Below are 131,479 nucleotides of genomic sequence, written 5' to 3'. Positions count from 1 at the left end.
TATTACACATTAATACAAGTCATTCATTGTTCATGTGGTAGGCTAAGACCAAGTATTGTACATGTCAGTTTGTGTGGAAACTTATCAATAAACCCTTACCTGAAGTCCGCAAGTAGATGTGATACAGTAAATCGCTATGTAGATAGTAATGTTACATTATAAGTAGTTATATTCATTTGTGTCGTGTGTCATCATGGTAGCACACTTTACAAAGATGCCAATATAGTTTGAAACAGAATGATTTGATAAACCCAATGCCCCTTATTTCCTTGTTGAGGCAAGTGAGGCTGGAGTGCTTCAATGATGAACCCATACCCACAGGCAGAGACGCTGCAGAGATGCCTCTAAACGAGTCACAGTCACAAACATCACAGCATGATGAGTCAGCCTCTCCCAGGACCAGACAGAGGGGAGTGGGGGGTGAGAGAGAAAGAGAGAAGGGATGAGAGAGGGGGGATGAGAGACAAGCACCACACTGCTGGAGGAGTCTGAGAGATGCACAACATGACCAAAAGTATGTGGACACCAGCTCATTGAACATCTTATTCCAAAATCATGGGCATTAATATGGAGTTGTTCTGCCCTTTGCTGCTATAACCTCCTCCACTCTTCTGGGAAGGCTTTCCACTAGAAGTTGGAACATTACTGCAGGGACTTGCTTCCATTCAGCCACAAGAGCATTAGTGAGGTCGGGCACTGATGTTGGGCGATTAGGCCGGGCTCGCAGTCAGTCTGTGTTCAAATACATCCCAAAGGTGTTCGATGGGGTTGAGGTCAGGGCACTGTGCAGGCCAGTCAAGTTCTCCCCCATCGATATCGCAAGACACTTCTATATGGACCTCGCTTTGTGCAAGGGGACATTGTCATGATGAAACAGGAAAGGGCCTTCCCCAAACTATTGCCACAAAGTTGGAAGCACAGGATAATCTAGAATGTGATTGTATGCTGTAGTGTTAAGATGTACCTTCACTGGAATTAAGGGGCCTAGCCCGAACCATGAAAAACAGCCCCATACCATTAGTCCTTCTCCAACAAACTTTACAGTTGGCACTATGCATTTGGGCAGGTAGCGTTCGCCTATCATCCGCCAAAACCAGATTAGTCCGTAGAGCTACCAGATGGTGAAGCTCGATTCATCACTGCAGAGAAAGCGTTGCCACTGCTCTAGAGTCCAATGGCGAGCTTTACACCACTCCAGCCGACACTTGGCATTGGGCATGGTGATCTTAGGCTTGTGTGCGGCTGCTTGGCCATGGAAACCCATTTCATGAAGCTCCCGATGAACAGTTATTGTGCTGACGTTGCTTCCAGAGGCAGTTTGGAACTCGGTAGTCTGTATTGCAACTGAGGACAGACAATGTTTACGCCCTACACACTTCAGCACAAGGCTGTCCCATTCGGTGAGCTTGTGTGGCCTACCACTTCGCAGATGAGCCGTTGTTGCTCCTAGATGTTTCCACTTCACAATAACAGCACTTACAGTTTACCGGGGAAGCTCTAGCAGGGCAGAAAGTTGACAAACTGACTTGTTGGAATCCTATGACGGTGCCACGTTGAAAGTCACTGAGCTCTTCAGCAAGGCCATTCTACTGCCAATGTTTGTCTATGGAGATTCTATGGCTGTGTCCTCGATTTTATACACCTGTCAGCAACAGGTGTGGCTGAAATAGCCGAATCCACTAATTTGAAGGGGTGTCCACAAACTTTTATATATGTAGTGTAAGAGAAGACATTTATGGCACTGAGCACCACACACACACACAATATGGTGAAACACTGCTCCTATTGAAGCTCTGAGGCTATAGACTACCTCATGATTGCACACACCCACCCGCACACACACAACAGCTTCCTGGCACGGATACATATGCTGGTTGTCCAGTGTTTACAGGACAAAAAAAGGGTTTCATAATCAGACAAACAGCCTGTTCTCCTCAGGGGGCAAAAAAACATTATTGGCTGAAAAGCGGGCATTTCTTTTAGAGGGAGTGACATATTCTACCATCGCCCTTTGCTTATTTCTTAAACGTTTAATCTGTTGGGGGAGGGGGGTTCTAAGCTGGCATATGGAATTGTTTAAAGAAGGTCATACCATAGATCATTTAGCTAGAATTTTAGGACTCCTTTAGATATCTTCTGAAGATATGTGAAGTGAAGTGATATTTTTTGTTGTTGACACAAAACTACCTCCACACTTCCATTCATTTGTATGGGTTACCTTTAGACAAGTCCTGTGACACTTGTGGGGGTCGTAGAGCAAAACGGAGAACACCCTCGTGTTCAAAAGCTACAGACAAAAGTTTGCACATCAGCGTTACCGACTTCAGACGAGTCCTGTGAAGCTTCTGGCCAAACCATTCGGATGTTACAGACGTTTTCGTGAGAAGACCGATTTTCGAGATGTCTCCTGGTCTTTCTTTTACCTGACAAACATAACTTTAGCTCTGCCACTTCCCACCGCAGAAGCGGAAGAGCGACATAGGCGGATGAGGTGGATTGAGACACCGCCCATGTAAAAAACATATCTAGCTTAAAATGATGGATATTAATGGGGATTTTTTTATTTTGTTACTTAGATTTAAAGGTCAATAGACTCTAGGGGCTTATAGGGCAAATATTATCCTAGGGATCAGAAGATCATAAGAAAACAGCCATACATACGGATTACTGTATGTGGTTGGGTAACCATGTGTAGGCATACTAACAGAGTTACCATATACAGTATACAAAGCAACTTCTCACATACCTCTGGACAGGAAAGAGTTTATTGACAAGCGAGCATGGGAGTGGTGTGGGTGGGTTGTAAACATTTCACATTTGATATCAGATGTGTATGACAGTGAGTGTGAGTATGTTTGTGGGAGTGTGACACTGTGAACGTGTGTCTGTCTGTGTGTCTGTGTGTATGGGACCTGTGTGGGCATATGTGTGTGGGTGAACGGCATTCCAGTCCATCAAAGTCACCAGTGGGCCGCCCTCGGCTTCGGAGAAAGAGACAAGCCGGATTTAAGCGGTTCACGGCTTGTTAATCTCAAGCGATGATATCTTCCTGAATCACACGGCAAGGCAGTGGGACACACCTGCCACAGCCAAATGACACTGTATATAAAGAGAGTAAGTGGATACACAGACACAGATCAGTGAGCCTTAAAGATTTACGGTGTGGGAAGTTAACCAACCTGAGAGTTTAGAGATGAGTCAGAACTTGAGTTATTCAAGTAAGTCATAGGTGCACCTGTATACTGGAGGGCAGAATATTGTTATTCAGATCATATAGCCCATGGCAGATCATCAAACCTCTTAGAATACATGGAATTTACTTATAGGAAAGCTCCCACTCACCACTACAACCAGTTATCTGACCCCCAGGCCTGTTTGAAGAGAGAGCCTGGGAAGTACAGTAGTAGGGCTGGAGGGCTGGGCTGGGGTACAGTCAGGGCTATGATTCCACACCTGCATCAGGAGGAACTCCTTTCAACTGAAGTGGTTCACACCTCAGTCACAGACGGTTGATGACACATCAGTGGTTTTCCAGACGACAGCGCAGAACATGCGATTGAAAAATTGTCAAACGTGCCAACTAGGTTATTCAATGTTCACATTACAAATGGTTAGACTAGTAAGTCAAACATGGTTTCCAGAATAAGTAATCAACACCATTTGTCATGTTTTAAAAATGTATGTGTACTGTATACTACAAATCCATACAACAACAAAAATCCTTTCATATATATACTCTCTCATTAGTGAGTTTAACTTTGAACCAGAAACCTGGTAGCCTCTTGATGGATATAGTCCAAGCATTTCACCATCAGGCTGACATTTACTCCATACAACATATGACAGTTACGGTGTATCTTGGTATACTGTTCTTCTATTTTTCAACTGCCATTGAACAACATTTGAGGTGTCATCACACGATCACAGTCTTGGTCAACACATTCCTAAGTGTCAGTTATAATAGGATAAACGTACCTTGTCTGTGTAATCAAAGAAACCATTTGTCAATGATAGGTCATTCAACTGTTGAGTAACATGACTAGCTCTTACACCTGGACCAGTGTCTATAGGCAGGGCTGTGTCAATCAGCAAGAGAAGTGTGGAGCTATGAGCTTGGCCCTCCAGGCAGCACTGTCAATGATGGCTATCTAAACATCAATTACCTCACCATCCATGACTAAGAATTCTGACTTGAATTCTAACTATTTGGTTCAGTATGTAGTGTACTGTTGCTACATCATTGGACAAACACCAGGAAATGACTCAAAGCTGGTGGTGTTGTTTTCAGATCATGTCCTGAGCCATAATTATTTCTCTCAGCAGGAGAGGTAGAGATACTCTCAATGATTGGCTATGAAAAGCCAACTGACATTTACTCCTGAGGTGCTGACTTGTTGCACCCTCGACAACTACTGTGATTATTATTATTTGACCATGCTGGTCATTTATGAACATTTGAACATCTTGGCCATGTTCTGTTATAATTTCCACCCGGCACAGCCAGAAGAGGACTGGCCACCCCTCATAGCCTGGTTCCTCTCTAGGATTCTTCCTAGGTCTTGGCCTTTCTAGGGAGTTTTTCCTAGCCACTGTGCTTCTACACCTGCATTGCTTGCTGTTTGTGGTTTTAGGCTGGGTTTCTGTACAGCACTTTGAGATATCAGCTGATGTCAGAAGGGCTATATAAATAAATTTGATTCTTATTTCACAGCACATCCCTTTTCGGGAGGCGGACAGTCGGACACCCTGACTGGCTCCTCAGCCAGACATCACCCCTCCATCCCAGCAGCCACTCTTACAGAGCACAGCCAGATCCAAATGGCAACTTAACACCCCCACAAAGTGGACCTGATAATTGCTGCCTTTTATGGCAGTGGTGTTGTCACATTGAAAGGCACCACAAAAACACTCCCCGCCCCCCGAGCACGATAAGAACCTTTATAGCGGTGAAATTGGTCACGCCGGGAGGGTGTTAAACTCAATTTGTTTATTTGCTTGTTTGGCAGCCAGATGCAGTGTATCATAGGGACATAGTGTGGACTGGAAAAATGTTAGATGTCAGTTCATGGAATGAGAAGATGTGCCCGGCAGAGTAGAACATGGGACACCTTGGTACTGAGGAATGAACTTCTGGTACATCACTCATTTCTTCTGTTAAGTCTTAGTGACTTCTTTGAGACTGGCCTTATGAATCCTATTAGTTATACAACACCTTTCCAGCCAGCGGTCATTGACATAATAGACTGCCATGTTGCTGTTCCTGTGTTTTCTAGTATATATAATACGTCAAATCAAAGCATACAGGTACACACATTTGCAGGTACAGCAAAATGCTTTTCTAGCTTGAACAATGCGGTAATGCCGAGCAATACAAAACAATACACACATAATCCAAAAAGTTAAAAGAAAGAAATTAAGAAATAATCAGAACAAGCAATGTCAGATTCCTGAATATAGACAGTATGGAAGGTATATGAATAGAAAAGGTGTGTACAGCAGTAGTTATACTTGACTAGAATACAGTATATATGTGTAAAGGGGGTAAAACAGTATGTAAACATTATTAAACTGACCAGTGTTCAATGACTATGTACATAAGGCAGCAGTCTCTAAGGTGCAGGATAGAGTACTGGGTGGTAGCCGGCTAGTAACAGTGACTAAGGTTCAGGGCTGAATTAGGCAGTATCAAGGCAGATGCAGATACTGTGCACAGATATACTGTGTACAGTACACAATGATCAGTACAATATACACACATTTGCTATCTTGGTCCAAACAAGTTGAGAAACCACCCACTCACCCTCCTCCCACACACATGTATGAACACATCCACACCTACATGCCTGGACTCTGCAGAATCCCCTGGCCACTAATCCTTGCTTATCCTGGGCTTATCGTTGGACGAGCTAGGCTAATTTAATCAGCACTGGACGGGCCCCTTTTTTTCTCTCGCTCTCTTCATGCAGTGTTTATTTACTCCATTTCTCCTCGCAATCTCTCCTTCTCTGCATCTCCTACTCTCATGGTTCTCTCTCAGAGCAGGGGCTCTGCTCTGCAGTGACTGGCTGCAGACCTGCAGCAAACTGACATTTCCCCTGTATCCTCTCCTCTCTCCTGGCTGCAGTAATCTAATCATTGATACAGAAGGTCATTATCAGTCACAGGGCCCCGCCTGCCCAGCCAGTCAAGGCTAGCAGAGCAGCCTGATTTCATCTATGACGTCAGGGGAGTAGAGCTCGCTGGCTGCGGCCTTCTCCCTATCACACGCTTCAAATAGCACTCAATCGTCACTGGAGAGAGACGTCATTCACTCCTGTCTCCTTCTGGTTCGGTCCCGGGCGCCCCCTCTTCTCCCCGACTTTCCTCTCTTCCTCTGCCAGCTCCTTTCTCTCTCCCCCTTCTCTGATAAACAGTGGAAAGCTTCAAGTTCCTCGGCGTACACGTCAATGACGATCTGAAATGGTCCACCCACACAGACAGTGTGGTGAAGAAGGTGCAACAGCTCCTCTTCAACCTCAGGAGGCTGAAGAAATTTGGCTTGGCCCCTAAGACCCTCACAAACTTTTACAGATGCTCAATTGAGAGCATCCTGTCGGGCTGTATCACTGCCTGGTACGGCAACTGCACCGCCCACAACCGCAGGGCTCTCCAGAGGGTGGTACTGTCTGCCCAACACATCACCAGGGGCACACTGCCTGCCCTCCAGGACACCTACGGCACCCGATGTCACAATAAGGCCAAAATCATCATCAAGGATAACATCCACCCGAGCCATTGCCTATCATCCAGAAGGCGAGATCAGTAGAGGTGCATCAAAGCTGGGACTGAGGGACAAAAACAGCTTCTATTTCAAGGCCATCAGACTGTTAAATAGCCATCACTAGCCGGCTACCACCCAGTTACTCAACCCTGCACATTAGAGGCTGCTGACCCATATACATAGACTTGGAATAATTTTAATAATGGAACACTAGTCACTTTAATAATGTTTACATACTGCTTTTCTCATTTCATATGTATATACAGTGGGGCAAAAAAGTATTTAGTCAGCCACCAATTGTGCAAGTTCTCCCACTTAAAAAGATGAGAGAGGTCTGTAATTTTCACCATAGGTACACTTCAACTATGACAGACAAAATGAGAAAAAAAATCCAGAAAATCACATTATAGGATTTTGAATGAATTTATTTTAAATTATGGTGGAAAATAAGTATTTGGTCAATAACAAAAGTTTATCTCAATACTTTTTTATATTCCTCTTTGTTGGCAATGACAGAGGTCAAACGTTTTCTGTAAGTCTTCACAAGGTTTTCACACACTGTTACTGATATTTTGGCCCATTCCTCCATGCAGATTTCCTCTAGAGCAGTGATGTTTTGGGGCTGTTGCTGGGCAACACGGACTTTCAACTCCCTCCAAAGATTTTCTATGGGGTTGAGATCTGGAGACTGGCTAGGCCACTCCATGACCTTGAAATGCTTCTTACGAAGCCACTCCTTCGTTGCCCGGGCAGTGTGTTTGGGATCATTGTCAGGCTGAAAAACCCAGCCACGTTTCATCTTCAATGCCCTTTCTGATGGAAGGAGGTTTTCACTCAAAATCTCACGATACATGGCCCCATTCATGTATCGGGCTTCCACTAGATGTCAACAGTCTTTAGAAATTGGTTGATGTTTTTCTTTAGAGAAATTAAGAAGTACAGCTATTCAGAATGAGGGTCCATCCTAGTGTACTCTTTTGTTTGGGGCGCGTGACATAAAGCTTGCTCCACTTTCATTTTAGCCGCAATTGAACACAGTGTATTCTGTCTTAAATTTTACCGATGATGTACGTTTTAAAATCCCTAAAGATGGATTAGGAAAGTTGTTTGAAAAATTTGGACCAAGATTACAGGTAACTTATTTAGTAAATGGTAGTCATGTTGGGCGAGTTGGAACCGGTGTTTTTCTGAATCAAACACGCCAAATAAATTGACATTTTGGGGATATAACGATGGAATTAATCGAACAAAAGGACCATTTGTGATGTTTATTGGACATATTGGAGTGCCAAAAGAAGAAGATCTTCAAAGGTAAGTTATGAATTATATCGTTATTTCTGAGTTGTGTGTCGTGCCTGGAGGATTGAATTATGATTGTCATGTGTTTGTTTGATGGTGTGCTGTCCTCAGATAATATCATGGTTTGCTTTCGCCGTAAAGCCTTTTTGAAATCTGACATGGTGGCTGGATTAACAAGAAGTTAAGCTGTATTTTGGTGTATTGCACTTGTGATTGTATGAAAGTTAAATATTTCTAATAATTTATTTTGAATTTCACGCTCTGCAATTTCACCGGATGTTGTCGAAACCCCTAGCCATAAAAGTTTTTTTTAGTGCTCTCAATAGATCATTTCTGACTTCAAACTTACCGTCTATATCTACACTATTATATCATATGACTAATGTTGGGGAGACTTGAGAGATCAAAAGGACAGAGTTGAGTTCATAAGCAGCCGAAAAGGAATTTGTGGCTCGACTTCTTAACTACCCTCTGCCAGAGAAAAGCATCCCGTAGCTATAAAACTTGTGAGGGGAGAATTCTCCGCACCAGAGACATTTCTAAATGTTTTATTTCAAGGATTGCATTATTCTCTGAATTTATATTAACAGATCTTTTGTTGCACAAAATCCTCACACTGTCTAGAATAATCTGGGGGAAAAAGACCCTAGTCAAGGTTAATACTGCAGACTAAGCCAGATAGCTATCTCGCTGGACTATGTTTAGTCAGGTTGGTGTACTATTTCTGTTGACGTTACTTGATACAGCGAGTCAGCCAACAAAAACTTCAGAGTTAATTAGTCAGATGTGTCTATTTTTACCATCCAGTTGACATCTGACATTAACTGCTTGTTAAGGATGTGTTTATCATGCAGACCTAATATTAGCCAAATGAATTATTTAAGAAAATACTTGGCAAGGGAGTCAGACACCTAATAATGGATAATGTAATACTCCTGGCCTAACAGTATGTTCTCATAGATGCAACACTACATTATTTACTTTGACTGTCAATGAATGATAAGTACCACTTCAAACACACATTTCCATCTTTCAGAACATTTCGGAAAACTCCCCTGAGAATCTATTTGTAGGGAGTTCTGGAATTACCTCCGTCCTTTCCTAACACACGTGGGGCATTGACAAATGACGGCATATTGTGGATGTGGCCGGGGCTGAACGCACTCATAACCACTGAAATACAATATGTCCTCTGACAAACATAGCTGCAATGGAAAGGGGCAAATTGAACCATATCTGTCCCTGTAGCCCTGTTTGGTCTGACATATTAGGTCGCTAGGGCACAGGCCATAATATGCAGAGATACGCAGTGAATGTGGTTTTCAAGACCATGAGGGTGGAAAATCCTAAATGGGCTGACGTGGGGGGGTGAGCCGAGCCAGGGTATAGGAGGTTGACGCAGGACGGATATCATTGGGAATCCTCTATGGAACATTCCCCCTTTTGAAAGGGATACATTCTAAAGGACAAGCTGGTGGTGGTCTCTAAGCCTATACCAATCTACACGTGTCTATCTTTGGGGAGTCCTGCAGTCCAAACAGGTTCACTGCTATCAATTGAGATATTGCCAAATCCCTGCATGGGCGTCCCTGTCATCGTTGTTTTTGTCATTTCCCACAAAGTGTCACTGGCCAATCAGCACGTGATAAACGTATTCCTCTGTGCCCTTAGTGCCGGGCCACAGCCACACGACAGGCCTTCGGAGCTGACATTGGTGCCTGCGCCACTGTGCCCTGGACTGGAAGTTGTCGGACGGAGGTTGCATGCAGGCGTGAGGAGGAGAGCGCTGGAATCTGGGCCCTGCCAGAGCTGGTCTAAGCGTTTTAAAAGAGTTATGCCTGCTTGCCTGCCTTGGTTGTCCTCAGTGGAAACTAGCTCGATGACATATTTTCCAAGTGCTTCAGCAGAGAGGCATGTGATTAGGGAACCACTGAGCACTCAGTCACACAGGGAGAGGAGGGTCACCTAGCTAGCCAAAGGGAGGGGAGGAGATGACGTGAGTGACAGACCACGCATTGTGGGTAAATTCTGTTTTAAAGTCCACTGAACTTCACTGCTTGTCAAAAGTTTCCAAATAACTCATGAGCCAGAAAAGAGAAACAAGATACCCAAAAAGGTGTTCCCCTTGGTATCCGTTCCCTCTGGCACTACCCCCCAATAAAAGTTCCTTCCAATCATATAACCACATTATACTTGTCTGGACCTACCAGTACGCTGACATGCCTGAGCCATCACTTGACTGTCTTGAGTCCTAGATGTCTGTCTGTGCGTGCCTGTGTATCCGTGTGACGCACGCTTGGGTGTGTTTAACAAATGCATTCCTTTGTGGTGCTCTGTGTTACAGAAAGAGAGAGAGCAACCAGTTTAGTACTGTAACCTTGATACAGAGGAAAATGGACAGCTCATATAGGAGTGACTGATGGAGAGTTGGAGGAGGAAGAGCCAATGAGGAGAGGGATGTAACTGGACAGGAAAGCTCCACACAGCCAAAATATATTACTAAGACAAAGGCTAGTGAACTCAGGTGCACTGAACCAGCATGGCTACAACAGCAATCTGCAGTGATACGCCATCCCATCTGGTTTGCGCTTAGTGGGACTAACATTTGTTTTTCAACAGGACAATGACCTAACACACCTCCAAACTGTGTAGGGGCTATTGAACCAAGGAGAGTGATGGAGTTCTGCATCAGATGACCTGGCCTCCACAATCACCCGACCTCAACCCAATTGAGATGGTTAGGGATGAGTTGGACTGAAGGAAAAGCAGCCAACAAGTGCACAGCATATGTGGGAACTCCTTCAAGACTGTTGGAAAAGCATTCCATGTGAATCTGGTTGAGAGAATGAGACAAGTGTGCAAAGCTGTCACCAAAGCAAAAGGTGGCTACTTTGAGGAATCTAAAATATATTTTGATTTGATTAACACTTTTTGGGTTACTACATGATTCCATGTGTTATTTCATAGTGATAATAGTGAAGACATCAAATCTATTATTCTACAATGTAGAAAACAGTACCGTGGCTTGAGAAAGAATTCACCCCTCTTGACATTTTTCCTATTTTGTTGCCTTACAACTTGGAATAAAAATAGTTTTTTTGGGCGGGGTTGCACGCATCACTATTCTGTTTTGTTTTTTTAGAATGTCTTGGAACAAGTTATTTTTTTCATTTCACTTCATAAATTTGGAATACTTTGTGTATGTCCATTACATGAAATCCAAATCATCTATTTAAATTACAGGCTGTAATGCATCTAAATAGGAAAAATTCCAAGGGAGATTAATACTTTTGCAAGGCACAGGTACTCTCTCTCTCTGTGCTTTATTGTAACATACACTGGATTGGTGCAGTGAAATGTGTTGTTTTACAGGGTCAGCCATAGTAGTACGATGCCCCTGTAGCAAATTAGGGTTAGTGCCTTGCTCAAGGGCACATTGGCAAATGTTTTACCTTGTCGGCTCAGGTATTTGAACCAGCAACCTTTCAGTTACTGGCCCAATGCTCTAACTGCTAGGCTACCTGTCGCCCTAGAAGAGGCTCTCCCAATGGGCCAGGCCGCCATGCAGTATAATGGTAGTAATACGCTATGAATAACACGTACAATTGACTGTGCATGATCAGTAATGACAATACATCACAGGATGAAAAGGTTACTATGACATACAAAAACATAAAAGTGTTCGTCCTTCGCAAAGTCCCCTCTCCCTCCCAACATGATTACATCACTGGCCAATTGGACATGAATGGCTTGGCAAATTAACAACGTTGGTGCAACGTTATATTTTTACCGCTGCTGCAAAGTAATTTTCGACCAACCTATTTATTGACTAAATCTAAATGTACATAGGCCTACAATTTTAGTGGGAGCATGAAAGCACATGCTGCTTGCTCGATGAGTGCTTGCCCCCACTTACACAGTGCATCACACAAGTGTTAGTAAGTGGAGGGGGTTAACACACTTCTAGACCCATGTGCCCACAGCCTCACCCTGGCACTCCCCAAATCCCTCTAGAATGTGACACCCCTCCTATTGGAATGAAACACTAAAACAAAAACATTGTCAGCAGTCCCTGGAAGAGCCAGGGAAATTTTACACATCGACCCCAGCCAAGTCACAACCACGCCTAGACCCAGACAGAGACACACCCTTTCAGCCATTTTGTACTGCACAACGTCAGAGAGGATTCATTAGGCCCAAATCTATGGGTTTCACGTGACTGGGAATACAGATACACATCTGTTGGTTTAAGATACCTTAAAAAAATGGGCCTCAGTGCCTCGTCACGGTATCGCTGTGCATTCAAATTGCAATTGATTAAAATCAATTATGTTCGTTGTCCGTAGTTTATGCATGCCCATACCATAACCCTATCGCCACCATGGTGCATTCTGTTCGCAACGTTGACATAAGCAAACCGCTCGACCACACGCGGTCCACGGTTGTGAGGCCGGTGGACGCACTGCCAAACTCTAAAACGATGTTGGTGGCTTATGGTAGGGAAATTAACATTCAACTCTCTGGCAACAGCTCTGGTGGACATTCCTACAGTGAGCATGCCAATTGCACGCTCCCTCATGACTTGAGACATTTGTGGCATTGTGTTATGACAAAAATGCATATTTTAGTGGCCTTTTGTCCCCAGCAAAAGGTGCACCTGTGTAATGATAATTCCATTTAATACAATTCTTGATATGCCAAATCTATCAGATGGATGGTTTATCTTTGAGAAAATTCTCACTAGTGCACAAAATGAGAGAAATAAGTGTCGGGTGTATGGACAATTTATGGGATCTTGTATTTCAGCTCATGAAATATGGGACCAACTCTTGTTGCATTGATGTTTTTGTTAAATGTACATTGCTTATATACCAATAAAGAGGTCTTTACAAACAAGTATCCAGTGCGCCCTTTATACCCAAAAGACACTTGAGTGGCTGTAGGGCTAAAGTTAGTCATCTCATGAACAGATATATCTATTATATAAACATTTGGTCATAACTACGGTACCATTTATGCAAGATTTTAGTTTTGGGTTAAATGAGATTAGTAAATGAGTCACCATCTGTCAGCATAGACTGAAATAGAAGTTCAATAAGCCTGGTGCAGTTAAGGGGGACTGACAAAACGTTTAACCAGCATATGGCATCATGTTATGACATATTGTTGAGCAATGCTATTGCAAAACCGCTCGGCGATGAAGCCATTGCTCCAAAACCGCCATAAAAAAGCCAGACTACGGTTTACAACTGCACATGGGGAGAAACTGGAGAAATGTCCTCTGGTCTGATGAAACAAAAAAAGAGAGAACTGTTTGGCTATAATGACCATTATGTTTGGAGGAAAAAGGGGGAGGCTTGCAAGCCGTAGAACATCATCCCAACCGTGAAGCACGGGAGTGGCAGCATCATGTTGTGGGTTGCTTTGCTGCAGGAGGGACTGGTGCACTTCACAAAATAGATGGCATCATGAGGGAAAACTGAATATATTAAAGCAACGTCTCAAGACAGTCAGGAAGTTAAAGCTTGGTCGCAAATGGGTCTTCCAAATGGACAATGACCCCAAGCATACGTCCAAAGTTGTGGCAAAATGGCTTAAGGACAAATAAGTCAAGGTATTGGAGCGGCCATCACAAAGCCCTGACCTCAATCCTATAGACAATTTGTGGGCAGAACTGCAAAAGTGTGTGAGCAAGGAGGCCTACAAACCTGACTCAGTTACACCAGCTCTGTCAGGAGGAATGGGCCAAAATTCACCCAACTTATTGTGGGAAGCTTGTGGAAGGCAACCAGAAACATATGACCCAAGTTAGATTTAAAGGCAATGCTACCAAATACTAATTGAGTGTATGTAAACCTCTGACCCACTGGGAATGTGATGAAAGAAATACAATCTGAATAAATCACTCTCCTATTATTCTGACATTTCACATTAAAATAAAGTGGTGATCCTAACGGACCTAAGACCAGGAATTTTTACTTGGATTAAAATGTCAGGAATTGTGAAACACTTTAGCTAACTACATTTAAACTCAGTTTATGTAAACTTCCGACGTCAACTGTACTTGCACACAATAATTATTTATTAGAGGCCTGGTGAGAGTAAACATTCATAAAACCGGTTGTGGTTGGAGGACTGAAAGTCTTGAGTCAGAACATGATTAGAACTCTGGAGTGCTTTTGTTAAGATGGAACCTATGGTTGAGACCAGAGACCTTTTTAACACTAATTGCGGTTTTAAAAATGGACAGCACCACAAAAACCTGAGGTAACCATATTGACTCAAAGAACATTCCCACACCGAGAGACAAAGAGGGAGTGATGGAGATCTTTACATGGTCAACAGCCCCCCAATACATTGAGTAACACCAAAGCTAACCACCTACTGACGAAATGTGAAACAAAATCAAGTATACCAAAATCAGTATGTACAAAAATAACATTTGATGCCTTCAATAAATTAATTATAACACTTGAGAAATCACAACATAGCCAAAACAAAAGGTGATTGTAATAGCTACCCTTGGTTAATGGGTTTGTCTCACCACAATGGAACAGACTTTGATCCATTTGCTACCTGCTTTGACTGGTCTATGAAAACTCACCAAGTGGCGGAAAGGAGAACTGCATTAAGTATAACCACAAAATACAGGAAAAACACATTGTACACAGAATAAATGTATGTTTGGTCTTTTTTCCCTTACAAAATTTAGCACACAATACCAGTCATTGAATCCTACATAGAAAGGAACAAAAATACAGAATTATTGGCAGGGAAATCCAAATAAATTTATTGGTCATTTCATTTCACTGTACAAAGCAAGCATGAGATCTTGCAGTTACTGACTTGACTGGTCCGGGAAACAGTTGGAGAATTTTCATTTCCTTTATACCAACACGACACCTGGAACAAAGGCGAAAATCTGATTACGGTAAGTACACAGTCATCCAGAAATAAAAACAGTCTGACATAACATTGGGGTGTGCTAAAGACCCAACCACCCGTTCAAATACTTACTGAACCATAGAGATAAAATGGAAGACTCAGCTTGAACCCCTCAAGGACACATGGACCTTTGATATTTTCAGTGGTATTGTTAAAACACACCCCCATAAAGAAAACATGAAAAAAAGAAGACGAACCAGGGGCTGGACCTGGGGTTTTTGTCTGTGAACTGGCAGTTACTCCACTTCTGTTGGTCTAACCCCAAGTGGTTCTGGAAAATGGTTAAAGAAAATAAACCCTCCTCACAGCTGCCCATGTCCCTTAAAGTTGAAGTGGTTTTTACGGACAAGAAGCACATGGCTGAGCTCGAATCAACACTATTAATTCAGGATTCCTATGCCTCAGCCATGCCTCCTTGCCCGTCCAATATTTCCTCATCTCCCACCGCTTCTAATGCAACTATACCTGATGCTTCGCTCTTTTCCCCCTGCCCCTCTACAAAGTTTCCCTCTGCAGGCAGTCACCTAGTCCGAGGTGCTAAAGGAGCTCCTGAAACTTTACACAAAAAACTATTTTTATTGACTTGGCCAAAGCTTTTGATAGGGTGATACCTACTGCAGCCCTCGTCCTCCACATACAACACCCGTTCTGCCACTCACATTCTGTTAAAGGTCCCCAAAGCACATATCCATGGGTCACTCCTCTTTTCAGTTCGCTGAAAATTGATTGTCCGATCCCTCCCGATGATCCGATTGGACATGACTCCAACAGGGTCACCAGGATGGATCAGCCAATGGAAGTAGAAAGTCCAACCCAGTTGACTATATTAAAACGTTATAATCCCTCAATGGCGCTACCCATGCCATTAAAGTCTTTTGGCTACCAGAGGCTTCTATCATTCTCTCGGGTCCCACCTAGTTGAATACTTCAAAACGGTGAATGTACTCAATAGCGCTGCCCATGCTGAAACAAGCTCTAAACTCACTTGCGTGAGATCAGTGATCAAGTCATGGAAATCTCTCCTTCAAACAGAGCGCATGATGGCAATTCTGTTAGCCAACGTCAAAGCATGGTAACAAGATCTACCCTGCACCTAGTGGTTGAAATGTGCATAACTCGGCATCATCCATTAAGTCACTGTGCTGTCTGCTTTCATAAAAAATAGCTGGTCGACGATTAGCTCGGCAAGTGTAAGCCTTTAAAATACACTGAGCGCTTCAAGGAGGATATGAGCGAGGATTGGATGCATTATAAAGCTTTTCCAATAGCATCTAGGTCAGATGTGAAGCTCATATGCTCTACACTTCTACCACCTCACAGAGGTACATGGTTGCAATACGTACCACAAAGACCAGTCGCGCGGCCTACTCCAGGGCTTTGACGATTGCCTCGTTGGCGTCTATGTTGATCTGGACCTCGGCCCTGGCAGCCTCGTCAGACGCAGACGCCATTTCAGACTGGGCCTTCTCCAGGTTGACCTTGGCAGCCTAAAGAGCAGAGAGGTCAAATACAGAACCATAACCCAATATCAATACTAAAAAGTGCTGGACATCATGCATACTAAATTTGCTAGCACAGTACCAGTCTTTTTTTCTTCTCTATTTTTTTTTTTTTACATTCAACTGAATAATTAAGGCTAATAGTTTTTGGGATGCATTTACACAGGCAGCCGTCTTTATTTTAGTTTTTTTTTTTTACCCCTTTCGTGGTATCCAATTGTTTTAGTAGCTACTATGTCTCATCGCTATAACTCATACGGGCTCGGGAGAGACGAAGGTTGAAAGTCATGCGTCCTCCGATACACAACCCAACCAAGCCACACTGCTTCTTAACACAGCGCGCATCCAACCCGGAAGCCAGCCGCACCAATGTGTCGGAGGAAACACCGTGCACCTGGCAACCTTGGTTAGCGCGCACTGCGCTGGTGCGCGATGAGACAAGGATATCCCTACCGGCCAAGCCCTCCCCAACCCGGACGACGCTAGGCCAATTGTGCGTCGCCCCACCGACCTCCCGGTCACGACAGAGCTTGGGCGCGAACCCAGGGTCTCTGGTGGCACAGCTGGCGCTGCAGTACAGCGCCCTTAAACCATTGCACCACCCGGGAGGCCTCACCATTGGTCTTTTGACCAATCAATTCAAATCTAATGCCAATAACTGGGCAAAAGAACTGGGCTGCATGAGTAACACAGCCTTAGACAAGGGTCAGAGCTAGGCAGCGGGTCCCTGTAAGCATAGTTTGGGGAAACACTGCTTCAGCGATGCTAAAGCTGCATAATCCAATCCTGTGAGGATACATCTGAGCATAGAACATAGTTAAAAAAAAGGACATCCTGTTCTTTATGCTTCTGCCAGGCAAATAAACTATTTTCAGTGGGTTTGATACTAAATGAAATCGAGGTGGTATCAATAACTCATTGTTCTAGGTGAAATAGAGGGGTAATGATTATTCAATTACAGGATGCAGGATAGTAGTCGAGCTTACCATTGCCAATTTGGACTATGAAACTGAACTAGGCCTATGGGCTTGTTCCAGATCTCCATCTCTGACCTAATCCATCAAGTTAGGTGTGATTACTACCATTCATTCAACATGCCTTGTCATTGATGAACTGACTATAATCACATCATTAGTAGCCTATTGTAGACATTTGCCAATATTCCAAAAACATGCTCCCTGTTTACAACAAGGCACTAATACAACATTACTGAGTACCACTCCATATTTTCAGACACAGTGTTGACTTCATCATCTTATGTGTATGCTTGTAATCGTTAAGGACTAGGGAATTTATCCAGGACAAAAAAAGAAATGGAGCTAAGCACATGCAAAATCCTAAAGGAAAACCTGGTTCGGTCTGATTTCCACCAGAAACTGGAACATCAAATTCACCTTTCAGCAAGACAACCAAAAACACAAGAACAAATCTATACTGGAGTTGCTTATCAAGAAGACAGTGAATGTTTCCAAGTGGCTGAGTTACAGTTGAGACTTAAATCTATGGCAAGACCTGAAAATGGTTGTCTAGCAATGACCAACAACCAATTTGATAGTGTGTTGAGTACCAAGCAGTTAACAAGTTGGGTAGGCTACCAATGACCGTCAGCAGCAGAGCTTGGAGAAGCCTAGTTACCGTGACCAAACAGTCATAGGCAATTTGACTGCTGTCACGACTTGTGACCGCCGGTAATATGGTCAGCGTAACAGCCCTAGGCCTAACATGTCCTCTCCTTGCAAGATAGACTAATTGAATAGGACGTTTTAAACAAACCTGGTACATTTCTGCTTTACTAGATCAACTTGACAGCCTATGAATTTTCTGAAGGCACAATATATTTTTACTACACTTTGAAGTAAACATACCTTTGACAAGATACAATTATAAATTAATATTTAGAATATCGTCAACGTTTTTATTTAGGTCCTTGAATTGCACAACAGGCAATAGGAATGAACAAAAAATACATTAATAGAATCTAAGCCATGGGGGGTATCTACTAAGAAAATATGGAATTGTTTTAAGATAGCTAAATGATCCATGGTATGACTATTGGAATTGGAATTTTAGGACCCCTTAAAAATGATCAGAAGTGTTTTTAATTGATGAAATATTGAATTTGGCCTTAGTGCTATTCGCCCACAGAAACCTTTAATAACAGCTTCATACATGGATAAAAACAAAAAAATGTGGAAATAGGAAGTTTGTTCTGAAGTGTCGGTCCTATAGCTGACAGATAAGGATCACTATGTATTTATTTTGACAAGCATTTAACACCTTATTTTAGGGATTAAAATATCTCCATATATAAACTCAGCAACAAAATAAATATCCTTACTGTCAACTGTGTTAATTTTCAGCAAACTTAACGTGTGCCCAATCTGTTCGGACACTACATAGAGGACGGTAGAATCGGCTGTACCGACTACAAAACCAGTCCCATGATGCTTGTGGGTCATAGAGCATTATCGTGTGGCTCTCAGACATCATGTCCGTGGGAGCCAAATCTTTCCATAGTGAGGTCATAGTTTGTAGGCCAAACCGTTTGGGCTCCAGACTTTGTGAGAACACCGCTCTAGTTCGTCACCTTTCACAGCAGACGCGGAAGGGCAACGTTGGTAGATGTGGTGGATTGAGACACAGCCCATGCAAAACATCTTTTAAACTGACAAGATTGATGGGGATTCTTGTATTATGCTAATTAGATTCCCCATGGGGAGCAGACAGCAGAACATTAGAGGGCTAATGTTTTTTTGTTTTTTTTAAAGGTAGGCAAACTTGATTTTTGTGAAGGATGGTATCAGCAGAACAGCTCTCTGCCATGTCTGTCTCCATCCATGCAGAAACGCACACGGAACTAACGCAACACCACGTTTCCTTTCTCTCCAAAGCGCTAGCACCTACTGTTGTGGAGATTAAGTGCTCACAAGAAAGTATTCTCTTAGTTGACTAAATGCTGTAGCTAACTACTTTCGTTGTAATGATGCCTTTTCTCATCGCCCAAGTCTTCAGATTGGATCAGTTACAACTTCAGACAGTTGGGTCAAAAACCACAACGTGACAATGAGAAGCCTATTTTAGGGCATCTTTTCATTCCTGCATACTTTAACCTAAAATTGTGTGCATGTTGGCAGGTCTGGAAGAGAGAGACTAGCATTGCAAATTCACATTGCCTCTTTCCTGTGAAAGGCCCATTTGTTACAGTAGCGATTACAGGTCTCCCAGTGGGAACTTGGCACATCTGCTATAACTCAACAGTGACTGACCTTTCCTGCCTTATTAACAGCAGGGTTTCTCCTGTGCATTGTTCTCAGAGGGAGAAAAAAAAGTCATCCATTTCTTTGGAGTCAACTTGACAGTATGTGCCCTTCTTAGGACAGGGTCAAAGAGAAAGAGGGAGCTCCTCTACGATGAACGTGTTTAGTCGGCTGATGGGGCTGTGAAAAGTAAAGAGCAACATGGCCTTAGGGACATTTCACACAAATACATATTTTGACTGACATTTGAGCCAATGCTGTGCGGAATTATGTTGAGTAAGGGATTTGGTCATTTCATGGAAGGTTTCCTTTTGCAAAACTATGGCTAAGGTCTGACTGAGCAGAGCTGCACACAGTTAACATCTTTATAAAAGGGTTTGGGTTTCAATCAATGACTGACTGCATGGGCTGAATGATGCCAATCACAACTCTAGCCTAGCTTTTCAGAGAACAAAGTAATCCTACATGTAGAGGATGGGAAATGTTCATGCAATTGTTATTGCTCTGATGAAGAGCATCTTGTGATTGCTCTGGTTCAATGATTTAAGGACATTCTGCTCCCATTGGCAAAGGAAGCGCAAGGTATCCCTCTGCGGCCCGTCTTCCTGCCCAGCGCTAACACACTACACCAGGTGTGTAACCATTAGCCAAACAGTTGAAAAAGAACAACAAATTCAAGTAGGTCCATCAGTTATTTGCTTCAATTAAATAAATGTTTCGGAACAGAATTGTATCCACCCCAGGGGTGTAATCATTCCGCCAATGCTATTGCAAAATATTTTGTCTGTTGCAAAACGTTTAACAGACACCGTTTACTCCAAAAGGAAAACGACAATTTATTTCTATTTAATAAATTCAGGTAGGAACCTCCGTTTCGTTTTGGTTCTTCAATGGTAAACGGTTCCCGTAACGAATACACCCCAGTCCAACTATACAACTATGATTAGTTGATTACTAGAATCAGTTGTGATGCGGTGGCCTGGAAGACAAGCCTGCCCACCCTGTGGCCTGCTGGACAAGAGTTGCCCACCCGTTGCCATAGAGATAATAAATAGGTCTATGAGTGGGTACTTACAGCCACATCCAGCTGGTCCAGGGGGAAAGCCTCTTCAGCCAGTAGTTGCACCGAGGAGTCTGCGTTCACTGTAATTGACCCGCTGCTCACTGAAACAGACAGAATTTGAGTAAAGCAACCTATTCCATTCAGCCACCACCCATCATACCAGGCAGACGGATTCTCAGATCCACCTTTAAGCAGACATGGTACTTCTGGCCCTTCTTTGGACACTTAACTAACCTTCAGATGAGCTTCAATGCCATACAACTCTCCTTCCGTTGCCTCCAACTGCTCTTAAATGCAAGTCAAATTAAATGCATGCTCTTCAACCGATCGCTGCCCGCACCTGCCCAGCATCACTACTCTGGACGGTTCTGACTTAGGTATTTGTAGTTGTCCACATATTCTAGGTGTCTGGTTAGACTGTAAACTTTCCTTCCATACTCACATTAAGCATCTCCAATCCAAAATTAAATCTAGAATCAGCTTCCCATTTCGCAAAACAAAGCATCCTTCACTCATGCTGCCAAACATACCCTTGTAAAACTGACCATCCTACCAATCCTCAATTATGTAATTTACAAAATAGCCTTCAACACTCTACTCAACAAATTGGATGCAGTCTGTCACAGTGCAATCAGTTTTGTCAAAGCCCCATATACTACCCACCACTGCAAACTGTACACTCTTGTTGGCTGGCCCTCGCCAGTGGGTTTGGTGACATCAAGTCTCTGCTAGGTAAAGCCATGCCTTATCTCAGCTCACTGGTCACCATAGCGGCACCAACCCATAGCACGCGCTCCAGCAGGTATATCTCACTAGTCACCCCCAAAGCCAATTCCTCCTTTGGCCACCTTTGTTCCAGTCATTGGCAGCAGAGAACTGGAAGGAAAATGCAAAAAATATTTTTTTAAATGGGTGATTATTATTTAACTGAAACTAGAAAACACTTCTCCCTCACTAGCTTTAAGCACCAGCTGTCAGAGCAGCTCTCAGATAACTGCACCTGTAAATAGTCCATCCAACTATCCACATACTGCATTTAATTATTTATCTTGCTCCTTTGCACCCCGGTATCTCTACTTGCACATCAATCACTTCAGTGTTTAATTGCTATATTGTAATTACTTCGCCACCATGGCCTATTTATTGCCTTAACTCCCTTATCTTAACTCATTTGCACACATTGTATATTTTTCTACTGTGTTTGTTTATTCCATGTGTAACTCTGTGGTATTTGTCAAACTGCTTTGCTTTATTCTTGGCCAGGTAGCAGTTGTAAAGGAGAATGTTCTCAATTAGCCTACCTGGTTAAATAAATAAAATATACCGCCCAGCCCCATGTAGACAACTTAATCTATTGAAATTAAAAACATGCATTGCCTTCATGCACAGACTGCAACAGTCTCTTAAAGTTCTGTACAGTCACTAACATAGAATTTTCTTTTAGCTGATTTCAATCTAGGGAAGTAGACTACAATTTGAAAGTGTTACGCTAAGTCTGATTTCTCCAGGTCAAGGATGCAGTCATCCCCACAATTCAAGACGGGCCTGACCCCTGCTGGAAGTTCCATGTTAAAAGAGGTCCAATGAAGCAATTCACAATATCAAATCATTTCTGGGTAACAATTATGGCTCTTTGTGATTACTTGAAAACAAATTGTAAAAAATAGCAAAGAACAATCCAGCAATAATGTTGCTAGGACTGGGTTTGAGTAGAGAAAAGGAGCTGTTATTAGTAGGTTTGAACTGTTATGACTATTAAATAAATTTACCACCTGGTGATATCACCAGACATACCAAAACTCCATCCCACCAAAACAGGCTGAAATTTCAGGCATTTAAAAATATATATATATTTTTTTACAAACAGCTCTTACACTAAAAAGGGGCATTATACATTTTCAGAAATGTATTATTCCAACATCACCGTGGATGGAGAGGTATTTTTCCAATTTTATTTATATAGAGATACACAAGTTAGACTGAACTGGGACTTTAAAGTAAGGATGGGCAATGTGTAGTGTTAAGGTATGGATCCACATAACGATATACAATATTCATACTACCATCTATTTCTACTCCCTAACCTTGTTTCACATACACCCTTTAAAAATGTTCAGTGCAGCCACTTCTGCAAATGTGCCATTTTGTTCTAGTGGATTATAAAGCAGGGGGAAGTAGGGTAACACTTTCAAATGTAGGCTAAGTTATATCTCTCCAGGTCTAGGATGCAGTCATCGTCTTCCCCACAATTCGAGATATGACTGACCCCTGCTGTATGGTCCACATTAAAGTGGACAGTTATTGATATGGAACTTACCATTGCGATCACCTAGAAAACACAGAAGGCATGCGCAAGCACTGTCCATATTTTGTATCTAAGTAGCTTAAATATCTGATTAATAAAAGCAATGATTTCTAAGTTGATATCACAAGGTCATTAAAAATGTAATCAAAGCGTCCAAAATGATGTATCGGCCTACCACATACACTGGTATTTGTACACATGGGTGTCAGAGGAAAAATCTAGCCATAGTGAATCAAATACATTTTAGGTGATACCACGAGTCGACTCATGCCATAAAACAGAGGTCAGAGACTCACCCACCATTTCATAAAGGGTTAAGAACAGAGGAATTCCCACCATGTTGCTACACCTATTGAACTAACCCTTTTAGTTGGAGCTCATGCAAGGGACAAGAGGTTAGGGACAGAGCCTATGGGTCGTATTGTGGATTGGTCGATCCTGAAAGCATCCTGTCTCACAACATAGTGTGTAAAATTTCTTATCACAAAAGTCTATGAAACAGACAAGACAGACGCACACAAACAACGACAACACCCCTGCCCAGACCCACATGCTCCCAGCACCTGCAAGACTATTCCTTATGACCTCGAACTGCTCCACTGCCTTGGTTACCCACACCCTTTTCAATACTCATATAATAATGCATTTGATTCTTCCACCGTCGCAACAATGGAGGATCACTTGATTTCCAGTTAAGCAAAAGTTTTGAAATGATTGAGGAGAAAAGTACAGACCAACCCATTTCCGATTTCAAACCACCCTCATATGCAATCTCTTGAAACATAGCGCTTACATTTCTGTTAACTGTAATTTTGTTAATTATATTCAAACACTCCATCTTCAGTTGGATAGGCTTTCTGCAAGGTTTTGTACATATCTGACCCATCATTTTAGTATTGTTTTCTGACTCAGAATTCCCTCTACATTGCTCTGATGTCCAAAAGATATCAGCTCGAACTTGTGATAAAAGTTGAATGTAGAATTGAAGTTAGAAAATGTACATACACTTTTCAACCACTCCAAAAAAATGTTAACAAACTATAGTTAGGACATCTTTGTGCATGACAAGTAATTTTTCCAACAATTGTTTAGAGATTATATCACTATATCACAATTCCAGTGGGTCAGAAGTTTACATACACTAAGTTAACTGTGCCTTTAAAACACCTTAGAAAATTATATCATGGCTTTAGAAGCGTCTGATAAATGTCAATTAGCCTGAGACAATTGGAGGTGTACCTGTGGATGTTATTTCAAGGCCTACCTTCAAACTCAGTGCCTCTTTGCTTGACATCATGAGAAAATCAAAAGAAAATCAGCCTCAGAAAAAAATTGTAGACCTCCACAAAAGTCTGGTTCATCCTTGGGAGCAATTTCAAAACGCCTGAAGGTACCACGTTCACCTGTACAAATAATATTACACAAGTATAAACACAATGGGACCATGCAGCCATCATACCACTCAGGAAGGAGACACGTTGTCTCCTAGAGATGAACGTATTTTGGTGCCAGAACAGAGGACCTTGTGAAGATGGAGGAAACATGTGCAAAAGTATCTATATCCACAGTAAAAGTCCTATATGGACAACCTGAAAGGCTGCTCAGCAAGGAATCCACTGCGCCAAAACTTCCATAAAAAAGCCAGACTACGGTTTGCAACTGCACATGGGGACACAGATTGTACTTTTTGGAGAATTGTCCTCTGGTCTGATGAAACAAAAATAGAACTGTTTGGCCAAAATAAACATTATGTTCGGAGGAAAAAGGGGGAGGCCTGCAAAGAACACCATCCCGTGAAGCACGGGGGGGGGGGGGGTTGGCAGTATCATTTTGTGGGGGTGCTTTGCTGCAGGAAAGACTGGTGCACTTCACAAAATAGATGGCATCATGAGCATGCAAAATAATGTGGATATATTGAAGCAACATCAAGACATCAGTCAGGAAGTTAAAACTTGGTTGCAAATGGGTCTTCCAAATGGACAATGACCCCAAGCATACGTCCAAAGTTGTGGCAAAATGGCTTAAGGACAAATAAGTCAAGGTATTGGAGTGGCCATCACAAAGCCCTGACCTCAATCCATAGAAAATCTGTGGGCAGAACTGAAAAAGCGTGTGCAAGCAAGGAGGCCTACAAACCTGACTCAGTTACACCAGCTCTGTCAGGAGGAATGGGCCAAAATTCCCCCCAACATATTGTGGGAAGCTTGTGGAAGGCTACCCAAAACATTTGACTCAAGTTAAATTTAAAAGGCAATGCTACCAAATTGATGGATGTAAACTTCTGACCCACTGGGAATGTGACGAAAGAAATACAAGCTGAAATAAATCATTGCTATAATTCTGACATGTCACAATCTTAAAATAAAAGCGGTGATCCTAACTGACCTAAGACAAATGTTTAAGATTAAATGTCAGGAATTCTGAAAAACGGAGTTTAAATGTATTTGGCTATGGTGTGTGTAAACTTACGACTTCAGCTGTATTTGTAAATGTCTACATTGGTCAGTCCAAATTTCCTTTTTAATTCTGTCATTGAAATGTTATTTCAATGTTAGGTTTTCCATGTGGGCGAATTTTAGAAATACTATGGATCATTATGCCATTTGATTCTGAATTTTAGGACCCCTTTTGATATCTGTAGATTGTGCTGTAGATTGTTGGTTCCCATCCAGGCGCTAGTGTGTCGCACTCCTCGCTGAATGACAAATGGATGAACAGGTGATAATTGTGCACCTTAATTCACAATTCAATTTAAAATTAGGCCTAACTGAATGATGAGGGTGAAGAGGTTTTTTTTAACTTAGAAAGACAAATTGTGTAAGGAGTGTTATGCCTATTAAAATCAGCAACAAATAATTTGACAGTGCGCCTTGCGGGTTGACACTTCTCTTTTACGTTTAACTTTGTAAAAATAAGCAGTTACAGGATAGTTGTATTTACTGTAACCATTACTAATCAAATGCATTCTAATAGAAATGAATGCCTACTGTTTTGCAGTAGGCCTTCAAAATAATGCAAGACATATCCTTGACTCTATCCAACTTGAGCGGGAATCAAAATATTCCAGTCAGCATGCACATCGAAACTAATTTCTCACAATAAGAGCCTATAGACCAGATTAAATTGACAATCTGATGAGTGACAATATTATTCTTAACAGCTGTCAGATTGTACATAGAGAGATGGGCGCACCGTTAAATTTAAAGATGCAGGAAAGGATCATCCCGATCAAATCCTCCTTCAGAATCACATGCAGGTAAAACATTGATTTATATATAGTATTAGAAAACATAATCTGGTGTTTCGATGACACTTACCTTTGTCATAATTCAAGAGGTTCAGCTCTATTTCCAAATGTCACTTTTTTCAAGAATATGCGCGCTGTCCATGCCTTCAGCACGACCGCTCACACAGCAGCATTGCTCTGGCTACTAACCAAAAATATGCCATTTATGTAATTCATCCCTTACAATTGTTCATGCACCAGTGCTTTTGTTTAACTTTGGCACCTGTCTGGTTATATTAATACATTATTTGTTTCTACCATGATATATAGGATCATTCTCCTGTATCATGCAGAATTACCCCAACAGAATTCTGTTGAAAATGCACTTAGCGAAGGAATATGGAGAACGAACAGAGCTAAATTCTTAAATGCATAAACTTAAAAATAAAGACCTTTTAGCATGACAAATGTAGACAGAGGAAAGCACAGATTACATAATTTGGGATCCTTTTTATGCATACTTTAGGGGAATGATAATCTCATACTCAGTTCAAGTTAAATCTGAGTAAAGTAGAAAAACACTCAATTTTAGAAAAAGCCCATAAAGTATTTACAAGATAAAAAAAATATTTCTGAACATAATACAGAATATGTTATTTTAATTTTGAGGAGAGCCAAACTACAGGTTAAACAAATAGAAAACACTGCAAATAAACCCGGTAAACACCTCAGACATCCCAGATTTCATTGTCATTAAGATTTCATTCATTCAGATGTCAACTCTGGAGTTCAGATAGCAATAGAAATCATGCTATATTAGAGAAAACCCAAAATAGATTATTTTGGCAGGTGACCTAAATCAGTCATCTCGTTTGACATAGCAATAAAGGAAAATAAAATGTTTATAGATAAATCCTTCTTGCCCGCTTTCACAAGCCAAAAATGTCCCTCTCCAGCTCCCAGTTCTTTCCTCCATAGCAGACAGGTCCTGTACAAATCAAATAGTCTGGCCTTGGATTTTGACCAACTTCCCCCTTGACTTTGGTCTGAAAGTTCCATAGTTTGATGATACCCATGAGTGGGTATTTAGCATTCTTCTGTTTCACTCCGATCCAGTGGTATCGTTCCAGATCCTCTGGTGATATACCCATGACAAGTTCCTCTGATAACAGTTTGACCACATTGCTGGAATTTCTCCTTTTTCGTAATCTTCTGGTCAGGACAATATTCTCATATTACGTCAGATTGTGTTTTCTTACTGGTCCAATTCTTCTCAAGTTCACAACCTTGTTCCCAAAAGGCTAATTTTGTTAATTCATGCGCACGCCTTGTTTGTGCGCATCTGACACAATATCCCCCGAGCGAATCTGCTATTTTTTTTCTTCAACAATTGTAGCAGTTTTGGGGTGCATTGAGAGTATTAAAGCTAATTTTTCCTGGACAGCATTTAACTTTTCATAACTTTTGTTTGCGTCTCCAAGTTGCCATTTCCTTCGAAGGCGGCAATGGTCTGTTGGATTCATGTCGCGGCGCTGTTTAACAAACGGATTGCTCACTCTCCCAGTTTCTTGGAGACTTGATTAATCAAGGGGCTTGCTTTAACTTTGTTATCTGGTGTCTACATATAACCACAGTTGACCGTACAAAACAGAGCTACTCACACCTCATGCGTCCAACCGGTACACTCATGAGTCTCCTCTTTGCCCTTTATGTTTGAAGCATAAAATCACATGAGGTTATCAGACCACTGAACCATCAAGCAAAATCTCACCAAAGAACTTTGCTGCGGAGCCATCATCGTTGAACACGGTGACCACTCCGGGCCGGAGAACCTGCAACGTGGGGACATGGGCAGGGAGGATACCGAAAGCACCAGTCAGCGTTGGCACGTCAACCTGTTTCACACTGGCCTCCTTGAAGTACACCTGGGAGAAGGAGAAACACATACATTACATTGACTATTATTGATTTTCTTAGCATTGAAGTTAAATTATCTGTGGAAATATACAGTATCTGCATGCAGCACTGGATAATTGTTCTAATGGATAAAGTCCATGCTTATTTACTGAGATGTTACTATATTTTAGTTGTCAATGAGGTTCTGGTAAGGTAACATTGCAGTTATGTTATCATACGTTATATAATATGCCATTAGTGTCTGACAGGTTGAAAAGCAAACATAATTATCTTATTTAATGTTGACTTATGTAACTAGGTAAGACTGTCTCCAACTAGCAAGTAAATTACTGTCAGATGCACTTCAGTGACATCTAGCTAGCTATAAAGCTAACTTTTACCTAGCTAACTAACAGAATAGCTAGCTAGTTATGTGGGTGACAAAGAAGGTAGAGTCAGCGCACTCCTGAAGATTTAGCCAATCTAATTATTAAATCAGAAATGGTTGCTAACAATTGAAGAGTACTGTAATCCATTTGTAGTCCCAATGTGAAATCATAAGAAAGTGCAAGGGCCTGTGATCCATTGTGGTAACTAGCTTTGACAAACAGGTTATTTATTGCAATCTAACGTTAGCTAGGTAAGTGGCAACACAGGGACACATTGTTGCACAGAACAATTTAGGCATGCCAAACTGATTTGGCGAGGCTTGGTTGGAAGAATATACACGCGCGAGCGTCAATTTACAACTAACTGTTACATGCACAGGTAAAAAGTAGGTACGATAACTCGCTAACGTTACCAAGTTAAACTAGGTAGCCATTGAGCGGTGTGCACGCCACAGGCATTTGTCGCTAGCTAACTACATGCGTATGGTTGGATAATGTGTCTTTATTATTAAGAGAGTGACGTCATATCTGTCTTTGGTTATATCAATGGAGATAGCTAGCTAGGACTCTACCGTAGGCCAATAGCATAAACCTTGTCAACCCGGGACTATATTACCTGCGTTGGCGAGGCAAATGTGAATGACATCTGGGCAGAACCTGAAGGTGCGTCGGCGTAGCATCTTGCTTGCCTCAATACAGGGAGAGAGCAACGGAGAAACCTTGCTGCCATCATTTTGTTTGAATGAATATAATTAAAGTACAAACGAATCCCCAAGCCCTTGCGCGAAGTCAGTCAAACAGTGTGCGTCTGATAGGACAAGGACATTGAACCGAACAACAATGGCTTATGAGCGTTCAAAGGGTGACGGGAAATGTAGTTATTTTCTAGAGGCAACACATTCAACCCAAGGATTCGTATCCCTCAGTGTTCAATCTGAAAAAGTGTCTCGTTCGGTGTGATCTTTAACACGGAATATTTCATATTTTGGTTTATCTGCCGTTGTAAATAGACAGATTTATTGACAAAGTGAAGGCATATGTGGCTGTGTGCAACATTTCACAGCCAGGGGGTGGCGCCGTTAGAATGTCAAACAGGATCCACTGATGAGATGATTGATAAGATCATCACTGACCCATCAAGGTGAACAGAATCAAAGGTAAAGTGTTATTCTGTTTTACCAAAAGCTGCAAAATAATACAGAGCCTGATACTACAGTATCCACTATGGTTGCTCAGATAATAATGTTCAATATAAAGTATAGTCGATATAATAACATATTAGAGCTCTATATATAATATTATAAATAATAAGGAATATTAGGTATAGCCTACAAATTCAGAACGGAAACGTATCAACCATTATTCTAGCCCTATTAGAATTCTTCATTCGGAAAATAATGTGAATTTACATATTTTCATTCTGTTCCACCAGAAGCGTGTTCATAAGGTCTCCTACCCTCCCCCCAAACAGCCTACCTTTGAAGGGATGGATGCTAATGATCTTCAGTGCACGCCTCCTCCAGCTCTTCAATCACTTACGTCACGTGGTGCGTCCCGGGTGGTGGGTGTGGCTTCAGCCATAGGGTTTCATTCATAAATAGTTTTTGCTTTTAAATCAGACTTTAAGTGTTCTGCGAAGGTTTTGGCGCTATTGGCTTCTGCCTAAGTTCCCTCACATGGACCACCTCAATTTTAATTAGGTGAGTGGCATTTCTTTATTTTTTTTTGCAAATTCACGTTTGTGATGGACATCAAACCTTAGCCTATCGGTTCCACATTAAAATCAGGAGATTTTAGTATTCTATTTAATCGACTACTGTCCGCATGAAGATTTCAAAATCCATCTCACTATTTTCATTGAATACCAGTTTAAATCGGTGATATTGCAGACAGTCCATGGAAACAGCTGGCAGCGCAAGGCCGTTTTTCTAAAATGATTTGACATAAATATAATCAAATATAGAATAGAATAGCCTGTAGATTATCAGGCACGCACAGAGACGCGTTCTTGGAATATACAGTCGATAAGCTATTAGCGATCGCTATACTTTTATGTTGATCAAAACCAGTTCATCCCAACGTCATGGACTGTACAAAGGAAATATCAGAAAGAGACGATCAATTCAGATGTTATGTGCTCTTTATAACAACAAAGGCAAACAACATAAGGTAACATTTGGGATTCAAGGTATTTTGAAATGTCTATTGCGTAGCAGTTTATGAGGAATGCAGCAGATCCAGGGAGAGAAGAGAAGGCTGATATGAGGTGTAAAAGACTAGTGGAGAATTATCAATAATCATTTTCAGTTTACTACCACCAAAGCAGTCAATTGAGCAGTCACACTGTAAATCATAAACATCATGGATGATTATGCATGTAACAGCTTTCAGACAGGTGACTTATTTGCATGCATGGTTTTACAGTAGGCTACTTAACATATAGGCAGAATATAAAAGTAACATGCAACAATTTCATTGATTTTACTGAGTTACAGTTCATGCAAGGAAATCAGTCAATTTTAATACATTCTTTAGGCCCTAATCTATGAAATGGGAGGGCATAGTCTATGGACCTGGGAGGGCATAGGCCCACCTACTTGGGAACCAGGACCATGTCTGATTGCCGATGCCTTGTTGTTGCTTCCTAAGCAGCTGAGCTTCTGGTCAGAGTCTAGGCAAGCCTATGCTGAGAGGACAAAATAGCCCTGAGGAGGCTGGCCAGCCAGGTGGGTGGGCAGAGGCAGGCTGAGAATGCAGCAAGGGAGCTGAGGAAGATCTGAGCAGGGAGACCCTAACATCCAGACCTGCTGCACACAGCCCTCCATCAGGGTAAGACACTCCGACAGGCAGCTCCAGCACATGTCAGGTGCGTGTGCGTGTGTGTATACTGTATGCTGTATGCAGTGTGGTCGGAAGCAGTAATGGCTATGATCTGCTGTGTGTGAGGGAACGCATCAGGCCTCAGCTGTTGGACCACCACAGCTATCTCACAGTAATGTAATGTAATGTAATGTAATGTGATGTGATGTGATGTGATGTGATGTGATGAGATAGAGATAGAGATAGAGAGAGAGAGAGAGAGAGATTTACATGGATGCTAGGTTTCCTGGCTAATTACTCTTTTACCATTCAGCAGGCACAGCTTAGTTTTGGTTCTGCTCTCATGCCTGGAAATGTTGATATTTATAGTCATTCATGTATGGACAAATATGTGAAGTTACAATATATGTACATATATTGGTATATGTTCTTTACTGTGTTTGTTCAGTTTAAAAGGCACTTTTCTAACGGGTTGATAAATTTGGCCTATGACTGGGTTGAATTGTTATGTTTGCTTATCTGCATATTCATAAATTATTTTCAAGAGGAACAAGTATCTGCAGATATATTTACAGTAGATATCTGCGATATCAAACAAAAATTTCTACCCAACTGCCTGTGTTCTGACTGCATGTCTGTCAGTGAGGAGAGCAGAACTGGTATCCAAATCTCTGTGGAGTGTTTTGTGGTGTGTTCTGGGAGCTTCCTAACTTCCTGTTGTCTGTTGTCTCAGGGGGACGCTCACGCTCGCCTGGACCATGAGCAATGAGTCTACCGTCTGGATCAACCTCACCGAGAACTCCACCGTAAGTCATTGCCAAGACCCCCTCCTCATCCTCCTTCCGTTGTGTGTGAGCCGTGTGTGCGTGCCTGTGTGTTTGTGTGTGCTCTGCTAACTGCTCGAGGTGACTGTGTTCTCCTTCTATACAGCCTGACTGGCTAATAGAGAGAACATCCTGGTCTGTGCCTGAAATAATTGAATCCCTGATCTAATCTCGAGTTTAATATCCCCTTTTAGAGAATTTACAATCTGACATCAGTGTCAGCGGTCATTAATGCTGGGGTAACATGCATATTACTGAGTGTATGGTACAGTTGTTAATCTTGGTTACTATGTGTCTGTGGTATTAAACAGATGTACATGAGCAGCATTCCACTGTATAACAGCTGTGTACTGCTGCTTTTCTTGAGCGGTTTGCATCTAACAATGCAATGGATCAAAGAAGCTGCAGAAATTAGTTTCTGATTGAACTAGCTAGTTTCCAAGCCTTTGTTTTGATAGTAGGGCATCAACAGAGCAGATGCCAATGCTCAGCTATGTTAACTTTTCAATTACCCACCCACAGCACACACCCTAGGGCCAGAGTGACTTAATGTGCTGTTGGCAAGGTAAAATTTTACTATCTGGCCAATGGAGAAGTCGTTCTGCCTTGGCTGATCCAAAAGCTTTTAGATAGACTACACGTAATTATATCGAGTCCAACCTCATTCAGAGTCTGACATTTTTGATAAACCCTAAACTGTGTCTTTGTCAGACAGCTAGACACCCTAAAATCTCCTCCCTTTTGTATTCAGTCAGTTACAGCCCACCCATCAGAGCATTTTTTTTCTTTTCCTGTCTTAGGTGCAGACGGGTTAATAGCACATGCCCCAATGGATTAATTCCTCTGTGGCGTTTATAGATTCATGGTGCACAAAACAGTGGGGGTAAATCAATGGCTTTAAGCTGCATGCTGTAATTGGTAAAGTAATGCCTCTGCCCAGTGGGCTGTTTAGGGAGGCCTTTCTCATAGCATTGTGTGTTTTTCACATCCGAACACTTCCTGACTGAGATGTGGCTTTTTTTGTGATCAGTCTAACCATTCCCGGTCTTACGCAGTAGGTAGAAAGAAGTATGTATGGAGTGTAATAATTGCTCTCTAACAAGATAAAGCAATTAAAAGAAAAGCTGTTACAGAGGGAAGTGTAGAGAAGTGCAGTGTTGCTTTTTTCTTCCATTTAGCGCTCCTGATGCCTTGTCTCACCTGAATAGCCTGCTCACAAAGGGACCAGGGGAACAGTTAGCCAAGAGGCCCTTCTACAAGTGGCTTCTCTCTGGGCTTTGATGTTCATGGGGAAGATGCATGGCTCTGTGTTTTTTCTCTTCTCTTCCCTCCACACACACACAGTCTTAGTGACTCAGGTTTCCGGCCCGTCTCCCTCTCAGTAAACCCCCATACCTCTCAGGATCTTATAGCCGTGCACTTATCATCTCAACCCCAGAACAATGAGCACACCTGTGCATACTCTCCCTCCACCCACTCACCGCTAACCACAGTATCATGACACACAGGCAGGGTATGATCTACCAAACCTCAATTTGAAACAATAGATTGAATAATATATGGAGATTAAATGTAATTGTCTGAAGGGGGGCATGTTTTAAAGTTCCAAGGGTTCTTTTCTTTTTTATCCCTGGTTTAACCACCTTGATTAGTTCTATTATATTCCATTCTTCCATCAGTCCTTCACATCCCTACAGCTTTGTCTCTAGTCTCTACAGTTCCTGCTTTCCCTCATCCTCTCTCCCATGTTTTTTCCAGGGGGTCCCATTTGAGCCTGGTAAACAACAGGATGGTTACGTCCTACTGCTGGTGCTCCTGTCCATCTTCCTGGGGGGAACCCTGGTCCTGCTGTCTGTCCTGCTGATCATCTGCAGACGTTGCTGTGATGGAGACTGCCGCCATGCCAGGTCAGACCACTAGTCCAGTGGTTCCCAACCAGGGGTACTAGGACCCTGGGGGTACTTGGCATATCCACACGGGGTACTTGAGAAGACTCATGAGACCATAGGCTTAGTGGTAAAATGCACATGAGAGGGTACTCCGGGCAGAGTAAAATTCCGTTGGTGGTACAGTAACCACGGCACTAGTATGCATGGTTTAGTGACTATGCATGTCTATGAGTGAGATGGAGACCATTCAAATCCTGCATGCACTCTTTATGTCAGAGGGATGGACACGTGCATGCAGGATTTGAATGGTCTCCATCTCACTCATAGACATGCATAGAGATGTAACAATGCATGTTGTAAGTATGGTAAAAAAAGACTGTACAGTGCATTCCGTTATTATTGAGTTCTATTGTCTGTCTACAGACCATTGTTGAACTAACATGGAAACATCTTTATATTCATTTGTAAGTGATTTTTTTTATCGTCTTCATTTAGAAATAGCACCTTTGTTGTTATGTCTGAGAGATACAGACTTCTATTTGTATATGATATGTTTATTCCATTTCCATGCGCCCCTCTTTTCAGTACACAGCAACAGAGTCAGGCAGTGGCAGGCTGGCCGGGGTAGAGTAGTGCAGACTGGTACAAATAATGAGTGTAATGAGATTTCATAGCAGCCATCAACGCTGATTCATTTTGCGTCTCACACTGTCATAAGCTCTAGCTGCAACACACACACACACACACACACACACACACAGGAAATGAAAGCACAGTGCCGGGCAGCCAGAGAAATCCCTCAAGTCATTCTCACACAGATATTATGAACTGGGTGGTTTGAGCCCTGAATGCTGATTGTATATCAGATGTTAAACCACAGGTATGACAAAACATTTATTTGTACTACTCTAATTACGTTGGTAACCAGTTTATAATAGCAATAAGTCATCCGTGTTGCGTCGTACCTAAGAACAGCCCTTAGCCGTAGCATATGCCGTAGCATATTGGCCATATACCACACGCCCTCGTGCCTTTTTACTGAAATATCAAATTTTATTTGTCACATACACATACACATGGTTAGCAGATGTTAATGCGAGTGTAATGAAATGCTTGTGCTTCTAGTTCCGACCATGCAGTAATATCTAACAAGTAATCTAACCTAACAATTTCACTACCTTATACACACAAGTGTAAAAGAATGAATAAGAATATGTACATAAAAATATATGAATGAGCGTTGGCCGAACGGCACAGGCAAGATGCAGTAGATGCTATAAAGTACAGTATATACATATGGGATGAGTAATGTAGGGTATGTAAACATTATATAAAGTGGCATTGTTTAAAGTGGCTAGTGATACATTTATTACATCTCATTTTTAATTATTAAAGTGGCTAGAGATGAGTCAGAATGTTGGCTGCAGCCACTCAATGTTAGTGATGGCTGTTTAACAGTCTGGTGGCCTTGAGATAGAAGCTGTTTTTCAATCTCTCGGTCCCCGCTTTGATGCACCTGTACTGACCTCGCCTTCTGGATGATAGCGTGGTGAACAGGCAATGGTTCTGGTGGTTGTTGTCCTGGAGGGCAGGTAGTTTTCCCCTGGTGATACGTTGTGCAGACCTCACTACCCTCTGGAGAGCCTTACAGTTGTGGGCGGAGCAGTTGCCGTACCAGGCAATGATACAGCCCGACAGGATGCTCTCGATTGTGTATCTGTAAAAGTTTGTGAGTGTTTTTGGTGACAAGCCAAATTTTTTCAGTCTCCTGAGGTTGAAGAGGCGTTGCTGCGCCTTCTTCACCATGCTGTCTGTGTGGGTGGACCTTTCCAGTTTGTCCGTGATGTGTACGCCGAGGAACTTAAAACTTACTACCCTCTCCACTACTGTCCCGTCGATGTGGGATAGAGGGCTGCTCCCTCTGCTGTTTCCTGAAGTCCGCGATCATCGCCTTTGTTTTGTTGACATTGAGTGTGAGGTTATTTTCCTGACACCACACTCCGAGGGCCCTCACCTCCTCTCTGTAGGCTGTCTCGTCGTTGTTGGTAATCAAGCCTACCACTGTAGTGTCGTCTGCAAACTCGATGATTGAGTTGGAGGCGTGCATGGCCACGCAGTCATGGGTGAACAGGGAGTACAGGAGGGGGCTGAGAACACACCCTTGTGGGGCCCCATTGTTGAGGATCATCGGGGTGGAGATGTTGTTACCTACCCTCATCACTTGGGGCAGGAAGTCCAGGACCCAGTTGCACAGGGCGGGGACGAGACCCAGGGTCTCGAGCTTGATGACGAGTTTGGAGGGTACTATGGTGTTAAATGCTGAGCTGTAGTCGATGATCAGCATTCTAATATAGCCTAAAGGAAGCACAGACACTCTGACAGAGAAGAGATCTCAGCTGCTCTACTGCTCCAGAATAAGGCTGTGGTGGGAGTCAAAAACACAGTGCATCAGTGAGTTTAGGGCAATTACAGATAATATAATAGGGAGAATTCCTCCCATTAGAGAACTGCATATATTTCATTTGTATCATAGTAGGCATTAATAGAGATCTAATTTGTAATATGTATTAGTCAAAATAATACTCTATATTAGTATTAGAAAGAACCCATAGTATAGAACTGACATCCCATTCTCTACTGAAGAGGTCAAGAGGCCCATTTTCCCTGAAGGTTTCCATGTCACCTGACATGATTTACATGTGCATTGATTATGCTGCTACTAGTCAGATTGACCTTGCTGTGAGAGTATGTTTGTCCTCTCTATGTTCTCCTGTCAGCTCACCTACAATCTAGGGCTAAGCATATGGCTATATTTCAAATGTCACCTTATTCTAAATGTGACCGTGCGACTCTGGTCAGAAGTTGTGCACTACATACAAAATAGGGGGTGATTTGAGTCGTAGCTACAGACTTCAGGGGTAAAGATGTCTGTGCATTGATCGGTTCTCCTCTGTGCTGCAGGGCCAGCGATGACCCTGAGAAAACCAACACCAGCTACATGGAGGAGTCTCAGCCAGTACATGGTAAATCAAAAACCCCTGTTCCTCATTTGTCAGCACTTGTAAAAAATAATGTATAGAAGCTGAATAAAATACTCTTGCTTCAATGCAAATTATTGATTTAAAGTCACAAATGTTTCGGCTTGCCTCCATCAGGGTTTCTTTGTCGTCTCCAGTAAACACCCATGGGCATTGGCCATATTGCCATGTACTGTACTAACCCAAGAACAAAAGCTTCTGTCAAAGTAGTCATGCTCCTCTGCTACAGTACACAGTCATGCCATGTACAGTGCATTCGGAAAGTATTCAGAGCCCTTGACTTTCTCCACATTTTGTTACGTTACAGCCTTATTCTAAAATTCATTCAATTTTCTCCCCTCATCAATCTACACACAATAGCCCATAATGATAAAGTGAAAACAGTAAAAAATAAATAAATAAATACCTTATTTACATAAGTATTCAGACCCTTTGCTCTGAGACTCGAAATTGAACTCAGGCGCATCCTGTTTCCATTGATCATCCTTGAGATGTTTCCACAACTTGATTGGAGTCCACATGTGGTATATTCAATTGATTGGACATGATTTGGAAAGGCACATACCTGTCGATATAAGGTCCCACAGTTGACAGTGCATGTCAGAGAAAAAAACAAGCCATGAAGTCAAAGGAATTGTCTGTGGAGCGCCAAGACAGGTTTGTGTCGAGGCACAGATCTGGGGAAGGGTACCAAAAAAATTATGCATCATTGACGGTCCCCAAGAACTCCATCCTTCTTAAATGGATGAAGCTTGGAACCACCAAGACTCTTCCTAGAGCTGGCTGCCCGGCCTAACTGAGAAATCGGGGGAGAAGGACCTTGAGAGAGCGAAAAAAAGAGAGAATTTGAGAGGACATACTTAAATTCACACAGGACAACGGATAGGACAGGAGAAGTTAGATATAACAAACTGACCCCAGCCCCCCGACACATGAACTACTGCAGCATAAATACTGGAGGCTGAGACAGGAGGGGTCAGGAGACACTGTGGCCCCATCTGAGGACACCCCCGGACAGGGCCAAACAGGAAGGATATAACCCCACCCACTTTGCCAAAGCACAGCCCCCACACCACTAGAGGGATATCTTCAACCACCAACTTACAATCCTGAGACAAGGCCGAGTATAGCCCACAAAGATCTCCGCCACGGCACAACCCAAGGGGGGGCGCCAACCCAAACAGGAAGATCACATCAGTGACTCAACCCACTCAAGTGACGCACTCCTCCTAGGGACGGTATGAAAGAGCCCTAATAAGCCAGTGACTCAGCCCCTATAATAGAGTTAGAGGCAGAGAATCCCAGTGGAAAGAGGGTAATCGGCCAGGCAGAGACAGCAAGGGCGGTTCGTTGCTCCAGAGCCTTTCCGTTCACCTTCCCACTCCTGGGCCAGACTACACTCAATCATATGACCCACTGAAGAGATGCGTCTTCAGTAAAGACTTAAAGGTTGAGACCGAGTTTGCGTCTCTCACATGGGTAGGCAGACCATTCCATAAAAATGGAGCTCTATAGAAGAAAGCCCTGCCTCCAGCTGTTTGCTTAGAAATTCTAGGGACAATTAGGAGGCCTGCGTCTTGTGACCGTACGTGTACGTGTAGGTATGTACGGCAGGACCAAATCAGAGAGCTAGGTAGGAGCAAGCCCATGTAATGCTTTGTAGGTTAGCAGTAAAACCTTGAAATCAGCCCTTGCCTTGACAGGAAGCCAGTGTAGAGAGGCTAGCACTGGAGTAATATGATCAAATTTTTTGGTTCTAGTCAGGATTCTGGCAGCCGTATTTAGCACTAACTGATGTTTATTTAGTGCTTTATCCGGGTTGCCGGAAAGTAGAGCATTGCAGTAGTCTAACCTAGAAGTGACAAAAGCATGGATTACATTTTCTGCATCATTTTTGGACAGAACGTTTCTGATTTTTGCAATGTTACCTAGATGGAAAAAAGCTGTCCTTGAAACAGTCTTGATATGTTCTTCAAAAGAGAGATCAGGGTCCAGAGTAACACCGAGGTCCTTCACAGTTTTATTTGAGACGACTGTATAACCATTAAGATTAATTGTCAGATTCAACAGAAGATCTTTGTTTCTTGGGACCTAGAACAAGCATCTCTGTTTTGTCCGTGTTTAAAAGTAGACAGTTTGCAGCCATCCACTTCCTTATGTCTGAAACACATGCTTCTACCCAAGAAGAATTGAGGCTGTAATCATTGCCAAAGGTGCTTCAACATAGAACTGAGTAAAGGGTCTGAATACTTACGTAAATGTGATATTTCAGTTTTTTTTATTTTTGGCTTAATTTGCAGACAACAAAATCAACTGTTTTTCCTTTCTCAGTATGAGATATTGTGTGTAGATTGATGAGAAAAAAGCAATTTAGTCGATTTTAAAATAAGGCTGTAACGTAACAATGTGGGAAAAGTCAAGGGCTCTGAATACTTTCCGAATGCACTGTATATACAGACATTTCAATGTGGTTTTTCTGAGGATCTCAGCTCTCTACTGGGTATGATAATTTTTGGAGTACATTTACATTCATTAAGTGAGACAAAGTAATTACCTAAGGCAAGGGACACTTAGTACACAATATCAGATCTGCTTTGTCCTGAATATAGTAGAACAAACAAAGTTCTATTTTGAAAAGTACATGTCATACATATATACATGCACACACTTAGCATGGTGCTTGCCTGGATCATAGGTTCGATTCTTCCTGGGACCAACCTTCCGCCAGACCCTGACCTCCCTCCCTCTCTAACCCCCCCAGGACAGATCACCATCCGTGTAGACGAGTCAGACTGCCTATCGGCCGCCAGCTCCCACGTGGACATGGAGACAGAGCGCTTCCTGTCCACAGGCACCCACGGTGGCCGCCGCGTCTCTTTCAATGAGGTGGCACTCTTCGACCACGGCAAGAAGGCCCAGGAGAAAGGCCGTAGGTCAGACAGATTCCTCCGCCAGACACCCACTCACTCCCCCGCAGTTGACTACTCTGAATACACTCATATTCTACAATATAATACAACGACGGCCTTAGCAACACCCTGTTTGTGTGTTTAAAACCCGTAAAAAGATTGGCTCTTACATTAGAAGACATTATGGAGACACTTTGTAAGAGCCATCTGTGTAATACATTATAAAGGCAGTTGGAAGAGCTGTTATGATGCTTTATAATAATAGGGACTGATGTACTGAAAATGCATCATACACACATTATTCATAGAAAGGACTTCCAAAATGCAGACACTCGCATAACATAATTGTGCAGTGTAGCCTACTTTCATAATGTATTATGTATGGTATGGTAACAAAGCTCTGTATGATCCAATGACTGAATATATGAATGGACAAAGCCATCGATCACATGACACCATTCATTCCTATGTGAAGCCTCAATAGCGCATTGAAACCAAATGTCGTTTATGATGGCATCTCAGGGAGACATAAAATCAGAGAGGAAGAGGTGATGCGAGAGGTTTAAGCCCAAAATCTGTCCACGAAAATAAGCCCACGAAGTTTTGATTTTTTTTATGGAGGTCAATGAGTGAGTGTCGAATTTGGTCAACAAAAAATGCAATTGCTAATTTGCATGTAGAAGTTTCTTGTAGAAGTTTCGGAATGGTTTGGTTGTTAAGAATGCAACTTTGAACAAAAAAAGTTTAATATTGGAGTTGTGCCTGTAGCATGGACATTGCCATTGATGGCTTCCACCATTTTAAAATAGGCAACTGCGTGGGGATTCCTATGACTTGGGAGCAATCAGCCAATGAAAAATAAGAAGGCCTAAATGGCACTGTCACAGATGCTATAATGGTACAGTTACAAAGATGACTCCTATATCTATCTCTATGGCCTGCTGTTCATACGCATATTTACCCTCTCAATGGTTAGAACGGTCTTACCTGATCTTGCCCACTCCTGCTTGCCTTCCATCTTTGAGGACATGTATTTCCATTCTTAGAGCGGTCACTTGACTATCTTGTCAATATAATTGACAATCTTTAATAACGTGCAGTTTGAGCTACTCGAGGAAGTGACGTTGCAGGCTAGCACAGTGCTACCCCCTCTCAATGAGTAAATCAAGTTGAAGGGCGACCGGAGTACTACAGGCTGCCATTAGCAACTAAATTATCCTTATTACTTCTTCTTTGTGCAATTTTTTTATTTTATTAATTGGTTTAAGGACATACACTACATGACCAGAAGTATGTGGACACCTGCTCGTTAAACATCTCATTCCACAATTATGGGCATTAATATGGAGTTGGTCCCCCCTTTGCCTCCACTCTTCTGGGAAGGCTTCCCACTAAATGTTGTAACATTGCTGTGCGGACTTGCTTCCAGTCAGCCACGAGCATTAGTGAGGTTGGGCTCTGATGTTGGGCAATGGCTCGCAGTCGGCGTTCCAATTCATCCCAAAGGTGTTCGATGGAGTTGAGGTCAGGGCTCTGTGCAGGCCAGTCAAATTCTTCCACACCGATCTCAACAAACCATTTTTTTTATGGATCTCACTTTGTGCACAGGGGGCATAGTCATGCTTAAACTGGAAAGGGCCTTCCTCAAACTGTTGTGACAAAGTTGGAAGCATAGAATTTTCTAGAATGTCGTTGTATGCTGTAGCGTTAAGATTTCCCTTCCCTGGAACTATGGGGCCTAGCCCGAACCAAGAAAAACAGCCCCAGACCATTATTCCTCCTCCACCAAATTTTACAGTTGGCACTATGCATTCGGGCAGGTAGCGTTCTCCTGGCATCCGCCAATCCCAGATTTGTCCATCGGACTGCCAGATGGTGAAGCGTGATTCATCACTCTAGTGAACGTGTTTCCACTGCTCCAGAGGCCAATGGCGGCAAGCTTTACACCACTCCAACCGATGCTTGTCATTGTGCATGGTGATCTTCGGATTGTGTGCGGCTGCTCGGCCATGGAAACCCATTTCACGGAGCTTGCAATGAACAGTTCTTGTGCTGACGTTGCTTCCAGAGACAGTTTCAAATCGGTAGTGACTGCTGCAACTGAGGACAGATGATTTTTACACACTTTACACATTTTTACGCACTCGTCTGTCCCGTTCTGTGAGCTTGTGTGGCCTACCACTTTGCGTTTGAGCCGTTGTTGCTCAATAACAGCACTTACAGTTGACCGGGGTAGCTCTAGCAGGGCAGAAATTTTAGAAACTGACTTGTTGGAAAGGTGGCATCCTATGATGGTGATATATTGAAAGTCACTGAGCTCTTCAGTAAGGCCATTCTACTGCCAATATTTCTATGGAGATTGCATGGCCGTGTGCTCGATTTTATACACCTGTCAGCAACCGATGTGGCTGAAATAGCCAAATCCACTAATTTGAACGGGTGTCCGAGGTCGACCGATTAATCGGAATGGCCGATTAACTAGGGACGATTTCAAGTTTTCATAACAATCAGAAATCGGTATTTTTGGACACCGATTTTGCAGATGTATTTTTTTACACCTTTATTTAACGAGGCAAGTCAGTCAAGAACACATTCTTATTTTCAATGACGGCCTAGGAACGGTGGGTGAACTGCCTTGTTCAGGGGCAGAACGACAGATTTTTTACCTTGTCAGCTCGGGGATTCAATCTTGCGACCTTACAGTTAACTTGTCCAACGCTCTAACCACCTGCCTCACGAGGAGCCTGTCTGTTACGCAAATGCAGTAAGAAGACAAGGGAAGTTGCTAGCTAGCATTAAACTTATCTTATAAAAAACAATCATAATCACTAGTTAACTACACATGGTTGATGATATTACTAGTTTATCTAGCGTGTCCTGCGTTGCATATAATCGATGCGGTGCACATTCTCGAAAAAGGACTGGCGTTGCTCCAACGTGTACCTAACCATAAACATCAATGCCTTTCTTAAAATCAATACACAGAAGTATATATTTTTAAACCCTCATATTTAGCTAAAATAAATCCAGGTTAGCAGGGAAAAATTAACCAGGTGAAATTGTCACTTCTCTTGCATTCATTGCACGCAGAGTCAGGCAGGGGTATATGCAACAGTTTGGGCCGCCTGGCTCGTTGTGAACTAATTTGCCAGATTTTTACGTAATTATGACATAACATTGAAGGTTGTGCAATGTAACCGGAATATGTAGACTTAGGGATGCCACTCGTTAGATAAAATACAGAACGGTTCTATATTTCACCGAAAGAATAAACATTTTGTTTTCGAGATGATAGTTTCCGGATTCGACCATATTAAGACTTACGGCTCGTATTTCTGTGTGTTATTATGTTATAATTCAGTCTATGATTTGATAGAGCAGTCTGACTGAGCGGTGGTAGGCACCAGCAGGCTCGTACGCATTCATTCAAACAGCACTTTTGTGCGTTTTGCCAGCAGCTCTTCCCTGTGCTTCAAGCATGACTTCAAGCCTATCAACTCCCGAGATTAGGCTGGTGTAACCGATGTGAAATGGCAAGCTAGTTCGCAGGGTGCGCACTAATAGCGTTTCAGATGTCGCTCGCTCTGAGACATGAAGTGGTTGTTCCCCTTGCTCTGCATGGGTAACACTGCTTCGAGGGTGGTTTGTCGATGTGTTCCTGGTTCGAGCCCAGGTAAGAGCGAGGAGAGGGACGGAAGCTATACTGTTACACTGGCAATACTAAATTGCCTATAAGAACATCCAATAGTCAAAGGTATACGAAATACAGATCATATAGAGAGAAATAGTCCTATAATTCCTATAATAATTACAACCTAAAACTTCTTACCTGGGAATATTGAAGACTCATGTTAAAAGGAACCACCAGCTTTCATATGTTCTCATGTTCTGAGCAAGAAACTTAAACGTTAGCTTTCTTACATGGCACATATTGCACATTTACTTTCTTCTTTTGCATTATTTAAACCCAACTGAACAGGTTTCATTATTTATTTGAGGCTAAATTGATTTGATTGATGTATTATATTAAGTTAAAATAAGTGTTCATTCAGTATTGTTGTAATTGTCATTATTACAAATAAATAAATAAATAAAATCGTCAGATTAATCGGTATCTGCTTTTTTTGGTCCTCCAATAATCGGTATAGGCGTTGAAAAATCACAATCGGTCGACCTCTAGTCCACATACTTGTGTATGTAGTTTATATCTGTTTTTTTAGAAGCAATTATTGGTACCATGATTGTCTTTGAATGTTTTTTTTATTTACATAAACATTGACCATGAAGATTGCCATTTTTCCATTCACTATAATGGGGATCCTGTTTTCTGCTAACCATGCCTGCAGTACCTAGGTCGGCCTTGAACATCCGTGGCTTCATTGAGAGGAGGCAGTCCTTCTCCACTCATGTGCTGTCTTGCCAACTCTTTCTCGCCAACTCTTTCTCGCCAACTCTTTCTCGCTAACTCTTTCTCGCTAACTCTCTCTCTCTCTCTCTCAATTCAATTCAATTCAATTCAAGGGGCTTTATTGGCATGGGTAACATGTGTTAACATTGCCAAAGCAAGTAAGGTAGATAATATATAAAGTGAAATAAACAATAAAAATTAACAGTAGACATCACACATACAGACGTTTCAAAACAATAAAGACATTACAAATGTCATATATATATATATATATATATATATATATATATATATATATATATATATATATATATATACAGTGTTTTTACAATGTACAAATGGTTAAGGACACAGGACAAAATAAATAAGCATAGATATGGGTTGTATTTACAATGGTGCGTGTTCTTCACTGGTTGCCCTTTTCTCGTGGCAACAGGTCACAAATCTTGCTGCTCTGATGGCACACTGTGGAATTTCACCCAGTAGATATGGGAGTTTTTCAAAATTGGATTTGTTTTTGAATTCTTTGTGGATCTGTGTAATCTGAGGGAAATATGTCTCTCTAATATGGTCATACATTGGGCAGGAGGTTAGGAAGTGCAGCTCAGTTTCCACCTCATTTTGTAGGCAGTGAGCACATAGCCTGTCTTCTCTTGAGAGCCATGTCTGCCTACGGCGGCCTTTCTCAATAGCAAGGCTATGCTCACTGAGTCTGTACATAGTCAAAGCTTTCCTTAATTTTGGGTCAGTCACAGTGGTCAGGTATTCTGCCGCTGTGTACTCTCTGTGTAGGGCCAAATAGCATTCTAGTTTGTTCTGTTTTTTTGTTAATTCTTTCCAATGTGTCAAGTAATTATCTTTTTGTTTTCTCATGATTTGGTTGGGTCTAATTGTGCTGCTGTCATGGGGCTCTGTGGGGTATGTTTGTGAACAGAGCCCCAGGACCAGCTTGCTTAGGGGACTCTTCTCCAGGTTCATCTCTCTGTAGGTGATGGCTTTGTTATGGAAGGTTTGGGAATCGCTTCCTTTTAGGTGGTTATAGAATTTAACAGCTCTTTTCTGGATTTTGATAATTAGTGGGTATCGGCCTAATTCTGCTCTGCATGCATTATTTGGTGTTCTACGTTGTACACGGAGGATATTTTTGCAGAATTCTGCGTGCAGAGTCTCAATTTGGTGTTTGTCCCATTTTGTGAAGTCTTGGTTGGTGAGCGGACCTTAGATCTCACAACCATAAAGGGCAATGGGCTCTATGACTGATTCAAGTATTTTTAGCCAAATCCTAATTGGTATGTTGATCTCTCTCTCTCTCTCTCTCTCTCTCTCTCTGTGACTGTCCTAATTCTTTGTTTGAGCCCCACCTCATTCTGATATGCAAATGAGGTTGAGACAAACTCTGTAGGGCAAAATACACAATACAGCTGAGCCTTGAGTTTGAATTGAGAATTCCTCAGTGTGTTCCTGCCCAGTACTAAAAGGCTTGATCCAACAAATGAAACACTTGATGATTGGTGAAATCATGTGTAGTAATAGTTGAGAAGAAAAGCCTTCACTCCCTGCAGGTCAAAAGGAGTAGGATAGAATAATATTCCTTGAAAGCAGCACTTCTATTGTGTCAGTCTCCAACTCTCTGAACTGTTTGTTATGTTTCTCAACCCCTTTCCACCTCAGATTTACGTTGACTGAGGGTGACTTCCACCACCTGAAGAATGCGCGGCTCACACACCTCCACATCCCACCGCTGGCCCTCAAGATCGTCACCATCCACGAGTGTGAGTCATCTGAGAACAGCATCGCCATGACGACCTGCCCCGCCGCCAAGTCCAGCCTCTCCATCTTCCAGGTGACAGCCGGTCTACTGTGCTGCTATTAGCAATGATACATCATTAGTCATGACTGGGCCCATTAGGTCATCCATCAATGTGGGGCCCACAACATGTATCAAGCTTATCAAATGCAGCCCATTGATAATTCTGCTTCCTCATTCCAATGGGCCATACATTGATTTTGTAATTGTCTGAGGTTTCTCAGTCATTTTGCAATGGACTTGCTTGAACTTGATTTGTTACTAGCTAGTAGGCCCAAGACCTCTCCCAGTCCCGATGTAGAATTCAGTCTGTGTATTTGTATCCTCCTGTATCCTCCTTGTATCCTGCCTTGACGCTGTGTATGTGCATGTGTTACGCGTATGTTTGCATTTGTGTGTGTGTGTGTGTGTGTAGCCACCTTTGTGTGCCCGACGGCCACTGTGTCCCCTGCCCCAGACAGCATTGACCAGTCTGAGTGTCAGCCCCAGCTCAGCCCTCCCTGGGGACACCCTTAACTCGGTGGTGGACACCAGCTTCAGTGAGAGTCCCTTGGCACCGGGTCCCAAGGAGCCCAGCACCAGCAGCGTGAGTCACTTACCCCTATCTGTCAATCATCCCAACAATCAACCATTCAGATTTAAAATTATGTGCAATATTGAACACTACGTTAAGGGACTCGGTTAATTATTCATCATCACATACAAAGTGTCTACCTACACATGACAGGCTGAATGACAGCGTTGTTGGGTTGAATCTAATCCTTTATGTTTTAATTAACATTTTACTATGGAATACAGTTAGCCACTAATCATGTGTATGATGGGTCTGAATAGAGAATATAATTTTTATTTTATTAATTTCTTAGATCAGCTTTTAAATGTGCATATAAAATTGGAGTTAGATCATTTAAATAGAGATTTGACATGATTGCAAATATACAAATGTGTTGCACACACAGTAGCACACAGAGTAGCACACTCAGTAGCACACACTAAGCTTGAGTGAACATTGAAGCCAAGAGGTTATTATGAAGCCTCAGATGTGTGAGAGGAGAAGTAAGGAGTGTGCATCCACAGTGTCCCTAGTCTCTGTCTTAATGACAACAGTGGTGGAGGATGATGGATAAATAAGGGAGAGCCTCTGGAACAGCCTTGTCAGGGGAGATTACAGACACCGCTGCTCCCCAGATTTGCTCATCGTTCCTGGCTGCTCACCGGCCCCGCTCTCCCTCTCCGTGGTAGATAGGAGAAAGTTAACAGTTGCATGGAAAATTGTATCATTTTTGTTTTTCTTAACCTCGGGAGGAAGGAGAGAGATTAAAATCACATATTTATATAAACTTCCATTTGTCCTTAGAGTATCTGTCATATTTTATTGTTGTCCACACAATATGGACAACTCCCTTTTATATCCCCTCCCTCTCTCTCCCCCAGATTGAGGTGATGGTGCCTGGCTCCAGGAATGGGGGGAGTCCGTCTTTGAGTGAAGGGGCGTCGGTGACATCTGTGACAGGTGCATCTCCTGGCGTAGGGGTGGGGCAGGGCCCGGTGCTGCAGTTCTTCACCAAGCTGAGGCGCCATGCCAGCCTGGAGGGAGCCAGCCCATACTTCAAGATCAAGAAGTGGAAGCTAGACAGCAGCCAGCGGGCCTCCAGTCTGGACACCAGAGGTACAGGACACTTGGCTTTTAATATCTATTATTATGTTATGATGATATGCTTATGTACAGATTGATGGAGCATCAGCTTGGATTTACATGATCATTTGTTTTTTGGATTTAGTGTACAAATTCTATTTCTATCTGGGCCTGGTTTAACAAAAGCATCTTAAGGCTAAGTTCATCATTAGAACCACAATGAACTTAAGCCTTAAGATGCTTTTGGGTAACCGGCTCCTGTTCCCCTGTGGAAAAAGACAATGCCTCTTAAGAATGAGGTCCCACTTTGAGGCTTCACCGGACTGGCAAGGTGCATAGTGCACAATAACACACCAACATGTACACAGGGCTCTCACACTGTGCTCACACTCTAACAGATGGCTTTATGACGTAGGGCTCTTCTCTTCCAAGGCATTGTGAGTCTAACTGAAGCCACCCCACAGATCCCCTCATACACAAACACACATACCACTCCCTTTCCCGCTTCCCCTATACTCAGGGAACAACAGAGCACACAGGACTAACACCCCCAAAATATCTCAAAGCCTGCTGGGATCTCTTCATGACATCATTGTGACACATATGTCAACTCCAGATCAATTTTTTAATGCTGTCTTCAGATATGCTGAACATTCACTATGGTGAATGTTTGTGCCAACGTCATTTTCCATCCCATGTCCCTCTGTACCCCCGGACTAATGTCTAAGGTCCTCTGTCTCTGTGTGTCAGGGTCCCCTAAGAGGAGGCAGTTCCAGCGGCAGCGCGCTGCCAGCGAGAGCATGGACCAGGAGGATAGCGACGCCCACCACATTGACCTCATCCAGTACATTGCCAGGACCCAGGACGCCACCTATCACCCCTGCCGCCCCTCCGCCTCGGCCTGCCTCCTGCCACACTCCTCCCCCTCCACTCCACCACCCTCCCTCGGCAGGTATCTTTAATTCCCTCGCCATCCTTCCACCCCACTGCTTTGCCTCCGTCATCACTACGGTAGATAGTGCCTCTCTCCTTAACGGTAGAATTCGTCACAGTTGCCTCTAGATACTGATAGAAGGTCAGGTTTGCATATTTTTTCCCTGTTAAGGTCAGGATTTGGGGAGAGTAAGCTGATCCTAGATCTGTGCCTACCGGCAACTTTTACCCACAGCTGCTTAACAAGCTAGCCCATTCCATCGCTGACGCATAGTGATGTCATGGACAGGAATAGTTGTCAGGGTCAATGACTACGTTTCAACTCATAAAAGACATAAAAACTCCTCATAATTCAATTTGCGAAGATTGTACATCTTCTATGAAAAGTCAGTCAAAACTTAAAACCTTAACGTCAATATGGAGTCAACATACAAGTGTAGGTAAAAACAAATGTAAATAAGTTAAATTGTGCTACTAATGCACATGACGGCACAAACACGTCTCGTAAAAGTAATGACGTGTTGTTTGGTTAGCTTTCGGAAATTGTACGAATAAAACATTTTCCTCCTAAATAACCGTGACCAGTAAGATCACAATGTAGGGAAATTCAACACATTTGCAAAGCACATGACATTGGTGCATTGCAATTCAGTGGTTCGTGGAAAACATGCTAATACCATTTCAAGTCATGGTGACCACTTGTAATCACAGCGGCTGCAAACATCAGACATCAGATGTGTGTATGGGCATCATGAGAGTGCTCTGTGACTGACTCTTGTGTGTGTGTGCGTGTGTGCGCCTGTCTTCGTACTTGTGTGTGTCACCACAGGTTAGAGGTGGAGGTGGTGGTGGAACCCAGCTGCAGCAGGGGCCAGGGGCTGGAGGTGATCGGCTTATCCCCGGAGCCCCAGGACGAGGCAGCGAGCCTGGGGGACTGTAGACCGGAAAACTCAGCATCAGACCACCAGGCCCTGTACAGAGACATCTGGACACTCCGGGCCTCCCTGGAGCAGTATGGCTCCTCAGACCAGATCAACAACAACGACAGGGACTCTGTCCGCAGCGATGCTGACAGTGTCTGCTCTCTGAGGGGGCCAACCAAGAGGGGGCTAACCAGTTACCTCTCCCAGGACATCGGGGATGGGCCCGAGGGGGATGTGGAGCTGCCCATGGATGAAGGGATGGGAGAGAAGGAGAAAGGGGGGAAGCAGGACAGTGTGGAGTCAGAGAGGGGCAGTGACGGGGAGTCAGGGAACCGTAAGTTAATGCAGATGGACAGTGGGTATACGTCTATAGAGGCTCCATCACGGGCGCCAGAGGAGCTGAGACTGTTTGGCAGTAGTGGCAGCAGTGGCAGTATAGACAGGTCTGCCCTGGAGAAGAGACACTACTTCACCAGTGCAGGGGGCACTGGCACGGTGGTCGAGAGCTTCGAGGTCCGCATCTTCGAGGAAGAGCCAGACGAGGAGACGCCGGCGGGTGCAATGGGCGGCATGACCATAGAAACGGCCAGGTCTCCCCTGGACTGGTCTCCGTACGGTCAGATGTTCACCCCGCGAGAGGCGCAGCCGCACCCCCACCCCCCCTTATCAATTCACCCCCGTGACTACAGCATCGACGAGAAGACGGACGCGCTCTTCCACGAGTTCCTCCGCCACGACCCCCAGTTTGACCAGCAGGAGACGCCGAAGAAACATCGCTCGCGCATCCACCTCCGCAAGCAGTGGCAGCGCCACAAGCAGTATAGTGACCCAGGCGTTCGCTACCAGTACCACTCCTTTGAGAGGCAGCGGAACCCCCTCCGACGAGGCGATAGCGTCAACTACCCGCTGGACACAGGCTACCACAGCACGCTTCCACGCATCATCAGTGCGCCTGACGAGGAGGCCAGCGAGGGGACCCCCAGCACCCCCCAGACGCCCAAGGCTGAGGCGGTGGTGGCGGGAAGGGCAGAAGTTGCCGAGGTACAGGAAGGAGACAGGAGAGAGAGTCCCAGCAGTAGCTGTGGCAGTAACACCGTGACCATCACAGACGACAAAGGGATGGCGTCCTGTTCCCCTCCCCCGGAGAGAGAGGGTCTGCTATGGGAGCAGCCCGACCCCCAGGAGGACACTAGGCAGGCAGAACACCCCCCTGAGCCACCTGACGAGCCCCCACAGCCCACTGACAAGGGCTACGGCCCACAGACCATCACAGCCGAGCTGACGGACAAGCTGAGCGCAACCCTGGACGAGCGGCTGTACACGGGCCTGCGACGGACAAAGGACCCGGCGGCGGTAACTGAGTGTGTGGTGACAGTCACTCACGCCTCCCCCGACCACAGCCCAGTGTAGCATGTCTCCAGTCCTCCTCCACTCCTCCCTGATCTTTGTGTTTGATTTGATTTGAGTCTGCGCCAGGTAACTGCGATGTCTCTGTATCTGTCTGAATTAGCATGTTCCAGACCCGTAACATGAAAACAGGCTACACTATACAGTGTCATGTAGGCTAGCTGAAGAATCCACCCCTAGATAGTGTCTACAGTACCGTGGTGTCTCTGACTGCTATGATTCCTTTCTCCTCTGAGAGAAGTGACGATGTTAAAGGAAAACACCACTAAAACTATCCTTTGGTATTTTTTTCATTAGTCCACTGTTGATACAGTACCAAAATGTTTTGCATGTCAGCAGTCCGGTTTCCAAGATATTGGACTTTCAAAAAGCAAAGTGTCACCGGCCACATCATCATGATGACGCTTTGCTTCTTGAAAGGCCAATAACATTTTGGGACTGTATCAACAGCCGATCAAAGAAAAGAAAGTAGAATAATTGTGGATTTTCCCTTTAAGAGCCAATATGCCCTCTGAACTAGTCTATCCACTGTGAAACCAGGTGCTATTAAACATCTAAAGATCTGGATACAAAGTTTATCTGGGCCCTATAGGCCAGTCCTGGCTGAATATCAAAATAGGTTTATCAATGTTTACATCACTTTTTCATCACTTCATTTCTTAGATATGGCTCTGGATATCTTGTCTTTGGCCATTGACATATATCAAATTCTTTCCATGTGGCATTTTCATCATAATTGTTTTACAAATAATTAGGTATCCCTGCTATTTTTTCGAAGTCAAATTTTAACTTTGTCCACATGTTTCTCGGGACATATGAATACAGTAATCTACTACTTCAGTATTGGTCATTAATTCAAGCAATCCTGTAAATTGTAATGTATGATTGAATGTTTTCGGACAGATTTCTGTTGAATCTTGATGTAATTGAATCAGAATCTATGGTACTAGGAACAGAAAACAGTCGACCATGGATTTGATGATGAAGATAAATTGTTTCTCATACGCTGTCATTAAATGGATATGACGAGGGCCGAGGCTCTCCTAATTTGGACACTGACTATATTACAGCATTTATATAATTACAGCCTCATCATGTCCACTCTGGACCAGAGCATTATCCTTCGTCAAATGTCCTTGTCGCTGAATGTCTGGACTCATGTTTCTATTCAAAGATGTTCTTAAAGGGGAAAATTGCTTTCCAGAAAAGTTATGGTTGTTAGGACATGTTGTTCAATGCCGTTGTATTTATTGTTGACAGATTTGATTTAAATGTGTCTATGCTCGTCTTATATTTCCTCTGCTTGTGACAATAAGTGGCTTACAGAAGGCCAGGGTGAGGAGAGTTAAAATCCAGGTTTTTGCCTAATTTCTGTGCCAGAAAAACCTTGTCTGCAAATAGAGGGATCGCAATAGTGTTACTGACAACTCTGTTAGGAGCACATATCAAAGGCAGGCTCCTTTGGCCTCCCCCAACAGTGTTGGTTAGTGCAGGTCTATAGCTGTAACAGTTTAAATTAAGGCTTTGAATGGGGCCAATGTTGCTCTCGCAGACATTTGCGTTCATTGAATTTCTTCATACTTTCTCGTGCATGGGTTCACCAAACCGGCTTTTTTTGTTTGCTTATATTCTTTTGTTTCCCCCTCCTTCTCCTGTGAAAGTAGACAACGCAGCAGCGATCCCCCTGGGCTATAAGGACTGCACTTCCAAACCAGAACAAATTCCACATTTTCTCCTCTGACTTCCTTTGTGTAGACTTTGCCACCCAATGCTGCCATTCAAGTATAACCACAGATTATGTTTTATGGGCCAAAAGAAGGCAAGGATTTTTTTAAAATTGTACCTTTATTTTACTAGGCAAGTCAGTTAAGAACAAATTCTTATTTTCAATGACTGCATAGGAACAGTGGGTTAACTGCCTGTTCAGGGGCAGAACGACAGATTTTTGTACCTTGTCAGCTTGGGGATTTGAACTTGCAACCTTTCAGTTACTAGTCCAAAGCTCTAACCACTAGGCTACCCTGCCACATGCCCATTCCAGAAGTACCTTGGAAATTATTTTGCACTTAGCTGTGTAATGGCTGGGAGTGTTGTGCATCTCCCACATGCTACAGTCAGCAGCTCCGGCTCCCAGCTCTCTGACCCAAACTGTAAAGATAATCCTGTTGTTTTTACGGTAACTTACTGGCAGCCAGTTACCTGTAAGTTACTGTAATAAAAGGTACTGTATGTTACCGTAAATTCCAAATAAATTTTGGTTTAACAGTACATTACTGTAAGCTTTATCCCCAGTTTCCTCAGAAGCTAGTTATTGCTTTACGTTTAGAGGAAAGTGCTGCAGGAAAAGGTGCTGAATATGGTCTCTGGCTGAGGGTGTAACACAATTAAGATTAAGATCACTTTATTGGTCAATTGGTCACAAGGTCCAACCAAAATTTGACTTCTGCTTTATCTTAACCCCCCCCCCCGAAAGACAAGCATACAGATAACTGCAAAAATGATGGATTCAATGTATATTGAAAGCAGGTGCTTCCACACAGGTGTGGTTTCTGAGTTAAACGATTAACATCCAAGCACGCGTAGGGTCATTTATCAGACTTGCCTAGTTAAATAAAGGTTAAATAACAATTTAAAATAAATAAATGTATAAAAGTGCTGGGGAGGCTATTATTTTGGCTACCATGGAAACTCTCCCATAGAATGACAATGCCCCCATCCACAGGGCACGAGTGGTGACTGAATGGTATGATGAGCAGGAAAACGATGTGAAGCATTTGCCATGGCCATCTCAGTCACTAGATCTCAACCCAATTTAACTCTTACAGTATGGGAGATTCTGGAGCGGGGCGGGAGACAGTGTTTTCCACCACCATCAACAAAACACCAAATTATGGACTTTCTCATGGAAGAATGATGTGGCATCCCTCCAAGAGTTCCAGACCCTTGTAGAATCTATGACAAGGTGCATTGAAGCTGTTCTGCCTCATGGTGGCCCAACACCTTATTAAGACACTTTATGTTGGTGTTTCCTATATTTTGGCAGTTACCTGTACACACATACATATATGTATATATATATATATATATATACACACACACATACACAGGTTGGAGCAGGGGGCTGCCACACTGGGCACCTGTGGAGCAGTTGTTGTGGGGGAGTTAAGTCCCTTGCTCAAGGGCACAACAACAGGCAATGGCATCTAGGATTTGATATTAGCAACCCTCCGGTTGCCAACTCCAGTCCTGACAGATTTTTCCCAGCAGACCTGGGACTCAAACTGGCAACCCTCTGGATGCTGGCTCGCCTCTCTAACTGCTAGGCTACCTGCCATTGCAATAAAGATAGACGTTTCTGTAATTGGGAAAGAGGGAGATATTTCTAGCTGTCATTTCCCTATGTTTGGGTGTGATTGTGCTACTTCACAGCCCTGGGGAATCAGATCTGTTTCCTCTAACATGGAGATCAGACAGCTCCTTGTTATAGCAGAGTGGACTCACAGGCAGAAGGCACCTTCCCTCATTAGACAAAGAATGGTCAAGATGAAAGGTGGTGAGAGGGCTTGAATTTGTCTTCTAGTGTGGAGAGGCTAGTGATATCCTTCCTTTCTGTCTCCTTCACTTAGCCCACACATCAGTGCACATTACGTCACCATGGGAAACCCAGGGGCTTCACATGTTTCAGCACCATTTTGTGTTATTACCAGGTGCCTTTATGGAGGTGTTGGAACATCATCAAGGAAGGAAAAAGACCAATCCTTCAGCCAGTCATCTTAGGAACAAACAAGATCAGATGCCTTTGAGGTTACTGGTTACTTAACATTTTCTGATTATTGTCAGAAATTAGAGGAATAGTGCATCATTTCTGCCATTTAGTTGAATTGATGGAAGAAAGGGGGTGATAACACCAACATAATGAAAAAGACTAGAGGGGCGAACAAATTAGTACATTTGTACAAAAAGTTACTTTGTTGTGAGATACAAGCACAATGTTGGAGGAGCTAATGTAGTCTATGTCTTTTATTAGGTGTAGATGTAACTGGGGACACTGGTCAAATACTTTTTGTATATGAACAAGTAGCCTGTCCAATGCATTGATGCATTAGGGTGCATAGGTTTGCATGCCAATTAACCATTTTAATACGTATCTCCATGTTTCTCAGAACTACTGTACCAAATGATTCCATGGTTGTTGGTCGACACTTTTGAGGCAGAACATAGACATTTAAATCAGCACTGGTACTTCTAGAGGTTTTGTATTCTATGACATTTACCTTTGTTTAGGAGTCATGCAATGCTAACTGATATGCTATGATTGTGAGATTTATTTCCATGAAAGAAAAATATATATATTTCTGTATTCCTGCTTGTTAATTATTATTGCTCAATTTCTCAAAGAACTAGTTCAAAAAAAATAGAGCTTTATAAACAACTTAGCCTTTGTTGACCCCTACCTATTTGAGCCTTGAGGGACCAAACAATTGAAAATGTTATTTTGGAGTTTTCCAATCAGTAAATAAATGAATGAAGCATTAATGATTGTGGTTTGTCTCATTTCAACCTTTAATGGTACTCAGAGGAAAAAGAGTAGGTGGACGAGAAGAGGAGAAAGGCACGGTGACTACAAGTCTTTCCTCCAACTTCCCTAACTTCTCTCTCCCATCTTTCCTTCCCACTCCAGTGTGTTGTTCCCTCCAGGTGTTGAGGGTCGACACATGTTGTTACGTTACAGACTTATTCTAAAATGGATTCAATTATCATGTTCTCATCAATCTACACACAATACCCCATAATAACAAAGAGAAAACAGGTTTAGAGAAATTTTAGCTAATTTAAAAAACAGAAATACCTTATTTACGTAAGTATTCAGACCCTTTGCTATGAGTCTTGAGCTCAGGTGGATCCTGTTTCCATTGATCATCCATTGAGATATTTCTACAACTTGGGAGTCCACCTGTGGTAAATTCAATTGATTTGACATGATTTGGAAAGGCACACACCTGTCTATATAAGGTCCCACAGTTGACAGTGTGTGTCAGAGCGAAAACCAAGCCATGAGGCCGAATTGTCCATAGAGCTCCGAGACAGGCCTGTGTCGAGGTACAGATCTGGGTCCCCAAGAACACAGGTACAGATCTGCAACGTTCAAGGTCCCCAAGAACACAGTGGCCTCCATCATTCTTAAATGGAAGGAGTTTGGAACCACCAAGACTCTTCCTAGAGCTGGCCGCCCAGCCTAACTGAGAAATCGGGGGAGAAGGACCTTGGTCAGAGAGGTGACCAAGAACCCTATGGTCACTCTGATAGAACTCCAGAGTTCCTCTGTGGAGATGGGAGAACCTTCCAGAAGGACAACCATCTCTGCAGCATTCCAACAATCAGGCCTTTACGGTCGATTTGCCAGACAGAAGCCACTCTACAGTAAAATGCACATGACAGCCTGCTTGGAGATTGCCAAAAGGCACCTAAAGGACTCTCAGACCATGAGAAACAAGACTCTCTGGTCTGATGAAACCATGATACAGAGTACAGAGTACATCCTTGATGAGAACCTATTCCAGAGTGCTCAGGACCTCAGACTGAGGACGAAGGTTCACCATCCAACAGGACAATGACCCTAAGCACACAGCCAAGACAGCGCAGAAGTGGCTTCGGGACAAGTCTCTGAATGTCCTTGAGTAGCCCAGCCAGAGCCTGGACTTCAACCCGACCGAACATCTCTGGAGAGACCTTAAAATAGCTGTGCAGCAACGCTCCCCATCCAACCTTCCAGAGCTTGAGAGGATCTGTAGAGAACAATGGGAGAAACTCCCCAAATACAGGTGTGCCAAGCTTGTAGCGTCATACCCAAGAAGACTTGAGGCTGTAATCGCTGCCAAAGATGCAAAGTACTGAGTAAAGGGTCTGAATAATTATGTAAATGTGTTATTTCAGTTTTTTATACATTTGCAAAAATGTCTAAACCTGTGTTTGGTTTGTCATTATGGGGTATTGTGTGTAGATTGATGAGGGAAAAAAACAATTTAATACATTTTAGAATAAGGCTGTAACGCAACAAAATGTGGAAAAAGTCAAGGGGTCTGAAAACTTTCCGAATACACTGTATACACCAGACACAAAGCACATCAATTAATGATGATACCACAGAGATAAGGATTCCCAGTCTATAGCAGAGGGGAGGGAAAGTATGGTAGCAGTCTCAGCCTTCATGGCTGAGATTACACAGGCAATCAGATTCAGATATTTCTTCACAAATTGGTCTATTAACCAATCAGATCAGCTCTGGAAAAAAGCTGTTGTGAAAACATCTGATGTGATTGGTCAAAAGACCAATTAGTGGAAAAAAATTGGGCTGCTTGTGTAAACCCAGCCCATAAGAACCTTAACACCTAGCCAACATCAGCAAATATGACAGAATGATAAATGCCAGCATTCCATCAGATTCCCTGATAGATAAACCATACTGTATGATTTAAGAAAAATAGCCAAATTAATTTAAAAAGCATCTAATCAATAATGGCATTATTTAAAATTAACTCGAACTCTTGCAACAATTGACTTTTTTCACCACCAATTTGGCGCCAAAACATTTCAAACAAAGACATATTTCTATAAATAAATAAAAGTGCACATAAAAAGGATATTTCATGCTGAGAGACCCTCATATTTAAAAACCAATGGTATTCACTAAGTTGTTGATTTATATTTAGGATAATATTTTACAGCTTTGTCATTCTATGTTTTATTTTAGAATCATTTTCTAAGATGATTCTATATAGTCTACATCTGCTAGAGCCACAGAAGGCCAGAGATAGTTACACCACACCTTTTATAATCTGAAAACCCCAAAAAGGCCACTAGATGTCATCTGATAAAATTTCCCAAAAACTTTAAAGTTACCAAAATCATGGTCATTTACTGGTAAACTTAGAAAGATTTTAGTAATAAACCCTCCCATTGCAACCCTAGATTAGCACTAATGTGTGGATTTACTTACCACCCTACAGCAAAGCTATAACTTCTGTTCTTTCTATTTTGCTCTTGGTTTTATGAAAAATCTACTGTTGCATAGTTTGAGAAGCATGTTGGGTCTGTGTGAAGATTCCTCTTTTGTGCTCCAGTTCAGGATAAAGTAACACCCTGGATCAATACCTTGGCCATGCCAGCTCTACTAAAACAAGCCCGTCACAGCAGGAGCCACATATTATCTTATCAAAGTAGGCTGCAGCAAACCCTCCCACCAGCCAATAGACCAGTAAGAATAATACATCAAAGTCAAGGTAAAGCGATCTGCAGTACAGTGCTGTGGCTCTAAAGCAGCCTGCAGGGTTGAATACAACAGAAACCCATGTAACCAATTACAGCTGTTCTTTAAAGAAGCTGGAGAAGTGAAAAACAGACCAAATGAATTTATGTCAGTAAAATGTCATAATGTTTGTAATCTCGCCCATCAGTCAGCTCTCTCGCTCTGAACCTAGAAATTGAGCCTGGGGACGAGGTTCTAAAGTTTCAAACTGCCTATTGTTTGATTGACCAGATACATTTATAATACAGCCACAAATAAAGAGAAATCACTGAAGAAACACAGCTGGTGAGGTTGGGGTGCGTTTTATATAAATAATAATGAAAAACATATTGTGGGGAATAAAACCCTGAAACAAAACCCAGACCCAAAATTAAAAACCAAGCCAAGACATTCCTGAATAGTTACGTATGCTTGGCGTGTCTATAGATCCCTTTCTTTTAGCCTGCATGGCATGCAGTTTATGCATTTTATATAAATGATCCTTGTTCTTACCAATATTGTAATTTATTGAAATGATCAATGTCATTCAATACACACGACGATGTGCACTTTAATACAGAATAACTGTAGGATAAACATTGTAGTAGTCTAAAACGAGCTACATTAATACAGAGGGATCCCAGAATATGATTTTCAGAGGGGGGGGGGAGTCCTAGTCCTCCTACCCTCTTCTTCATTTCTTTCTGGTGCTTCACTCTTGGATCATCATAATTGTTATTTGTCAGTCTTCAGACAGGCAGTTCAAGTGAAACAAACCACTGTAGTGCAGCATTTCCTGCTATCGCATCCTGTAGGCCAGGCTGTCAAAACATTAATCTCCCCAACATCAGGAGAAGGGAATTAGAGACCTACGAGGGAATCAAAACACACAATGAGCTTACAGCTGGAATCTGCTGGACATTCTGTCAGACAGCAGGCTGTTACAGCTGGAATCTGCTGGAAATTCTGTCAGACAGCAGGCTTTTACAGCTGGAATCTGCTGGACATTCTGTCAGACAGCAGGCTGTTACAGCTGGAATCTGCTGGACATTCTGTCAGGCAGCAGGCTGTTACAGCTGGACTTTCTGTCAGACAGCAGGCTGTTACAGCTGGAATCTGCTGGACATTCTGTCAGGCACCAGGCTGTTACAGCTGGAATCTGCTGGACATTCTGTCAGGCAGCAGGATGTTACAGCTGGACTTTCTGTCAGACAGCAGGCTGATACAGCTGGAATCTGCTGGACATTCTGTCAGACAGCAGGCTGTTACAGCTGGAATCTGCTGGACATTCTGTCAGACAGCAGGCTGTTACATTCTGCTGGAAACTGCTGACATTCTGTCAGGCAGCAGGCTGTTACAGCTGGACATTCTTCTGTTCAGACAGCAGGCTGTTACTGCTGGAATCTGCTGTGGACTTTCTGTCAGGCTGTTACAGCAGGACATTCTGTCAGGCAGCAGGTGTTACAGCTGGAATCTGCTGGACATTCTGTCAGGCAGCAGGCTGTTACAGCTGGAATCTGCTGGACATTTTCTGTCAGACAGCAGGCTGTTACAGCTGGAATCTGCTGGACATTCTGTCAGACAGCTGTTACAGCTGACAGCTGGACTTTCTGTCAGACAGCAGGCTGTTACAGCTGGAATCTGCTGGACATTCTGTCAGACAGCAGGCTGTTACAGCTGGACTTTCTGTCAGACAGCAGGCTGTTACTGCTGGAATCTGCTGGACTTTCTGTCAGACAGCAGGCTGTTACAGCTGGAATCTGCTGGACATTCTGTCAGGCACCAGGCTGTTACAGCAGCTGGAATCTGCTGGACATTCTGTCAGGCAGCAGGATGTTACAGCTGGACTTTCTGTCAGACAGCAGGCTGTTACAGCTGGAATCTGCTGGACATTCTGTCAGACAGCAGGCTGTTACAGCTGGACTTTCTGTCAGACAGCAGGCCGTTACAGCTGGAATCTGCTGGACATTCTGTCAGACAGCAGGCTGTTACAGCTGGATTTTCTGTTCAGACAGCAGGTAGTTACAGCTGGAATCTGCTGGACATTCTGTCAGACAGCAGGCTGTTACAGCTGGAATCTGCTGGACATTCTGTCAGACAGCAGGCTGTTACTGCTGGAATGTGCTGGACATTCTGTCAAGCAGCAGGATGTTACAGCTGAAATTTCTGTCAGACGGCAGGCTGTTACAGCTGGAATCTGCTGGACATTCTGTCAGACAGCAGGTTGTTACAGCTGGAATCTGCTTGACATTCTGTCAGGCAGCAGTCTGTTACAGCTGGATATTCTGTCAGACAGCAGGCTGTTACAGCTGGAATCTGCTGGACATTCTGTCAGAGACAGCAGGCTGATACAGCTGGAATCTGCTGGACATTCTGTCAGACAGCAGGCTGTTACAGCTGGAATCTGCTGGACATTCTGTCAGGCAGCAGGATGTTACAGCTGGACTTTCTGTCAGACAGCAGGCTGTTACAGCTGGAATCTGCTGGACATTCTGTCAGACAGCAGGCTGTTACTGCTGGACTTTCTGTCAGACAGCAGGCTGTTACAGCTGGAATCTGCTGGACATTCTGTCAGGCAGCAGGCTGTTACAGCTGGAATCTGCTGGACATTCTGTCAGACAGCAGGCTGTTACAAAACAGCAGGCTGTTACAGATGGAATCTGCTGGACATTCTGTCAGGCACCAGGCTGTTACAGCTGGACTTTCTGTCAGACAGCAGGCTGTTACATCTGGAATTTGCTGGACATTGGACCTGTCAGACAGCAGGCTGTTACTGTTGTAATCTGCTGGACATTCTGTCAGACAGCAGGCTGTTACTGTTACTGGAATGTGCTGGACATTCTGTCAGGCAGCAGGATGTTACAGCTGGACTTTCTGTCAGACAGCAGGCTGTTACAGCTGGAATCTGCTGGACATTCTGTCAGGCAGCAGGCTGTTACAGCTGGACTTTCTGTCAGACAGCAGGCTGTTACAGCTGGAATCTGCTGGACATTCTGTCAGACAGCAGGCTGTTACAGCTGGAAACTGCTGGACATTCTGTCAGACAGCAGGCTGTTACAGCTGGACTTTCTGTCAGACAGCAGGCTGTTACTGCTGGAATCTGCTGGACTTTCTGTCAGACAGCAGGCTGTTACAGCTGGAATCTGCTGGACATTCTGTCAGGCACAGCAGGCTGTTACAGCTGGAATCTGCTGGACATTCTGTCAGGACAGCAGGATGTTACAGCTGGACTTTCTGTCAGACAGCAGGCTGTTACAGCTGGAATCTGCTGGACATTCTGTCAGACAGCAGGCTGTTACAGCTGGACTTTCTGTCAGACAGCAGGCTGTTACAGCTGGAATCTGCTGGACAGCATTCTGTCAGACAGCAGGCTGTTACAGCTGGATTTTCTGTTCAGACAGCAGGTAGTTACAGCTGGAATCTGCTGGACATTCTGTCAGACAGCAGGCTGTTACAGCTGGAATCTGCTGGACATTCTGTCAGACAGCAGGCTGTTACTGCTGGAATGTGCTGGACATTCTGTCAAGCAGCAGGATGTTACAGCTGAAATTTCTGTCAGACGGCAGGCTGTTACAGCTGGAATCTGCTGGACATTCTGTCAGACAGCAGGTTGTTACAGCTGGAATCTGCTGTGACATTCTGTCAGGCAGCAGGCTGTTACAGCTGGATATTCTGTCAGACAGCAGGCTGTTACAGCTGGAATCTGCTGGACATTCTGTCAGACAGCAGGCTGATACAGCTGGAATCTGCTGGACATTCTGTCAGGCACCAGGCTGTTACAGCTGGAATCTGCTGGACATTCTGTCAGACAGCAGGCTGTTACTGCTGGACTTTCTGTCAGACAGCAGGCTGTTACAGCTGGAATCTGCTGGACATTCTGTCAGACAGCAGGCTGTTACTGCTGGACTTTCTGTCAGACAGCAGGCTGTTACAGCTGGAATCTGCTGGACATTCTGTCAGGCAGCAGGCTGTTACAGCTGGAATCTGCTGGACATTCTGTCAGACAGCAGGCTGTTACTGCTGGAATGTGCTGGACATTCTGTCAGACAGCAGGCTGTTACAAAACAGCAGGCTGTTACAGATGGAATCTGCTGGACATTCTGTCAGGCACCAGGCTGTTACAGCTGGACTTTCTGTCAGACAGCAGGCTGTTACATCTGGAATTTGCTGGACATTCCGTCAGACAGCAGGCTGTTACTGCTGTAATCTGCTGGACATTCTGTCAGGCAGCAGGATGTTACAGTTGGACTTTCTGTCAGACAGCAGGCTGTTACAGCTGGAATCTGCTGGACATTCTGTCAGACAGCAGGCTGTTATAAAACAGCAGGCTGTTACAGATGGAATCTGCTGGACATTCTGTCAGGCACCAGGCTGTTACAGCTGGACTTTCTGTCAGACAGCAGGCTGTTACAGCTGGAATTTGCTGGACATTCCGTCAGACAGCAGGCTGTTACTGCTGGAATCTGCTGGACATTCTGTCAGACAGCAGGCTGTTACTGCTGGAATCTTCTGGACATTCTGTCAGACAGCAGGCTGTTACTGCTGGAATCTGCTGGACATTCTGTCAGGCAGCAGGCTGTCACAGCTGGATTTTCTGTCAGACAGCAGGCTGTTACAGCTGGAATCTGCTGGACATTCTGTCAGACAGCAGGTTGTTACAGCCTGAATCTGCTGGACATTCTGTCAGACAGCAGGCTGTTACTGCTGCAATCTGCTGGACTTTCTGCCAAACAGCAGGCTGTTACAGCTGGACTTTCTGTCAGACAGCAGGCTCCAGACTGCAGCCAGGACCTCGATCAGTCCGACTTTTACCCAACACAATATCCTGTCCAGTCCATTACGCCCAGTCTCAGCCGGGCTGTGAGTCATTCATTGCACAAACTAATATAGATTGGATGGTGTCCCCCTCCTCCCCCACCATCACATCCTCCATTCCACCCTTCTCTCCCTTATTGTGAAAAGGCTTCTCAGTATTCACGGATGTCTCTGGGATGATGCTGTGGAGGAGTGATCACCCTCTCCCCCTCGGCAGACTGCGTGGGAGAAGCCTGCATGCCGATGACTCAGAAAGGATGCCGCTTGGCTCTTTGCTGCTATTGGACAGCTATTCCATTTCTCACTGATTAGCTGTGGTCCCAGATCCATCCATGTGACTGACGGAATATAAACAAGTTGGAGATGATGTCATCTTATCAGTCACCCTCAATTACATACAGTACTGTAGATGATGTGGCATTTCAAATATGACAATACAATTAGTTCTCCGGACTATTTTATTTTAACTCATTATTTTGAACAAATAGTCAGACAAATATTTTTTTTCATATAGCACCATCACAATATTGTAAACTATGATAAAATGGCCAAAAACATGTGGGTTAGGAAGGAATATTGTTAGTATCAGAAGTATTCTTCAATCAGCATCAGAATCCCCTATTGGCTCGGGAGGTGGTGTGAGGGTATTTGTGTTGGAACACAAAGCATTTGTACGATCCTGTTAACCAGGCAGGAGTACAGCAGCACATTTGATGGGATCCTTAATTTCTCCTTCAGAAAGAGGAATGTGAGGTGTGAGGCAGGGGGAGCTTGTTAAAGAGTCAGAGCGCGTACTCAGGAATGACTCACAGAAAGAGACTGAGGGAGAGAAAGAAAGGAGTGAGAGAGGAAGAAAGAGAGGAACCCACATGAATAAGCAGGTGCCACAGGGGGAGCGCGGAGAGAGGGAAAGAGAAAAACAAAAAGGGCCGACAGAGAGAAAAATATATAGAAAAAGAGGGAGAAGAGAAAACACTCAAAAAAGCTGATTATGCTGCATCTCCCTTCCACGCAGTCTGCCCACACACTCCTCCTCTCCTCCTCTCCTCCACTCCATCCATACAGAGCATCAGCGTCAGTCAGGGCTCCTGCCTCCCCCACCCCTCTCAGCACCCTAAACTGCGTCATCCGGCCCCCATCCAGGCTCTCCACCAAACCAGCCTGCCTCTCCTCTTCTCTCTCTCCCTGGAGAAACCCAGGCAGCACCACTCCACTGTTCTATTTGGCTCCATAATTACACTCAGACTCTTCTGGCCTGTTGTTACATAGAGAGTGTCTCAGAAGAAAGAAATCAAGGCACTGATGAATAATTACTCCAGGCAGACGAAATCAGAATCTTATTTCCCTGATATGTTGGGTGGGGGCATACATTTTCAATTAGCTGTATGTTTCAGTAGGGGATCAAGGGATCAGTTCATCCTTGTATTTGTATTTATTAAGGATCTCAGAGAAGAGAACATCTCAGATAAGACAACATCTTAGTTGGATTAAGTAGCATTATCATCTCAAGGTCACAGGATCAGCCCCAAAGGGTGTCTCCATACACTTAGGTAATAAGGCACGAGGGGGTGTGGTATATGGCCAATATACCACGGCTAAGGGCTGTTCTTATTCACAACACAGAGTGAGTGGATATATTGACCACAAACCCCCAAGGTGCCTTATTGCTATTATAAACTGGTTACCAATGTAATTAGAGCAGTAAGAAGAAATGTTTTGTCACACCTTTGGTATACGCTCTGATATACCACGGTTGTCAACCAATCAGCATTCAGGGCTCGAACCACCCAATTTATAATTAGATGTAGACCACAACATTGTACAGGTGTCCTGTATGACTACTCCTTCTCCTCACCTGTCCAGTGTGTGTTCAGGGTTGGGGGACTTGGGGGCTGCTCTCACTGCTGCTTACAGTTGGACAGCTTGCGGATGCGGCTGTAGGTGGACACTCCTTTGCGTGAGGGGTTGGAGGAGGAGCTGGAGAGGCGTTCTGATCGGGACCTGGTTCTGATGGTGGTTGGGTAGTGGTCCTGGTCTGTCTCTGTGTCTGTGTCTGTGCCGTTCACACACAGGGTCCTGAGCCCCAGCCCCACACACCCCCCCTGGTACCCGTTCTGCTCCAGCCCGTCCTCATGCACCCGTCCTGGGGAGAAGACACAGAGAGGCAGGGGTTAGAGGTCAGCGAGATGGCTCACTAGAGAAACATACAGTATGCTGTCAGCCATCTTGTTAGACTCCGGGTAGAAATTGGCTTTATGCACAAATCTAGGATCAGCTTACCATTAGGAGGAAATTACAAATTGACAATAGATCTGTGTCAGACACTGTAAGTGTCTAGTAGGATTAACTTTTTCCTTCTCACCTCCACAAACTGTTAGAAACAGGTCAGAGTAATCAAGATAATGAGAGAGGTGAGCACAGAGCAGCTTTGAACAACAGTTTGTAGACAGACAGAAAGTGCTGGGAGACTTGCTAAATGTAGGCTTATTTTTACTGTGTGCTTTTACAAAATGTAGGCTTATTTTTACTGTGTGCTTTTACAAAATGTAGGCTTATTTTTACTGTGTGCTTTTACAAAATGTAGGCTAATTTTTACTGTGTGCTTTTACAAAATGTAGGCTTATTTTTACTGTGTGCTTTTACAAAATGTAGGCTTATTTTTACTGTGTGCTTTTACAAAATGTAGGCTTATTTTTACTGTGTGCTTTTACAAAATGTAGGCTTATTTTTTAACTTGTGCCTCTGTGGTTTGCATTTTTACAGAGATGTTTGATGACTGGTCGCTTTTGACTGATTGGCTAATTTCTATGATTCTTTTATTAGGACATTTTGCATAGAAATCAAACTCTGCAATTCACAAACAAGAAAAAGCACATTCACACATTAACTGCTGATGAAAATTAAAATGTTTCGCCTACAAAGAATATATTTAATTTCAAAGTGTTTCATGCTATTTCTGTGCTCTTCACTACGTGAAAGCACAACCCAAAACAGCCTGCTTCATTTACAGCTGATATAGTTCTTCTGGAGTTAAAATCAAAACCCAATTGCCAAATAAAACTCTCCAGTAGCAAACCGTATTCCCACTAGCACAGAGCACAGCTATCTACATATAGCAAACCGTATTCCCACTAGCACAGAGCACAGCTATCTACATATAACAAACCGTATTCCCACTAGCACAGAGCACAGCTATCTACATATAGCAAACCGTATTCCCACTAGCACAGAGCACAGCTATCTACATATAGCAAACCGTATTCCCACTAGCACAGAGCACAGCTATCTACATATAGCAAACCGTATTCCCACTAGCACAGAGCACAGCTATCTACATATAGCAAACCGTATTCCCACTAGCACAGCTATCTACATATAGCAAACCATATTCCCACTAGCACAGCTATCTACATATAGCAAACCATATTCTCACTAGCACAGAGCACAGCTATCTACATATAGCAAACAGTATTCCCACTAGCACAGATATCTACATATAGCAAACAGTATTCCCACTAGCACAGAGCACAGCTATCTACATATAGCAAACAGCATTCCCACTAAACTAAAAATCATGTTCAATTGAGATTCTTAATTGAAAATGTGTTTTTTTGTCCAAGACTAGACTTCTGTGTCCAAGTAAACCGTCCCCTAGTGTAGAGTAGCTGATCCAAACTGAAGTTGTTCAACAACAGAACTTCAGACAGGAAACCCACATATTAGATGACAACACATGTGGTCTTGGCATTAGGCTCTGCTCCTTCAGGGGAGCTCAATCAATTATTACCATTATTAATCAACTACAGGCAGTGATTGAGATATATACCAATTCCCCATCTGAGAAGAAACGCAGCCAAACAGGAGCAGGCTGGGGTGCAGTTGAGCTAACAGAAAACAGACTAGTATAGAGAGTAGCAGCAGTAGTTACAGCAGCTGGTTTCACTTCATTATAGAGAGCAGAACATGTTTCATCTGTCAGTCATCTGTTGCTTGAGGAACCAAGATTACAAAGTGTCTAACAGGTAAGTAAAATATGCCAAGTTGAAATAGGAAAATAAAACTCAAACTACATGACATTAATAATAATAAAGAGTCATGATTTTTCATGAATTGGGCAATGAGTTGGCCCTGATGTGAACACAGGTTCATGTGAACACAGGTTCACAAAGCACCAGATGACTAAAGCCACACTCATAACGACAATCATCCCACAATTAACCAAAATGTACATCCGCACATTATTAGACTTGTTCAATCAGAAATCCAAGCGCTCTGGGCATTCTCAGCAAATGAAGACCAGCTAAATGAAGTCTGTCTGGGCTTGCTCTCTCTTCCTTTATCCCCCCCCCCCTGTGAAGCTGTCGACACTGGGCTTACTGATTAGCCTGGGCCATAAATAAGTAATCAAAGGCAGCACAGCGACCCTCGGGTTGCCCTCATCAAACTCCCCGTCACAGCGCCTCTCTACCATCCTCGACTCACGACTCTAACAGTGGCTGACCTGTAAAGACCTGCATCTGCCACCCCCTCTGACCACTGCAAAGGTGACAAAAGAAAAGGTAGAATCATGTGTCAGAGCAGAGCGAGAGGGAGGAAAGGAGGGAGAGAAGGAAGAGGGAGGGATATACAGTGCAAGTGTGACTAAACTGACCGCAGAGGGATGACTCACCCAGTTGCCATGGCAACTTAAACACTTGCTACTCTCTAATCGGCAATTTCAAACTGCTGCTTCTGGAGCCGGCGAGCGGAGGGAGGAGGGGGAATGTATGTTTGCGGAAATCATTGAAATAAGTGGTGGTGGTGTTGTGTGTGGGCACAAACTGAGCAAGAAAGGCTGATATGGGGGTCACAAACCAGGACGTTTGACGTCAAAAACACCACAGGCCATATGCACACCTCCCTCTCTTTCTCAAAAACACCTCACCGCTCTAATGTAGTCAAGCTATGGCTCCCTCTATAGTGGGATGCATTGTTGCACAGTAAGAGTTGGTGCTGGAGGGATGGTTTCTAGTCTCTAGATAAGCAGGGGTGGTATACTGAGCTTCCCTACACACATATAAACCCCATAGGAATTCTAAAACCCCTTAATGCTTCAGCCTTCAGCGGAATGACAACGAGAGAGCGAGAGAGAGAGGGAGAGATACAGAGATAGAAATATATGGATTAATGGAGGAATGATGAAGAATACAGGACTGTGTGTTTTGCAGTATAGGAGGCTCAGACTGGGGAGGAGTTGGGCTGGAAATAAATTTGTTCATATAGTAATCTAACTCAATTGAATTTGCAAATTTCTATCACACTTCTACATACTAATTGTAGTTCTTCTTTCTCACAAACCAGCCTCCCAACAGGCATTGCCCTACAAAGCCACGCTAGTACAAATGATTGTGATTCCAGTTACCTTTAAGCTCTATTCTGCATGTTTTCACAGCCACAGAATGGCACAGAGGGCAAACACACAACAGACGGCAGCAAGGGAAAAGGAAAGTATAGTGGGTATAATTTCACAACTACCTTCCACAAGCCGCCCAACAGCGGAAGCAGCGGTGAATCAAATCGAAAATACAAAATCATCTTTTTGTGATTCCCTTTGAAGGGGAGAGGTGGGAATGACATTTTCCCCCAACATAAACAAGATTCAGTTTAAATGGGCTTAACGTTGATTAATTGGCAACACATAATGCACAAGAAACCCCAGCAGACAAATGACAAAATAAAAGACTGCTGTTTAGGAGAGGAAAGGTAATTGAGGGAAAGGAGAAATACGTGATGGATAGTCTCTCTCCATGTTGTCCTCATGTAATTGGGTAAGGCCAGATTGGACACCTTCTCACAGTTCAAGCAAGCTCATAAAACTCTATTGTGGAAAGATGAATAAAGTAATTTACTTGAAAGCTAATATAATAAAACAATTTCCATCACTTCTTATCTCTAATATAAGACAAGAAAGAAAAACTAGGAATGATTGAATGAGTGTTGATTTTGAACTTCACTGTGTTATCAGAGAGGAGGCAGTTTGGGCAGTCGTTTATATGATGACTCAGGTAGGCTAATCACTGCAGTCAAAATGAAAAATTAGCAAATAAACCCAAAACTTACCCACTAAAATGAGTCATTAAAACAGGCAAGTAGCTGCATGGTCTTAAGGCACGTATCAAATGTACTGTTGTCAGTGAAACATCTGAAGATTGCAGGGACAAAGGAGGAATCAGACTTCAGATTGTATGGCATCTAGGAATCTAATCTAATCTTTTGATGTCAAATGCCCGATGTGCTTTTTGTATTCATTCAGTACTGGATCCCTCCCATTTTGAGGTTCTGAAATGTATAGTAGGCTATAGCCTTGAAATACATTGTTTTCTGTGTAGTGTGCCCTACATCACAGCCAGTGTCTAGGGCTTTAGCAGTGGGCCAAGAATGACTATACTGTGTCTCTAACCAGAGCCATGACACCAACAACATGCAGTAATTAGCCAAGGCAGGCGAGGACATATTGAGTGCTTCTAGCACCTTATGTTACAAAACAAGTACAAGACAGCAACATAAGTCCACCTTCAGGCCACAACTACTGCTATACCAGCCTGTCACATTCAACAATGTTAGTGCTAATGTCATCAAATATAATGAATCAGATATCATGTGAAAGTCCAGGCGAGCACATCACAGCATCTGCCTTGTGTTAATAAGAGAGAAGTTGACTGAGTGATTAGAGAAAGAAATGAGTTCTTCCATTGAAAGTGGAAATGAACCCCGTGACCAAGTCCATGGACATTCTCTGAGCCTGACGTAGTCAGCTTCACCTTGCTCTGCTCCCTCCTCCATGGACATTCTCTGAGCCTGACATAGTCAGCTTCACCTGCTCTGCTCCCTCCTCCATGGACATTCTCTGAGCCTGACATAGTCAGCTTCACTTTGCTCTGCTCCCTGCTCCATGGACATTCTCTGAGCCTGACGTAGTCAGCTTCACCTGCTCTGCTCCCTCCTCCATGGACATTCTCTGAACCAGACGTAGTCAGCTTCACCTGCTCTGTTCCCTCCTCCATGGACATTCTCTGAACCAGACGTAGTCAGCTTCACCTGCTCTGCTCCCTCCTCCATGGACATTCTCTGAGCCTGACATAGTCAGCTTCACTTTGCTCTGCTCCCTGCTCCATGGACATTCTCTGAGCCTGACGTAGTCAGCTTCACCTGCTCTGCTCCCTCCTCCATGGACATTCTCTGAACCAGACGTAGTCAGCTTCACCTGCTCTGTTCCCTCCTCCATGGACATTCTCTGAACCAGACGTAGTCAGCTTCACCTGCTCTGCTCCCTCCTCCATGGACATTCTCTGAGCCTGACATAGTCAGCTTCACCTGCTCTGCTCCCTCCTCCATGGACATTCCTGAGCCATGGACTGCTCTGTTTCTCCATGGACATTCTCTGAACCAGACATAGTCAGCTTCACCTGCTCTGCTCCCTCCTCCATGGACATTCTCTGAGCCTGACGTAGTCAGCTTCAACTGCTCTGCTCCCTCCTCCATGGACATTCTCTGAGCCTGCTCACCTGCTCTGCTCCCTCCTCCATGGACATTCTCTGAGCCTGACATAGTCAGCTTCACCTGCTCTGCTCCCTCCTCCATGGACATTCTCTGAGCCTGACATAGTCAGCTTCACCTGCTCTGCTCCCTCCTCCATGGACATTCTCTGATCCTGATATAGTCAACTTCACCTGCTTTGCTCCCTCCTCCATCGACATTCTCTGAGCCTGACATAGTCAGCTTCACCTGCTCTGCTCCCTCCTCCATGGACATTCTCTGAGCCTGACGTAGTCAGCTTCACCTGCTCTGCTCCCTCCTCCATGGACATTCTCTGAGCCTGACATAGTCAGCTTCACCTGCTCTGCTCCCTCCTCCATGGACATTCTCTGAGCCTGACGTAGTCAGCTTCACCTTGCTCTGCTCCCTCCTCCATGGACATTCTCTGAGCCTGACGTAGTCAGCTTCACCTGCTCTGCTCCCTCCTCCATCGACATTCTCTGAGCCTGACATAGTCAGCTTCACCTGCTCTGCTCCCTCCTCCATGGACATTCTCTGAACCTGATATAGTCAACTTCACCTGCTTTGCTCCCTCCTCCATCGACATTCTCTGAGCCTGACATAGTCAGCTTCACCTGCTCTGCTCCCTCCTCCATGGACATTCTCTGAGCCTGATATAGTCAGCTTCACCTGCTTTGCTCCCTCCTCCATGAACATTCTCTGAGCGTGATATAGTCAGCTTCACCTGCTCTGCTCCCTCCTCCATGGACATTCTCTGAGCCTGACGTAGTCAGCTTCACCTTGCTCTGCTCCCTCCTCCATGGACATTCTCTGAGCCTGACGTAGTCAGCTTCACCTGCTCTGCTCCCTCCTCCATCGACATTCTCTGAACCTGACGTAGTCAGCTTCACCTGCTCTGCTCCCTCCTCCATGGACATTCTCTGAACCTGACGTAGTCAACTTCACCTGCTCTGCTCCCTCCTCCATCGACATTCTCTGAACCTGACGTAGTCATCTTCACCTGCTCTGCTCCCTCCTCCATGGACATTCTCTGAGCCTGACGTAGTCAACTTCACCTGCTCTGCTCCCTCCTCCATGGACATTCTCTAAGCCTGACATAGTCAGCTTCACCTGCTCTGCTCCCTCCTCCATGGACATTCTCTGAGCCTGACATAGTCAGCTTCACCTTGCTCTGCTCCCTCCTCCATGGACATTCTCTGAGCCTGACGTAGTCAGCTTCACCTGCTCTGCTCCCTCCTCCATCGACATTCTCTGAACCTGACATAGTCATCTTCACCTGCTCTGCTCACTCCTCCATGGACATTCTCTGAACCTGACGTAGTCAACTTCACCTGCTCTGCTCCCTCCTCCATCGACATTCTCTGAACCTGACGTAGTCATCTTCACCTGCTCTGCTCCCTCCTCCATGGACATTCTCTGAGCCTGACGTAGTCAGCTTCACCTGCTCTGCTCCCTCCTCCATGGACATTCTCTGAGCCTGACGTAGTCAGCTTCACCTGCTCTGCTCCCTCCTCCATGGACATTCTCTGAGCCTGACGTAGTCAACTTCACCTGCTCTGCTCCCTCCTCCTCCAGACTCCTTTCCTACCAGCTCTAACCTTGTTCAATCACTAGTCTCAGTCTGGGAAAAGTGCCTCACTGGTCCATAGTGGCTACCACATACGCACTAGGCTGACACAATCACAGACAGACTGACAGACAGCAGCTTGATCAGGTCCTCTGCAGTGATGGACACACCAGAACACACACAGAGAGATAACAATCCATCCATACGAAGGAAAAACGTTCAGTGAGAAGCGAGTAAAACTTTGATTTGAGGATGTGGGCTCTGACGCATGACATAAATGCCGTGTTAATGACACCACTACAGAAGGCTAACAGACAAAGGATTGTGCATCCAAACAGTGCTTTTGTCATTCAAAAAATACAAAAATATCCAAAAGAAAACGCATAACATTGACATTTGTCTTAGTGTGGTTCCCCAAGTAGGTCCTAGTGCTGCACAATATCAGCAGCATCTGGTTGGCTCCATCAGGCCTGGCTGTCTCCTCTCCTGCACTAGATAAGGCTCTGGCTATTGGCAACATCACATTATTATGACAGAGACAAAGAGGAGAGGGGAGGAAAAGAGAGGGGGTGGAGGGACTTCATTAACTCCATTAAGGTGAAATATTTTGGGAAACTAATAGGTCTAGCAGGTCTACACAGAAGTAAGAACTGGCTGACGCAACACTGCTGTTTGATGTGTTGCTCATATTTTAAACATCCTTCAAATAAAAAATGTGCTTTGATGTGAATATGGCATTTCAACAATCATATCCTAAAAACGGGACAGGTCAAATGGACAACACGTAATGGAGTTTGTATCCGTACATTTTTGACAAGGTGATCATAGGGAAAAACACAATACTTCTGCATTACCCGCTGTGCAAACACATTGATTCTCATTGAAAACAAGCTCAGGATAACTCCTGACACAGTTGGACAGCTGACATTCAGAGCTTAAAGCTGCAATATGTAACTTTTTGGGTGATTCACATAGAAAATGTGAGTTACAGATCTGCCATTCTCATTGAAAGCAAGCATAAGAAGCGGTAGATCTGTTCTATGTGCTCGATTTTATTGCTGCCCGTTCTTACATTTTGTTTTGGAGTCTTTTACTTTCGGGTTTTGTACACCAGTTTCAAAACAGCTAAAATACAATATTTTCATTTATGGAAATATATTTCACAGCGGTTTAGATGTTACAATGATTCTCCACAATGACTGCTTGTTTTGTCACATACAGTAAACTGAAATTAGGAGCACTACTGGAATTTTAGAAACCAGGAAATAGTGGAGAGAATTCTGTATAATGTATCTTTAAATAGCCAAATTGATTAGTCACAGGAATCAGGACTAATAAAGCCAATGCAACTAACCATTTCACAAACGTTAGGCCTAACACATGGATGGCCATTCATAAAATGTTATTGTGGGTCGACACTGTAGGCTACACCACAGTAAGCACGGACCAACGCCAATGTACATTTTTTAAATAAATGGTGAGGTCTAGAATACAATTAAAATAAATTATTTAGGCTATATTATTTTCCTATTATTTCAATGCTATAGTCTACAAATAAATAAACTGAAGTATTTGCGAGTGCGACACACTAGGCTGGCAGGAACATTATAGTGCTCAGCATTTAAACATTGTGTTAAATCATTATAGTCCATAAATTGCGCATATAGGCTGTGACTTAGACTTAAATAAAAATGAAACAAAAAACTGCCTTATTAGGCATGAGTTTGGTCACAGTCTGTGGCTTCAGACTCATGTGGTGCCTGGAGAGTAGGCCAGCAGCAGAGAATACCCTCTTTTCTTCTATAGTTCGGCCTAAAAAAAGGTATTTAGGTCAAATAACCCTAATAAAAACAGAAAGCTTGAAAGAGGTAATATTTCAGGCCTACAGGGGCAAAATCAATGACAGCGTATTATATATACTGAAAAATATATATAACGCAACAATTTCAAAGATTTTACTGAGTTACTGTTCATATAAGGAAATCAGTCAATTGAAATAAATAAATTAGGCCCTAATCTATGGATTTCACATGACTGGGCAGGGGCACAGCCATGGAGGGGCCTGGGAAGGCATAGGCCCACCCACTTGGGAGCCGGGTCCACCCACTTAGGAGCCAGGCCCAGCCAATCAGAATGAGTTTTTCCCCACAAAAGGGCTTTATTACAGACAGAAATACTCCTCAACATCCCCCTCCACCTCAGATGATCCCCGGAGGTGAAGAAGCCGGATGTGGCGGTCCTGGGCTGGCGTGGTTACACGTGGTCTGCGGTTGTGAGGCCGGTTGGACGTACTGACAAATTATCTAAAATGACATTGGAGGGGGCTTATGGAAGATAAATTAACATTTAATTCTCTGGCAACAGCTCTGTTGGACATTCCTGCAGTCAGCATGCCAATTGCATGTAATTCCCTCAAAACCTGAGACATCTGTGTTGTGTAACAAAACTGCACATTATAAAGTGGCCTTTTATTGTCCCCAGCACAAGTTGCACCTGTTTAATAATCATGCTGTTAAATCAGCTTATTGATATGCCACACCTGTCAGGTGGATGGATTATCTTGGCAAAGGAGAAATGCTCACTAACAAGGAAGTAAACAAATTTGTGCACAAAATTTGAGAGAAACATTTTTGTGCATATCGAACATTTCTGGGATCTTATTTCAGCTCATGAAAAATGGGTTTACATGTTGTGTTTATGTTTTTATTCAGTATATATAACAGAATGAAAATGAACACTTTTAAGAGATCTGATTTTTAGTTTAGAAATACTTTGCTACAATGACACACTTCGCTAGCTAGCCACCTCCTTCCTTTCTGTTAGCATGTACACATAGTAAGTATGTAACAGCTTTCGTCGTCAGATGAGGAAGAGTAGTCGGACCAAAGCGTAGCGTGGTAAGTGTTCACGTTGTTTATTGAACTGAACACTAATACAAAATAACAAGAGAATAAATTAAACCGAAACAGTCCCGTAAGGTGCAAACACTAAACAGAAAATAACTACCCACAAAACCCATGTGGGAAAAAGCTACCTAAGTATGATTCCCAATCAGAGACAACGATAGACAGCTGTCCCTGATTGAGAACCATACCCAGCCAAAACAAAGAAATACAAAACATAGAAAAAGGACATAGAATGCCCACCCAAATCACACCCTGACCAAACCAAAATAGAGACATAAAAAGCTCTCTACAGGTCAGGGCATGACAAAATACCCATCATGCTTTAGTCGTAGACACTACATCATTGCACTCCCTCTCTTGCTCTTGGTCCTCCTCATCTTTGTAAGTCACCTTGATTTTTAACATGTTTGTTTTATCAGTTTCTTTATGAAAATATTTAGTGAACTCCATGACAGTAGCTAAAGCAAGGGGCTATAGCAGCACACAAGTAGCCTACAAATGCATGCTGGGCTGGGTATGCCCAGAGCTCGTGAAGTGAGCACTACTGGAGTGTGCAAGAAGGCCGACGGTCCAGCCTTTGTCAAACTCGCTCTGCGCTCCAGTCAAATCGGGCACACTCCACACCTTGATCTACTCCAGCTCCGCTCACATGCTCTGTCCAGGACCTCTACAACAAGCAGTGTCAGGGGAAAGCTCAAGAAATGATCCAGTCACCCAAGCTACAGACTGTTCTCTCTGCTACCACATGGCAAGCGGTAGCAGTGCACCAAGTCTGCAACCAGCAGGACCCTGAACAGCTTCTACCCCGAAGCCATAAGACTTTTAAACAAGACTGATAAATAGCTAATCAAATGGCTACCCGGACAACCTGCATTGGCACTTTTTGGACTAACTTTCTTGCACACACACTGGACACGCACACTGGACACACAGCTGCTACTGTCTATTATCTATCCTGTTGCCTAGTCACTTTACCCCTACTTACAGTACCAGTCGCAAGTTTGGACACACATACTTATTCTAGGGATTTTCTTTATTTTTACATTGTAGAATAATAGTGAAGACATTAAAACTATGAAATAACACATGAAATCATGTGGTAACCAAAAAAGTGTTAAACAAATCAAAATATATTTTATATTTGAAATTCTTCATATTAGCCACCCTTTGCCTTGATGACAGCTTTGCACACTCTTGGCATTCTCTCAACCAGATTCATGAGTTAGTCACCTGTAATGCATTTCAATTAACAGGTGTCCCTTGTCAAAAGTCAATTTGTGAAATGTCTTTCCTTCTTAATGCGTTTGAGCCAATTAGTTGTGTTGGTAGGGGTGGTATACAGAAGACAGCCCTATTTGGTAAAAGACCAAGTCCATATTATGGCAAGAACAGCTCTAATAAGCAAAGAGAAATGACAGTCCATCTTTACTTTAAGACATGAAGGTCAATCAATCTGGAAAATTTCTAGAACTTTAAGTTTCTTCAAGTGCAGTTGCAAAAACCATCAAGCGCTATGATGAAACAGGCTCGCATGAGGACCGCCACAGGAAGACCCAGAGATACCTCTGTTGCAAAGGATAAGTTCATTAGCCTCAGAAATTGCAGCCCAAATAAATGCCGGAGTTCTAGTAACAGACACATTTCAACATTAACTGTTCAGAGGAGACTGCGTGAATCAGGCCTTCATGGTCGAATTGCCGCAAAGAAACCACTACTAAAGGACACCAATAATAAGAAGAGACTTGCTTGGGCCAAGAAACACGAGCAATGGACATTAGACCAGTGGAAATGTTTTACTTTGGTCTGGAGTCCAACATTTAGATTTTAGATTTTAACCGTTGTTTCTATGTGAGGCGCAGAGTAGATGAACGGATGATCTCTGCATGTGTGGTTCCCACCGTGAAGCATGGAGGAGGAGTTGTGATGGTTTCCTTTGCTGGTGACACTGTCATGATTTATTTAGAATTCAAGGCACACTTAACCAGCATTGCTACCACAGCATTCTGCAGCGATACACCAACCCATCTGGTTTGCGCTTTGTGGGACTCTCTTTTGTTTTTCAACAGGACAATGACCCAAAACACACCTCCAGGCTGTGTAGGGGCTATTTTACCAAGGAGGAGAGTGATGGAGTGTTGCATCAGATGACATGACCTCCACAATACCCGACCTCAACCCAATTGAAATGGTTTGCGAGCGGCCAACAGTGCTCAGCATATGTGTGGAACATTAAATAATGCCACTTTAATAATGTTTACATATCTTACATTACTCATATCATATGTATATACTGTATTTTATACCATCTATCGCACCTTGCCTATGCCGCGCGGCCATCGCTCATCCATATATTTATATGTACATATTCTCATTCACCCCTTTCAGATTTGTGTGTATTAGGTAGTTGTTGGGGAGGTGTTAGATTACTTGTTAGCTATTACTGCACCGTCGGAACCAGAAGCACAAGCATTTTGCTACACAACAATAACATTTGATTTGCAACTCCGTTGGAAAAGCATTCCAGGTAAAGCTGGTTGAGAGAATGCCAAGAGTGTGTAAAGCTGTCATCAAGGCAAAGGGTGGCATCTTTGAAGCATCTAAAATAGACTATTTTGATTTGTTTAACACTTTTTTGGTTACTACATGATCTTTTACATTTGATTTAACTAGGCATTTCATGTGTTATTTCATAGTTTTGATGTTTTCACTGTTACTCAACAATGTTGAAAAGAGTAAAATAAAGAAAAACCCTTGAATGAGTAGGTGTGTCCAAACTTTGACTGATACTCTAAATGTACATAGCTACCTCAATTACCTCTTACCCCTGCACATTGACTCGGTACTGGTAATCCCTGTATAGAGCCATGTTATTTTTACTCGTTATTGTTATTTACTGTGTATTTATTCCTGATGGCACTATTCAAATAGTTTATCTTTAACTCTGCATTGTTGGTAAAGGACCCGTACAGTAAGTAAGCATTTCACTGTTAGTCTACACCTGTTGTTTGCAAAGAATGTGACAAAGAAATGTTATTTATCACTCAAATTCTCTCTCCCAATAACCCTCACTCTCCACCTCAACATCTCTCCACCTCCCTCTCCCTCCATCCCATGTCTCTCACCTTGCATAGCAAAACCCTGGTTGGAAATGTGGCTCTCCTAGTCCTTATAAAAATCACTCTATTAAGTCATATCTCCCTCATTCTCTCCCTCCATATCTCTGTATCTCACCTGGCATAGTGAAACCCTGAGAGTAGATCTCTTCAATGGAGCTGGAGACTTCATCATCATCCTGGTCGGTGTAGCCGTGCAGGTGCTCCAGGTAAGGCAGTACAGTCATGCTACGCCACGCATCATTCCGTCAGCACTGGGGGGCATTGGCACCAGAGGTTCCATGGCAGGGTGTTTCTTCCTCACCCAGCTGTAACCACACAAAGATTGGTTTCAAGGTTATACAGTTGAAGTCTGAAGTTTACATAAACCTTAGCCAAATATATAAAAACTCAGTTTTTCATTATTCCTGATATTTAATCCTAGTAAAAATTCCTTGTTTTAGGTCAGTTAAGATCACCACTTTATTTTAAGAAAGTGAAATGTTAGAATAATAGTAGAGAATGACTTTGTGACAACGTGCGTCCAGGTGGTAGGTGTAGGAGTCAGGCGCAGGAGAGCAGGGATGTCTGAAAAGCATGTTTAAAAAGAAAGTCCACCAACACAGGAATGGCACAATCAAAAGGACAACCCCCTCGACAACTGAAAACCCGTACAAAGGTACGAGGAACAAACAAAGATCCGACACTCATTTACTTCAGAACCCGTGAAAACAAATAACGGCAATACCTAACCGAGCACCTCACAATCAACGACTCATCCCGCACAAACTGAGGCAGGCAACAGGTTACAATTATAAATCAAATCAAAATCAAATCAAATTTTATTTGTCACATACACATGGTTAGCAGATGTTAATGCGAGTGTAGCTAAATGCTTGTGCTTCTAGTTCCGACAATGCAGTAATAACCAACAAGTAATCTAACTAACAATTCCAAAACTACTGTCTTATACAAACAAGTGTAAGGGGATAAAGAATATGTACCTAAAGATATATGAATGAGTGATGGTACAGAGCAGCATAGGCAAGATACAGTAGATGGTCTCGAGTACAGTATATACATATGAGATGAGTATGTAAACAGAGTGGCATAGTTAAAGTGGCTAGTGATACATGTATTACATAAAGATGCGGTAGATGATATAGAGTACAGTATATACGTATACATATGAGATGAATAATGTAGGGTAAGTAAACATTATATTAGGTAGCATTGTTTAAAGTGGCTAGTGATATATTTTACATCATTTCCCATCAATTCCTATTAATAAAGTGACTGGAGTTGAGTCAGTGTGTGTTGGCAGCAGCCACTCAATGTTAGTGGTGGCTGTTTAACAGTCTGATGGCCTTGAGATAGAAACTGTTTTTCAGTCTCTCGGTCCCAGCTTTGATGCACCTATACTGACCTCGCCTTCTGGATGATAGCAGGGTGAACAGGCAGTGGCTCGGGTGGTTGTTGTCCTTGATGATCTTTATGGTCTTCCTGTAACATTGGGTGGTGTAGGTGTCCTGGAGGGCAGGTAGTTTGCCCCCGGTGATGCGTTGTGCAGACCTCACTACCCTCTGGAGAGCCTTACGGTTGTGGGCGGAGCAGTTGACGTACCAGGCGGTGATACAGCCCGCCAGGATGCTCTCGATTGTGCATCTGTAGAAGTTTGTGAGTGTTTTTGGTGACAAGCCAAATTTCTTCAGCCTCCTGAGGTTGAAGAGGCGCTGCTGCACCTTCTTCACAATGCTGTCTGTGTGGGTGGACCAATTCAGTTTGTCTGTGATGTGTATGCCGAGGAACTTAAAACTTACTACCCTCTCCACTACTGTTCCATCGATGTGGATAGGGGGTGTTCCCTCTGCTGTTTCCTGAAGTCCACAATCATCTCCTTAGTTTTGTTGACGTTGAGTGTGAGGTTATTTTCCTGACACCACACTCCGAGGGCCCTCACCTCATCCCTGTAGGCCGTCTCGTCGTTGTTGGTAATCAAGCCTACCACTGTTGTGTCGTCCGCAAACTTGATGATTGAGTTGGAGGCGTGTGTGGCCACGCAGTCGTGGGTGCCCTGATTAAAAGCAGTGGTTCGCGCTTTCAGTTTCACGCGAAAGCTGCCATCAATCCACGGTTTCTGTTTTGGGAATGTTTTAATCGTTGCTATGGGAACGACATCTTCAACGCACGTTCTAATGAACTCGCACACCAAATCAACGTAATCGTCAATGTTGTTGTCTGACGCAATACGAAACATATCCCAGTCCACGTGATGGAAGCAGTCTTGGAGTGTGGAATCAGATTGGTTGGACAGACCTCAGCTTGGGAGCTTCTTGTATTAGTTTCTGTCTGTAGGCAGGGATAAACAAAATGGAGTTGTGGTCAGCTTTTCCGAAAGGAGGGCGGGGCAGGGTCTTATATGCGTCGCGGAAGTTAGAATAGCAATGATCCAAGGTTTTGCCAGCCCTGGTTGCGCAATCGATATGCTGATACAATTTAGGGAGTCTTGTTTTCAGATTAGCCTTGTTAAAATCCCCAGCTACAATGAATGCAGCCTCAGGATGTATGGATTCCAGTTTGCAAAGAGTCAAATAAAGTTAGTTCAGAGCCATCGATGTGTCTGCTTGGGGGGAATATATACGGCTGTGATTATAATCGAAGAGAATTCACTTGGTAGATAATGCGGTCGACACTTGATTGTGAGGAATTCTAAATCAGGTGAACAGAAGGATTTGAGTTCCTGTATGTTTTTGTGATCACAACACGTCTCATTAGCCATAAGGCATACGCCCCCGCCCCTCTTCTTACCAGAAAGATGTTTGTTTCTGAGCGCGATGCGTGGAGAAACCAGCTGGCTGCACCGACTCCGATAGCATCTCTCCAGTGAGCCATGTTTCCGTGAAGCAAAGAACATTACAGTTTCTGATGTCGCTCTGGAATGCTACCCTTGCTCGGATTTCATCAACCTTGTTGTCAAGAGACTGGACATTGCCGAGAAGTATACTAGGTAGTGGTGCACGATGTGCCCGTCTCCGGAGTCTGACCAGAAGACCGCCTCGTTTCCTTCTTTTACGAACTCATTTTTTGGGTCGCCGACTGGGATCCATTCCGTTGTCCTGGGTGAAAGGCAGAACACAGGATCCGCTTCGTGAGAGTCATATTCTTGGTCGTACTGATGGTGAGTTGACGCTGCTCTTATATTCAGTAGTTCTTCTCGACTGTATGTAATGAAACCTAAGATGACCTGGGGTACTAATGTAAGAAATAACACGTAAAAAAACAACAAAAACTGCATAGTTTCCTAGGAACGAAGAGGCGGCCATCTCTGTCGGCGCCGGAAGTCACACACACAGAAATTAACGCTAATGAAACCAGGTGTGAAAAAGAACCAAAGACAAAACAATCATAAAAGGAAAATGGGCTCGTGATGGCTAGTAGACCAGCGACGCCGACCGCTCTGAGCGCAGCCGAACAGGGAGAGGAGGTACCTTCGGTAGAAGTCGTGACAGACTTCTGAAAATGATTATTTATTTCAGCTTTTATTTCTTTCATCACATTCCCAGTGGGACAGAAGTTACCATACAATCAATTAGTATTTGGTAGCATTGCCTTTAAATTGTTAAACTTCGGTCAAACGTTTCAGGTAGCCTTCCACAAGCTTCCCACAATAAGTTGGGTGAATATTGGCACATTCCTCCTGACAGAGTTGGTGTAACTGAGTCAGGTTTGTAGGCATCCTTGCTCGCACACGCTTTTTCAGTTCTGCCCACAAATGTTCTATGGGATTGAGGTCAGGGCTTTGTTATGGCTAATCCAATACCTTGACGTTGCTGTCCTTAAGCCATTTTGCCACAACTTTGTAAGTATGCTTGGGGTCATTGTCCATTTGGAAGACACATTTGCGCTTTAACTTCCTGACAGATGTCTTGAGATATTGCTTTAATATATCCACATCATTTTCCTCCCTCATGATGCAATCTATAGACCAGTCCCTCCTGCAGCAAAGCACCCCCACAACATGATGCTGCCACCCCCATGCTTCACAGTTGGAATGGTGTTCCTTGGCTTGCAAGCCTCCCTTTTTCCTCCAAACATTACGATGGTCATTATGGCCAAACAGTTCTCTTTTTGTTTCATCAGACCAGAGGACACTTCTCCAAAAAGTACAATCTTTGTCCCCATGTGCAGTTGCAAACCGCAGTCTGGCTTTTTTATGGTGGCTTTGGAGCAGTGGTTTCTTCCTTGCTGAGCGGCCTTTCAGCTTATGTCGACATAGGACTCGTTTTACTGTGGACATAGATACTTTTGTACCCGTTTCCTCAAGCATCTTCACAAGGTTCTTTGCTGTTATTCTGGGCTTGATTTGCACTTTTTCGCACCTCAGTACGTTCATCTCTCGGAGACAGAACGTGTCTCCTTCTTGAGCAGTATGATGGCTGCGTGGTCCCATGGCGTTTATACTTGCGTACTATTCATGGTACAGATGAACGTGGTACCTTCAGGCATTTGTAAATTGCTCCCAAGGATGAACCAGACTTGTGGAGGTGTACAATTGTTTGGCTGAGGTCTTGATGTCAAGCAAAGAGGTACTGAGTTTGAAGGTAGGCCTTGAAATACATCCACAGGTACCCCTCCAATTGACTCAAATTATGTCAATTCAGTCAATTATAAGTGAAATAATCTGTCTGTAAACAATTGTTGGAAAAATTACTTGTTTCATGCACAAAGATGATGTCCTAACCAACTTGCCAAAACTATACTTTGTTAATTAACAAGAAATTTGTTGAGTGGTTGAAAAACAAGTTTTAATGACTCCAATCTAAGTGTATGTAAACTTCCGACTTCAACTATATATATGTTGTATATACACTACCGTTCAGAAGTTTGGGGTCACTTAGAAATGTCCTTGTTCTTGAAAGAAATGCACATGTTTTGTCCATTAAAATAACATAAAATTGATCAGAAATATAGTGTCGTCATTGTTAATGTTGTAAATGATGATTGTAGCTGGAAACGGCTGATTTTTTAATGGATTATCTACATAGGCGTACAAAGGCCCATTTTCAGCAACCATCACTCCTGTGTTCCAATGGCACGTTGTGTTAGCTAATTAATCACTAGAAAGCAGTGAAGAGGCGACTCCGGGATGCTGGCCTTCTAGGCAGGGTTCCTCTGTCCAGTGTGTGTTCTTTTGCCCATCTTAATCTTTTATTTTTATTGGCCAGTCTGAGATATTGCTTTTTCTTTACATCTCTGCCTAGAAGGCCAGCATTCCGGAGTCACCTCATCACTGTTGACGTTGAGACTGGTGTTTTGCGGGTACTATTTAATGAAGCTGCCAGTTGAGGATTTGTGAGGGGTTTGTTTCTCAAACTAGACACTAATGTACTTGTCCTCTTGCTCAGTTGTGCACCGGGGCCTCCCACTCCTCTTTCTATTCTGGTTAGAGCCAGTTGCGCTGTACTTCTCAGTACACAGCGTTGTACGAGATCTTCAGTTTCTTAGCAATTTCTCACCTTCATTTCTCAGAACAAGAATAGACTGACGAGTTTCAAAAGAAAGTTTTATTTCTTTCCATTTTGAGCCTGTAATCAAACCCACAAATGCTGATGCTCCAGATACTCAATTAGTCTAAAGAAGGCCAGTTGTATTGCTTCTAATCAGCACAACAGTTTTCAGCTGTGCTAACATCATTTAAAAAGGGTTTTCTAATGATCAATTAGCCTTTTAAAATGATAAACTTGGATTAGCTAACAAATACGTGCCATTGGAACACATGAGTGATGCTTGCTGATAATGGGCCTCTGTATGCCTATGTAGATATTCCATTAAAAATCATCAGTTTCCAGCTACAATATTCATTTACAACATTAACAATCTCTACACTGTATTTCTGATCAATTTTATGTTATTTTAATGGATTTTTTGTTGTTGTTGATTTTCTTTCAATAACAAGGACATTTCTAAGTGACCCCAAATTTTTGAACGGTAGTGTGTTTGATGTATTTATGCAGGGTTCATCTGAAAAAGAGTGTGTAAAATACAATATGATTTCCCTGTCAAAATAATGGTTAAAACATATATACACATTTTTTTAAAATAATAAAACAGCTGGTCTTCCCCAATAGCGCAGGCCTTTTAAATATTGCATAATAAGGAGACACCGGTCCTCCATTACAGTCATAATCATTTTACATGGAAATACTCAAATACTATTCTGATGTACAATACCGAGATTGTTCAGTCTAATAAGCCTACTCTTCAAGCCAGCTTTGAAGCCAAAACCTTTCTTCTCACATTGGTCTAAATACAGGACAACCAACTGACAGAGTTGACAAAGTCTTTGCAGCCAGGCAGGGTTTGCTCTGAAGTGGGCAGACTATAAGAGTGTGGGTTGAGGACAACAAAGAAGAGCTGCAACGCACAGCAATTGAGAGATGTGTCATGACAATTTTTATTTTATTTAACTAGGCAAGTCAGTTAAGAACAAATTCTTATTTACAATGACAGTTTACAATTTTACCTTGTCAGCTCGGGATCCAATCTACTGTAGCAACCTTTTGGTTACTGGCCCAACGCTCTAACTACTAGGCTACCTGCCACCCCAAATTGATCAAATATTTATTCATTGTCATCCTCAGTGCAGTATGTGTCATCATTACATCTCCTGCAGCTCAGTGTTCAACACCATAGTGGTCTCCAAGTTCATCGCTAAGTTAAGGACCCTGGCACTGAACACCTCCCTCTGCAACTGGATTTCCTGATGGCCGCCCCCAGGTGTTGAGTAGGCAACCACTCATTCTCCACGCTGACCCTCAACACAAGGGCCCCCTCAGTGGTGCGTGCTTAGTGCCCTCCTGTACTCCCTGTTCACCCATGACTGCGTGGCTGCGCAGACTACAACACCATCATTAAGATTGCCAACGAAGCAACATTATCTTCCCCAGAGATCACTTTTTTCCTTTATTATGACAGGACACACTCCTACTCACTCCTATTCTCTGATCAAGTGCTAACAGCCATTCACATCCACTTCTAACTCGCTTGCTATTTAGTTATAAACAAAAATATAAAAGCAACAAAGACTTTACTAAGTTACAGTTCATAAAGGAAATCAGTCAATTGAATAAAAAAAAATTGGGGCCCTAATCTATGGATTTCACAGGGATACCTTAAAAAAAGGCAGGGGTGTCAAATGGTGTGACCACCATTTGCCTCACGCAGCGTGACACATCTCCTTCGCATAGAGTTGATCTGATTCATTGTAGCCTGTGAAATGTTGTCCCACTCCTCTTCAATGTCTGTGCGAAATCGCTGGATATTGGCAGGAACTGGAACATGCTGTTGTACACATCGATCCAGAGAATCCCAAACATGCTCAATGGGTGGCGTGTTTGGGTGAGAATGCCCAGGCCATGGAAGAACTGGGACATTTTCAACTTCCAGGAATTGTTTACAGATCCTTGCGACATTGGTCCTTACATTATCATGCTGAAACATGAGGTGATGCTGATGAGTGGCACGACAATGGGCCTCAGGATCTGGTCACAATATCTTGATAAAATGCAATTGTGCTCGTTGTCCAGCTTTGACTGCCCAGACCATAACCCCCGCCACCATAGGGCACTCTGTTCACAACGTTTACATCAGCAAACCGGCTCGCCCACATGACGCCATACGCGTGGTCTGCAGTTATGAGGCCGGTTGGACCCACTGCCAAATTCTCTAAAGCAATGTTGAAGGTGGTTTATATCAGAGAAATTAACATTGAAATTATCTGGCAACAGCTCTGGTGGACATTCCTGCAGTCAGCATGGCAATTGCACGCTCTCTCAAAACTTGAGACATCTGTGGCATTGTGTTGTGTGACAAAACTGCACATTTTAGAGTGGCCTTATATTGCCCACAGCACAAGGTGCACCTGTGTAATGATCATGCTGTTTAATCAGCTTCTTGATATGCCATTGGTGGATGGATTATCTTGGAAAAGGAGAAATTCTCACTAACAGGGATGTAAACAAATTTGTGCACAAAATTTGAGAGGAACATTTTTGTAAGTATGAAAAATTTCTGGAATCTTTTACTTTAGCTCATGAAACATGGGACCACTTTACATGTTCCGTTGTATTTGTGTTCAGTGTATAAAGAAGGCTAACCAATGGAATAAGCAGTTACTTAAAACAACTGATATGTATAATTGTGGTGTGCAGTTAAGAGATCGGTCGGTAAAATGTGTGTGTAGGATTAGAAGCTGTGTGTAGGGTATGATAGTAAGTGGGTCTGTGTGTGTTTGATTGAACTGTCCTTTCTCTTTGCTTATTTGAGCTCTTCTTGCCCTAATATGGACTTGTTTTTTTTATCAAATAGGGCTACCTTGTCACAACACAACCGATTGGCTCAAACACATTAAGAACTAAATACATTTCACAAATGAACTTTTAACAAGGCACACCTGTTAATTGAAATGCATTCCAAATGACTACCTCATGAAGCTTGTTAAGAGAATGCCAAGAGTGTGCAAAGCTGTCATCAAGGCAAATGGTGGCCACTTTGAAGAATCTCAAATATAAAATATTTTTTGATTTGTTTAACACATTTTTTGTTACTACATGATTCCATGTGTCATTTCATAGGTTTAATGTCTTCACTATTATTCTAATTTATAAAATAGTAGAAATAAAGAAAAACCATTGAATGAGTAGGTGTGTCCAAACTTTTGACTGGTACTGTAGATCGTTTTTTGTCATTGGGGTTTTTGAACCCACAAGTCGTCGTGACATCGTCTGCCCTGTACGGAGATTGCGGACGCCCAGTATCCAAACATGCAAACATGCATGGCTTGAGATGCCACCGGTCGAGTGTGTGTAGCTAGCTACCCAGTTTCAATATCAACAGTACTGCCAAAGAAGCATAACGTTTGAGTAGTATTTAAAAACACCTGATTTAAATCATCATCATCATCAATATTCGATCTGGTTGGCTGATATGCGCCGCAGAGAAAGGAGCAGCTGCATCAACGTCCCTCCGACCCAACTCCATCCCTCCTTCAGTCGGGAGTTGCACGTGTGTGTCAGGGCAGTAGCAACACAGCTAGTCTAGACACTAAAATATCCACACAAGCCACTAGCCGACCAGCCAGCGATATATCATGAGTTAGAAGATTATTAATAATATGAATTTATGTAAGAATTTTAAGAGCATTGAAGATAAATCACGCAAAAAAATCTGCGATCAGCTGATAGCCCACTCTCTTTCCCCAATGTCAGTCATGTCTTTAGGAGGCAATGTAACTAGCTTGCTTACAATTTGTGATGTGTTGCTGCAGAAATAAACAGGCCTATGCGCCAAATTTTTACTTGCTACAGAGGCAGTTGGTAAGTTAGGAATTTAGATATACACTATGAATTATGAAAGTAATTGTTTTTCAAGCGCCGAGTGCGCCCTGTTTTTGTTTTGAGCACTTGATCCTGGTCTGTGCAAGGCCTTGTGTGTGTGTGTGTGTGTGTGTGTGTGTGTGTGTGTGTGTGTGTGTGTGGGGGGGGGTGATCAAGCCTCCATAATGCAGCCTAGTGAAGCTGCTACACCTTAAGAATAGGGTGCCCCTCAGGAGCCGGGACATTACAGTTGCAATGACTCAGCATGGCTACTCTACCCATTGTAATTCCTCTTAATGTTAATATTTGCAGAGCTTAGAAATTAATTATTTTAAAAGACCCATCTGCCCTCTTGCCAGGTGAAATATTTATACAACTCTTTTTCCACAGCTTCTATTTACTCCTCCTTATCCTTCCTTTCGCCTTTTGGCATGACCACACGTGGAAGGACCACATGTTAAGGAGAGATTGATTAGATTCTGATTCATTAATTGTTATTACCTTTGGCATTAACATGCACTAAAATAGGTTAGGTGACACAGGACACACCACATTCTAGCATGGTGTCTACTCTATACCTGGAAGTGAAATAAACTTCAAGTTAAAGGTAAACTCATTACAGACGCTCTTATCCAGAGCAACTTACAGTTAGTGCATTTATCTTAAGATGGCTAGGTGGGACCATTACATATCACAGGCATAGTAAGTACACGTTTCCTCAAGGGGGGCGTTATTTAAGATACTCTTTGAAGAGGTAGGGTTTTCAGGTGCTTTTGGAAGATGGGCAGAAATCTACTGTCCAAGCTTTAGAGGGAAGGTGGTTCCACCGTTGGGATGCCAGGACAGAGAGCTTGGACTGGGCAGCGGGAACTACCCTCCTGTAGGAGTGAGATGGCCAAGAGACCAGAGGTGGCAGAACAGAGTGCTCGGGTTGGGGTGTAGGGTTTGAGCATAGCCTGAAGGTAGAGAGTGGCTGCAGTGTTCTGGATAAGTTGCAGTGGTTTGATGGCACAAGCGTGGAGCCCAGCCAACATCGAGTTGCAGTAGTCTAGATGGGAGATGACAAGTGCCTGGATTAGAACCTTTGCCGCTTCCTGTGTGAGGTTGAGTCGTACTCTACGGATGCTGTAGAGCATGCTTTGATGTTTTCAGAGAATGACAGGGTGTTGTCCAGGGTCATGCCAAGGTTCTTCGCACTCTGAGAGGGCGACACTGTTGAGTTACCAACTGTGATGGAGAGGTCTTTGAGCAGACAGGCCTTCCCCGGGAAGAAAAGCAACTCTGTCTTGTAAGGTTGAGCTTCAGGAGATGGGCTGACATCCAAGCTGAGGTATCTGCCAGGCATGCAGAGATGCGTGTCGCCACCTGGGTGTCAGGTGGAAAGTAGTTGAGTGTCATCCACATAGCAATGATAGGAGAGACCATGTGAGGATATGACACAGCCATGTGACTTGGTATATAGAGAGAAGAGGGGAGGGCCTAGAACAGGGCCCTGGGGGACACCAGTAGTGACATTACGTGGTGCAGACACAGATCCTCGCCACGTCACCTGGTAGGAGTGACTTGCCAGGTAAGCTGCAATCCAAGAGTGTGCAGAGCCTGAGACACCCAGTCCTGAGAAAGTGGAGAGGAGGATCTGATGGTTCACGGGGTCGAAGGCAGAGGATAGATCTAGGAGGATGAGAACAGAGGGAGCGAGAGTCAGCTTTGGCAGTGCAGAGCCTCCGTGACACAGAAGACCCGTCCTGGTTAGGGTCAAGAAGATCGTTCTGAGAGAGATAACAAGAGTTTATCAGAGACAGAACGCTTAAGTGTTTTGGAAATAAAATAAAGGCATACAGGGCTACAGTTTGAGGTCAGATGAGTCACATTTGCTACCATATTCAAAAAGCATATATTAGACATATTTAAACCATGAGAAACTTCCAATATAAAAAGTAACTACAAATGTTTCTATAACTAGCCTATAACTCTTCAACATTCACTACCATTCAAGTTTGGGGTCACTTAGAATTGTCCTTGTTTTTGAAAGAAAAGCAATTTTTTTGTCCATTAAAATGGCATCAAATTGATCATAAATACAGTGTTTATATTGTAAATGACTATTGTAGCTCGAAACAGCTGATTTATTATGGAATATCTATATCTACATAAAATCTACACTCAACTACAAGGTGGCGTAGTAGTAGGACGTGTGTGTTTGACTTTGTCTAATACCATGTCTTATCCAGTGTAATTAGCCAGTATTTTTCGTATTCATCTTAATCTCACATTCTATCTACAAACTAAATATACTTTCCTGCAACCCGCCTCACCCAATGTGGTACAGATCTGCTTCCATCAGGAGCTAGCCAGCTAACTAGCTACTAGTCGTTGTTGCAACGGCTAGTGGTCTTTTTTCTCAGTCACCAGCCAGCCTTAGCTCGGATAACACCTGCCAGACTGCACAGTGCGATATAAACCCAGAGCACATTGGACTGCTTCTCTGTACAACATTCCTGCCGCTCTGGATCATTACACCGGATCATCGCAGCCAGAAAACTGCTCCTTTTATTCTCTGTCCCCAACGCACTAGACCACATATGTCAGAGTCAAGGCCCGCGGGCCACATCCGGCCCGCGAGAAGGTTTTTACGGCCCCTGGGATGATCTTGATTTATTATTAGAACCGGCCCGCAGACCGCAGCAAGCCGGCAGCCCGCAGATCTTTTACACGCACCAATACTACATTTCCCACAATGCAACGGTGACGCACCGAGCAGTAGGCTGCTTCATTTCAATATTTATTGGCACAGCAGTCGTCAGCATCACAGTAAAATTAACTTTCAGATACCCATCAAAAATGGCAAAACGGAAGGTGGACACTGAGAACCGGGGGTTTCAAACAAGGTGGAGTCGGAGTATATGTTCACGGAGGTAGCTGGAAAACCTGTGTGTCTTCTGTGTGGAGAAAGTGTGGCGGTACTGAAAGAGTATAATCTGAGACGACATTATTGAAACACGCGGACAAAAACAAGAATATGGACATGGAACAAAGGCTACAAAAGGCAGAGGAATTAAAACGAGGCCTCAAATCTCGACAGGCTCTGTTCAAAAAGCCAAATCACAAGGCCAGGCTGCTGTCAAGGCCAGTTTTATTTTGGCAGAAGAGATCGCTAAATCAGCCCGGCCATTTACGGAGGGGATTTCATCAAAAACTGCATGATTAAAGTTTGTGACGAAGTTTGCCCAGAAAAAAGGCAACTCTTTTTAAATGTGAGTCTGAGCAGAAACACCATTGCCGAGAGAGTAGACCAGTTGTCCATCAATCTAAAAGAGCAGCTTGTGAAAAAGGGAAAAGATTTCATTGCATATTCCTTGGCTGTGGATGAGAGCACCGACATTTCTGACATTGCCCAGTTGTCAATTTTCATCCGCGGAGTGGACTCCAGCCTAAGCGTGACAGAGGAGTTTTTGGCTTTACGTCCTATGCATGGCACAACTACGGGGCATGATTTGTATGAAGAGGTGTCAAGATGTGTAAATGAGATGGAGCTGCCTTGGGAAAAACTCGTGGGTTTGACAACCGACGGAGCACCTGCGATGTGTGGACACAGGAGCGGACTGGTGGCGAAGATACGGGAAAAGATGCAAGAGGAAAACGCGACAGGTGAGCTGACAGCTTATCATTGTATCATACACCAGGAAGCGTTGTGCGGTAAAGCCTTGAAAATGGAGCATGTAATGAGCATCATCACGCGCACAGTTAACTTTATCAGAGGTTTGAATCACCGCCAGTTCAAGGCATTTCTGACGGAGTTAGAAACGGAGCATGGTGATTTGCCTTATCACACAGAGGTGCGATGGCTAAGCCAGGGAAAGGTGCTTCAAAGATGTTTCGAGCTTCGTGAGGAGATTTGTCTGTTCTTGGACAGCAAGGGAAAGACACAACACAACTCCGAGACGAAATGTTTCTGTGTGAAATGGCTTTTCTGTGTGACATTACGAGTCATCTGAATGCAATGAACTTGCAGCTGCAGGTCGGGATCATGTCATCTCTGATATGTACAGTACAGTGAAGGCATTTAAAACCAAACTGACTCTGTGGGAGACGCAGATCGGAAAGAAAATTTGAGCCACTTTCCCAGCTGCCAGACCATGAAAGAGAAGCTCTCTACCAGTGCGTTCCGAGCGCACAGTTGGCTGATAAAATAGGTATGCTTGCCGCTGACTTTCGACGCCGATTTGCTGACTTTGAAGCACAAAAAAGCAGGTTGGAACTGCTCGGTAACCCATTTGCTGTTGACGTGGAAAGCTCACCACCAAACCTCCAAATGGAGTTGATTGACCTCCAATGCAATGATGCACTGAGGGCAAAATATGCGGCAGTGGGTGCTGCGGAGTTCGCCCGTTTCCTCCCGACACAATGCCCCAGCTGCGCATCCAGGCTGCTCAAACGTTGTCTATGTTTGGCAGCACATACCTGTGTGAACAACTTTTTTCTTTGATGAACCTGAACAAAACATCACACAGAAGTCGACTTACTGCTGAACACCTCCACTCAATTCTGAGGATTTCCTCAGCTCAGAGCCTACCCGAACATTGATGAACTTGTGGAAAAGATGGGACACCACCAAGTATCACCCTCAACCTCAAACAAGTGAACATTACTGTGCAATCACATATTTAGAGTTTTTACTCAGTTCAAGTTTAAAAGTTAAAGTTTAATATTTGTTTTCACTGCATGTTACTTCTCCTTAAACAAAGTGTTGTTTTTGATTAATAGATTTTTGCACTTTATTTTATTGTATTTCAATCCAATTATGGATTTAAAAATTATTTCAGTTAGAGTGGATGATAGAAAATTTTGCTATTATTGTCTTTTTTCTTTGAAAATTAAAATTTAGCCCACATATTGGAATATATTTTTGCTAAAATAGAAAATATGGAACTACTGATGGTGTCCTTGAAACCCCTGCACCGAACAGTTTCTTTCATTTAATGTTCATGTTATGGGGATTCCCCCAAGCGCTTTTTATATAAAGGAAATTTGTCTTTTGTGTCTGTCTGAAAATTAAATCCCCAATTACTGACAGAGCCATAAGAAAATATTGCTTTATTTCCATCTGACTGTTCATATTGGACTTTGAGGTTTTCAGTAGGCAATTAGGTTCACTCACACAAGTTATCAACTATAAATCTTGAAAAAAAAAAATCAAAATCAAATTTTCAATATTTGTCACATACCGGACTAGCTATCCCTCTGTGATTCCTTGACAGTGCAGTAATTCAGTCTTAGTCACTCCTCTTAAAGCCCCAGTGCATTTTGCTTTCATATATTTGACTTCTGAGTTTTCTGCATGTTAACATCAGAAGCCTCCTCCCTAAAAGCATCCTTAGCTGTTAACTAAATCAGATTTTAGCTGCCAGTTCCTGTTTGTTCCTACAGCTTCCACCTCGCCAGTCTTGGGAATTGGGCTGTTTATCTTTGGTGAAATGAAGTGCTGTCAGAGGTGCCACTGTGGGAAGTTCGAATCGTCCATGTTTTATTGAGCTATTTAATACAGATCGCCCGTGATCAATTTGATCGATTAACGTTTACAAGTACCTAAGGTTGGATTACAAAGTAGTTTGCAGTATTTTTATGACGGATTTAAACGAAAAAAAGAACCAATTGTGATGTTTATGGGACATATAGGAGTGCCAACAAAAGAATCGTCAAAGGTAATGCATTTTTTATATTTTATTTCAGCGTTTTTTTTGTACGTCGCGTTCATGTGCATGCTATCAGATAAAGCATCTTTAAAATCTGACATGTTGGCTTGATTACGAGTGTAGCTTTAATTGAGTATCCTGCATGTGATTTAATGAAAGTTTGTGTTTATCTCGTACTATTTGAATTCGGCGCTCTGCATTTCCCCAAGGCTGTTGTTTGAGGCATCTCAATATGCAGCGCCAGCTGTGCCACCAGAGATTCTCTGGTTTCGCGCCCAGGCTCCGTCGTAACCAGCGTCCGGGAGGTCCGTTGGGTTATTGGGCCCGGGTTAAGGGATATCTTTGATCGCGCACCAGTGGCAGCAGTGCACCTAACCAAGGTTGCCAGGTCCAACACATTGGTATGGCTTCCGGGTTGGATGCGCGCTGTGTTAAACAGTGCGACTTGGTTGGGTTATGTATCGGAGTGATGACTTTCAACCTTCGTCTCTCCCGAGCCGTAAGGATTTGTAGCGATGAGACAAGATAGTAGCTACTAACAATTGGATACCGAAATGAAAAATGTAGGGTAAACATGGGCTCCTTCATAGCCCTCTATTTACACCTCTGCTGTCTTCAACCAGGATCTCAGTGATCACTGCCTCATTGCCTGCGTCCGTAATGGGTCCGCCGTCAAATTCAAACGCTCCCTAAAACACTTCAGCGAGTAGGTCTTTCGAATCGACCTGTCTTTCTCATTCCGTCAGTAGAGGATGCCTGGTTATTCTTTAAAAGTGCTTTCCTCACCATAAGTAAGCATGCCCCATTCAAAAAACAAAGAACTAAGAACATATATAGCCCTTGGTTAACTCCAGACTTGACTGCCCTCGACCAGCACAAAAACATCCTGTGGTGTACTGCATTAGCCATATGCAACTTTTCAGGGAAGTTAGGAAACAATATACACAGGCAGATAGGAAAGCAAAGGCCAGCTATTTCAAACAGAAACTTGCATCCTGAAGCACAAACTCCAAAAAGTTCTGGGACACTGTAAAGTCCATGGAGAATAAGAGCATCTCCTCCCAGCTGCACAATGCAATGAAGCTAGGAAATACTGTCACCATCGATAAATCTCTACGATAATCTAGAATTTCAATAAGCATTTTTCTACAGCTGGCCATGCTTTCCACCTGGCTATACCTCATTCAACAGCTCTGCACTCCCCACAGCAACTTGCCCAAGCCCCCCCATTTCTCCTTCACCCAAATCCAGATAGCTGATTTTCTGAAAGAGCTGCAAAATCTTACAAATCAGCCTAGAACAATCTGTTTTCTTCATTATCTCTACAGCCCTTATTACTAGGTCCCAGCTTTGATGCACCTGTGACCCAAACTGCTACCTTGCCTTTCTTCAAAAGCCAATAACAAACAGATCACTGTCCATTTCGAATCCCACCGGTGCAACAGGCATGGATGCACATCAGCCAGGTGGTTATGCCATCGCTTGACAATATGCCATCTTTACCTGGCCTTCCTGTGAAACATCGGGTGGTTGTGTGAGGCCTTCCTGTCCTGGTGTAAGGTAGTTTGTTGACGTTGAGTGTGAGGTTATTATCCTGACACCACACTCTGAGGGCCCTCACCTCCTCCCTGTAGGCCGTCTCGTCGTTGTTGGTAATCAAGCCTACCACTGTTGTGTCGTCCGCAAACTTGATGATTGAGTTGGAGGCATGGGTGACCACGCAGTCGTGGGTGAACAGGGAGTACAGGAGAGGGCTCAGAACGCACCCTTGTGGGGCCCCAGTGTTGAGGATCAGCGGGGAGGAGATGTTGTTACCTACCCTCACCACCTGGGGGCGGCCCGTCAGGAAGTCCAGTACCCAGTTGCACAGGGCGGGGTCGAGACCCAGGGTCTCGAGCTTGATGACAAGCTTGGAGGGTACTATGGTATTGAATGCCGAGCTGTAGTCGATGAACAGCATTCTCACATAGGTATTCCTCTTGTCCAGATGGGTTAGGGCAGTGTGCAGTGTGGTTGAGATTGCATCATCTGTGGACCTATTTGGGCAGTAAGCAAATTGGAGTGGGTCTAGGGTGTCAGGTAGGGTGGAGGTGATATGGTCCTTGACTAGTCTCTCAAAGTCTCACTTCATGATGACGGAAGTGAGTGCTACGGGGCGGTAGTCGTTTAGCTCAGTTACCTTAGCTTTCTTGGGAACAGGAACAATGGTGGCCCTCTTGAAGCATGTGGGAACAGCAGACTGGTATAGGGATTGATTGAATATGTCCGTAAACACACCGGCCAGCTGGTCTGCGCATGTTCTGAGGGCGCGGCTGGGGATGCCGTCTGGGCCTGCAGCCTTACGAGGGTTAACACGTTTAAATGTCTTACTCACCTCGGCTGCAGTGAAGGAGAGACCGCATGTTTTCGTTGCAGGCCGTGTCAGTGGCACTGTATTGTCCTCAAAGCGGGCAAAAAAAGTTATTTAGTCTGCCTGGGAGCAAGACATCCTGGTCCGTGACTGGGCTGGATTTCTTCCTGTAGTCCGTGATTGACTAGACCCTGTCACATGCCTCTTGTGTCTGAGCCGTTGAATTGAGATTCTACTTTGTCTCTGTACTGACACTTAGCTTGTATGATAGCCTTGCGGAGGGAATAGCTGCACTGTTTGTATTCGGTCATGCTACCAGACACGTTGCCCTGATTAAAAGCAGTGGTTCGCGCTTTCAGTTTCACGCGAATGCTGCCATCAATCCACGGTTTCTGGTTAGGGAATGTTTTAATCGTTGCTATGGGAACGACATGTTCAACGCACGTTCTAATGAACTCGCACATCGAATCAGCGTATTCGTCAATGTTGTTATCTGACGCAATACGAAACATGTCCCAGTCCACGTGATGGAAGCAGTCTTGGAGTGTGGAGTCAGCTTGGTCGGACCAGCGTTGGACAGACCTCAGCGTGGGAGCCTCTAGTTTTAGTTTCTGTCTGTAGGCAGGGATCAGCAAAATGGAGTCGTGGTCAGCTTTTCCGAAAGGGGGGCGGGGCAGGTCCTTATATGCGTCGCGGAAGTTAGAGTAACAATGATCCAAGGTTTTTCCACCCCTGGTTGCGCAATCGATATGCTGATAAAATTTAGGGAGTCTTGTTTTCAGATTAGCCTGAAAACAATCCCCAGCTACAATGAATGCAGCCTCCGGATAAATTGTTTCCAGTTTGCAAAGAGTTAAATAAAGTTCGTTCAGAGCCATCGATGTGTCTGCTTGAGGGGGGGGGGGTATATATACGGCTGTGATTATAATCGAAGAGAATTCTCTTGGTAGATAATGCGGTCTACATTTGATTGTGAGGAATTCTAAATCAGGTGAACAGAAGGATTTGAGTTCCTGTATGTTTCTTTCATCACACCATGTCTCCTTAGCCATAAGGCATATGCCCCCGCCCCTCTTCTTACCAGAAAGGTGTTTGTTTCTGTCGGCGCGATGCGTGGAGAAACCCGTTGGCTGCACCGCTTCGGATAGCGTCTCTCCAGTGAGCCATGTTTCCGTGAAGCACAGAACGTTACAGCCTCTGATGTCCCTCTGGAATGCTACCCTTGCTCGGATTTCATCAACCTTGTTGTCAAGAGACTGGACATTGGCAAGAAGAATGCTAGGGAGTGGTGCACGGTGTGCCCGTCTCCGGAGTCTGACCAGAAGACCGCCTCGTTTCCCTCTTTTTCGGAGTCGTTTTTTTGGGTCGCTGCATGCGATCCATTCCGTTGTCCTGTTTGAAAGGCAGAACACAGGATCCGCGTCGCGAAAAACATATTCTTGGTCGTACTGATGGTGAGTTAACGCTGATCTTATATTCAGTAGTTCTTCTCGACTGTATGTAATGAAACCTAAGATGACCTGGGGTACTAATGTAAGAAATAACACGTAAAAAAACAAAAAACTGCATAGTTTCCTAGGAACGCGAAGCGAGGCGGCCATCTCTGTCGGCGCCGGAAGTGCTCTACAGTGTTTAATTGCTAAATTGTAAATATTGTGCCACTTTGGCCTATTTATTGCCTTACCTCCCTAATCTTACTACATTTGCACACACTGTATATCGATTTTTCTATTATGTTACTGACTGTACGTTTGTTTATCCCATGTGTAACTCTGTGTTGTTTGTGTCGCACCGCTTTGCTTTATCTTGGCCTGGTCGCAGTTGTCAATGAGAACTTGTTCTCAACTGTCCTACCTGGTTACATAAAGGTGAAATAAAGTAAAAATAGGCGTACAGAGGCCCATTATCAGCAACATCACTCCTGTGTTCCAATGGCATGTTGTGCTAGCTAATCCAAGTTTATCATTTTAAAAGGCTAATTGATAATTAGAAAACAGTGAAGAGGCGACTCCGGATGCTGGCCTTCTTGGCAGAGTTGCAAAGAAAAAGCCATATCTCAGACTGGCCAATAAAAATAAAAGATTAAGATTGGCAAAAGAACACAGACACTGGATAGAGGAACTCTGCCTAGAAGGCCATCATCCCGGAGTTGCCTCTTTATTGTTGACATTGAGACGGGTGTTTTGTAGGTACTATTTATTGAAGCTGAGGACTTGTGAGGCATCTGTTTCTCAAACTAGACACTCTAATGTACTTGTCCTCTTGCTCAGTTGTGCACCGGGGCCTCCCACTCTTTCTATTCTGGTTAGGGCCAGTTTGCGCTGTTCTGTGAAGGGAGTAGTATGCAGCACTGTACCAGATCTTCACTTTCTTGGTAATTTCTCACATGGAATAGCCTTCATTTCTCAGAACAAGAATAGACAGAGGTTTCAGAAGAAAGTTCCTTGTTTCTGGCCATTTTGAGCCTTTAATAAAATACACAAATGCTGATGCGCCAGATACTCAACTATTCTAAAGAAGGCCAGTTGTATTGCTTCTTTAAAATCAGCACAATATCACGGATCCCTCTGGAACTTTCATTGCACGCACCTGGCCCCTATTACCACTGATTGGATTTGTATATATACAGTGGGGAGAACAAGTATTTGATACACTGCCGATTTTGCAGGTTTTCCTATTTACAAAGCATGTAGAGGTCTGTAATTTTTATCATGTGTACACTTCAACTGTGAGAGACAGAATCTAAAACAAAAATCCCGAAAATCACATTTTGTGATTTTTAAGTAATTCATTTGCATTTTATTGCATGACATAAGTATTTGATACATCAGAAAAGCAGAACTTAACATTTAGTTACATTACAGAGATGAAACGTTTCCTGTAGTTCTTGACTATGTTTGCACACACTGCAGCAGGGATTTTGGCCGACTCCATATAGACCTTCTCCAGATCCTTCAGGTTCCGGGGCTGTCGCTGGGCAATACGGACTTTCAGCTCCCTCCAAAGATTTTCTATTGGGTTCAGGTCTGGAGACTGGCTAGGCCACTCCAGGACCTTGAGATGCTTACGGAGCCACTCCTTAGTTGCCCTGGCTGTGTGTTTCGGACGTTGTCATGCTGAAAGACTCAGCCACGACCCATCTTCAATGCTCTTACTGAGGGAAGGAGGTTGTTGGCCAAGATCTCGCGATACATGGCCCCATCCATCCTCCCCTCAATACGGTGCAGTCGTCCTGTCCCCTTTGCAGAAAAGCATCCCCAAAGAATGATGTTTCCACCTCCATGCTTCACGGTTGGGATGGTGTTCTTGGGGTTGTACTCATCCTTCTTCTTCCTCCAAACACGGCGAGTGGAGTTTAGACCAAAAAGCTCTATTTTTGTCTCATCAGACCACATGACCTTCTCCCATTCCTCCTCTGGATCATCCAGATGGTCATTGGCAAACTTTAGACGGGCCTGGACATGCGCTGGCTTGAGCAGGTGGACCTTGCGTGCGCTGCTGGATTTTAATCCATGACGGCGTAGTGTGTTACTAATGGGTTTCTTTGAGACTGTTGTCCCAGCTCTCTTCAGGTCATTGACCAGGTCCTGCCGTGGAGTTCTGGGCTGATCCCTCACCTTCCTCATGATCATTGATGCCCCACGAGGTGAGATCTTGCATGGAGCCCCGGACCGAGGGTGATTGACCGTCATCTTGAACTTCTTCCATTTTCTAATAATTGCGCCAACAGTTGTTGCCTTCTCACCAAGCTGCTTGCCTATTGTTCTGTAGCCCATCCCAGCCTTGTGCAGGTCTACAATTTTATCCCTGATGTCCTTACACGGCTCCTTGGTCTTGGCCATTGAGGAGAGGTTGGAGTCTGATTGATTGAGTGTGTGGACAGGTGTCTTTTATACAGGTAACGAGTTCAAACAGGTGCAGTTAATACAGGTAATAAGTGGAGAACAGGAGGGATTCTTAAAGAAAAACTAAACTAACTCTGTGAGAGCCGGAATTCTTACTGGTTGGTAGGTGATCAAATACTTATGTCATGCAGTAAAATAAAAATGAATTACGTAAAAATCTTACAATGTGATTTTCTGGATTTTTGTTTTAGATTCTGTCTCTCACAGTTGAAGTGTACACATGATAAAAATTACAGACCTCTACATGCTTTGTAAGTAGGAAAACCTGCAAAACGGCTGTGTATCAAATACTTGTTCTCCCCACTGTATGTGCCCTTTGTTCACCATGGTGCTGTCAATTATTGTTACAATGTCTGTTTGTGCGTGTGAGTACCTGTCCTGTGCGTTTTGGGCTTACGTGCCCTTGTGGATTGCGCAGATGATTACAGGTCTCATCCCGTGCGTTAATCATCGTGTGCATGTGTTATTTATTCGAGGTACTCATCGCTCTTTTGTTTGGGTTTCAACCCTGTATAATGTGAACATTTTGTTTGGTCTTCGTCCCCGTGCCTTTACACGACACACCGTCATTTTGGGTCTAATACATTTTTTTTTTTACACATTCCTGCTTCTGTCTCCCGATCCTTCATGCCAACGTGACACACAACAGTTTTCGGCTGTGCTAACATAATTGCGAAATGGTTTTCTAATGATCAATTAGCCTTTTAAAATTATAAACTTGGATAATCTAACACAATGTGCCACAGGAGTGATGGTTGCTGATAATGCGCCTCTGTACTCCTATATAGATATCCTATTAAAAAGAAAATGAAAATGCTCTTTTCAGAAACAATAGTAATTTACAACATTAATGTCTACACTGGATTTCTGATCAATTTGATGTTATTTTAATGGACAAAAAATTGTAAAAAACAAGGACATTTCTAAGTGACCCCAAACTTTTGAACGCTAGTGTAATTCATTACAAGTGTGTGTGCTTGTCTACACTCTACAAGAATCTGCCGGTTTTCATCATTTTTTTCTCATTCCTTTTAGCACCCAATACAGTGAGCCAAAATGAAATATGATTTTAAAGCAGTTTCGAGACGCCCACGGCCCCTCCCTCTCTATTCTCTCTCAGTGGTCTAACATCACACCAGCACACAGATATGCTTCAGTCATTTGTTGCCATGGTAACTGCAGCCGACATTCGCCAAAGCAACAGCTCATGTAGTCAAGAGTCTTTAAGGGCTGTAAAAAAAGACTGGAAAGTTAGGAGAGAGAGAGGCAGTGATAAATAGGCAAAAATTATATTTCTCTCTATACCATTTGTATTTCATATACCTTTGACTATTGGATGTTCTTATAGGCACTTTAGTATTGCCAGTGTAACAGTATAGTTTCCGTCCTTCTCCTCGCTCCTAACTGGGCTCGAACCAGGAACACATCGACAACAGCCACCCTCGAAGCAGCGTTACTGTCACAACTCCCACCAAAGGTGGCTCCCCTGCCTGTTCGGGCAGCGCTCGGCATTGCCGGTCTACTAGCTGCCACCGATCCCCTTTTGCTTTTCTGTTTGTTTTATCTTATTGGTTTATCTTACCTGTCTCTTATTTTGTTTTTGATTCAGGACTATTTAAGCCTGTTAGGCCCGCCTGTTTTTGTGCGGGCTTGTTTTCTGTTAGTCAGGTTGTGCGTGTAGTGTTCCTGTCCGTTTGTGCCCTGTGTTGGGTTGGACATTTTTGTGATTATTTCACCTGTTGTTTTGGGGGTTAGCACTGGAAACTGAAATAAAGTCTGGCTTCCCCAGTATCCTCTGCTCTCTGCGTTTGACTCCGCACCCACCACTCCAGGCGTAGTGACAGTTACCCATGCAGAGCAAGGGGAACAACTACTCCAAGTCTCAGAGCGAGTGACGTTTGAAACACTATTAGCGTGCACACCGCTAACTAGCTAGCCATTTCACATCACATTGTTACACCAACCTAATCTCGGGAGTTGATAGGCTTGAATTCATAAACAGCAGAGCTGCTGACAAAACGCACGAAAGTGCTGTTTGAATGAATCCTTATGAGCCTGCTGGTGCCCACCATCGCTCAGTCAGACTGCTCTATCAAATCATAGACTTAATTATAATATAATATAATAACACACAGAAATACGGGCCTTAGGTCAGTAATATGGTCAAATACGAAAACTATCATCTCGAAAACAAAACATTTATTCTTTCAGTGAAATATGGAACCGTTCCGTATTTTATCTAACGGGTGGCATCCATCAGTCTAAATATTCCTGTTACATTGCACAACCTTCAATGTTATGTCATAATTACATAAAATTCTGGCAAATTAGTTCGCAATGAGCCAGGCGGCCCAAATTGTTGCTTTACCCTGACTCTGCGTGCAATGAACGCAAGAGAAGTGACACAATTTCACCTGGTTAATATTGCCTGCTAACCTGGATTTCTTTTAGCTAAATATGCACGTTTAAAAATAAATACTTCTGTGTATTGATTTTAAGAAAGGCATTGATGTTTATGGTTAGGTACATGTTGGAGCAACGACAATCCTTTTTTGCGAATGCGCACTGCATCGATTATATGCAACGCAGGACACGCTAGTAACTAGTAATATCATCAACCATGTGTAGTTATAACTAGTGATTATGATTGATTAAGTTTAATGCTAGCTAGCAACTTACCTTGGCTTCTTACTGCATTCGCGTAACAGGCGGGCTCCTAATGAGGCAGGTGGTTAGAGTGTTGGACTAGTTAACCGTAAGGTTGCAAGATTGAATCCCTGAGCTGACAAGGTAAAAATCTGTCGTTCTGCCTCTGAACAAGGCAGTTAACCCACCGTTCCTAGGCCGTCATTGAAAGTAAGAATATGTTCCTAACTGACTTGCCTGTAAAAAAAATACAAATAAAAAATAAATCGGTGTCCAAAATTACCTAATTTATCGTCCATTCCGATTAATCGGTCGACCTCTGTTACACACACACACACACACACACACACACACACACACACACACACACACACACACACACACACACACACACACACACACACAAAAGTTTGGACACACCTACTCATTCAAGGGTTTTTATTTTTACTTTTTCAGCATTGTAGAATGATAGTGAAGACATCAAAACTATGAAATAACACATGGAATCATGTAGTAACCAAAAAAAAATCAAAATTCATTTTATATTTGAGATTCTTCAAATTAGCCACTTTTGCACACTCTTGGCATTCTCTCAACCAGCTTCACCTGGAATGCGTTCCCACATATGCTGAGCACTTGCTGGCTGCTTTTCCTTCACTCTGCGGTCCAACTCATCCTAAACCATCTCAATTGGGTTGAGGTCGGGTGATTGTGCAAAGCACCCCATGCCATTACACCTCCTCCTCCATGCTTCACAGTGGGAACCACACATGCGGAGCTCCGTTCACCTACTCTGCATCTCACAAAGACATGGCGGTTGCAACCAAAAATCTCAAATTTAGACTCAACAGACCAAAGGACAGATTTACACCGGTCTAATGTCTATTGCTCGTGTTTCTTGGCCCAAGCAAGTCTCTTCTTCTTATTGTGGTGTCCTTTAGTAGTAGTGGTGTCTTTGCAGCAATCCAACCATGAAGGCCTGATTCACACAATTTCCTCTGAACAGTTGATGTTGAGATGTGTCTGTTACTTGAACTCTGTGAAGCATTTATTTTGGTTGCAATTAACTTTAATCAACTTATCCTCTGCAGCAGAGGTAACTCTTGGTCTTCCTTTCCTGTGGCAGTCCTCATGAGAGCCAGTTTCATCATAGCTCTTGATGGTTTTTGCGACTGCACTTGAAATTTTCCAGATTGATTGACCTTCATGTTTTTAAGTAATGATGGAGTGTCATTTTTCTTTGCTTATTTGAGCTGTTCTTGCCATAATATAGACTTGGTCTTTTACCAAATAGGGCTATCTTCTGTATACCACCCCTACCAACACAACTAATTAGCTCAAACGCAATACGAAGGAAAATACATTTCACAAATTAACTTAACAAGGCACGCCTGTTAATTGAAATGCATTCCAGGTGACTACCTCATGAATCTGGATGAGAGAATGCCAAGAGTGTGCAAAGCTGTCATCAAGGCGAAGGGTGGCTACTTTGAAGTGTGTGTGTGTGTGTGGATATAGATATAGATGTTTTTTTTAACACAGGTAATCCTGTTTTTACTGCACTGGGCCTTTAACTACAGCTCATCAGAGGCCATCACATCCCAACAAATACTACCACATGAGTTCTCTGATGTTAGATAGAGGCGAACAAAAGATTGGAAGATGAATTGGCTATAACAAACTACAGTGTTTGTGCTAACTAGCAAATGTGAATATTTCCTTTTGGTGTGTAAATGAACACCACGTCATTCCCCATTTGTCCCCACAACATCACAGTACAGCCTCATGAAATTTGCCAAACTATTGTCTACTTGGTGTTCCAGACTAGAAAGTGCATTCCTTGGGCAAGGCCAAAGAAAAGTAAGGTCAACATCATGAAAAGAGATGAATATGTGAATTTGTAAGCAGCAGCATGTCGTGACTGAGATTCAGAGAGGGGAAGGTTGTTGACCTTCTGTAGCTCCTATTTACCACGGGACAGGAGTCCGCCTCCACACTGAGCTGAGGGCTTGGTCAAGCGCACACACACATGCAGATAAAAGAGACAGAAAACAAACAGATATGCGCTAAATGATCATAAAAGCCTGTTCCAACACAATGGGCCTCCCATAAGAGCTGCAAATGATAGAGTGAGGAGGTGCATTTTCTTTTTTCTCCTCCAGTCCCTTGTTACCCACCATTATCAAAATGAGACAAATTGGCATTCAGCGGAGCTCAGATGCAAATGACAACAAATCTATCACATAAGAGATGCATATTACATTCATCCTCGTGTGTTGAAAATAAATAGATTGGACACCGCTCATCACCGGACTGCTGTTTTCCCCAGTTCATCTCCTTTAATTTGTACTTCTAGCACTCTCTTCAGCACATATTCTGCTTCAAAGACAAAGGGAGTACGATGACTTACTTGTGTAGTCTAATGTGTTGTATTGAGAACCTCTTCTCAGGGTCATACTCAAGCATTCCTGGAAGAAAAATACTAAATAAATTATTGACGGCTTTGTAACCATTTGATGAGATGCATTTATTCCTTTCATTATTTCCTTATTTTTGTGCTGTGTTCAAATCAGGGCTTCTTGAAAACAATGAAACAGACAATTGTGCATAATGACCATTTCCATCAAGGAAAAAAGGGTGTCAATTAAACTCATCTTTACCTTAGAAATGCATTTTCTATCAACTGCATATTCATGATACATCAAAATGATAATTGTGGTGCTAATGTAAAATCACCACAGTGCCATCTACAGCTCCTAAAGAAAAACCTCCAAGATTGAATCACCGCTACGTACTATAAAGTACATCTGAGTGGACGAATTAAGTCCAATAAAGAGGAAAATCTATAATTGTGTGGTCATACCCTTCTTGTAATACTCTTACTACTGCAACTAATGCTTTCATCTCTAATAAGGTTTAATACCATGAAATAGAATATCGGGAGTGCCAGCAGTAGTGTTAGTCAGTCTAGACTCTTACCTCTTAGCAGGCCAGAGAGCAGAGGGCCACACTCCTCTGGAACACTGTAGTGTCCCTTTCCAATGTTCTCAAACAGCTTATATATGTTATACCCTTCAAAAGGGTACAGGCTGGTTGTTATGTTATATCTGAAAGGAAAAATTCAATATATTCCAAAAATAAAATCAGGCATGAAATAAATATGCCATCTGAAACCATTAATCTGCGAGTGGCCACTCACAGTGTGACACCAGCAGACCAGATGTCCACTTTGAACCCTGAGAAGGTGTCCAGGCCATTGGCAATCTCTGGGGGCTGGAAGGCAGGAGAGCCCTGGCTCGTACAACATGTGTTGTCCTCCGCAAACGGGTGCAGCGCCTGAGAGGGAGAACACCAGGGGGACACAGACATCATCAGAAGGGCCCAGAGCTTTTCTTGGGCAAGTCTCTTGTTTTGGGGTTTGCAAATGTAGCCCACTGATGTTGAACTATGCCCAAATTGAAATGCAATAAAGTTGACATCAAAAACTATTAGAGAATATAATTACCTCCGCTACACCCAGGTCAGAGATCTTTAGTGCACCGTCCGTCGTCAGCAGTAGATTCCCTGGTTTAATATCTTTGTGAACTATTCTATGGCTGTGCAAATATTCCAAGCCATCTAGCAGCTGACAAAAGTACCTGGGTAAAAGAGAAATGTATACAGTTGAAGTCGGAAGTTCACATAGATCTCAGTCAAATACATTTACCTCAGTTTTCACAATTCCTGTAAACATCCTGTTTTAGGTTAGTTAGGATCACCACTTTATTTTAAGAATGTGAAATGTTAGAATAATAGTAGAGAGAATGATTCATTTCAGCTTTTATTTCTTTCATCATATTCCCAGTGGGTCAGAAGTTTACATACACTCAATTAGTATTTGGTAGAAATGCTTTTAAATTGTTTAACTTGGGTCAAACTTTTTGGGTAGCCTTCCACAAGCTTCCCACCATAAATTGGGTGAATTTTGGCCTATTCCTCCTGACAGAGCTGGTGTAACTGAGTCAGGTTTGTAGACCTCCTTGCTCGCACACACTTTTTCAGTTCTGCCCACAAATTTTCTATAGGATTGAGGTCAGGGCTTTGTGATGGCCACTCCAATACCTTGACTTATTTGTCCTTAAGCCATTTTGCCACAACTTTGGAAGTATGCTTGCGGCCCCTGAACAGGCAGTTAACCCACTGTTCCCAGGCCATCATTGAAAATAAGAATTTGTTCTTAATTGACTTGCCTGGTTAAATAAAGATAAAATAATAAAATTGTCCATTTGGAAGACCCATTTGCGACCAAGCTTTAACTTCCTGACTGATGTCTTGAGATGTTGCTTCAATATATACACATAATTTATCCTCCTCATGATGCCATCTATTTTGTGAAGTGCACCAGTCCCTCCTGCAGAAAAGCACCCCCACAACATGATGCTGCCACCCCCGTGCTTCACTGTTGGGACGGTGTTCTTCGGCTTGCAAGCCTTCCCCTTTTTCCTCCAAACATAACAATGGTAATTATGGCCAAAAAGTTATATTTTTGTTTCACCAGGCAAGAGGACATTTCTCCAAAAAGTACAATCTTTGTCCCCATGTGCAGTTGCAAACTGTAGTCTGGCTTTTTTTATGGTGGTTTTGGAGAAGCGGCTTCTTCCTAGCTGAGTGACCTGTCAGGTTATGTCGATATAGGACTCGTTTTATTGTGGATATAGATACTTCTGTACCCGTTTCCTCCAGCATCTTCTCAAGGTCCTCTGCTGTTGTTCTGGGATTGATTTGCACTTTTTGCACTAAAGTACGTTCATCACTAGGAGACAGAACGAGTCTCCTTCTTGAGCGGTACGATGGCTGCGTGGTCCCATGGTGTTTATACTTGCGTGCTATTCCTTGTACAGATGAACGTGGTACCTTCAGGCATTTGGAAATTGCTCCCAAGGACTTGTGGTCTACAATTTTTTTTTTTTTGAGGTCTTGGATGATTTCCCCATGATGTCAGCAAAGAAGCACTGAGTTTGAAGGTAGGCTTGAAATACATCCAAAAGGTACACCTCCAATTGACTCAAATTATGTCAATTAGCCTATCAGAAGCTTCTAAAGCCATGACATTATTTTCTGGAATTTTCAAAGCTGTTTAAATGCACAGTCAACTTAGCATATGTAAACTTCTGACCCACTGGAATTGTGATACAGTGAATTATAAGTGAAATAATCTGTCTGTAAACAATTGTTGGAAATTACTTGTGTCATACACAACGTAGATGTCCTAACCGACTTGTCATCAACAAATTTGTGGAGTTTTAATGACTCCAACCTAAGTGTATGTAAACTTCTGTCTTCAACTGTGTCTGTATTAACTTCGGTGTTTGGTCAGATATCTTCAAGCCACATATCGACAATTATTGAATTGAGATGAAAGATAAACATACCCATGAGCTTGAAAAACTGGAAACCTTTTCTCATCAACACTGTCCAACATCTCCTGCATTCCACATACACAATATTCCATCACCATATACGTAAGCAGAGTCAAGGAAAAGAGACAAGGTGGCAATTGTTTCATACTGGTAACCTAGCAAGGTATCAAAACGATAGTGCTATATCTTCATCACCAAAGGATTTGTATTAATTCAACACAAATGACCTTAAATCCTGTTTACATTACGGATCAATATGTGGTTGACTGACAAGTTACTAATCCATCAAACTAGCTAGACACACAAAATATTGTCAATCCAAGATAACTCTGGAAAAATACAATTTGTCCCTGAGATTAAATTGATCTTCCTGAATGGACCAAAGATGAGACAATGAAAGTGTACAAATGGATTGTGAAATTGAATGTCAAAACAATACTAAAACAATACTAAATTCTGTATTCACAGTTCTCAGGGTCACTTATAGAAGGCACTTATCTAACCAGCAGCCCCAGCCAGAGAGGAAGAAGAGCAGAGAGGAGAGAGACATGAAAGGTGGGGATATTTCCATCCTGATGGATTGGGGAGGGCTGGTTGGTTGGGTAAACAGACAGGTCTATGACAGTAAGAGCCAGTTAGTCACGACTGCGTCAGTGTTCCTCTCTCCCAAGGAGGGGGGGGGGCAGTCAGCCCACAGTATGCGCTTCACACCCATATTAGAACCCCCATTAACTAACCGCTGGAGGGACTTCACATGACCGGTGAGAAAGGCACAGGAAGGAGCGGGAGAGAGGAAAAGGGAATGGAGAGGGGGGCTGCCCTCATTGCCGGTTCAATCAGTAACACACATTAGGAGTAAATTGAGTGAATAGATGATGCAGCTGGGCTGCAGTCAGACGGGGCTGAAGGAGCACTCACCACTGCTGGGCCCATCTGACGTAGGAGCCGTGGGCTTGCAGACAGGGGTGGCCGGGCGGGCGGAAAGAACATTTTTGAGAGGCAAATGATTTATGTTTTTAAAGGTAGAATTCTACGTATTCACACTTCTGGCTCTGTGCAAAAAGACAGGTTACAAAAACATATGGTTCCGTGTTTAGAAACTTTTTTTCAACTATTCTCAGAGGTTTTTTAGAAGCAGAAGCCAGAGCTCTCACGCCCTTAACATATTTGTTTTCCACACAAATAACTCAGTCACGTTTTTCATCACTACTCTTTTACAGCCGCAATGCAAAGTGACCTGTGAGCCACAATGTTCCGAAAGAGCATGCTGCAGATGAAAAGAACAGACCCCTTGACACTAAATTATAAACACAAACACGTGTCGCTAGACAAAGTGGAGACATTCCATTAAGTCAATCTAGCTAGTATGACTCAGCAACTAAAATGAAAACCATGTCATAACTTCCTATAATATGTTCTCACCTCAACAATTACGTGGTCTAAAATGTAAATTGGGATTTTTTTTTTACCTGACTGAACATTGGCTGAATCATTCATGGTCTAAACTGTACTAAATCAATTGGGGAGACCCTTTTAATGTCCGACACAAAGGGTAATGAGTGTTTTATGTGGTGTAGAGCGGCAGACTTCTAAGGACAAGCCAGAGATTATTAGAATCAAAGAGTGAGTGAGTTGGGGGGAGGAAGAGAGCAGAAGGTAAAGGCCTTGTGAAGTTAGTTAGTCCATCTAATACTGAGCGTCATGTTGCCGTATTCCACCAACAGGACAACAGAGACCTCGTGTGGTCATACCGCTGAATTACAGCAACATGACATTTCCGATGAAAGTGACTATTGGTGCATTGAAACTCATTTGAAGGACAGTGCACACTTGTCTTTACAGTTGATCTGCATAGCTTACTCTACTGTTCCATGGGAAAACAATCATTCCCTAACTGTGAGAAAAGTAGCCACAAAATAGACTAACTTATCCCATTATCCACACATTATAATGCTTGGTCAAATCTTATGCAGTGCTTTGAAGTCTTCGTTAGTACGATTTGTACAACTAATGAGACATCTCTATGGTTTAGATAGACGCATGCTAAAGAATAAAAACAATTTCATCATTTTTAAAGTATATATCTTTTGCTTCTCCTCATTATACAAAACCTCGACCAACTGGATAATATTATTGTGCCTCAATCTTCTTAACAGCTTAATCTCTCTGTAAGGAAAATGTTTTTTAAAACTGTTTAGATATATGGCATTGGGAAAACTGAATTAATTTCACTATGAAATAATTATGCAGTTTCATCAGCACTGATAACAACAAAAAACACAGAGGGCCAAAGTAATTTGAACAACGTCAACGTTGTTTTATCTTCTGACCTTCTAAAGGCAGGATTTAGTGAGAAAACCATAATTACTCTTAAAAAGCTACATTTAATCACTTCAACTAATAGTGGTTACTATTACTCTCAGTGATTCTTAAAAGGCACAGTAACACCTGAGGTACATGCACTGATTAGAAGCACATTCACACACCAAACAAACACGACTAGTCTATTATGCATCTATCAACACTAAAATTACTGTGAAGACCATTGCAAAGCTACTCACATACTTTTTGACATTTTGTTCCCCATTTGGGATGCGTCTCAGTTTCTTCTTCTTAAGGATCTTGACAGCCCTCCTACAGTGTCTCAGAGTCCAGCATCTCCTTCACCTTCCCATAGCAGCCCTCCCCAAGCAGGTCTCCCATCAGGTACTTCCCAATCAGCTTGGCCCTCTTCCTCCGCGGCTCGTAGATGACTTCTGTGGAATCGATGCGATGGACGAAGGTGTCCATGGTCAGGTGATTCTCCAAATAGTCCATGTGTTCATGGAAGTCCCCGTCACTCATGGTTTCCCCTTTCAGCGACGTGACTGTTTTTAATACTTATGTGTTGTATGTTTCTGGATATCCTGGGTCGGACAATACTCCAACAATGAATACGAATGCAGACTAATGTATTGAAATGTGAGATGCTGCAACTGCAGAAATGCAACAGAAGGTTCTCCTTAACCTGCTTACAATGTAGCACTGCTTGAGTATGGTGACCAGAGAGGTGAGTGGACCTGGTGTCCAATATTACCGGTCTACAGAGTTTGGTTCTGATAAGAGGGAATGTTTGGTTCTCTGTCTATGTTCTCAGATGATACAGGCTTATTCCATCCTTCTTAGCCATGTCCTTGTGACACCTGGAAACTACTGTGATGAGTGCTTTGGTTGTTGGTTAATGTCATCATGTTTTGGGCAAACCATGTAATTACGTTCTGTTTGCATAATTGCTATTATTCAAGTGTAATAATGACTTGTGAATGTGGTATATGATGATAGATTTTCAACGAGGTCTTTTACAAAGCTTGGGTAATCAAATGTTCTACTTCCATCCATGTTCTGAATAAATCCTGGGTACTTGCCAAGCCTGCACAACTGTCCATCCAGTTTCAATGAATCATTGTAGGGATCCTCAGATCTGCAATACAAATGCACAATCACATGCATATGCATTTTGATGAAATTCACGAGACTGAAATGCATGGAAAGTGCAAATGCATTTGTACACTACCATGTCTATACACACTACAATACTACCATGTCAATACACATGACCAATGATGCGGATGTGCTATCATAACGGAATGCATTTAAATACTAGTTAACTAGCTCCTATCATTACAACAAACAATGCTGAATATTTTTATGAACATCACATCCACTCAACATCATAGCAGGCCCATAGGCGGAAATCCCAGGGGGGACGCAACCCCCCTATCCTGGGAAAAATATGATTTGTCCCCCCCAATATATCACTGTAAACATAACTATGTAATTTCAATAATATTAATAATATGCAATGAAAGCACTAGTGCTGATTATAGACACGTTTTTAAGTTTCAAAAGATTGCGACCCCCCGCCCTTTGCCTCCCAATGGTTTGATCCACTGCCAGTTCCTTATCTGGCAGGAAACAGAGGGTTCGTATCTACTGTCTGAAAGGCACTCCAATGCACGTAACTGACGTGAGGTTAATCCAGTCAATCGCGCCATAGCAATTACTTTTTTTGTGTTGGCAGGGTTTACACACACACTAGCTGAATTTGCAGTGCTAGTGGGCAAATGTTAACTATTAAGCTAGCTAATACCTATTCCATTATTGTGGCGTCGTCAAAGATGGAATCTGTACTATCGTCAGTTTATTCCAAGATCAGCATACAGCTGTAGTGCTTCAAAGTCCCTGTGATAAGGTTAGCGATAAACTGAACTCCCAACTGAACAGAACTACACTCTCTTCTACCATTGTCTTAAATATCTTTAATGGTCTCGTTGCAAATGCTAAAATGTCGCTATGGGACTGTGAAGCACATATGTGCCGATCTTGGAGTAAACTGACGATAGCAAAGATTATAGCAAACAACACTGAAATGGAATTGTTGCTTGCTAGCTTTGCAAATTCAGCTATTGTTGGAAGCCAGCCAATATGAAACAAACTATATTCAAATTACAAAAGGATGCAGCATATGTTGTGTAAATGGTGAACTCATACAGCTGTCAACTCTTGTCACTGCAATCCGTTTCACATTTGCTAGCTACCTTTTAGATCGAAGACCATATAGAATGATAGAAGCCCATCTCTTAATGTACCTCTTGATACTACCCATCCCGGATCCGGGATCGTGAATACAGCCTCAGGCTCATTAGAATAACGCAACGTTAACGATTTCTGAAAATCGCAAATGAAATGAAAATAATATGCCTGCTCTCAAGCTTAGCCTTTTCTTAACAACACTGTCATCTCAGATTTTCAAAATATGCTTTTGAACCATAGCAAATCAAGCATTTGTGTAAGAGTATTGCAAGCTAGCTTAGCATTTTGCGTAGCATTTAGCATGCAACATTTTCACAAAAACCAGATAACCAAATAAATAAAATCATTTACCTTTGAAGAGCTTCGGATGTTTTCAATGAGGAGACTCTCAGTTACATAGCAAATGTTCAGTTTTTCCTGAAAGAATCTTTGTGTAGGAGAAATCGCTCCGTTTTGTACATCACATTTGGCTACCGAAACGAACCGAAAATTCAGTCACCAAAACGTCAAACTTTTTCCGAATTAACTCCACAATATCGACCGAAACATGGCAAACGTTGTTTAGAGTCAATCCTCAAGGTGTTTTTTCACATATCTCTTCATTGATATGCCGTTCGTGGAAGCCTGCTTTCCCCTCAGAATCCCATGGAAAAATACCAGCAGCTGAAAATGACGCACCAATTTCGACGGAAAATGTAGTGTCCTCCGTCGAAATTGGTGCGTCATTTTCAGCTGCTGGTATTTTTCCATGGGATTCTGAGGGGAAAGCAGGCTTCCACGAACAGCATATCAATGAAGAGATATGTGAAAAAACACCTTGAGGATTGATTCTAAACAACGTTTGCCATGTTTTGGTCGATATTGTGGAGTTAATTCGGAAAAAGTTTGACGTTTTGGTGAAAATGGAAAATGTAGTCTCTTATGGTCAATCTTCCAATGATATGCCTACAAATACGTCACAATGCTGCAGACACCTTGGGGAAACGATAGATAGGGCAGGCTCATTCCTCTCGCATTCACAGCCATATAAGGAGACAATGGAAAACAGAGCCTCAAAAATCCTGCTCATTTCCTGGTTGCCGTTTCATCTTGGTTTTGCCTGTAGCTCCTGTTCTAGGGCAGCCACAGACAATATCTTTGCAGTTCTGGAAAATTCAGAGTGTTTTCTTTCCAAAGCTATCAATTATATGCATAGTCGAGCATCTTTTTGTGACAAAATATCTTGTTTAAAACGGGAACGTTTCTCATCCAAAAATGAAATTGCGCCCCCAGAGTTTCAAGAGGTTAAAAATGTCCACAATCTTCTCTGCCATGTCATTAGTACATGTAAATAACCTACACACAGTGTGTGTGTGTTTGTGCAGCTTGCCAGCCTGCCAGGTAGAAAAAAATAAAAAATTCAGTACACCAAAACGCAAAGCAAGAACCCTAGTAGCCTAAGACTAGTTGATAAAATGTTCATTAGAAAGAAGTAAGATGCGAATGGAAATGTTGCACAATGATGTCATTAGGCAGATCAGGCAACAGAGGGCACACAGACAGCAGAGCTGGGGACAGATGGGCAGGGACAGACTGGCAGAGACAGGGAGTCTCAGGTAAGTTTGTTGAGTCTTTGTTTGGCAACATTATGAAAGGTTCTCAATTTTTTAAACTTGTAAAATAGGGACATAATTGGAAAATGCCATGGATAACCCCACTCTCAACTTAAACAAATCTTAGTTCAGTCACCAGTTTAAGGCAATGGTATTGCTGTTGTGATTAATTGTGTAGTTTTGGGTACCGTTAGTTAGGAGTACGGCAAACACCTTTATTTATTTTCTAGGAGACAGACTGTGAGGCAGTGATGGTGGTGAAAGGGAAAGAGCCACGGAGAGACTTCAGAGGACAGTGTCACAGCCACGGCAGGACCAGGTGTCAACCTTGTTGCCAGCAGCACCAGTATAGGGGACAGTGGCACAGGGGACAGTGGCAGTATAGGGGACACTGTCAGCCACGGCAGGACCAGGTGTCAACCTTGTTGCCAGCAGCACCAGTATAGGGGACAGTGGCACAGCCACGGCAGGACCAGGTGTCAACCTTGTTGCCAGCAGCACCAGTATAGGGGACAGTGGCACAGCCACGGCAGGACCAGGTGTCAACCTTGTTGCCAGCTGCACCAGTATAGGGGACAGTGGCACAGCCACGGCAGGACCAGGTGTCAACCTTGTTGCCAGCTGCACCAGTATAGGGGACAGTGGCACAGCATTGTCCAGTTCCCTCAGTGATGGCACAAAACTATATCAGCCACACCCACAATTTATAGAACCCCAAACTCTTGCCAACAGTGTTGACGTTTCAAGAGAGATGGTTTGGCGATTTCCCCTGGCTACATTATAATCCATCAATAAAAGGAGTTTTGTGTTTTCACTGTAGCCAAGGGTTTTCAAGCCAGCCATCTTTTGGCCAAAGAGCGGATGCTGCCTTCATTAGTGCAGGATTTAGGAACTGGAGAAAAGCCATTGTAAAATTCACAGCACATCAAAACTGCCAAACCCACTGCCACTGTGTAACTGTAACAGCACACCAGCTAAATCCAATCAGTGTCCAGTTATCCAGCGCGTGGGGTAAACAGCAGAAATGACGAAAGCTACCTTGCACTGTATGAGGAAGCAACAACATTGAATCCATTGATGCAAACTCAAGACGATTTGCTGGCAAAACAGTGGATCACAATAGGGCAGAATTTTAAAAAATGTTGGATGGTGTGGAGGTTCAGTTTGGCGACCATTTTGACCAGGACAGTAAACATTCTGCAAAAGTTGTAACGAGTACTTCTCACGGGGGAGTTGGATGAGTCTCTAGATCAGTACGCTGAGCTGAACATAGATTCTCTTTCAGTGCAGTTGCCTCTTTCACAACAAATACCCCTGTAGCAGCAGTTGAGAGGCTGCAGAGGTCATCAGGAGGCTTCCAGTGGAGGTGCGGGGGTTGGTTGACCAAGTTGAGGTGCTGATCAGAATTTTGTCTGTAATGTACATAAAGACAGGCTGGACAGTCTTGAGGGAAAATATCTGCCAGGAATTTGTTGGATCCATTGAAACCCTCAAACATAGGTTCGGTTCTTTTGTTCAGTGGTGTGTATAGCAGTGGTTCTCAACCTTTTTTGAGTACTGGAACCCCTGCATATTTTGAGAAAAGGCAGGCAAGGTTTTGAGTGGTCCTCAGGGACCTCCAGCCCCCTCTATATTATATGTAAAGTTAGTGGAATCCTTGTGCTGCTGAATACGTTCATTACACTTTTTTATTTCATGGACCCCTTGCCATTACACCAGGGACCCCTAGGGGTCAACCTACCCTGTTTGAGAACCCCTGGTGTATAGTGTTATTTGTTATTTTGTTTTGTTGTTTTTAGTACATGACAGTACACTTACTAATTATTTATTTTATTTAAAATTGCATACTTTGTGTGACATACTTGTCCATAGCTGTTGTTTGAAGAGTTGTGACACTGACTGAACAAAAACTAAGTATTTCTGAAGGATATTTTGGTTGATTTGTTTGGGTTTTTCATTGAAGTAGTTATCTTGCTTTTAGAACTGTACTCATTCTGAGTGTTTTGTTATTGTAAAGATGTTGTAATAGACTCAGGCCAGTGGCACATATTTAATGACTATATAAATTAATCAGAAAAAGTTCCATAAAAAGGTCAGTTCAGTGCGGAGACCAACTTTGTGATGGTTCTCACTGGAGATTCTTTGAGATGAGATCGCACCATGTTCATTGCATTTATGAAACCTGCACCCATACAGTGTACAGTACCATTACCGCCTACTGGCCTTGCTTGGTATTGCTGGTTGTAAATACAAACACTTGCATGCATACTGGACTGATAAGGAACACTGCTATAACTATTATTATTAGTAGTATTATTATAATGATTTAAACATTTTAACAAGTTGGGACAACCCTTCAGTTAACTACTGTACCTATCAATTATCCAGTAGTAGTAATTATGGTTCCTCAATATACATTTGACATATTACAACGTAGGCTATGTGTTACAGCACTACTTTTGGTGTCCGGGAATTGCTCTTGAGAAAATTTAATGTAATTGCCCCTCCAAAGTTGATATCAGATTTTCGCGCCTGAGCAGGCCATGAATAGCATAATCATTGTCAGTGAGTGAGGTCAGAAAGTGCAAACCAGCGGTCTCTGTCTGTCGTGACTAGCTACAACATAGCTGAATAAACTCAATTTCACGATTTGAGCGGCGACAACAGTTAAGACTGGAGTTCCGCGTCCTAAACAATCTAGTTTTTATCTCAAACTAGTGATTTCAGCACCCAAAGATTAGCCCGCAATTACACACGACATTGTTCTGTATAATTGCTGGCTATTAGTTGGGTGTTTAAATCAATAGTTTGGAATAAAACCTTCATTGTAGGTGTGACGTCGGAGCACCTACACTAGTTGCCGCTCAACTCCATCGTAAATCGGTGAGTTTAGTCGGCTAGAGTTACAACACAAAGCATATTGAAACAGCAAGGCTAGCAAACGTTAGCTAGATATCGTTCAATGTTTTGCTATAAGGGCACACATATAAAGGAACAATAACAATTCCGAGAAGACTCATTGTAGCAGCCGACTGCAATAAACATCTCCCCAACGAGCCTGCTTGCCAGCTAACTATCTTATCTACTGCAGTTCCATCCACAAACCAAGCAATGTTATATATTTAGTATTTAGCTGTCTCTTAGTAAGCTATTAAGTTAGCTAACGCTACATTAATTTCCTGTCCTGTCATTTTGCATTACATTTTCAGGTATGGGGTATATTGTCTGTATGTTGAAAGTGGTCAACTTTACCTTGTATGCTCATTTACCGGTGTCATCGATTGCCTATGAAGAAGTGTTGGCTGTCAGAAACGCCTCCATCTTGTTTTACATTATCTATGTTCCAAACATAGAAATTCACAATGCGGAAATCTATAGCAACAGCTAAGAATTGTGGTACAGGAATACATGCCATCCTCCGAGAGGTTACAATTTTCGATATCATACGAAGTTATACGATGCAGGCTGCCTGCTACTAAGGTTGGTTATGGTACAAAAAAAAACCAAGATTTAAAAACTGTATTTTTACAAAATGTGTAGTTTCTTGTAGAAACAGCACGGTTTCAGTGAGTTGACCTCAATGCAAACTTCTGTCTATAACCACAGGACCATTGGGTTTAAAATTTCACTATGTGATTAAAGTCAGTGTCTCAAAGCCACAAAAGGGTACAACATATTTCAAACGTTGTTTATTAGGGGGAGATGGGCCCTGTCATGTCACTATCACAGGTGATTATTGTTTCTGAGGCTGTGTGAACAAATTATTGGATTATGCTAATAGTTATAAAAACATATTTTATTCAGCTTTCCCTTATGTGGATGTGATGTTAACACTCACCAGTTGATGGCAGCACTGGTAAATTATATTTTTCTGGACCAAATGCATAGTCACTGCAATGATACAGTGGCACATTAAACAGAGAAAGACAGACAAATACAAACAGAATTATGATTGATAGAATATGTCCTTAAACTATAGTCATATAACTTTTAGAAAACCCTAGATTCTACACATGCTTCATAGTCATGTCGTTTTACAACATTTCTTCAACTTGAAATGTCACACCAGTATTGCATTGCCATAGATACATAAATAATAGCGATAAGAAGTGGTTAGTCTGGGTTGCCAAACCGTAGCCTATTCATCTGTGTGGCCCAATGATCCAAACCATGTGAGCTGCTGCAGTGACCCAGTTCTCCAGCCCACCCACTGCACCACTCTGCAGGGTCAGCATTCCAGCTGTGCCCTGGGGATCTCTGTACAGCAACAGAAGGCAACATCATTCACCACGACTTACAGAAACAGCATATGCTACTTTCGTTTTCTCCACCACCAAAGGGACTACAAGCCGGAGACAGACAGATGGGAAGATTGGCACAATTTTGGCTCCCAAGCAATATCAAACGCCACAGAAGAGAGGCGGTGATAGGGGACAAGAGAAAGAAAGGGGATGGAAGATAGATGGAGGTCTACATGTGGATGAAATAACACTCAGGCTCACTCTGACATTCTCACGTAGGGGTTCTATCAGTGAAATGAGTGCCTCCTAACCATCACAATCACCTGCCATCGCTCTCACTGATGCTTTGCATCTGCTTCTGCTTCTTCTGTGTTGGTGTCCCTGCTGCTGTTGAAGACTGACTTGGGGCCACAAATGTATTTTATCACTTATTAGCTTTAATGTGTCCTCTCATAAAAATTGAAAAAGGCTAAAGGCTTATACCCCATCTCTAACATGTTGGTATTTATCTAACCACATCTAACTTAGTGGTATTGGGACTGTCTATAGGCTGGATGTATCTTACTTCATATCTTAGTTGATGATATGGATTAACTTTGCATATTGTTAAGGTTCATCTACATTGCAATAATAGTGTGTATAGTTGAGGGAATTAGGCATGTCTGCACTGGGGGAAATTAAGAATGATTGATGTTTTGAATTCTTGAACTTTTCTTTATTTTTTTGTGAATTAATCCATAAGAAAAGTCCAACACACATCCACAATGCACAATGTACTTATACAGCAACAGTCTCCCATAATCACATCTCACACTCTGTGGATTTCAATTAGGAGGAGAGGGCATGCAACCTAAACCAGACAGCACCTTGACAACAGAGCCACACAAGTTTAAAGAAAATATGCTTCATATGTCACGATGGCCACTACAGATTTAAAACAATCTAGACTATATCAAAGCTGCAAGTCATACTGTATATCCTGTTATCAGTAATAAAATATATATAACAAATAAAACAGAATTGTGATATTGTTGTAATTGATTATAGCCAACATTGTCTACAGAGATAATTATTTCCTTGTAATACAATTGAAAGCTATATGATATGGACTGAAAAGTTCTGAAGTTTTTCTACATTATTTGAAATATTTGAATGAAAAAATTGTTATTATCTATTCGCATATAATAATTTGAAAATATGTAAAAACCTATTCGAAATATGCTAGGCCTACTCTACGTTCACAACACCACCGTAATCAGAAGACTCATGGTCCAGTTGCGTCTGAGGCACTCTGGTGAGGGGACGTCTCTTGTCTAGAAATTGAGTCAGAACGCAGAACACGTAGAACACTGTCAGTTCCAGCCCTGTTCCAGCATTATAACTGGCTGAGAGCATCGCCCATCCCAGCAACATAATTTCGTCTGGGCTAAATATTTATATAGAGGGGAACGACCTTCATTTACAACACATTCATTCACGTGAGAGAACTCTGCGAACTTCTCCATTGCCAAGTTAACATTATTTGAAAACGTTTGGAAAAGAACAAACAGACATTTTGAAAGTTTTGACCAAAGTTTTATTTTACAATTATTATTATTATTTTTTTTTATCACCATGGACTTTTTGATTGCTCTTTTCGGTGTGACAGTTGCTTTGAGTCAAATGTTTGGAAGATATACTGTAAATGGTGAGTAAAGTATTATTTTATTTATCAAAAATTACGTTTGATATGTAGACTAATTATGAAATAATTCTGGAACATTTTTTGCTTTAAGAAGTCTAGCTTTGATATCTTAATTTAAAACGCTTAGAACATTCGAAAGTACTTGATTGACATGATTTGTGAATAATGACCATTAAACCAAGTTAACCCATAGTTTTGCTTGCTTGATACTGAGAATTACAGATTGCAGGTGCGCATTGTGTTACTACGGTGTAACGTGCAAACAGTTACTTACCGTAATCACTGGTTTGCATTAATATGCAGAACTGCATGTTTATTCCAAAGTAACTTTATTCTCTCATTAAGGGACGTTGGAATACCTTATATATTACAAAGTAATACGTGAGAGTTTATGGATTGTGGCAGTGATGAGTCCTAAAACCTTTAAACATAACTCCACGACTGTGCAAAAGGTCTCTATTCTCCTGTGTGAATTGGTTGGATTTGAGTGTATTGCGTGTGGACAGTGAGGTCAGCCAGGTCTGGCTACGAACTGGTCTGGTCCATTCAGCCCAGTTTGATGTAAAGTAAACAGAGTCCTGGCTATTGTACAAGTGGGCCAGAGCCATAAATTTATATTATGGCTCTGAAGTGTGCTATTTGTATGTCCAGTAGGCCATTGTATACATCAAAGTATATCTACTTTAAATATGTCAATCATGTATATAAATGATGTAGAAAAACTCCAACTAGATCCGTTGTTGTGTTTGTTGTGGTGTGTTCAGCGGGGATGTGTTGGCTGCAGCAGAGCCAAGAGCAGCGCTGTGACATGGTGCTGATGCGTGGGGTCAGCAGGGAGGAATGCTGCTCCGGGGGCCGTCTGGACACGGCCTGGTCCAACACTAGTCTGCCTATCAATGAGGTCAGCCTACTGGGCTTCCTGGGAATCGTGTCCTGCAAACCCTGCAAAGGTAACAACGCAGTAGAACTTGCAGAATTACTTGCTGTGAACCAACTAACAAAATTACAGTATCATATCCCTATCATTAATACGGGTGTTTTGCTATTTCTCAAACCATTTGACTAACAGAAGTAGATAGTGATTTCTTGACTCTTGTTATGGCAAACCACCATCGCTGGTAGTGTACCAAAGGTGCCTCAGACAATTTTAAACCATGTGAGGATGATTAGTGTCAGCAAGGCTGAAGCCAGCATGTACCAAATAGCAATATAATCCAAGTTTCAAAATGTAGTAGCATTCCTGCTAACTACTGTATGATTGATCATGTTTTCACTTCTATGGAGCAGTCTTATTTTAAGGGATAGACTTTTTCCACTTTTTGTTACGTTACAGCCTTATTCTAAAATGGACTAAATAAATAAACATCTCAGTAATCTACATACAATACCCCATAATTACAAAGCAAGAACAGGTTTGTAGAAATTTTAGCAAATTTATAAAATAAAAAATAAAAAAACAGAAATACCTTATTTCCATAAGTATTCAGACCCTTTGCTATGAGACTCACAATTTCACTCAAGTGCATCCTGTTTCCATTGATCATCCTTGAGATGTTTCTATAATTTGATTGGAGTCCACCTGTGGTAAATTCAATTGATTGGACATGATTTGGAAAGGCACACACCTGTCTATATAAGGTCCACAGTTGACAGTGCATGTCAGAGCAAAAACCAAGCCATGAGGTCGAAGGAATTGTCCGTAGAGCTCCGAGACAGGATTGAGTCGAGGCACAGATCTGGGGAAGGGTACCAAAACATGTCTGCAGCATTTAAGGTACCCAAGAACACAGTGGCCTCCACCATTCTTAAATGGAAGAAGTTTGGAACCACCAAGACTCTTCCTATAGCTGGCCGACCCGGCCAAATTGAGCAATCGGGGGAGAAGGGCCCTGGTCAGGGAGGTGACTGAGAACCCGATGGTCACTCTGACAGAGCTCTAGAGTTCCTCTGTGGAGATGGGAGAACCTTCCAGAAGGACAACCATCTCTGCAGCCCCACCAATCAGACATTTATGGTAGAGTGGCCAGACAGAAGCCACTCTTCAGTAAAAGGAACAAAAGGCACCTAAAGACACTCAGACCATGGGAAACAAGATTATCTGGTCTGATGAAACCAAGATTGAACTCTTTGGCTGGAATGCCGAGCATCACATCTGCAAGAAACTTGGCACCATCCCTACGATGAAGCATGGTGGTGGCAGCATCATGCTGTGGGGATGTATTTCAGCGGCAGAGACTGGGAGACTAGTCAGGTTTGAGGGAAAGATGAACCAGAGCAGGTTCACCTTTCAACAGGACAATGACCCTAAGCACACAGCCAAGACAACACAGTAGTGGCTTCGGGACAAGTCTCTGAATGTCCTTGAGTAACCCAGCCAGAGTCCGGACTTGAACCCAATCGAAAATCTCTGGAGAGACCTGAAAATAGCTGTGCATCAACCTGGCAGAGCTTGAGAGGATCTGCAGAGAAGAATGGGAGAATCATCCCAAATATAGGTGTGCCAAGCTTGTAGCGTCAAACCCAAGAAGACTCAATGCTGTAATCGCTGCCAAAGGTGCTTTAATAAATTACTGAGTAAGGATCTGAATACTTATGTAAATGTGATATTTCAATTTTTTATTTTTTATAAATTAACAAAAATGTTGTTTTGTCATTGTGGGGTATTGTGTGTAGATTGATGAGGGGGAAAAGCGATTTAATACATTTTAGAATAAGGCTGTAAAGTAAAAAACATTGAAAAATGTCAACAGGGGTATGAATACATTCTGAAGGCACTGTATGGCATATATCGAGGGGTGTGTCCATCCCAGCTTGGAACTGGTCCACAAAATGTCCCTGCAAGTTGCAGTGCAATTGAATAAAATCGAAATAATCAAATAAATGGACTATAACCCTCCTCCTCCTACTCCCTCTTCTTTTTCACTCTGCATAAATTATTTCCCAATGCTGGCTGAGACACAGGCCTGGCTGCCTCCCCTCAGAGAATAAAAAAATGAATTTCTGTTTACCACAGGAGAAATGTTTGCCACATGCCCAGACGTCTGTTTTTCATAATGTGGAGCACTATCTGGATCATTTAGCAGACTGAAAGAACTAAACTACAGCATCAATGTACATGTGATACTGCGGGGAAGTGCTGGTCTATTATCATAGTACTGCCTGTCAGAGTCAGACTGGGCCCAACAGTTGATCCTCCCCATTGGGGCTACTGATTTCCAGTGCTTCAAAGCATTCCTGGGTGTTGACTAGTGCTCCATGTCTGACCTATATTTAAATCTGTATTGATTTGTGAAAACGTATATGAATTGCAACAAGCTGCCAGTGAACCGGAGCAAAACATAACAGAAAAAGGGATTTTTTTGGATTTCCCTGGGAGGAATGGGGATGAATCTGATACTCGTGTGAGAAATCCAGAGGTATCAGAGTTGGCCTCTTTGGAGATGGAGAATAGCAGGATATTAAAGCAAGCGCTCGCAGAGAAAGGCAATAAAGTGCTGCTTTTTACAGGATCAGGTCTGAATATCACTCTCTATTAGGATCAAACAGGTCCTGAGAAGCCTGTTGAAAGGTGGCGATGGTATGTCTGTGTTGTTTTCGGGTTACAGTACTGGGTGACTTCCTATTGACCAGGCTGGGCCTTGGAGAGTCAACGGTTCCTCCTGCAACATCTCTCAGCCTGTAATACCCAGTGACGGGCCTTTGAACTGGTTGGTCTGCTCAAACACCCTTCCATCCATCTAAGACTTAGCCCTGCTTTCATCATTACAGGGATCCTACAGTCGTGGAAACAGGCACAACCTCAAGACACATTCTTACAGACTTGACATCCTTGTGTATGACCATAAACAAAATATGTGTTTATTGTAAATGTTTTGCTGGCTAAATCATGCTGCGGTTAAAGACAAGAGTTTTCAGAAATTTGTTCTGTTTTGTTGAGAATGAATCTTAAGCAGCGGTGGATATGGATCACTTAACAACAGACCATTTAGGATGAGTAAATGCTTCGACAGTAATACTGACTTTTTACGCTATGTTTTGCAGAGACCTGTGATGGTGTGAACTGCGGCCCAGGGAAGGTGTGTACGTTGAAGGCTGGACGTCCTCAGTGTGCGTGCTCTCCCGACTGCACTAACATCTCCAAAAAGCATGCTGTGTGTGGCAGCGATGGGAACTCCTATCGTGACGAGTGTGTCCTCCTGATGGCCCGCTGTAAGGGACACCCTGATCTGGAGGTCATGTACCAGGGAGAATGCAAAAGTGAGGACACGCCTGTACTTCAAGAGTTATCTTGCATGTCAGCAGTTCGGTTATTTCAAATACTAATTGTGCTACTGCAGCAATATTACACACATTCTTGGATTCAAATCAGTATTCCTTTGTAGCGATACTATATTACTAATGCTCTATGTTCATGTTCTGTCCAGAGTCTTGCTCCAATGTGGTGTGCCCAGGTACCCACACCTGTGTGACAGATCAGACTAACAGTGCCCACTGTGTCATGTGCCGCACAACCCCCTGCCCAATACCGCTGAAGTCCGAGATGCCTATCTGTGGCAACGACAACTTCACCTACCCCAGCGCCTGCCACCTCCGTAGAGCCACCTGCTTCCTGGGGCGCTCCATAGGAGTGCGTCACTATGGCAACTGCACTAGTAAATCCCCTTCACCGTTCCTGATCTGTCAACACATAGCCTAAGTATAATCAATAAATTAATAAACAACCTAAATTTAATGGATTTTCTAACTTTAGATATTTTGGTATGTGTTGGATGTGTTTTGTCTTGTGTCCTCTCTCTCAGGTGTTCCAAGAAACACTCTGGCTTTGGAGGGCAGTGAGGAGAATTCACTCTAAAGGGACAGTTCTTGTGTGGTCCAACTGGTACTTCAGTCCACCTGGCACTAGACTTAGCTTAGTCCACCCGGTACAAAGATTTCCAAGAGATCACCTTCGATACGTGAACCAAAATTGTCCCGATGTTCACTCACCAAGTTCTGATTTATGTTGACTACTTTTTTTTTACAATCACTTATCCCCTCCATCCCTACCCCCTGTACATAGAACAATGATACATTTGATGTGAGGGAAACTGTTGGAAGTAGCCGTTTGTTCTTCCACAAGGAAACCAATACTGTATTTGTTGATGCATGCAATGTATGTTAAATGGGATGATTTGCTTATGAAACTGTGGAGAAATATGTAGGGGGCTTTAAGTATAGGAAAATATGTGTATATTGTAAGTAAATACTGCTACTATTTATTGAAGAAGGTATCAAATCTGTTCTATTTATGTTTTGACCCTGTATACAAATCCATATATCAATAGGTCAGCTGTATTTATTGTATTTTGTTTTAAGGTACATGTATTTGGTTTTAAGGTACATGTATTTGAATGGCCACTGGCATTCTTTTATTTTGGCAAGTTATTTTTATTTTGGTGTATTTTTCATATCCCTAAATAAAGTGCTTTGTCCCCTTAAAAGCAGCATGACAAAAACAACTCAATTTGTTTGGATCTGGATACCACATTTAGAAGATGACAATATATTTTGTTTCAATTCACTCGAAGCAAAACAGGGTAACTGCTGTCTGTATTTCAGTGTTTGTTTGGAGGTGATGAGAGACTTAGCCAAAACAAAAGTGCACAGTATGTCTCCTCTAACTCTGCTTGCACAGAGTATGAAACTGTTTATGCTGGAGCCCAATAAAATGTATAAGCCTCCCACTGATCACTCAAATGAACAGTTTAGTTCAGTGTGCAGCAATTTTATTAGACTGTTGGTTCAACCCCAAGCCTTTACAATACCTCCACTGTTGAAGTCTTGGCTTTGTTTATTTTGTATGTTTGTGGGTAATATGAGACCAATATAATGCCATTCAGGTTGTTGTATACACTGTAATATAGTGTAACTGCAAAATCTGACAAATGTTGTTAGCCTTATCAAATTGAAAACATGATAATGCCAAATTACATTAATTTACTCAAAGTTAACTCACAGCCGAATGTATCTGTTCAACGTTTAAGTACTAGTGGCTATTTGAACCAAATGGGCAGATAGCTATTTGCAAATAGCTATTGGTTACTGTGATATGAATGAATAGTGCTGCCCACCCATTTATTATAGATGATATAATAGATTTTTAATTAAAATAAATACTGTTTTTGAACAATTTACACTAGTTTCTTGTAAATAGAACTCAATTTCATGTACCTGTGTTCCTACTGTGAAATTTGAATGACAAATGTATCTACTTATTTTTGTATTTTTGTACTGCCATTTTATCTCAACATAAACTATAGTATTTGTCATGATGCCTCTTTCATTTCTGGTGCAACTTCGACAGTCATTAAATTCATGTTATACTAGTCAGAATAATCTCTCTAGTCTAGAGCATAATTCCAGATAGGCTTTGTCCTACCCTCTGTTATTAATTGTCTATCATACAAAATATCACTTACAGTACAAACATACTGTATGCACAGTAATTGCCATTTTAGATTCTAGAGTTTTGTCAGTCTAAAAATACACACAATAGTAAAGGCATTTATCAATGGAGTCCTTTCAAGCCTCGTGGGGTGGTCGTGACAAGCTTATATGCACATCGTCTATCCCTTACTGCCTACAGAAGATCATGGCCATGGTTGTGAACCGTCTACCTTTACTTCCCACATAGAGGAGCAGCAGGTGGGCTAGAGTGTTGGACGGCTTTTACTATGCTGCAACCTCTGTGCGTGCAATGGCCCTGGCAACTGACATCCCACTGACAATCCTCAGACGATGGGAGAGGAGACCAGTGAAGAGGGGCGGTGGAGCATTAAAGCAAGAGCACAGGCACCCCATCTCCTGTTCCTGAGGAGCCCCCTCTGGAGGAGAGGAGGTGGGTGAGGTAAGCGACCGAGGGCCACTGACTGACTCACTTTCCTATATGAAATATTGTCCTTGTTTTCTCTGCTCTGACTGAAAACCACTCCTGGACTGACTGTGCCAACATCTGGTTTAACTTTGCGATATGTTATATTGTGATCCAAGCACCCTTTTAATACATTGATAATGGAATTAAAGGTTTGCTCGAACAGGCAATAACAATGTTATGGAAAAGTGGTTGTTTTTCTGATTTGCATGCATCTTATTTCTGCTTTTTTATTCTACCGTTTCTCTATTGTAAATGCTGTTCTTTTGTTTTCTGTTTTGTAATTAAATGCTGCATTATCAGATGGCATAGAGGGAACCCACCCATTCCCTAGTTTATAGAGTTCTGGTACAAACTGTAATGGTCTGATGATCTCGTCAGACCTGACCTCAATGTGGTCCAATGGCATGCACTACTCTTTTTTTATCTAAATGCTCCAATTCTTAGGAAGAAGGAGCTCTCATGCCAGCTCAGTTTTTCATATAGTGATAATCAGCATATAAAAGTAGAGTATATGAAAGATCCTCCCTAAAATGTAAGGAATTTCAATTAAAGTTTCATTATGGAGAATGCCTGAGAAAATTAAATGTTTAAGGCATGGTTCCCAGACCATTTTTGGGATATGAGTAACCCATGTAAAGCCATTCCAATTGTTTTGTGACCCACCCAATAAACAAAACCAATGTTTAACCATTCTAGACTAAACTGTGACCCAAAGGAGTATGTGACCCAATAGTAGTATAGAATACAACTTCATTGTAACTTGGTTAGAACTTAAATGTTAATTCTGCCTTCCTTTCTCAACACCCCTAGATACAAACAAACACATACACACACATTGAGAGGCACAGGGTCAGAAGAAGTACAGCACCCCCTGGATGGAGAGCAATTGTGGGGGGGTTGAGTGCCTTGCTCAAGGTCACAAAGGCAGGAAATGTTACATGGGATCAGAGATCAGCAGCCTTCCAAATGCCAGTTCATGTCCATTCCCATTTTTGTGTTGCCCAGCCCGGGGCTTGAACCATGGTCTGGCTCTCGAACCTCAAGTCTACTACCATCCCTGGTCCCCCAGGAACAGCTTTAAAAGGATAGTTTGAGATTTTTGCAATGAAGCTCTTTATCGGGTTCATGTGTAAGTCTTCATCAACCAACTTGGGCCACCATAACAGCCATCCCTGTTTAGTAATATACATTCAGGAAGAACAACCTAATCCCAAACACAGTGTATTATTACAGCTACTGTCTTCTGAGTCACAACGGAAATGATGTTCCCCAATCCCAAAGTGGAGGTATGACTTCAGGGTGCACAGACCATATGAGGCATTTCAAAGCAATTGTAATTAGGTTTAGCGTGAGACCTCTGAGATTCGTAGCACACCATGATCAGGAGGTCCAACGTGTGTTTTCTACATGTAAGGGGGCAGTTCTGAAGGCCATTAAGTATTCCCTTCACTTCCTGAATGGAAGGAGTCTGCAATCCTGCTGTAGATTGTGTCATGCACTGCCGTGGATTTGACCAGAACACACTGATTTGTTGCTCTGAATCCAACAGATGCACACTGCACAAACCTCTCTGTCATGACTCATGAGCTCCAAGTAAGATGTTTAGACTTTCAAACAAACACTTGAAGCAACTCAAACACTCAAGTTTGAGAGATGTTGGGTCCATCTATTTTTATCAGAAAAAGTCTTCATTGCTCACTCTCCATGCTTCTTTTTGTCCATTTCTTGTCGTCTTGGTGCTGCAGTTGACTGACAACTTCCAGTAAGTTACGCCCAACAGTTTGATTGGCGTAGACGTCCTGACGAAAACATGCTAGGGTGCTCCCAGAGACCACCCACTCTCCACATCACGCCTTGATTTAAACAGTCCCAACCCCACATCTGAAACGGATCAATGTGACTTCCTTCCAATTGATTTCCTTTCCATATAGGTCTCCAAAGTTTATAGATATTATATGCTAAAATCTCCTTCAAAAAATGATTTATGGATCCAAATAAATTAGCCTAATATAGTTTGTGGCCCAATACATTTAGAATATTACCTTTTTTTTGCATTAGTAGCATAGCAGATAGCTATTTTATATAATGAGGAGTATGCATCTATCTTTGAGTCTGTTTGCAATTGACTTCAAGTACAGCAAGGGATGTATCCCTTTGATTCCATCAACAAGCCCATCTGTAAAATCACCCATCCAATCTATCTACCTCATCCCCACATTGTTTTTATTTACTTTTCTGCTCTTTTTGCTCACCAGCATTTCTACTTGCACATCATCATCTGCACATCTATCACTCCAGTGTTAATTTGCTAATGTAACGGCGTTCTTCGTTTGTTGAATGAGAGTCGGACCGAAATGCAGCGTGTTGGTTACTCATGTTTTTTAATGTAGCCCATACTACTCCGGCAAAGGCACAGTACCAAAAGACATGGCGCACAGTCTCCTCCCTGCCACAAGAAGATCTTGGACAGGTGGGGGATTGCACCAAACTATACCGGTACAAGATGGAACGTACCGGCAAACACTTATGAAGGCTCAACCAATTCAGGTCCTTGAGCCTGTTGTCCAGACCCCGCGCCTGCACTCCCTCCCAGACCACTTCCGAGATGCCCACTACAGGCGCCGGACTCCCTGCCTTTCTGACCTCTTCGTACAGGTGCCTATGATCTAAACCTACTCGGGCAACTTCAACCTCATGGTGCGTACGCAGCCACTTGGCCGCATGACCAAAGTGCCACGGCAGCTGTTCCGCCCGAGGACCCGTGTTAGACCACACCATTATGCTTCTCGCCTGATACGAGAAAAATACCCGCAGGAGGTAACCGGACGGGTGTATCACTGGCTGAGCAAGCTCCGTTAACAAGAAACAAAAATTGTGTCCAGCTTGAGGGGGAAATGTGGTACCCCCCTACCTAGCTCCCTGATGGGACAGATCATGCGTGCCCTGGCAACCCACTCGCACCTGCCACTCCACATAAACTGAAACACAAGCCTCACTAGAGGCCTCCTCAGACAAGCCGGCAATGGGTAGATGTATGCCAAATACAAAAGAGACGGCAACACATCCACCTTTAGGACCAGGACTTTGCCCATAAAAGACAAATACCTAGCTTTCCACATTGCTAGCTTCCTCTGTACCACTGTACCACGCATGTTCCAGTTTAGCGTCGCTGAGCCGGAGGTCTCAAAATGGACCCCGAGAATCCTCAAGGCCCCCTCACAGAGAGATAACCCCCCAGGCACATCCGTTCTACCGCGCCATCTTCCGAAAACTTGACGGAAGACTTTGCATGGTTCAGAACTGCTCCCGACGCTCGGGTGAAATCCCCAAAGATGGCAAGTGACCTTGTCAGGCACGAGTCCTTGCACAACAGCAAGGAAGTGTCGTCGGCGTACTGCGTCATCTTAACACGCAGCCCACCACTTCCAGGGATCAGCAAACCTTCCACCCCTGTGTCTGCCCTAATGGCAGACCCCAGAGGCTCCATGTACAGAACAAAGAGGAGAGCTGAGAGTGGGCATCCCTGCCTGACCCCAGACGAGAGGTCAAAAACGTCACCCAAGTGACTATTTACACTAACTCGGCACCCCGCTCCGACATATAATGTACAAATCCATCCTATAAACTTCTCCCCAAATCCTAATCGACCTAACACTCTGAATAAAAATGATCTATTCACGCGATCGAAGGCTTTCACCTGATTTAGCTCTGCTACCATAAAAGGCAGTCCTCTATCTTCAACCCAAGCGATGGAGTCCCTGATTAACTGTAGGTTCCATCTAATAGAGCGGCCCTCTACCCCGCACGTCTGATCCTCATGAACGACGTAGGGAAGGGCTGTGCGCAACCGGTCTGCTAAAACCTTTGCAAGTAGCTTGTAATCTAGACACATCATGGTCAACGGCCGCCAGTTGCCAAGGTCTGTTACTTCCCCCTTCTTATATAAAAGTGACAGCACACCAACAGCCATTGATCCCCCGGGACCCCGTCTCAAGGATGGCCTTCAAGACTACGAGGACCACTGGTCCAAGTATACCCCAAAACTTGAGATAAAACTCAGCCGGCAGCCCATCCATCCCAGGCACCTTCCCTTTTCCCATCCTCCTAAGAGCGCTCTCAACCTCTTCTAGTGAGATCTGGGCCTCCATCACTTCTCTAATGTCCTCCGGCAACCGCCTGGACAAGTGTTCTAAAAACACATTTCCCTGCTCTACATCTATTTCCCTTTCCTTAAATAAACCTTGGAAATGATCAGTTGTCACCCTGACCATATCCTCTAGTTCTCTAACTATACTACCATTTTCTTCCCTAACACCATACATTACCTTCCTACTCTGTCTTGCCCTAACCAACTTAAAGAACATAGCAGAACAAGTCTCATTATGTTCTAGAAAGCCACTATGCGCACGCTCCAGGAAAGCTTGAGCCTTCCGCTCCTGCAACTCCCTGAGCTGCGCCTTTAGGGTTGCGGATCTCTCCCAGTCAAACGACCCGCCGAGGTTGCCTGCCTCATATTCAAGTTCAATTAACCTTTGGATATGATCCACCTCCCTCCTCTCCTCCCTTTTTTTCCTCTTGCAATACCCTATTATAAAAGCCCTAATCCTCACCTTAACTAATTCCCACAACTCTAACACCCCCTCGCACATGGACCGGAGGCCCTCAAGACTCCTAAA

General features: G+C 43.0%; 3 protein-coding genes, 1 long non-coding RNA gene and 1 pseudogene across 8 annotated transcripts; 2 read left to right on the top strand and 3 right to left on the bottom strand.

The window, feature by feature from the left end:
- Nucleotides 1-2,761: 2,761 nt before the first annotated feature.
- LOC135525303 (uncharacterized) lies at nucleotides 2,762-3,983 on the bottom strand. The gene is made up of 3 exons (XR_010453118.1): nucleotides 3,343-3,983; nucleotides 3,180-3,242; nucleotides 2,762-3,099 (listed from the first exon to the last, which is right to left on the bottom strand). It is a non-coding gene; the product is annotated as an uncharacterized LOC135525303 (long non-coding RNA).
- Nucleotides 3,984-14,822: 10,839 nt separating this feature from the next.
- Nucleotides 14,823-29,486, bottom strand: LOC135524547 (ATP synthase subunit delta, mitochondrial-like). The gene is made up of 5 exons (XM_064952170.1): nucleotides 29,256-29,486; nucleotides 28,126-28,279; nucleotides 20,836-20,924; nucleotides 16,348-16,491; nucleotides 14,823-14,962 (listed from the first exon to the last, which is right to left on the bottom strand). Exons 1-4 carry the CDS (start codon nucleotides 29,370-29,372, stop codon nucleotides 16,369-16,371), a joined length of 483 nt encoding a protein of 160 aa, XP_064808242.1. The 5' UTR covers nucleotides 29,373-29,486; the 3' UTR covers nucleotides 14,823-14,962; nucleotides 16,348-16,368.
- Nucleotides 29,487-30,222: 736 nt separating this feature from the next.
- On the top strand, nucleotides 30,223-55,769 carry LOC135524544 (voltage-dependent calcium channel beta subunit-associated regulatory protein-like). 2 transcript variants are annotated; one of them, XM_064952164.1, is made up of 11 exons: nucleotides 30,223-30,339; nucleotides 31,292-31,468; nucleotides 32,193-32,265; nucleotides 34,042-34,190; nucleotides 37,134-37,195; nucleotides 39,972-40,143; nucleotides 46,199-46,370; nucleotides 46,750-46,920; nucleotides 47,769-48,003; nucleotides 48,721-48,922; nucleotides 49,733-55,769. In XM_064952164.1, exons 3-11 carry the CDS (start codon nucleotides 32,218-32,220, stop codon nucleotides 51,234-51,236), a joined length of 2,715 nt encoding a protein of 904 aa, XP_064808236.1. In that variant the 5' UTR covers nucleotides 30,223-30,339; nucleotides 31,292-31,468; nucleotides 32,193-32,217; the 3' UTR covers nucleotides 51,237-55,769. The 2 variants fall into 2 exon arrangements, with proteins under 2 accessions (XP_064808236.1, XP_064808237.1); XM_064952165.1 differs by lacking the exon at nucleotides 30,223-30,339 and adding an exon at nucleotides 30,431-30,808.
- Nucleotides 55,770-63,828: 8,059 nt separating this feature from the next.
- LOC135524546 (serine/threonine-protein kinase STK11-like) lies at nucleotides 63,829-117,422 on the bottom strand (annotated as a pseudogene).
- LOC135524545 (follistatin-related protein 3-like) lies at nucleotides 117,337-126,198 on the top strand. 4 transcript variants are annotated; one of them, XM_064952166.1, is made up of 6 exons: nucleotides 117,337-117,445; nucleotides 118,305-119,893; nucleotides 120,655-120,840; nucleotides 123,932-124,147; nucleotides 124,315-124,542; nucleotides 124,690-126,198. In XM_064952166.1, exons 2-6 carry the CDS (start codon nucleotides 119,821-119,823, stop codon nucleotides 124,740-124,742), a joined length of 756 nt encoding a protein of 251 aa, XP_064808238.1. In that variant the 5' UTR covers nucleotides 117,337-117,445; nucleotides 118,305-119,820; the 3' UTR covers nucleotides 124,743-126,198. The 4 variants fall into 4 exon arrangements, with proteins under 4 accessions (XP_064808238.1, XP_064808240.1, XP_064808241.1 ...); XM_064952168.1 differs by having other exon boundaries at nucleotides 124,315-124,586; XM_064952169.1 differs by lacking the exon at nucleotides 118,305-119,893 and having other exon boundaries at nucleotides 117,338-117,445.
- The last annotated feature ends 5,281 nt before the right edge of the window (nucleotides 126,199-131,479 follow it).

Source organism: Oncorhynchus masou, chromosome 31, assembly GCF_036934945.1.
Source record: "Oncorhynchus masou masou isolate Uvic2021 chromosome 31, UVic_Omas_1.1, whole genome shotgun sequence".
Classification (NCBI taxonomy): domain Eukaryota; kingdom Metazoa; phylum Chordata; class Actinopteri; order Salmoniformes; family Salmonidae; genus Oncorhynchus; species Oncorhynchus masou.
Note: the sequence above shows the minus strand (reverse complement) of the source record. Positions and strands in the feature narration are given on the sequence as shown.

Coding starts and splice junctions, on each gene's coding strand:
- LOC135524547 (XM_064952170.1), bottom strand. CDS start 29,372: ATGATGGCAGCAAGGTTTCTCCGTTGCTCTCTCCCTGTATTGAGGCAA. Junction 28,280..29,255: donor CATTTGCCTCGCCAACGCAG/GTAATATAGTCC, acceptor TCCTTCTCCCAG/GTGTACTTCAAGGAGGCCAG. Junction 16,492..20,835: donor TGGACCAGCTGGATGTGGCT/GTAAGTACCCAC, acceptor TCTGCTCTTTAG/GCTGCCAAGGTCAACCTGGA.
- LOC135524544 (XM_064952164.1), top strand. CDS start 32,218: ATGAGCAATGAGTCTACCGTCTGGATCAACCTCACCGAGAACTCCACC. Junction 34,191..37,133: donor GGAGACTGCCGCCATGCCAG/GTCAGACCACTA, acceptor TCTGTGCTGCAG/GGCCAGCGATGACCCTGAGA. Junction 37,196..39,971: donor GGAGTCTCAGCCAGTACATG/GTAAATCAAAAA, acceptor TAACCCCCCCAG/GACAGATCACCATCCGTGTA.
- LOC135524545 (XM_064952166.1), top strand. CDS start 119,821: ATGGACTTTTTGATTGCTCTTTTCGGTGTGACAGTTGCTTTGAGTCAA. Junction 119,894..120,654: donor TGGAAGATATACTGTAAATG/GTGAGTAAAGTA, acceptor TGGTGTGTTCAG/CGGGGATGTGTTGGCTGCAG. Junction 124,148..124,314: donor GTACCAGGGAGAATGCAAAA/GTGAGGACACGC, acceptor TGTTCTGTCCAG/AGTCTTGCTCCAATGTGGTG.